The 113,181-nt window shown below is 34.1% G+C and overlaps 4 protein-coding genes and 3 long non-coding RNA genes across 16 annotated transcripts; 2 read left to right on the forward strand and 5 right to left on the reverse strand.

Annotated features, from left to right (window-relative positions):
• The first annotated feature begins 8,190 nt into the window (after positions 1-8,190).
• Positions 8,191-49,505, forward strand: LOC119067127 (transcription factor Sp9). 8 transcript variants are annotated; one of them, XM_037169909.1, is made up of 5 exons: positions 44,729-44,839; positions 44,920-45,042; positions 45,665-45,903; positions 45,982-46,737; positions 47,266-49,505. In XM_037169909.1, the coding sequence occupies exons 3-5, from the start codon at positions 45,698-45,700 to the stop codon at positions 47,615-47,617; spliced, it is 1,314 nt and encodes a 437-aa protein (XP_037025804.1). In that variant the 5' UTR covers positions 44,729-44,839; positions 44,920-45,042; positions 45,665-45,697; the 3' UTR covers positions 47,618-49,505. The 8 variants fall into 8 exon arrangements, with proteins under 8 accessions (XP_037025796.1, XP_037025797.1, XP_037025798.1 ...); XM_037169901.1 differs by lacking the exons at positions 44,729-44,839; positions 44,920-45,042 and adding an exon at positions 8,191-8,978 and having other exon boundaries at positions 45,656-45,903; XM_037169902.1 differs by lacking the exons at positions 44,729-44,839; positions 44,920-45,042 and adding an exon at positions 8,191-8,978.
• LOC119067129 lies at positions 26,578-29,061 on the reverse strand. 3 transcript variants are annotated; one of them, XM_037169911.1, is made up of 7 exons: positions 28,885-29,061; positions 28,653-28,750; positions 27,664-28,074; positions 27,449-27,603; positions 27,234-27,387; positions 26,876-27,168; positions 26,578-26,813 (listed from the first exon to the last, which is right to left on the reverse strand). In XM_037169911.1, exons 1-7 carry the CDS (start codon positions 28,893-28,895, stop codon positions 26,790-26,792), a joined length of 1,146 nt encoding a protein of 381 aa, XP_037025806.1. In that variant the 5' UTR covers positions 28,896-29,061; the 3' UTR covers positions 26,578-26,789. The 3 variants fall into 3 exon arrangements, with proteins under 3 accessions (XP_037025806.1, XP_037025808.1, XP_037025807.1); XM_037169913.1 differs by having other exon boundaries at positions 27,234-27,378; positions 28,885-29,053; XM_037169912.1 differs by having other exon boundaries at positions 27,664-28,069; positions 28,651-28,750; positions 28,885-29,053.
• A 14,684-nt stretch (positions 49,506-64,189) lies between the features above and the next one.
• Positions 64,190-87,791, reverse strand: LOC119067151. The gene is made up of 3 exons (XR_005085876.1): positions 87,780-87,791; positions 78,435-78,444; positions 64,190-64,339 (listed from the first exon to the last, which is right to left on the reverse strand). It is a non-coding gene; the product is annotated as an uncharacterized LOC119067151 (long non-coding RNA).
• LOC119067150 lies at positions 73,832-74,068 on the reverse strand. The gene is made up of 2 exons (XR_005085875.1): positions 74,017-74,068; positions 73,832-73,954 (listed from the first exon to the last, which is right to left on the reverse strand). It is a non-coding gene; the product is annotated as an uncharacterized LOC119067150 (long non-coding RNA).
• A 6,830-nt stretch (positions 87,792-94,621) lies between the features above and the next one.
• LOC119067149 lies at positions 94,622-101,927 on the reverse strand. Its single transcript, XR_005085874.1, has 4 exons — positions 101,894-101,927; positions 101,250-101,252; positions 101,110-101,212; positions 94,622-94,662 (listed from the first exon to the last, which is right to left on the reverse strand). It is a non-coding gene; the product is annotated as an uncharacterized LOC119067149 (long non-coding RNA).
• On the forward strand, positions 100,327-102,697 carry LOC119067141 (putative nudix hydrolase 6). The gene is made up of 3 exons (XM_037169939.1): positions 100,327-100,593; positions 101,968-102,202; positions 102,258-102,697. The coding sequence occupies exons 1-3, from the start codon at positions 100,341-100,343 to the stop codon at positions 102,676-102,678; spliced, it is 909 nt and encodes a 302-aa protein (XP_037025834.1). The 5' UTR covers positions 100,327-100,340; the 3' UTR covers positions 102,679-102,697.
• A 472-nt stretch (positions 102,698-103,169) lies between these two features.
• LOC119067272 (aminopeptidase N-like) lies at positions 103,170-106,985 on the reverse strand. The gene is made up of 10 exons (XM_037170151.1): positions 106,432-106,985; positions 106,272-106,379; positions 105,971-106,214; positions 105,841-105,899; positions 105,677-105,793; positions 105,346-105,412; positions 104,836-104,992; positions 104,698-104,779; positions 103,383-104,631; positions 103,170-103,325 (listed from the first exon to the last, which is right to left on the reverse strand). Exons 1-10 carry the CDS (start codon positions 106,983-106,985, stop codon positions 103,170-103,172), a joined length of 2,793 nt encoding a protein of 930 aa, XP_037026046.1.
• Between the last annotated feature and the right edge of the window lie 6,196 nt (positions 106,986-113,181).

Below are 113,181 nucleotides of genomic sequence, written 5' to 3' on the forward strand. Positions count from 1 at the left end.
AAAACAAATCACGTCATTATTACTATGAAAAAACACTGTCGAGATAATGGAGAAGTTCAGAAATCATCTTATCTTCACCTGAGTTCCCTATAGAAGTACTGAAACGAGCGAGCACACCATAAGAACGGAATTTAACGTGGAATTCAACTCGACATTTTTTCTAATTTAAGAGTAATTGTGCTTTTAATTGATTCCGCAAGAATTTTGTTGAACAAATGAAAATCTAGTTTTAATTACCTACTCAAATAAAAAATCTAGATTTTCATTTTGTAAACAAACCACAACATCTCCCAAATCGGAAAACATGACGAAATTCACTTCTCTCCATGTATTATTTTTTTAATAGTGAGCTCTGGATTTCTTACGAAAGTCGTGAACTTAGATAGTATTTTCAATCTTCTTCAGCTTATAATGGCAGTGTGAACTGTATAGCGTAGAAAATAGAATAGAGTCGATTAAAAACTTAAAGCGTCGTTTCGGTAAATACAGCCCAATGTAACTCGACTCGAAAATTCATCAGAAGCGAGAAAAATGGTCTTTCGTATTGTATAGACAATGCAAATTTTTTACGCACAGTAATTTTTAAGGTTCTAACCGTGAGATATGTTATGACGTGCAAGTGTCGGTCCAAAGATTTTGTCAGCCACGATAACCATAATATAACTCTCCAATTTTTAGAAAACATTGAATTGACGTGCAAAAGCTCATTTAAAATGCATTAACTAGGCCCCACCTTTTGGGCCAAAGACTTGTGTGAATTACAGCACTCGCTCCGCTCTGCCCGCTCGTTAGAGTTTTAAAGGTTTGTTTGATTGTTTTTTAGTGTCATTACATACAATTGAATAACGATTCAGAAATTGGTTTTTCATAAAATTTTAGAAATATTTTATATTATGGCGTGAAATCTGCTACTTTTGCCCGTGATAGCTAACTATCATCGTTATAGAAAACCATCATGCGTGATAGCTGACTTTCACCTGACTATCCCTGACTATAGCCAACTATCACCGTGATAGCTGACTTTCACCTGATTATCCCTGACTATAGCCAACTATCACCGTGATAGCTGACTTTCACCTGACTATCCCTGACTGAAGTCCCAAGTTATCCCAAGTTATCGTGTTTACAAAATATTGGGACAAATAATTTCGTTTTTCATAACATATCATACAACCTTTCATACAAACATTTCAGGGTATTTTCCGGCATAAGACTGTAAGTCAGGTCAAGGGAATTACGTTGTAAAAGGATCAATCCTCAATACAAAACTGATATTTGTTTCTTCTTGTAAATAGGTTTCAAGCAATAAACCTTCGAAATTGAAAATATTTCTATAGACTAACTCTCGATCACATACTTTCTATTAACTATCGAAGCCAGACAAGTAGCGGACACAAAAATGTTTTTATATTTCTAGTTAGAAGAGACTCCGGGTTCCCTTTCCCTATACCGGGTTGTTCGAAATGTTCGCGGTTTTCTAGAAAAGGCTTTCCCAACCGCAACGCCAACAATTTACAAAATTTTAAACTTTATTCTTTTACTCCCTCTTCTTCATCATCATCTGTCGTCTTACTCCTCAAGGAAGCATAGAGTCTTCTTTCTCGACCTTCCTCGCTTCGTCGACGACTGTGGAGTTAACAGGATGGATTTTTCTATGTTTAGCCCAAAGTCTTATATGCGGGCGAAAATGCTAAAATGTCGGTGATTTTCTTTAGTGCAAAATTTCAACAGAACTAATGATAACCTTCAAGGTTTTATATACGACCATGACAGACCACTGGGTCAGTAGACGCATAGACTATATATACAATTTCATTTCACTTTTTACCTTCTGTACGAAATTATAGTAACAATAAGACCGTAGTTTTGCCAGAACATTCGGTGTCAAAATTCAATCAACTGATAAAAATCTGTAGCTAAAAACTGATAATTGAACTTTACTGACATCTAGGTTATCCGTATAGCTGGCACCCAATATATGTAACATTTTGAGGGGTCAACGACTAGTTTTCAAAGAAGCAAATTCTTACAATTTTTTGGGATTTATTTTAGCCTAAAATGGCTGACACTGTTCCAGAGGGAATCAAAAAATCTACCATGTCCGAGTAAATCCCAAAATAAGTCCATATAAATCTTAATAAATCCCAATATATCTTATAAATCTTGAAGAGTGCGGGACTCAATGTACAAGAATTTGTAGGTAATACATAAAACAAAAGAAGTAGCAGATTTTGAAAACTTACCTATTTACACACCAGTCGTCTCCTTCTTTCCTGTGACAATAACTACATTACATTATTCAAACGATCATATTAGATATCAGCGCACGAAGTGCGCTGTGGATATACATAATACACAGGCTCGCTCACAGTAGTTGCTTCCACGGGAATGGGATAGTAATAACGAGCAGTCAGCGATGCATTAGATTAGATTCTATTCATGCAAAATATAAACTTCAATCGAATTATACTATACGAAACGTGTATGCAATGGGAAACATGAAAATAACAAGCAGACATACTTATGGTTTTATTTCAATCCTTTGTTGCAGAAGGGTTCTCAGGAGAATTTTGTTCATGAGTTGGTTGTTGTTTTTTTTTTCTTTCTTGATTTTCGTTTTGGCAATGAAATGATTCACAAAATAAAACTTTGAATTATTTCACCAGCATTCGCTGCCGAAAATATTTTTATTTATGGTATATAATTATATGTTTTCAACGCAAAAACGTGATTCTGGAAAAAATCTTATTAGTTATTGTTTTATATATGAGCCTTACGTGGAATGCATTTATTTGTTACATTTGAATATATGCACATCAAGTAAGACATAAAGGAACTTATAATATGCAAAAATCGAATTATTATAAACAGCATAATTGACTCTGTAATTACGTATATATTCATCGGCTGGAATCTATACGATATTAATATCATATTTTTCCAATTCTTAAATCATTCGTTTATATCTGGATCATTCATGAACGTAGTTCTAACAACATTTTAATTTTCAACGTGCATCAACAGTGTAATGTTTCAGTCTAGTCTGATCTGAGAACAAAGTCGTTATACATTCTATTCTAAGTAGACACGAGAAAGTCACTAATCTATCTAATGGGCATAACTGGGCCTGTAATTATGTTATCTGTTAGGGTGGATGGTATTCTATCTTCGATATTTTGATTTATTTGACCGGACTGCCCCCAAGTTGCATGCAAAATATTTTTTAGACCCGTACGAAGTACTGGGGTCTTATAGGTTTACGCATACGTTTGTAACACGTCGAATTGGACTCCCTGAGTAAGGGGAAACCTATTGTGGTTGTCTAGAGATGCCAAATCCGCGAAAAAAAAAATGTCCGTCTGTCCGTCTGCACGATAACTTGAGTAAAACGCATCCGATTTTGAAAATTCTTTTTTTTCCCGTTTGGTAATGTCAAAAGACAGGCTAAGTTCGAAGATGAGTGATTTTGGATCGACCCCTCCCGAGCTGTGGCCCAATAAGTGCTTTACGGTTTTTCGAAGATATCTCCGGACATTTAAACGTTAAACTTGTAAGTGATACGTCAAATAAAAGGTATTTACAATACCGATCGACAAAAAAAAAGTTTATGGAAATCGGAGTTAGACCCCTTGGTGTGGAACAGGCACAGGGCGGCAAGCAGTTTTTGCTTGTAGGTCGGCCACATTTTAACATATTTCGTCTGTTTTAGCTTTATTAGATAGGTATTGACCGTACCAATCAGGGAAATTTTTTTTTATGAAATTATGTTCTCCGGAGCGTGAGCTAGGTCTCTTGGAGTTAGCTCTTATCTGGCTACTCGGAAGTACAGTGAACGTGGTGTATTTTGACAATATCTCGAGTAAATTTTGACCGAATTTCATGAATTTATTTTTGTTTGAAAGGTATTAACGAATGTAAAGCGTCGGTACTATTTCCGGTCTCCTAACAAAATGGCTGCCGGCGGCCATATTGGATTTTAGTAAAATAGAAATATCTTGGGAAAAATGATACTTAGAGAGTTTCTGTTAACATGGAAATAATTTGTTATGTGTGTGGGGTTTCAGGGATTCCATATACGGACATCTATATATATCTATATACAGCTATATTGAGCTATATACAGGCATATAGAGCTATATAATAGCATATATTTATCTGTGAAATGTTTATTTATAGTGAAATATAGTTAAATATAGCGGTATATAGCTGTTTAAATAGGAATTTATGAAATTTGTCTTCGTACGGGGTTGTCTATATTGCCTCCGGCAATTTAGTTGTATATGATAACAAGGCAAAGAGTGGATAATGTAAGTGATTTTAAAGGGAGAATAGTTTTTCAGCAGAGAAGAAAATGAAGTAAGAGAAATGAAGAGTTTCACATTAAAGGCTTATAGGTGTTTCGTACGGGTCGGCGTTAGCTATGTTTTTTAAAGATTTTTAGTGAGGCACAACATATAACGCCTAATGATTTCTCTGACATGTATGGGATGAAAACATTTATCAGAGTCATTTTGTGAAAATAAACTGAACCTCGACAAATCACACGAAAAAAAACTTTCAAAGGGAAGTGAGGTATTTTAGACTGAGTTGGGTCTGCTAATTTTAGAAATAAGCACCATTAGCCTCTGGGGCAATAATGTTAGAAACTGTTGTCAAATTTTATCATCTGCTGAAATTTTCGAGTAGCCGATTTTCGGTACACATTCATAGTAAAATAATGTACTTATCTCGCCACATCCAATTGAAGTATGAACTCTTTTGAAAGCTAGGGTATAGTACTTTAAGTGACGACAGTTTTAATGATCGTTAATATCATCGTTGTAGCACCAGTATCTTCTAAATCTTCGAATGTACCAAAAACACAGTTTTCGCACTAGCCAAATGTTGAAAAAAACTAAATATGCAGAAAAGTTTGTCTTCTCAAGCTGCGTCAGAAAATGGATGTTGATTTTAAAAGTGGTAAAATCGACCCACCCTAGTAGGGTGCTCTACTTCCTTTCTCGATCATTGTTTTTCAATCAAAAGTTGAAGTTTATCTTTGTATAAAATCTACAAATTTGGGCATCTAGAGCGGGGCGAGTATGCCTGAATAGATAATCCGATAAAGGGTCCGGAAAATAAATCGATGGCAATTGTTTGCAAAACGTTCGTTGAGTGGAAAAACGTCCAGACACACGAATAAAACTCTTTCAGCAAGCCCGTTTCCTATTTGTATGAATGCTTCTCATTTGTCGTTGATGTTTGTTACTTAGTCTGGAGGATTCACTGCCAGTCCGAAAATTTTACATTTAGACACCTGCGTGGAGATTCTATCTGACATTTCGATATTTTGAGCTTAGCTAGTATTGAAGGTTCTCAAAGATTCTGTAGCAGATGATTGACAATTTCAACTACGATGAGAGGCATTGAATTTTCAGCATGAATTGGCTTCAAGTGTCTTTCGATACAATCAGATTCTGTTTATACGATTGAAGCTGCTACATGCACGCGTGTGGTAGTGGTAAATCCGTATGAAGACGTATAAACAGTTTTGATTGTTTGTGTGGAGAAAACAGCGGAAGCAAATTCATGCTGAATTTTCACTTCCTCTGGCTGTATCACAGAAATTCACCACAGCCAATAGAAGCCTTTCTTGCATCTTCGGCTGGTGAAGTAACATACAATCCCTCCAATTTGTGCGCTAACCCAGCGATTTTTAATATTTATCCAGCAATATCGTCACTGCTTGACGTAGAATAGGTTCATAATTTGTAGTAAAAACTACGGTAAAAAACTCTTATCAGCTTCATGCATAAAACTGGTTTCAGTTTGATGGGATTTCTTTGAAGGGAACAATGGACGTTGGCACCTTAATTCACCTTAATTATGTTTTATTATACATTTGTGCCTTGGTTTTCGATTGACATACAACTTAGTTGTGTTGTGAAAAATACGTACGGTTTTAATTACAGCGGCCGACTTTCAATTTTGTTCATTACGTCGGAAGTGGTACTTCCATTCAGATGGTTGACTAGCTAGTCCATGTAAACAAATAAAGTCATTCAATTTTATAATCAGGAGTAGATATAAATGGCAACAGTGGTAACGTCGATACAGTGCAAATTTCAAGTATTATTTTTTAAAGATAATATTTCGCATATGTTTTGCATGGAAACAACGTTCTTCAAGCAAAAGTGCTTTGAGTGACAGCTGCCAAATAGAGTATGAAAAATTCTTCCAAATTTTTTTACAGTGCAAAAATTTCTTTGATACACTGTCCCGTTGCGCGTCGAAAGCATGTTTCGCATGGAAAACGTATTCCGCAAGGCGTTGTAGGTCTAATGCTTTTGCATTTCGTCCCATCCAACGATAAAACGCAAAAATAAATCTAGTACTTCATTTGTTGTTTTCGAATTAAAAAGGGTCCTCTTTTTTGTCCTCTTTTTTCTTACAAAATGTCCTCTTTTTGAATTTTGAAAAATGGCAACCCTACCAGGGGCATGAACCCTTTTTACTACAAGCTACGTTTTCTTCAGAAAATCCATAATCTATAGATATTTTAGCTCTAGTATGACTAAATAGTATAAAAAGAACTAAGTAATCTTTAAGTAGGAATTCCTAGATATTTTTGTTTGTCCGGACAGCTTAATCAGTAGAACGATGGACTCACTTCCCATGGGCCCCTGTTTCGAATGCCTGATTGATCAAGCTCATATGGTTTTTCCTAATAATGGATTAGGTAGTAACATCTAATTTCCTCTAATTACCCTCTATGAATTACCCTAACAAAATCTTCATTCAAATAGCTGCCTATTCCAAATAGAAAAAAAATGAAAGAAAGCCATATGACAGCTTATATTAGGTGCAAAGGAAAGATTGCTTTCCTTACCCATTCTCCCCTAACTTATCCTAAGGGAATTCGTAACTTCCGAGTATATTCGTAACTCGAATATTATATCGTGATTCAATAAATCTATTATTTCGTTGACATAGTATTTGGTATAGGAAATCCTTTCCAATCCTAATAAAATAATTTTCTATTTCGTGTAAAAGTGACCAATTTTTCACTTTTATACAAAAGGCCCATGTGCTTTTGATTTCACCATTTTAGCATAACCATTACACATGGAAATTTGCAAAATAATTACAAACAATAAATCAATTTCGTTGCAATTAAATCCACAATTAAATAGGTGTATGTGTATCTCTTCCAATAATCTACAGATCAGATTCGTTTTATGCCAACGAAATTCCATCACATAAAGTCTGATTAATCTGATAAACACCTTCGATCACTCCCTTTTTACATTTTCATAAAAGAAAAAACCAATAACTACAACAATCTATACAACCATCACATTCATAATTATATATGAGTTTAATTTCAGAGATTGCAGATCAAACACTTCTTTTTAAGGCTTGTATGACAATCTAGCGTTATACAACAACGGCGAAAATGTGTATAATGTAATGCGGTGTGTAACATTCATCGGTACCAGTTCGATAGCAGAAAAAAAACATTTCTTTTCTTCTGCTTAAAACAAATAAAAGAAAAACCGAACCTCGACTCCGAGAAATTAACGAAAATTAAACAATAAATAACCAACGAGAGGAATAAAAACCACAAACTTATTTGCAATATGTGTGTACGTACGTACATACTTAGTATTATCTTCTATATACTTGAGTTGAAAATTAAGTGATGGCAAAAGACCGATAAAAATGTTTCACAAACTCAGCAAGTCGATTTTCTTTCATAAAACGAGACCATTTCACTTCAACAAAGTGGTGCTCTTATAGCCCATTTTCATTATTCTGTAAGCAATTCCATGGTTTTGTATTGCCATATTATAGCCAACACCAACACCAACGACAACTATTATCCATCCGTGTGTACAGTAAACATTCAAACACCAATACCATTCCAAAAACCCACTGTTCCAAAATGAAATTAATTTGTATCGTATGTATCGTGCATTTTATTTCAATTTTATTTTATTTTTTACTTTTTTTTGCGCAAGTCAGATCCGGTTTCTTACATCCACTTATCCGGTTTTGTTCCCCACCTCAGTTGTTGTTGTCTTTTCATTCCCTATTTCGTTCCCTATTCATTTCATTGGTTCATACCGCATTAAAGGCGGTTCGATAAAGTGGGAGAATGGGCGTCATTGTATAACTTTGTCATGTCAAAAACTAGTTTTTAGTGAAACCAAGTTAGTTATCACCGACTTCGTTTGAGATACGTATGTTTTTATTGTGTGTACGCGCGTTTAACCCTATCAATTTTTTGAATAGACAATAAATTATCAGTATTGTGACGAATGTTTGTACAAGGATCTATTGTTTGTTATATTGAATGCAATATAAAAGAAAAGGATTTGACAGGATATATCTCGGTCGGAATGAACATTTTTTTGTGTTTTTGATTGAATTAAAGATTTTTTTTGTGAATTAATGATCATTATCCGCGGAAAGTTTTGTTAATTTACTTTAATACCGGAGTGAAGTTCTATTTGATTTTCGAGAGAAATAAATCTACAGTGCTCGTTCAACATAAAAATTGACAAATTTGATTTCGTTTCGTCAAACAAAACGATAAAAAAAAAACAACAAAATTTCCTCAATCCTCAACAATATGTAACATGAATGGTACAAAATCTGACATAAAGAAACCATTGACACTCTAATTATTCCTTTTCAAAATTACATAAAAAAAGAGAAATAAATATAGAAGAAAAAACCATTCACTTCTCTTTTGTATTCTACCGCCTATTGTCCTGATATATTGTTTGTGTGTTATACCATATATTTGTTTGAAATAGGAAAAAGCATACACATTGTGCAAGATAACATAAAAATAAATCAAATTGAGTGAATACGATCGAAAAATGTTGACCGACATGACACCGTCGGCAGGCCAATTTTATGGCTCGCAGATACCGATGGGAATGAATATCACAAACATTACGAGTCATATACAGAAACCTACTGTTAGTGCTGTAAGTTATATTTTTCTGATTTGTTTTTTTTTTCTATTCTTTTTTGTTGATATATTTTGAAAATCTGTAGAGAAAATGAGGTTCGTTTTTTGTTAAAGTCTTTCACGATCAACGTTCGATTCTCTCACATGTCCATTCAATTTTGTTTGTAAATAATAGCGAAAAAGTTCTATGCAAATCAACCTAATTGGACGTTAAACAAACCGAAGATAACAGATTTTTTGGGTTTTGTTTTCATGCATCCTTACACGCATAGACCGTGGCTTTGTATAACTTAGGCAACTCAATTATCATCGAATAGATCGACGCTAGAATGAATTTGTTTTTTTTTCTTCCAAAAATTGATCTTCGCTCGATTCATTCACAATTTAAATGAGCAGTCGCACGCGATTTGACTGATCATTCAAATCAAAAGTAACAGCACGCAATGTCAGGGACAACAATTTCGGTTTACCATTATTGGATAACCAAACGCATATCAGTCATAAAAACTTGTTAGACTGAATAGTCAGATAGTGTTTTCAGGCTGAAAAACTCAGTTAAAAGAATTATCAAGAAGATGATACACCAAAAAGAAAAGTTTCATCTGTACCGTCTTCTACTGTTATCAGCAACGACAAAAGTGAATGATAAGCACTGGCTAACAGTGTGATCTTACATAGCAAACGGTATGTTGCAACAAATGAAGTAAAAGATTCGGTGTAAATATGCTGATCGAAAAACGTAACCGAATCGATACTAATGTTAGCGGCATGTCTGTTGTCACTAGTAAAAGTTATAGTTTGAATTTCGTCTAGTAATGAATATGCAATTTTTGATCGCATTTATTTGAACTTGAAGATCAATTTTAAAAAAGTTGAAGCACTTTAACTCGTGTTATGGATAGGGTTAGGGAAGGGGTTGGTGGGTGACAGACATAAAAACCAATTAAGATTTGTTCGGGATTGGATTGGGACCTTACACAAAACCCTTTCGTCGTGGAAACTTATAAGAACCCTACCAGTTAAATGTCAATGTTTGGCCTACACATTCTTAAAATCGATTTATAACTGTGAAGCCATGATGGTACACGGTTTTGGCCAAATGAAGCAAAGAGTAGATCAGGTTCACAGGTTGTCTTTTACATTTTTCGCCATTTGGCCAGCAATCGATTTTAAGAAAGTGTAGGCCAAAAAATAACATTTAAGTTCTAAGGTTCTTCCTGGCAGCTCGGTTGCACCGTTCAAAAGGACAATACTCCTGGTGCAAAAACTAGTATTTCTGATTTAGATTCTCAGTATTCAACAGGTTTGATTAAAGAAACAAAATCAATGCCAGTCTGTGTCTGAAATTACTTAGTCTTGATTACTTTTATTAGAACTGATGTTCTAATTAATTTGAATAAATAACTTCTCATCAAAATACTTAACATGCCAATTATAAATAATTATACGTAAAACAAACAACTACATAACCAACCAAAGAACAGAGAGTGCAGAAGGGGGATTCCTTTCTGACTATTTAAATTAATATCTTTATTCTTTGCTGAACCATCTGACTGCATAGAAAATCCATATTTTATCTTAAATGAACATAAAATGGTTAATAAATTAACTTGAAAAATACCTCATCAGAAACACAAATGAGAAGAAAAATGTAATGTGAAAAAAGAAACCATCCTAGCGCTCCCATTAAAATTTTGTTAAAATGTTTTTCAGTGAACAGATTTTTCGGTTTTCCCTTTACCGAAAAAATTCTATCGCACATGTGTGCTGACAGATAGATTCTTTTTCGTCATTTTTCTTTCTGCACATATGCAGAGAGACATTTTTATTTAAAAATAAAACATTTCCAACATAATATAACATCAAAACAGTTCCATATTTATAATATGCGACACTTATCCACTCATTTCAATTCCTTTCTTCTTCTCCATTCTCTATGGTGATAATCTTTAATCTTGAGTAATATTTAAAGAGAAAACATCTTAATGCGGTTCGACTAATTTATTTCGACATTGGAATTTCAAATTTGTCGTCATGGAATCTCAGATTCGGTGTAATTAATTGTAGTGTCAAATGGTTTGTTATTTAATTATGCGACACCCTGCTTCACACATATTTTTTTCCGTTCTAAAATTCTTAAAAAAATATATCTAAAAAACGAGCAGAAAGGTCGGGAAAAATTTCAAATATTTTTCCAGTTCATCAGAATGAAGGTTGATCAACGAATTAACATTATTATTCCGGTTAAAACACACACAAAAAACCCCATGTTAAAGATACGCCGTGAATATTATATTCGTGTGCCAATTGGCTGGGGGTTCAATCGAAAATCAAACATCGTTAGAACGGGTAATTCATTTACCAAAGACAATTTCATCATTTTGTTTGATCGTCCGATTTTGTACCCTCCTGTTGATCGCAGGGGTTATACGATGTAATCATTATAATGACCCAAATCAAAAGGCGGCTGTCATCCCACCCGTCGGTACAACTAACGTATCTCGGCATCCTGCTGCGTTTTGGGTACAGATCGTGTACGCCGATTTTTTTTTGTACTTCTTCTTGTTGTTCTTCTACACTCGAACTTGATTTGTTGAAGGATTTGTTTTAAGCACTAACATTTTGTTGGTCTGTTTCCTTTTTTGTTCAAGAGTGGCAAAAATGTATACGGTCACGCAATATATTTTAGTTTGTGGAGTGGTATCGATGACAGGTTTTTTATGTAATTTTATTTATTTGCTTTTTTTTGCCTTCTTCTTCTTTTGTTAGCCAGAGGATCGGAAAAAAGGTTGGAATGGTTTGGTAACGCTATCGTTTTAGATGTTAAACAAGATTTTGCTGACATTTTAAGTGTTTGATAACTTGTCGGATTGACTTTTGAGACTACGATTTAGTCGAATTATTAATGTGCGAATTTTGCAAAGTCGTACACCCATCAGAAGATTTTAAATGATAGCGTTCACCATTGTATGTGTAGAGTCTGATATCATAAAAATACCACAGAACTGCTCAAACTATAATATCCCATTCGTAATTTGGAATCAGTGCATTGACAAAAAGTTTATATGTTCAGTACAATGAAACACGCGCCATTGCATGCCGACACTACTAATCCTACGTTTGGATGGTATTTAAGCTCATATATAGACATTGTAAATGACTACCAATTTACATGGTAGGTCCGATTAGATGAATATTGCAGGAAGTAATGTTACCCGTTCAGAATCGGCTAACGATCTGTTGGGAATTCGACAGCGACCGCAAAAATAAGCGATGGCTTCCGGCTAAAGTGCTGTTATAACAAAATGTACCTTTAAACGAATGAAGTAGAAGATTTTGTGTCAAACAAATTGAAAAAATGAAGTAGCAGATTTAATCATTTTTTGCTCTTCTCCTAAGCACCCCTTGTTACTTTGATTTCAAAATGTAGAGCATCATCATAGGCTCATCGTAAACAATAAATGTTAATTGCTGTTTTTACTTACGTTGATCCTTCTGATATGTGGACTCAGAATGAGTGTGGTATTGGTTCTCCAAAAGGAACAACAAAAAGTGCTAAGTACTTCCGTTTTCCGTTACTTTTCTCGTAATTTTTTTTTTTCAACAAACGGTGGCCAAACATAGTATAGAAAATCGACGTTTTTTAATGCATTTTATTGTAATATTAACTGAACGAAATCATCTGTTCACAATACGAAGCCTTTACACGAACGTGATCTTTTTGATTTGAAACATGACGAATTTCACTATTTGGCAGTTTCTTCTGACATACAGTTCATATAGTACATACACTCCTGCTAAAATTATTAGAAACGGCTAGTTATCTGTTATCGGTAACAATGAATTCCAGTTAAGTTTCTTCTATATAGCAAAATTGAACAATTGAAGTAAAAGATTTTATTTCAAACAGTTGCCGATTTAAACAAAAGAGATGACAAATTTGATGATCATATTGCGATGCGCTTCTAAAAGATTGATGAGCGCCCGATTTATGATCAATTAACTTAAAAGCAAAATAAAATGATCGAGTCTGGTTTTTGACAACTAAATTTTATATAGTGAAATTATGATCAATATGTTAGTCACGACGTGATCAAGAAGTCGATACAGGTCCTGTATTACAGGAAGGATCTTGCTTGGAAAATTTTTCTTTCACTGAGAATAAAACAAGAGGTACCTTGAGACAAAGCTCATACAGTTGTTAGTAGAATATTCCTTGACGTTGCGACGCACAATGAGATCAATAATTGCACAAATTGCTTCCCGGTTCTTGGTTCATGGACATAGCTAATAGCTAGACACTTCTATTAGAACTTAGTACGGGGTGGGAGTCTGTTTTTAAATGTTTAATAGAACCGGTGTGTATTTGTTGTTACTTAGTCGTATTCATCGGAAGCCTTCTTTTGCGTTCATGCGTAAATCTCAGATTTTTGACTTCTATAAAAAGAATTAATTTAAAGTAATTATGTAATTACAACCGGCGTTTAATTGCTCGAATTCAGTAATTTGTGAGTAAAAATAGAAATGAAAAGGTAGAATTAATTGAGAGTAGACTCTGCGTAAAAAGAACGTAAATTTAGTTTTTTTTTTGCTGTAATTTTAATCAAACTTTTTTAATATTCTCCAGCAATTAAAACGATTCATTTTCTGAGAATGACCGAAAGAGATATATTCAGATTTAATTAAACTCAGAATTACAATTCTTCTTCTTCTTCTTTTTTTTTTATAAATTCTATAATGTTCTTCATTTTACGTAGCGTTATCTATTTCCATAACTGAAATCTTATATTCTAAAAATCAACGCGTCTGTAGTCCAATTTCGAGTAACACGCAATTACATCGTTTATTTTTACAAAACTTTTATTTCCACAAAAACTGCCATGAATTTTAAAATCCAGTTTTGTGACGTGAAACTCATACTATAATATGTTGGAGAATGATTGAACGTTACATAGTCTCGGTGGTTTTTTTTTTCTTTTATTTTTATTTTATTTTATTCCACCGAACGCACCGTTGCAACATTTATGTGAACTAAACTCTATACATGAATTTATAATAATCTTTTATTCGAATCTTGGAAATGCATATCACTGTTTTGTAAATGATAGCTGCAGAACAGTTCAACATAAATAATTGTAAATTACACTAACTCGTTTTGTTTGGAGTGTAAGAAAATATGTGTATCGAAAAATGTATGCAGGCAATGCAAAGAAAAAGCAATTTCTTCGGCTAAATAAATAATACAAAAATCGAGTCGAACAAGTAAGATGTGTCCGAATACAGAGTCGGAACACACGTATGAAAAATGTCCGAAAAGATATATGCAGAATTTGCAGTGAAAAAAATGCATCCAAAGCAAAGATTTCTAATTTTTTTTAAATTTCATTTGTGGAAAATGAGCAAGGTGAAACCAATAAGATACTTGCGTGTTGTGTACGTCTTCATACTTGTATGAGAGGTTGTTTTGAAGTATATTTTGACATGAGTTGTCTTATTGGATTACATTTTTGTTGTTTTTGAATGAAAACAATTGACACTGATTGGTGTTGGGACTTGTTAGTTTTGTAGAATGCGTTTACAAGTAATTATGTAGTTACTGTATTTCGAGCGAAAAGATACTTTAGTTGGTAATTAACTGCAGGAACTTATAACAAATTCATGCCCACGTCTATGCGAGCCCTTGCTTATATTTAGTCTTAGTATTTACGTGAATTACTGAAACAGTTTGAATTCAGTTAATTAGGACAATTTTTTCGGACATTTAGAGCCACTTATCAACAATTATACTATCCAATCTGGTAATTATTTTGAACGAAATATTATCAACAGATTCGTTAAACAATCTTTTACTTCAAAAGCTTTAACATACATAAGACCAAACATAGTCCATCTCTGATTTTTGTCGACGCTGTAGGAAACCATTCCCTTGCGCCGCACGTTTTTCAGTACTCGTCTTCGTTGCGCTCTATTTTCTTATGAAATAACTTAACTCTTATATCCATGAAATGTCATAACAGTGAAGTTGGTTCACACAAAAATAGTGCGCCGAGATCAGTAGTTTTAGTACGAAAATGAAATATACTAGAAATGTCATAGAATCATAGAAAAATCTATTTAAGCTGTAGTTTCGATATAAAATTTCGATACCGATGACATTTTTATTTCAAGTTTTTAATATTTGAATTGCCTGAACAGTGAGTAGAAAAATAGTGGAACGAATGAAACACTCTCGCAGCAACAGTTTTAGTTTGGTGCTCAATGGATCAGTTTTTCGATGAGCCACAAAATTGTTAAGCTATTACAGACCAGTAACACTTATTTGCAACTAACAATAATAATTTATGCAACCGAGTGACAAATGCTTTTTTAGGCACTAGATGTGAATAAAATAGTACATTACTATACCAGTGAAGTAATTTGATTTGTGCCACCGAGAATTGAAATACGACGGATTTCAATATCGATAACTAGATTGAAATGTCCAAAATTACAACACCCGTTTTCATGGCTTATTACAACACTCAAACCAGTGTTGAAATGAAATTCGTATGAGTTATTACAGCATTCGTTTTAAAAAAATGCAAAGCAACGTGATCGATCAAATTCGAAGAGTGATTGTTTACAATGAAAATTCTGAATTTTTGTGCATTTGTCTATTTCAATTCTCGGTTGGCACAAAGCATGATGTGTTACACGTATTGTAATGTGATTTTTTCAGCACACGACCCAATTTTCCTTACTCGCTCCGCTCGTAAGGAAAACTTGGGTCTAGTGCTGAAAAAATCAACATTACAATACTTGTAACACAACATACTATTGTGCCACCGAGAATTGAAATACGACTCTTTTCAGCACTCATTTTAGTGTTGTAAAGTGACTTATTTCAGCACCCGTTTGATGTGATATTACAACACTCAAAGCAGTGTTGATATGGAATTTGTATGAGTTGTTACAGCATTCGTTTGAGAAAATGCAAAGCAATGTGATCGATCAAAGTTGAAGAGTGATTGTTGTCAATGAAAGTTATGATTTTTTGTGCTCTTGTCTATTTCAATTCTCGGTTGGCACAAAGCATGATGTGTTACACGTATTGTAATGAGATTTTTTCAGCACTAGACCCAAGTTTTCCTTTCGAGCGGAGCGAGTTACATTACAATACTTGTAACACAACATACTAATCTCGTATCGAGATATCAAATTATTTCACGTGTAAAGTATGGCGTTTTACTTTACGAGCGAGGGAAAGGGTCTTCACTAGTGGAAGGGCCACATTACCTCACTAGTAAAGTAATAGTATGTTGTGTTACAAGTATTGTAATGTTGATTTTTTCAGCACTAGACCCAAGTTTTCCTTGGGTCGTGTGCTGAAAAAATCTCATTACAATACGTGTAACACATCATGCTTTGTGCCAACCGAGAATTGAAATAGACAAATGCACAAAAATTCAGAATTTTCATTGTAAACAATCACTCTTCGAATTTGATCGATCACGTTGCTTTGCATTTTTTTAAAACGAATGCTGTAATAACTCATACGAATTTCATTTCAACACTGGTTTGAGTGTTGTAATAAGCCATGAAAACGGGTGTTGTAATTTTGGACATTTCAATCTAGTTATCGATATTGAAATCCGTCGTATTTCAATTCTCGGTGGCACAAAAGAATTTTGGATACGAGATATCAAATTACTTCACTGGTATAGTAATGTACTATATCATCGAGTTGTATACAACGCTTTTCGCAATAAAGGCAACGGAAAGTCCTACTTTTCGTCACTTGTTGCGAAAAATGACATTTTCATGTGGGAACTAGACTCAATGATTTCCTCAACAATTAGAGTTGATATGAAAAGTCCTAGAATTTGTAGTAAAAACACTTTCCGTTCCTGGCATATTATATTTTCCCGGTACTCTCGCTAGCACCTCATTAAAAATGTCTATCCATGTGTACAGTTTTCTATTTTTCCTTATAATTATCATCCCCCAGAGTTGTTATGTATTTATTTTTTCAGTTAATACCGTTTTCAGCATTTATTATGTGCACATTTACTTAACAACTTCGATGACATTCTAATGTATAAATTAAAATTTCCAAAGCAAACACATAAATTATGGATTTAGCATTAACCCTTTTTCGATATTTATATTGTTTTAACAAATAATAATTCGACAACAAGCACACTATTATTTACACATTCAATACATCAAATTAATATTTCTTTTTCTAAAACGTTCTTCCAATTAAACGTTTATTAAAAATGAAAATTACCCTGTTAATTGGTTCTCAGTTCATTTCGTTTACATATTTTACATCAAACAATTATTACATGAACACTGAACTCTGAATATCAATTTTTTTTATTTTATTTTTATTTTAATATTCTGATAATTTGAAATCGATAATTTGTCATATTGTGAAATGGTAATAGTTTATATCGTCCAACCGAGAAGGGATATAATAGGTTCGCATTGTGTCTCGGCAACGAAATGCATTTGCTTAACTGTGTACACACACATAATTTAATAGCGGAATACAAGTTCAAAGGACGTGACTCGGTGTTTGGTATTTTAGTCTTACTAATGGTTCTATATAACCGGCGGCGGCGATAATTCACGATTTAAAAAAACCTTCTTTGGCTCGCTAATGTTAGTTAGATTAAGGTCTTGCACGGTTCCAAAATTGTCGTTTATCCACTGATAGAAAAGTTAACGTCTGATATGTATAACTGGCTGCTAGACAGTCTTTTTCCTGCCTTACTTCGGACACGTATGGTATAAACATACGACCGACATGATTAGTCACGAACAGTACGTATAACTTTACATATAGCAACTATATGTATAAAAACACGTAGCAACTATACGCACCTTCGGATATTATGAACTCCAAGATGAGGATCTGCCATGGCAAATGTCTTAACGACTTCTTATCGAAAACAGAAAAATCTTCCTGATGGAGCTAGTTAGGTCAGAGAGTAGGGAACAAAAGATCCTTGATCTGGGTTCTTGTTTGTCGAAGAAGCCTCCCTAAACTCTAATCTATCTCTCTAAAGCTGTCTGGCAGAGAGTTATATACTTTTCACCGTCTTTTTCATAATTCAATGAGTTCTTTGCACACCTTCGGGAAAACATGGCTTCGCATCTTACCATCAAGTTTCACATGAAAACTCGACTTTTACTTGTGTGTGTAACTATTTTTTAGGAAGTCATGGACTTGATTTTGCATTGACAGTCGATATCACTGAACTGACTGTTTCGGTCGGGTTTGATCTAGAATATCTTTTATTGGTGCAATTTGAAGGTCTAAGTTACAGAAATTGCTTTCAATAGAAGATTTTACAGATATTGCGGCTTTTCAGGCGATTGTTCACAATTCAAAAGGGGAGACTCGATTTGACAGTTACAGATTTGAATGCTTTGCTACTCTTAATAACTGTTTATAAAATGAACTTTCTCAGTAATCAGTAGTTCTAGAGAATCAAATCGATATAGTCCAACATTGGTCTCAAAAAAACTTGTATTGGAAATGGTTCGAAAAACTTAACGTAAGCGAAATTAATTTAACTTAACGAAAGAGGGCAGTAGCGCTGATGCTATTTGATGCTTAAGCCTGTTGTTAGATAAATAAAAAATGTCTATTGATGAAAATCTTAAAATCAATGAAACGTGTGACACATTGTAACAAGATGTTAGCGGTAATCTTAAGAGACAACGAGGTACTTGAATTCCACCAAATTTGCTAAATGTAAACGTATAGGAAAACGAACACAGTTATTTCTACTGCCGAATAGTTCCATTTTCATATTACATGGGAGTATGCGGGGCGTATTACATATTTGTTCCGGCTCTCATGAATGATTTTTCCGTTGATTTAGCACAAATAAACTTTGAAACGAAAAATCATTCGAAATTAAGAATTCACTTCACACCACAAAAAAAACTGAAATTTGTAATCGAACTTTTCAACGCCCAGCTTTGGAGAAAGCCTCATCCACCCAATACCAATATGACACCATTGATCACACAAAAAAAAACGAAACGTAAAAAAACAAAAAACAAAAAGGTGTTTTAAAGAGACAACAATAAATTGAATTGTGGAAACATCAATAAAAAGGTGTGTCATAAAACATTAAAAACTTTGTCATGATTATTACAAGAACATATTACATTTGTACAATATATTACAAACTAACACACAAACAATACCTTGAAATATGAATGCATTATATGAATGGCCATATATGTATAAATACACTCTGTTGATGATAGTTCCAGGTTTAATCAATGGCAACACGTTTGTTTTCATTCAAACTAATGGACACCCGCTGCGCTATCACGTTTCAGAATCAATTAAAGTCGTATTCGATAGCGTTTCGAATGAATATGTCTGTATGAATATTATACAAGCCGTTGTGTTTTATAGTTTGGCGGATAGAACATTTATAAGTTTTTTTTTGTATTATTTTCCAATTCTTCAAAATTTACCACACATTTATTGTGACTTGGAACTTCAGTCACTTTTTTGTTGTGATGTTTTTTTTTGTTTTGGATATAATATATCCGTGATATGGGGGATACGTATCAGACGGATAATATTTGTAAAATTATGTAATAGAACCGTTTGGTATGGTAATATCCTAAATTAATAGACGTTAGAAGTTTTTAATCCGGAAAAGAATTAAAAGTTCTTGTCTTGGCTATAAATAAAAATTTTTAGATTTCGTTTTTTTTTTGTGTTCGTTCATCTCAGTCCAGTAGATATATATATGTGTGTGTGTTGATTTATTTGTACAAACTCATTATCGTTTGATTTCGGCCGCTTTTAAAATATGATTTTAATAGGTTCGAAATGAGTAAGGTATTCCATTCTGATTGTTTTGCGTCTAGTGTCTATACACACATTTTAATATTCCGTTTTTTCTTGAATGAAAAACGTTGGTGGTTTTGGGTCGGTTTTTTTCCTGTTCGGAATAGAATATCAAATTATAGCCACATTTCGGTTTCGGGAATTAAATAATGATTCGAAACCTTTCTCGTTCGATAATTTGATTTATTTTACTGGGTGAGGTTTGCCCTTTTTTCCCAATAAAATTAAATATTCATTTAACAGTTTGAGCATACAGTCGAACATACAGTTCAAATCAAAAAAATATATCATACGCACAAACAACGAACGGAAATAAAGGAGGGAAACTTGAATCTTTCGTGTAATGTAGGAAAAAATTCATAACACAATATGGCAAAATCGGGATGAATTTGAGACATAGCAGAGACAGAGAAAATTTCTTTAATTTCGAACTAAAGAAAAAAACAATTTTTCACAGCGCAGGCGAGAAAATAGTCAGTTTCTCACCTCAGCTGAAACTTCGGGAACTTTGAAAAATGCTGTGACTATTTCGGGAGAAAAGTTGGATATTGCATTTTCTCGGATGTCTAGTGGCTCTCGGTACACTCTGGCCACAAGCAAAAGCCTCGAAATGCAATTTTAAACTTTTCTTCCCTCGTTGAACAAATAACTGTTGATTCGAAGCAAAGTTCGCTCAATTCAATTGCGTTTTCAATTTTTGTGGCAACGCAACGTTTGTGGGATCTGAAAAATAGGTCAATGAGTTAACATTCACGTTATCGCTTATCGCTCTTCAAAAAATGACTGAAAATACGAATATATTTTATGAATGTTGCTGCAAATCGATTGCAGCTTTCTGCTGAAGGCAATTATTAATCCGTCTCACGTTATCTGTCTTACTCAATTTGTAACCCCGAACCACTGATACCAAGAAGTCAACTACATTTCCTTCAGCAAAGACCTTAGTAACAGGAATTTTTAGAGGTCATCTGCGCGTAGAAATAAGCAACTTCCGATAGCAATGAAATAAAAATGTTGATCTTAAGTGAAACGACCCGATCAGTGTCTTTGAAAGCAACATCAACAAAAAAAGAGAATGACATTGCATACATTCGAAAAGTCATTCTAAACACCAGTATGCGACTGTCTGCATATTTCCTCAAATCAATCAAGTGGATACAACAGCACAACAGCAGAAAAAAAAACCACAACAAAAACTTTGAACGATTCGCGTGAACGGTAATTTAAATAAAACATCATTTTTAAATGGTCTCTGAAATATGGTGAAACAGTCAAAATATGCTGACCTTTTTGTAATATGAAGTTTCGAAAATAATTCGTTGCAATTTAGCAAAAATGATTCGAAAAATTTTTGAACGTTGAAAAATGATGAAGAGAGCAAGAATCAAGAAAAGAAGAAGAAATAAAAAAAAAACGAAAAGAAAATATTAAACGACGAACATTGAAAATGTAATATATCGGACAAGAGGATAAATAACTCAAAATGAACTATGACAAGAAAATTCACGATAATAGCCAAAGCGGAGAGGATACGGACTGAACATATTATACGATTAATTTTGTGCTGGTAACTTAAAAAAAAAATTCATCTCAAAATGAAATGGAAAAAAAAGAAGAATTCACAGTACATTTAACCCGAAGAAAATGTGTTTATGTATGTCCATCAAAGGCCGGCGTGATTTAGAGCTTTTGCAACGAAAACAAAACGAAAACTATTAAGTACGAAAAAAAATGATGATCGAAACGAACGAACTGAACTTACCAGCCGATCTTGCTTGCTTACATGTCAATAAATTTATCGGTCCAGGAATAAAATTATAATAAATGTATTTTTATATTAAAATAATTGCAATAATTTGAGAATAATTTTCAACATGCGATAACTGTAATTACAACTTTTTTGTGTTGTTTTTTTGCTTTGTTTTTTTTTTGTTTGTTAAGATCAATGAGTCAAATTTTGATTTATTAACAACCAAGAAGTGTCAATTTTAACAAACAAAGAAGTGGCTAGTTGCTGTAAGATATAATAAGAAGAGTATAGTATAATGGTGTGACAACACTTCAAAGTTAGAAACATTGACAGACCATTTAAGAAAGAAGTGGATTATTACAAGCCATCAATGAACCCGAAGTATAATATAGCTTTCTAGTCAAGCAATGCTCGTACTCGTAGCGTGAAACTTATAAATATATAACATGGTTGAAAGCTTCAAGAGCCTGTTAAACGTGCAAAGTAGAAGAAACCAATTTTCTTTAAATGGGGGCTACTTAATGGGAAAGTTGTCGTGCAAACTTGTTCAATTTAATGTGACATTGGTCATAATTTATTTATTTATTTTTTCGTCAGTACGCATTTATGGATTCTGTTTAATATCGAAATGGTTTTGGTGATTTAAAAGCACAAATTCCGTAGAATTATTTATTCACATTAAATATTCGTCGGCACGTGTCTAATTACAAAATAATTTACAATTCATTAAGACTTGTAGATGTCTTAAATTAATGTTCCATTCTCTCTCCATACGTATAAAATACGCAATTTCCATTAAATTGTATGTGACCACTGATCATATGCACACACACAAAAAAAAATTATTTAAATACTTAATAGCGTTATAACTTATGCTTTTATAAACATTTAATGTTGTTGTTTAGTATCGCAAATACACATCAAACATTTTGTTCAGAGTGTGGTGTCGTTGTTGTTTTTTTTTTTCTTCTCTTCATTTTGAATAAATGCCTCGCTCAAGGCGATCCGTCAAAGAATTTTTCTGAGTAAATGATCCAAGTGATCAAACGACATATAACATTGAAATGTTGCGGTATAGCATAATATATAGAGCTGGTGTGTGTTGTGGTTGTTTACTGGCATGGCATGATTGTTATGTTGTTGTTTTTTTTTTCTCGTGATAATGAATATCGTAGTGCAGGTTGTAAGCAGGTACATTGTATAATATAAAATGTCTGAGATTTATTGGTTGAAAAAACAAAACAGTTCAAATTTTGAAATCAATGAAGTAAGTTACAGCGAGTATATGATCATGTCAGCGGGTTTTTAATATTAGAACACTTGTCGGCTATACGAAACCACACTGGATGAGGAATATAAAAAACCAAAAGATTTTAACCACGGCTTGATAATTTTTTTGCGGTCTAGATATCTCTCATTAGAATCGCACGCGGCGACAGTAAACTTTATTCAGTCGCACGAAATCTAGACACATTTTTTGGTATTCAATTTTGAGACAATTTTGATTTACATCTCTCGTCTCAAATCAGAATTTTATTCACACGCATATATTGAGTGCATTGCATACAATCAAACTGATGATGTGCGTTTGCCAATCAAGATTAACGACTTTATAACATTTTAATTGCAAGTGGCAGTTAATAACATTAATTAAACAAAAACAACACCAACAAGTTGTAATTATACTTTGCATATTGTGCATATTGAGCGAAATTTGAGCCGCCGTACGAACGCAACTTTCGTAATGTCGATGTAGTTTTGATGCAAGGGCCGAGACAAATAGTAGAACACGTTCCCTGTTTTGTTTGCCAAGTGTGGCGTTTGCAACTCGACCCGAAGGCAGCTGCGCAAGGTATTATATACCACACTGATATAAGGATGTATATCAGTGCCTATATTCGCGAAAATATTTTCACGAATTTTCTCAACGTTTCGCGATTTTCTCAAATTTTCACACAAAAAACTTTTTGGGAAAATTCACGAAAATTTGAGAAAATCGTGAAAATTTGAGAAAAATCGTGAAAATATTTTAGCGAATATAGGCACTGATATATAAAGAAGCCTCGTGTTAATACTCGCGCAAGCTCTCGTATGCGTACACGGCTCCTATATACATTCTTATAGCAGTAATGTACTATTAACGCTCATGTCAATGCAGTAATGACTCATTTCCCTGTTGATTAGTGAGTAAAACTCGATTTCAATGACCATGTGGATTATGTCTATCCATTCCACTCGAAAACTTATTTCATAGAGTACACACGAGAATAGATTGCATTGAAAGAAAATTGCGAAAATGAAATCCAAAAACAGGAGAGAAATAAATCAAATTGGGCGAATATTGCGTACAAATTCTTTTTTCCTCTCCGTTTCTCTGGCAGAGCCTTGACCTTAACTACCTATTGAAAGTCCATTATGTGAACAAAACTAATTTCGAGGCACGAAAAAAAAAACGTTGATCCGTTATTAAAAGTCTCTGTCGATATTTAATTAACTTTTTTTTTTAATTATCTGATCGTAAGAGTGCGTTTTATAATTACTTGGAAGATGAAGACTGTCATACCGTTGATGAATGAATTATGTTTTTGCAAAAGATGGGTTTCATTGGGAGGTTTTCCATGGTTTTATACTCACAGTGTTGCTGTTTGTTTTGTTGTTGTTTTATGATGGAAATGTTTTCTGTTTCTTTTATCGTGAATGTTTCGACTATTTCGTATTATGTTTTGTGTGTACACATTCTGGTGTATACATTAAATTGCATGATGTTGCAGCAGCATCAAACGATTTTTAAATTTATATAAAAAAATGAGAAACGAAGAGAAGCTGCAAAATTTTCGATCAACAATTAATCGCCATTCCGTCTGGAATACATGAAAATTGGATTCGATAAAATCACGACTGTCCCGACAAACTTATCACCGTGCTCCATGCTCTAACGATATGCGATAGAGAAGACGTCTAAATAGTCTCAATACAAACCGTAGAGTGTTGTTTGTATCGTGGCTATTTAAACAGTTCGTTTTTCAGCTAGTCGTTAGTGTCGGTTTGCAAAATTATTTGATTGCACTTAAATTTATGCTTTTTTAACATCCAAACATCCTTTGATGTCCTGATTCTGATTCGTAAAAAAAAACACACATCGTCACATCAAAACAACCAGCACTCATTAAAAACGTCAGCAGCCAACGTAATCAACCGAATAATGTGTACGCACACAAATTTCAAATCCAATTAAAATCAATATTCAAATTACATCAAAAAAGATAACCGGGGGGAGTGAGGGGGCCACACTAATTTGACACACATAAATCACCGCCGATCTAGTGTCATAAAGTCAGTTAGCTGGATTAAGTAATGTAATTAGTATTAATTTAACCCCCAACCGAACCCTATCGGCTGTAATTTAATTCTCTCTTGGAATCGTGGCCCGTTATTAGAAAATAATGATCTAGTGCTGGAGATATTAACATTGTATTGTATGCTATACCGTTGTGTTATATACATAAAAACAAGAGCAGAAAAAAATCATTTTTCCTTCCATGTCCTTAATACATATAATCGGCATAGTTAATCTGTTATGGAGGGCATACTCAACATACGTATAAAATATATATATATATATATATAGGAACATGAAGCGACCACGATATAAAATATGTACATCAACCGACTGTGTGTATACACCACTTCTTCCAACACACAATTATTATCAGAATAAAAGAAAATATACTCTAAAAACGATGCAGCCTGGACAAAAGCCCATTAACTCTTAGCTGGCTAATGACTTTTCGTAAATTAAATATCAAAAGAAACGTAGCACCGGCAAAAAAACGGTATAGAAGTAGAATGAGTCTTATAAATTTTGTGTTTTATACCGAGTATGTTTAGTGATAGCTGCTGGAAATTAAAATGAAAATCAACTAAAAGTTTTGTGAGAACAAAAAAAAACGAGCCAACCAGCAGCAGAAGCAGCGAAAAAAATGGGTTTTTGTTTAATCCCGTCTCAGCGCTCGTTTCAATATTATTACGGGCTGTGTGTACGTACAATACATTGTATATAAAGAAACGAAGACACAGAGGGGTCAAGTGGAGAGAATATTATTTTAACAAGAAGTTAATAACGAAAGAAAAGACAATTTGGAAGATCATGATTTCGTTGGTTGTTGGTTTTTAATTTTCGGGTTTTTTGTGTGGTGCCATTTATGAGTTGATTAAAACGTCGTTATAAACGGAAATTCGGATAGATAATGGGGAATATTACGACGATTAACTTGTTATGTGAGAGGTTCTATTATAAGGCAAGGAATTTACACCAATTTCTTCTAATTGAACTGATTCCAATCTATGATTTGACTCTTTAGTGTGTATGTGTGTGTGTGTGTGTGTGTGTGTGAAAACCTTTGGGTGATTAGCTGTAACGATGGTCTGGGTAAATAACGTTAACACAGGCCTTCAATAGCTAATTTGAGCGCTAATTCTGAATGGGGCCATTTTCGGCCAACAGTGACTCACACGAACTGCCGGTTTTTTAAACATTTACATGCTTATGCACGGTAAAGTGCACTTTACATCACTGCTTGTGACAGGGAAAATGCACTTACCGTCCACAAACATGTAATAGTACATTACTATGCAAGGGAAGTAAAGTGATATCTCGTATCCAGATGAGAAAAAGTATCCGAGGGCGGCAGCCCGAGGTACTTTTACTCATCGTGATACGAGATATCACTTTATTTTCCGTGTGTAGTACGACGTTTTACTATGCGAGTGATGTAAAGGTTATTGCCTATACATGTAATAGCCTTATTACATGCACCAGCATAGTAAAATGTGTTACGTCACTGCTTGTAAATGCTTGTTTAGGCACGTGTGATTACTCCACTCGCCTTCGGCTTTTTCCGCAAACCCCACACTTGCCTAAACAAATATTTACAAACAGTGACGTAACATACTATAAACGGTCGGAAATGATCTTGAAGGAATAATTGTCACAAAATCTCTGTGGTTCATAATTTATTCCATGATCGTAAAGTGTAACTGATGTAATTCAAGTTCGACAAATAAAGAACAGGCAACATTGTACCTTGATGTGATCATCACTCTCAATCATAAACTGCAGGCACTCGTGCAGACTAATTGTATTTCATATTAAAACTAAAACGGTGCAACAAACTTTTGAATTGTCACGAATACTCATATCCGAATTCGTACTAGTCGTCAAGGAATTGCCAGCCCTACCGAAAGTAGTGATAAATTAGCGAAACTCATAGCCAACAGTCAATGGTAGCAAAATTACCTCCATATCACGTTTCCATTCCTTTTGTCGTAAAACTTCTTCTCGTTTCTTCTTCTGCTCTTCGATGGCCATTAGATAATTTTTATCATCCACGCTCATCTCTCCCGTATCAATTGACATCGGAGTTGCTGGTTCCGTTGCTTTCTTATCAATCTTACTAATCGTCTCCAGCGACGTTGTCGATCGTCGTTTGTTTATCACGACATTGTTGAAGTACGAATTGCTGACAGCAGTACTCAATTGTGTGCTACCATTGCGGTCGGTATTGGAAGCTGTTGCGGACGTGAACCCTTCTGAAATTGTTAATTTTTCTCGATGAGTTGTTTGTTTTTGCGTGGACAGATCCAAGCTTTAATACCGAATTCAGGGTTGACAGTCACTGTTCGTGAAATAGAGTTGCCACTTGCTTGCGCTTTGATAATGAAAGGTACTTTCTTGCGGATCGCTTGTGTTGGAAGATGTTCCTGAATTAAAAGTGGAAATCGGGTGCGAGGAAAAGCCAGCTGCGTAGGCTGGACATTGTAATCGGTTCTTACGTCGAAAAGGACTATTTTCACTGTGAAATCTTGTTACCTGAGTTTTAATTGACATCAAGCTTGGTATACGATTCTTGGAGCGTACAGGCCCTTTGTGTAGAACGGTGCCTTTACTTACGAATCTGCGCGTTTTACTCTTGTTTTTATTCCTCTTAGAGTCGAATTTCTTTGACGACGATGTTGACGAAGACGCTAAAATTAGAATTCTATTATGAATCTTTGTGGGGCTCTTACACTTCAATAAACACATACACGATGTGGCCTCAGACTGACTGAGTCCTTCTGGATCCGGCGACGGTGAACGCATATCCAACTTAATTTCCAATTTCTCCGGTTCGGCCACATTTTCTCGTTTGTCATCAAGGACAACCTGTTGAGGCTCAACCGTCGGAAACACTTCAATTACGGGTTGCTGAATGTGATTGAAATCGATGTGTTTTTTCGAAGTGTCTAGCGGTTCTACCGCTTTATTGGTCGGCTCGGTTGCATTTGATTGCAATACGTTCGAAAAAGTTGAAATCGATTTGCCCCAGAAATCATTTACGTTTGAGTAACACGGTGTCGGTAACGGCTCAGTTGGTGTAACTATTGCTACCGGTTCAACTGATGAAACAGATGTCATGGACATCTTTGTGACAAGGTCGTTTTCATGTTCTTCGTCATCTGGATGAAAAATTTTGAAAATTATGTACAGGAAATGTCAAAGAAATTTAGACATCAATGTAGTTCAGTTGTTCCTTAGCTGGTCCACTCATACAAAAAAAAAACGCTCATACGACTTTACAATCGTTTAAAGACGTTTAAGGACTTTTGTTTGTATGAGTGGACCAAGTAAGAAACAACTGAAGCTAACTCATGTCTAAATTTCACTGACCAATCCTTTTTGAATAAATTTTAGTCGCAAGAAATCTTTAGTACGAAATGGAGAATTCTATGCTTGACAGTGTACAGCTAATCAGCTGGACCTACATTAGGTTCATACACACGAAATCAGACTTCAAGAAACATTTTATGTCGGACCTATTTTTCCGAGTTACATCAAGCACTTTACATCGCGTTTATCTTCTCTGGTAATAACATCGAGCATTTTTCTACAAATTTATGCAACTCGAGATCATAATGTTCGAAAACTACGAACTTTAGATCCCTCTGTTGCATAAAACGTTGTATGAATCTCGGTGCGAAGAACTTGATTAGGCTCACGATGTGTATAACTATTTATAAACGAATTTTCACTTTACCACACTCCTCTTCATTCAATAAGGCATCTTCATGCCGTTGATCCATATCCATATCCAACTCGTAGTCGAGCTCTTCGTCGAGGTCAATTGTTTCGATTCTGAAATCGACAAACAAAATTTTTGTTAGAACGCCGCCATTAAACAGAACAAACAAAAAATCGGACTGAAACGTAAAACCGATTCACGAAAAGTGTGTATTTCAATCGAATAAGAAATAATTTCTGCTACTTACTCGTTCGACATTGCAAATACAAATACAATGTCTGACAAGGCACTTATTAATGATCGACACTAAACACGGTGAAGAACTCTTTCGAAGAAAAAAAAAACTTGGATCAAAAATGTTGATTAATCTTTCACTTTTTCAGTTTGCATTTGATTTGACATTTTCATGATAATGTGCAAACGCGTACTACAGTTTCAAATTAAAACAAAAATCTAGTCCAAAAATCCAAAGTGGACATGACGTCATTTTTAGCTCAGTACAAATAAAATTTTCTGTGATTATGATTTTTCGTTACGGAAAGCTTCTGAGCATGATTTCATCCACAGAGATCGGTTTTCATATATACTTCATCAATGTTGATGAGGTTATGTCTCTATGGATGAAATTTGACAGTAATTTGACAATTCATTTGGCCTTGGAACAGACCTATGTATGTAAAAACATTTGCTCTACGACTTATATTTTCGAGCGCTTAGAGATAGCATTTTTAATTTTTCAACTTGTTTGTCGTTTGGTTACCAATACTTTTTATGTTGCAAACAATTTCGATTTTCTACGACTGCTCAGATGCATAGGGACTTGTTAGAGCCGTCCTAGCACTTAAAAACAAATGTTGTGGCCTAAATTTGAAGTCGGGTAGTAAGTAGAGTAATAATTTGCCCTAGAGACGTGACCTTTTATTAGATACAGGCTATTGGCCTATGTTATTAAAGTTCAGTCGTAGTCTAAGCCGCTTCATTCCTCACAATTTCCTACGGCTCAGAATGACTCCTTCGTCGACGACTTCTATTTAGTGGATTCCTTAAGTAGTTTCATCACCAAGTCATTTAAAGCTAGTATGTTCTTAAAATGTGAAAAAGCGAAATAAACGCAAAATAAAAACTTAAAAAACGAAAACAAAAAACAGAAATAGGAAGCATGAATTTGTCCAACAACAACGAAACCATTTTCGATAAAACGCTAAACAAACACGCACCAATTATATTAAACTACCACCAATAATGGAGTTACTAAAACCATAATGGATTTTTCATTTCACGTCTTGACGCCTCGTTTGTACAAACATTCGAACGTAAGTTTGACAGCTTTAACAAATACAGTTGGATATATAAGTGATTAAACCACCTTAAAAATAATCCAAAATACCCAAAACTTATTTAGGTATAACAACGTGCATTTGTTTGATATGTTATATATACAACATATACGTATGTAATCCATATAAAATGTAAGGAGTGCGTGTGTGAGGGAGATCGAACTAGCATAAAAACACAGTTAAATGGAAGAGTCAGTTAACAAAATTTTCATAGAAAAAAAATTGTGTAACACGGCTTTGATAAATGATAAAAATGGATGGATCGGTTTACAAATTCAGAAGTTTTTATATGGTTGGTTAATGTAAATTTACCGTGAAAAATGGAACCCTTGATTTCACTTTAACATTTGGTTACATTGTAAAAACGATTTTTCTTTTACCTTCTACCGTTCCGAATTCGCTTCACTTTTTCTTAGAGTATATTTGGAAGCTGGCTGCAGAATTTTTAAGGATCTCTAGCACCGTTTCGCATATTAATGTTTAGATACGGACCCTTACGTGACAAAGCAAGACCGTTCGTTTACGATATGGTCACACTTAAAGCTTGTTGACGGAGTATATTGACAAAACCGAACAGGAATGCACTGAAGTCGATTAAACGTTAAAATGAAAAATGATTCAAGTCGATTGATAGATGTCGCAAATCAATGACGTTCGACAAATTGATGTAATTATGTTATCGTGTCTACGTGCATTGCCTTAAAGAAATAGGAAAAACGGAAGGTTACGATGAGAAGTAGACGGAAAATGTATTTCACAAGAAAATTCTTTCGATTAGAGGTTTCCATTTGGTATGTGTTTTACACATATGTGTCGTGCACATGAGTAAATTTGAAAAGCTTCGTTTACTGCAACGTGATAGTTAAAGTCTTCCAAACTTTCTTTTCGGATTTACTTGTCTTTTTACGGATTTCATAAAAACAAAAACGTTTGTGTAGATTCTCAATCGTATACACTACGTCAATCACTGGGGAAACTGTTTCAAATAAACCGCTCAAAGATTACCAGGTCAAACAAATAAAAATTGAATATATCGGTTCCCTTGAAGGGTATAACGTAAATCTTATGCATTATATCATCGTGAGAGTGTACTTTAGGATGATATTAGAAAAGTCAAACACTCCTCCCACTTATATTCTATATCCAGAATTAAATCGAGGTTGATTTGTTTCTAACAACCAAAGCATTTTCTCTGGTCTGTGTCTTTTTTTCCCCCTTTTTTTATAACAAACATTTTGTGTGCTGTGTGTAGTACACTTCGCACATATAAATTCTTTGAACATTGAATGGAAAACATTTTTGGGGTGAATATTCCTCTTGAGAGAAATTATTTTCGCAAAGTGGTTGTGGCTTTTCGGAATTAGTGCTGAGAAAAATGTTTTGATGCGGTTTTCGGAATGGCTATTTATTTTGATTGTCAAACTGTGTTTGCCTGTGGCTATTCGATTTTCGGATGTTTTATATTATATCGGAAGCACCAGTGAGTGTGAGAGAGTTTATTTCTTTAAGGATGGTTCCATGATATACCCTATTATCATCGTATTGGGACTTTAACTTTTACCCCAATAAAATCGTAGTCAATAAAGTTGTAAATATGTATTCCCTACTCACATGAATATAAACTCTGATAGGTTGTCTTTTGTTGTGGAGTCGATAGTACAGAAAAATATCAACAACTATCCGTTGGCTTGGAACAAGTTTCCGATTTTATGAAACCACATTTTGTCCACCGTTTTGATTTATTCACTTTTTACACGTGTAAAGTTCTAGTCGACGATTTTTATTTATTTATTAGGTAACCGAATTGCGACTCACTTACGAAACATTATAGTGTACTTGTACACAGTGTGTGATATCTTATGAATATATATGGTATATATATGTATATGTATATATGTATATATAACTGAACGTACTGCAAAAGCGAAATGATAAATGCAATGCAATTAAGCGAAAAAGACATTTTATTTTTAAACAGTTAAAATCTCTGTCACAACTCAATGTTATTCGATCAAAACACATGTTATCTAAGTATATCCACGAGCACAATATAAAATCTACAACATAATTTGAACGAAGAAAAAAAAACTGGAAATTTATTTATCTTCAAAACATGTTACGTGTATCCATATATACTTATACTGTACGTACATACAGCTCACTGCATGCCATTCTTTTGATCTATTCACATAATTCATTTTGATGCCAGAGTGTGTAGGCAAAATGCATTTTAATAAAATTTATATTTGCACTTTTACCGCATAAATCTAACATTATGTTCCAGGGCTGGTGTTTTAATCAGCCGGAGCATTAAATTATTTTGTTCTTTTCAACTCTTTTCTTTTCCACTCAGAGTTTTTTCCGTCTTCTTCATTTTTTGCTTACTGTTTCTTGATGTACTATGACCGAAAATTTACACATTAAACATTACACTGACTGGTGAAGTGACAAATTTATATTTCCGAGAGTTTACGTTTTGTTAAAATGCCGTATGCTTGAGTTAAATGCAATGAGGCGTCCAGTTGTTGAGTATCCGAAAATAGGATCTGATTACTAATGAAGTTATGTTCAGTTTAGATCAGACAAGATGAGTCGGATAATGTGGTCGATTTCAAATTTTTGTTGAGTCAAAGGAAAGGCGATGTTAACCACACTAATTGGCAACATTTTCAATTTCAAGCATTGAGCCAAGTTTTCTTTTGATAGCTCATGCTAACACTCCAGTCGCATTAATTTAATGGAAAATTCTTTACCTTCTACAATCGTTAATTATACCCCCCAAAAATCTACGTGTAGATAATTTTCGTTTCCCGACCAACTTATTTTCCTAACAATGTTATGATCCACTCTGTTACTCTAACGTACACACACCGCTACTAAATAAACAATAAAAGAATTGTTCCTCTAATGCATATCATTTGCATGCTAATCATCACCTTGTGACGAAAAATAAAAGTCCAATCAATCAGCGCACACGATATCACAAAGAAAATCTTTCAGTTAACATGTTGTCGCACATTGTCCCCGCGTGTTTTTCTTTTTTTTTCGTTTTTTTTTTCTGTACAGTACATAGCATAAGGTTTTCCATCAAGTAAATTAGAGCGCGGTGCGTTCATTACTGAAATGCCATTACAATGAAGAGAGTGTGAGTTGAACGTTTTTTTGTTTTTGGCTATTGACGGAAAGATGGTCTTTGATTTCGGCCGAAATTTTTCGGCGTGAAAATATATTTAGATTTTAATGAACTGTGGCGAATATTTGATGTCTTCATGTCGCTATCAAACTCAAAATATTACAACAAATTTGTGTTCTACCTTTTGAACCTCTTTATTAAGAAACGGTAGCTATTTTATGGAAACGGTGGTCTCTCTGTACCTAGCAGCTGTTTTCATATCTTTCCACGACATCAATTTTCTCTATAGTCTCGAGGGTTACCACTTTTAAACAGATAGGTCTTCATTAGTGTAACTATTCGTCGAGAATTACGAACTAGTCCCGCAATATTTGTAAACCTTCCAGAAAACAAATATCTGGAGATTAACCAATGCTCGGTAATGCACAACCTACAGAGTTTCATCTTGTTAAAAATTCTGCATTTTTAATTAATTCGTCATAATGCTTCATTATAACAGCTAATGCTACTAATTCACACAAACGATGTTGTACTGAAAGCTGGTATGCCAAAGGATGCGAAACAAGATCTTACGAGACCAGGACCTTAAAAAGAATAACTAGATTCAACAAATCAATTTGCTTAAAATCGACCCAGGCTTGCCGCATGTCATTTAAAGTGGAAAATTAGCGAATTAAACAACGGAATTCTCTCAACAACATACTTGAGAAACACCCATGACATTTGTTGATAAATGTTGGATTTTATACCATATGACAGAAAGGGTATGTTCTAAGTAATTTGCAGAGAAAAAAAAATTAATTTACCCTCAACACGATTATCCCTTAAAGTTCTCAAAATTGTGAACAGAAACTTTTTTTTTTACAAACAAAACAGAAAGAAAGGACTTTTCTTTAGCTATTTAAGTACTTAAAGAACCCAATTTGAAACCCCTGTTGTGTCATTATGACACACAATCGAATTCAAGATGTTTTTTCTTACATTTTTTTTGTGTGTGCAGCAAAACACAAATGTGACTACATTTTTAAGTATTAGCTATTTTCCCGTATTTGAATCTTTCTTATTAGGAGAAAAAAAAACCGAAACAATTTGATGAGCTATCAAAAAAAAATTTTTTTGATGGATATGACTGTTGTTATATGGGAAAAAGTGTGTAATATGCCGAATGGTCTTTTGTAAATCATTGTTGTGCCCGCTTTCAAATTATGAGGATGATTGAAAGTTTTTTCTTTATGTGTGATGCCTTGATGTCCTGTTTCCTTTTTCGCATCAAATTGATTTAAAAAATCAAAGTTTTTTGTGTGCAGTTATTTACCCTATCTACTGACTCAAGCCATATACTCTGAACATAGGCAAAATGATGTTTTGTTCAGCTTCACATCCGGATATTGTAGAAAAAGGGAACTACACCTTCCAATGGAATATTTGAATCGCTAAGTACAGAAACGGGACATGTCACATTAGCGAATCATAAGAAAAATGAAAAATTAAAGCCTTCGAATTGGCTGACGATGTTACAAAAGTTTTTTTTTGATAGTTTAAAGCAAAAAAACAAGCATCGTAAGCCTATTCGGAACGGAATGGAATGAAATTTCATTTTGCTTATATTTCGCTAATGTGACATGTCTGAATTAAACTCTTAATTTAAATCATTGAAGTACTACAGTGTCTCACAACGATTTAAATGTCTCGGTAACATTACCGTTAATATGAATGGATCGAGTCAAAAACGGCAGATATTTCGGAACCAGTGTGACCTACTTACACCATCAAACGCACTTGATCCCAAAAAGTATAAATGGAAAATTACATTTTACAACTTAGCAAACACCTTAATACTGAACACGTGAATGCATACGCCCTTTAATTCAGACATAGCCACATTTTTGATTTCAAATAATAATACGGTCTGAACAATTACACCATCCATGTACACAAAATGTACGATAGTAATACAACAATTATTGTCGAAGTTTACCGCAAACAATTTTTTTTATATATTTGTACCACCAGTGTTAGACGTTCTGTACGTACATATATCTATAGCAAACGAAGAAAATGAAACAGGAGAGAAAAATAAAAACCACCACAGCATTCAGCTGCCTACACACATACGTAGGTAATATACTTAAATACTTCTAATTACTTGCTACTTGGCTCGATAAATGAATATCAATTTTGTATGCCATGCCGTGACTAACCTCTGCACACAAAACATTTCATTGTAAAATACCCACAACCCATTCTATTCCTATCACATCATAGACTTTGAAATAATAATGTTCCGTCTTCTATTTAATCAGAGATTTTTTCGTTATACATGCTGTTCGGTGAATAAAACAGAAAACTCAAATCAGAATGGAAAAAAACCCTCTCCGTGTGTTAAAAAATACTTTAAAACAAGGAGAGGTAACCAATTAATTTCATTATGGAATTTTCAACTTACGTTAAAAAAAATAGAAGTTTTGTTTTATGGCCGCGAATCACGATCTTATGTATTGATTTAAAGCGCAAATTAAATTTTAATTTGATCTACCATTATAGATTTGAACGTAAAGGCATTCATTTGCTGTGTACGTGGTTAGTACAATCCGGCTGGCAAATATATATGTATCTAGATTCAGAGAGACTATGTGGATTAGAATGAATATACATGTAGACACTCGTAGAACGTATACATCTAGATATAACCACCAAGGTATCTCTCCTGCCGTAGACATAACGTAGATTTATTTTATTGTGCATGACGCGGTTTTACTCCACACACACAGTATAATACAAGTATATTCAACCAATTAGATAAAAGAAATAAATTCAAATTGATCGTCGGGTTTTAATATTTTTCTAGAAATGTATTTCTTCTAACCTTAAATGGTTCGCCAATCTAACGGATTAAATGAAATCGGAATGTCTTTCGCTCTTTTGAATGTAATGGGTAAATGATATAAAAATAAACAAGTAGCTAATTTATGGTCGTTGCCAGAGAGTTATAAACTTGAATGAAAGGCTTTAATTTACTACTGTACCACTTGTGGTAACCAATAATTACAACGATTTTTTTTTTGTTTTTGCTATCACAAATGGATATTTGAATTTAATTTTCTTGAATTTATCACATTAATCTAAATTGAAATATTTTTTTTTATCTCCTTTGCTTAGCCTTAAATCGAATATTTAAACACTTTGTTTAACTGATCGTGAATTGATAATTTGCTTTTAATATTAATGTCCATATAGTGGTAACAGCACATAAGTGCAGATTCCTCAATCGTATAAGAAATTCAAATGTCAGTTGTCAGGATGTGAAGGTAAAGAAAAAATTAATTTGTTCGTTGAGAAAATTAAGTTTTTTTTAGCTCGTTCGAATGCGACTCGGTTCTGATATAAATTAAAAATGAATGCAGTTCCAACAAGAAAAAGACGAACCTTCAGTTGTTAAACATCCTCATTGACTCCTTTTTTCATTGAATTAACGCCGAATGATGTTTTCACTTCACTTTCGGAAGCGGGTCATTATAAATCATGTTCACGGTTCACATCGAAACACTTGTACTATAGAATAGGAAAACAAATATGGTTTGGATCATTATGGCAACTCTAGCAATTCCATGCAGATTCGGCATATTCCTCTGAAAACTATACTTTGGAGTAGTCATTCAGGAATAAAATAATTTTTTTCAATTGTTGTGCAGGAAAAGGCAATCGAATTTCAGCCGAAATTTGCTTCAGCTGATTCACTCATACAATCAAAACTGGCTATGCATGCCCATGTGTGCATTGCTAAATCCGTATACACATTCATAATCAGTTTTAAATATAATCAGTTTTGTTTGTATGAGTGAACCAGCTGAAAATCAGCTGTAGCAAACTTAGGCTAAAATTTTGTTTGCTCTTTCCTGTAAGTTACATTTTTTTGAAGTCATTTTGATGTAATCTGAACTACTGCAATAAAATTACATCAAATTCTTTCTGTGTGATCACAAATCTGTTGTCAGTGATTCCTTGTCCCTGTTATTCAAGTTCACACCTATCCTCGCTTTGGACCAATCAAATGCAAAACTTATTCTCTATAATTTCATGAGATCGAAAACCAAAGAAATAGGACGCCCTTAGATAGGGCTTCATCTGCGAGAATGTTCTGAACTCTATGTTAGCGTAAATAACGTCATTTTCTTCATTAAGAATCTATATAGCACATTTCTTTCATCAGCCACCAGTCTTGTAGTAATTAGTATTATCGTTGATGACTAATTTCGTGAAAAATGGCACGGTAAGCGCTCTATAAAAATTCTTTTAATTGCCGCTGTTCAACAAAAGTTCAACGAAACTAACGATCGAAGTGCATATATTACCTTTGGTAAAACTATTACGTCAAAGAATTGATTTTAATGAGAGTAATGTAACTAAATTACTTAATTACTTTAGCTCGGAATAAATTAATAAACAAAATGTGCAAGTAAATCTAGCAATATATTTGCATTGGGACGACATTTGCACGAAATGTAATGTGCATTTTACCAGACAAAGTTGGAAGGAATGTATAGTCCTAATGCTGGTAACAAAGCATTTTAGTTGGATACTAAAAATCATCGTGTAGATTGTATGAAAACAAAATTCGCTTTCTTTAATCTACTTAAACAGTTATAATTAATGCAACGATAATATTATACAGAGAAAAAAAAATTAATTTTAATGTAAGCGGTATAAAAATTGGTCTGAGCATATATTAACAAACGAGAAAGAAAAGAAGTTAAAAAAAACTTCATATGTTGGCCTGTCTTAGATCGGAATATATATATATATATATATATACGATGAACGTCTCTCCATTATGACATACAAAATTTACACAAAACTTGTGCCGCGCCATGCGGTTTAATAAAAGTCAAATTCTGGCGCCATCATCATCCACAACGTAACAAAAGAAAATATTAACACTTTTGCTTCTATCTTCTGCTCCGCACACCACATATATGTATAAATTCAAACTCTACCAAACAATGAACGTTCTTTTTTTTGTACATTAAAAAAGAACACAACACCAACAATATGCACATACTGTGTACGTACGAATGATGTATAAATATTGAATTCGTTATATATAAATTATAACTCATTAATGTCGGCTCAAAATAATGTGAACAAAGAGCGTAACAATTTAATCAGCGTTGAATAATAATACAACAACAACTCAAAAAAAAAAATTGTTAGAAGAAAAACCATCTTCGAGAGTAGACAGTCAGTTTAATTCTATTGAATGGACCGCGTGAAATTCGTTGTCGATACATTGAGAATCCATCAAATTATAATGTCGATCTTAATTTGGTAGATATTTGGATTGTATTGAATGTTTAATGATCGTGGTCATTATTTTCGGAAATTTATTCAAATGATTATTCGATTTAACTTTTTGGCTTATAGGAGAGTTTATGAAGAATTTATTTTTTTGGTCTTCTTTTAAGTGATATGTTGTTGAATGGAAAGGCGACATAACAAATGAAAGACTTTTGCCAGTGTATAAATGCCGACAAAGTGATTATGGAGTGCGCTGATCAAAATTCTGACATACGAAACGATTTCTAATTTTTTTTTATTGTTGTTCCCACTTCATTAATAGACTCGCTTTAAAGCTCACTACATGGGTACATAAAACGATTGCTCCCTTATTATAATGACAATGCTGTTAACTCCCTCTTACATTGTACAAGACGAAATTTTTCCACTGATTGCCGCTTGTGATCACAATCGAAGCATAAACTTCAACAAAACTGCATACAATTTAACTCACTGCCCCAATATAACAATAAAGCAGTCTTCGCACAGCTTTAAATAAAAGATTTCGTTAATAGACTGGACTCTCTGACCATCACACCAACTGTACCCACGAAATTACGCTATATAACCTCTTCCAAGTATCAGTTTAACTTCATTCAGAAAAACCGAGAGCAATAAATAAAAAAGAATTTTATGAAAGAACCAAACCGCAACATCATTTATTTCATGTTATTAAGACAAATAGAAGACTGTTAAAGTTTATGGATCGACGAAAACCGTCGGCTTAATGTCCAGTTTATTACAAATTTGTGTTTTTAACAAATGTGTTACGAAATAAAAGATTTTTTTTTTCAAAATGTGATACATTGTAACAGATTAGTTCAATAAACAAATTACAGAGTTGATTAGATCGGTGGAATTTATCTGAGACGAAGCGAAAGTATAAGCTTAATTTTACGATGGTCTCGTGGTATAAAGTTTTATGGTTTGATCTAATTTGGGAAATTGCTTTATAGCCAGAGACTTTATGATTCGCATTTAACCTTGTAGACGAGGTAACAAATATTATCGTTAAATCTCTTACTTCACTTGGACGCGAATAAAATAATTTATTTTGCTAATTCGTTATCGACATGTTAAGTTCGGTTAGCCTTGAAATAAGGACCTTCCTGAAATTTTCCGTTAAAACTGGACATCTGATACCGATTTTGTCAAGAAAACTGGTGAGTCAGCTATCCTTCTGTGGTGCCTCAACAAACGCTGATAATGGCCATATCAACCTGATTGGATAACCTTCTACTGTGAGGGCTGTCTTGAATTGTTCATTGAAATATCGGGTTATGCATTTTTGGACTTTTGAAATAAGGTATCATATTCGTTGCAAGTGGGTGAATCAGCTACCATCATCATGGTGGTGCCCTAACACTAACGCTGATGAAATACGAAGAAGATGCTTTAATTTCGATTGTAACTAATTCATTGGCATTAGAAATAAAAAAAAAACTTGGACGCGGAATAGTGAGAATATAGATGATTGAAGATGATTTCATCCACCTGGTAAAAAAATAGTTGTGTAAGATAGTAGACCCATTGAAATGAGTTTTAACGTTCGTGTCAATGAAGTTATACTCGCTTTTCGGTGGTGCAGTGACTAAAATCTATTACTTCATCAGTCTGAACATAAGCTTCACTATAAAAGGAGAACATCAACTAGACCTCTTATATGAACCTGAAAATTGGTATTTCTGAATGTAATATTAATTTTAATCCCTATGGGATGTAGTTTGCCCTCTTTTCTTAGTTCCCGGGTTCGAATGAAGAAAATGTGATAGCAACATATTACTTGTCGCGTTATAGTCTGATGGATTCTCTGATTAATACGGGAAATTTCTTAAGTTACATGATTAGGAACAACCAATCATTTTTCAATACGTTTTCGGTTCAAAATTCTTTCCAGTCCACATTCTAAACATTCACATCAAAAATGATTAATTTCAGCTTTCATTTACGGCAATAATTTCAATTTTAATTTCATCAATTTGTGTTTTGTTATTAACGATCTTAATCCCATTCAGAAAGCGTATTATGGTAGCATCAAATGCAAACGAATCATCACCCCAAGAAACCACTCCTGAATGGAGTCATACTGTGATAAAATGGCAAACATTTTATTTGTTACAAAAAATGAAATGTTTTGCTTGCTCTTTTACCAAAATAATCATAATCCCGCACTAATTCACCGTAGGATACTTCTGTTCGTTGGCATATATTCCTCCTTTTAGTTACATTTTACTGGATTCAAGTACGCCAAGTACTTGAAAATATAATGTGGCAACAAAACAAAATGTGGAACTATTCATAGTCCCTTTTATGAACGCAGAAGAGACGCATAATACCGTATACGGTACTTGCAATGAATTAGTGTATTATGTGCGTATGATGCGTGTATACACCACATATAGATCTGTAAGTATTTAGAAGAATTAGAGCATTGTCGTCCGCATTGTAACCGAAATGAATAATAAATATATGGGAAACAAAATGCATTTTTGCTGGCATTCACCATCGGTAAAAGTCGTTCGGAATTTGCTATTCTGATTTTCTGTGGTTTTATAAATAAAATTTACATAAAAAATATTGTCCCTAAAATGCTGGAATGTGTGTGTGTGTGTGTATACAAAACAAACACTCGGGATTATGTGCTTGATGACATTTTATTCGGATTATCCTGTGATGTTTGATATTGTGCCGATTTTATTAACAATGCGATTATCGGTGCTAATTCGCTCAATGTATTGTAATGCGGATTAAGTTAACGTATAATCCTTTAATGAGCATTGTTTGAGGTACATACATAATGTATGTAATCTGGACTGAGAGAGTTTTCGCCCAGCCTTCGAACCAAAATATTTGGATCGACTGGTTCTTTGTTATGCCTTTGAAATCATTGTGTGGCTGAGCTTTGTAAATCAAAAAGGATTTTTTTTTGTGAGTAGATTTTGGAGAGAGATTTTATTAAAATGGGCATGGTGTCTTTAAATTTGGTTCACTCATACAATAAGAAGGACACAAATAAATTTCCTCTACTGTTATGCCAATTGTGCTGTCAATTGAATTATATGCATAAAGATAGTTGTCCACATTCAGATGGAAATTAAATTATCGATATTTTATCATTGAACTATTGCGGTGTTAAAGTAGGAAACTAAAAATAACGAACGAAAACAACAACAAAAGAAAATCAAACCATCCCGCCACCACGATTCCTTGAAATATGTTTGCTCATGGAACGGTCTCAATCAAAACAGAAAACGTAATTTTTGCCCACCAACTGATAAACACGAGGATTGATTATAAATTCATAAATATTAAAATAAATAAGATAGGAAGTCATTAAAACTTCAACGAATATCAACCAGGCGAAAGACGAACAAAAAAAGAAGCAATAAGCCGGCGCTTAGTCCATCATAAACAGCCACAACAACAACAACAACAACAAAAATTATTAATTTTATTTAAGTTTCTGGATGGTTGTAATCTTACCTAACATAAATATTATAATAGATTAGTTTATTACCCGAAACGGATTGAAAAGGTCTCGGTGGTTTTTTTTTGTGTTCTCTCTCCTTCATAACTTTTTTTTTAAATATTATTATTGGGTTAGTAATATCTGCGGTATGTTTTATGTTTTAAATAAATTGGTTTGGAATGATATATATCCACACACAAGTAAAAAAAAAATCTACAACCCAATGTACGGACCCGAAATTATTTCGCTCTAAAAACGAATGGACCAAATGGTCTTTCATAAAATTAAAACAAAAAATTAACCAGAAAAAAAAACGTTGAAGAATGAAAGACGTTCTTATGAATGAATATGGTTGTGTTCTCTCAGCTAAATTTGCATGTTATTATTATTGTTGTTTAATTAAACGCCCCGAAATGTTATCAACATAATCCCATTTTGCTTCTGTGTGTTATTTTATGTGTCTGGTTTTTATTTAGTGTTAAATCAATTTGTTGTTTCCATCATAAAAATTGGATTTGTTGCGTAATTCGGCAAGATTTTTAATTGGTAATTAGTGTGTGGTTGGGTTAACGTGTACTCACACTCTCATATGCATTTAATCTTTCTTTATGTCGTTTGGTGCAGTTGGTCAAATCAAAAAAAAAAAGCGAAATCAAAAATCTGACTCACATTGCCCAGATGGTTCTCGTTGACTCATCGTTGATGCGTTAATTGATTACATTCGACTCTTATTTTATTTTACCTAATTAACACGCATCTCCTGCTTAACTTCAGCCTGAAGTCTCATCGTACACCACAAAAGTGTAGTGCACCAAAGAGACGTTCCCGATATAATTATCTACAATGTCATTTCAAATTTGCGATTGATTCAGCTACGCAGCCTGTTTACCGATATTTAGTGACACGTATTTTTTGCGATCGACAAATCATCTTTAAAAGGAATGTCCATTAAATTTTGTCACGAAACCACATCAAATTAAAATGAATTACGGTAAGCCTTTAGCAACCGAATAATTTGAAGGACAAAATTATTTTTTGCATGAACGAAGATTTATATTCGCTCAGTCTTTATTTACACTTTTCGGCATTTCTCCATATGGTAGGAAGTGTCGCTTTGTCGTGTGTGTACGTAGTGTATCTTGCAATAAAGTAGTCAGTTGTAATTTAATGTAAATTTAAAAAGAAGGAAAATAAGCAAAAAAAATTAGGTCAAACCAAATTTCGACTTGTTAATACATCTGTTGCTGATGTTGCATTTACCAAAAGACACTAATGGGGATTTCTTTATTAGATTACCTCATAGCCGCAAAGCAATTATCATAATTATTCATTTCGGTTCAATAATTAACTTCAAAAACCTTACAAAAGTATATGGAAATGTTGAGAAACTTTCATCTTTTGATTGCCCCCTTTGTAATCTATTTTGTGCATCTGCCTTCGAATGTTTGAAGTTAAAAGAAAAAGATTTTGAAACGTTCCAATAGCAAATCTTTTGCGTGTTAATGTTGATTGAAATACAGAACTACCCCATGATGCAAATTTTAGCGAGCCCTCAAATGATGAGATAACGAAGACATTCTCAAACATTAGTAGTAGCTAACCAGTAAATAAAGAAGAAGAAAAAAAAACGCCAACCTAATAACATGGAATTAAGTTGTCTGTCTAATGAAATTCACTTACTCGAAACCACAAATGTATTTTTCACTCAATTTGTTTCAAACCACATTTTATTTAACGTTGATATAGTATGTAGGAGGGTACATATATTGAATGTGTAATATACTCATGCCAATAATGAGCAATAAAATATGGCAACTATAAACGTGATAGCTCATATATTATACACAAAGTTGCGACATTGCATATAATCGAATTCGTATTATGTTATACGGAAATAAGTGTATGTCGATAGCTTTTTCCGTCTTTTATTTGATGATCTGAAAGGTATGACTGGTATTGGACAATTTGTATTTGGAATTTTAAATCTAACTAAAACAAAAGAATTTACTAGACTTTATACACACAAAAAAAAATTGCGTTCGAAGTGTCTGGCTCTCGTTGCTCTCAATAATGTTACAATATCCGATTCATACACATATCCTCGGTCATTACATTGATCGCCCGTACCAAGCCCGAAATAAATTTCCCAAGCAAAACATGGACGAGATAATTGTTTATGATTTATGGGTGAACCACTTTACCATAAAAATTGTCGTAAAATACCGTCGATCTTAGGCAATTGCCGAAGACAATTAAAAGTTACCTATAACAGAAAATTAGGAAAAACGGATCAAATTTACTCGAGTTATACGCAAAATACACATAGGGCCGAGTAGCCTTTCACTTCTAAGGTTCATCGTTTATTTTACCATTAATATCACCAAAAGACCTTAAATCACGTAGGTGGCCCTAACTCACGAAGGGCCGACCCGAATATGCCCATCTTCGAACTTAGCCTCTCTATTTCGACTATCAGGGGGAAAAAAATGTTGAAATCGGATTTTATTTACTCAAGATATCGACGTGACAGATGACAGACAGACGGACATACACAATTTTCATAGCGGATTCGTCATCTATGAACATAGGCAAATACTTTGCCCTTACCCCTTTGCTTCGAATTCCATCAATTACACACGGCATCGTAATCCTATCAGCCCCTTTGTACTTCGTATGGGGCTAAAAACGAGTCGATCATTTTGAACGACATTTAAACAGGGGTACAAAATCAAAAATGTACTAAGCAGCGACAATAAAAATTGTTCTAAGTTACACCCTGTGTGTGATTTTAGTGGACGAACAAGTTGGAAAGCCGCAGCCCTCTCAACAATAAAAAACGCAGCATTTTTCGCTGCAAGAACGCTCAATTCATTTTTTATATGTATATATGCGTTTGCTGTTGTACGTGGTATAATTTGTGTTTGTTAATGTAAGTGCGAGGCAAAAGAAGCAAAAAATGAACATAATTTTTCTGTGTTTTTTTCCTCTTTTTTTTCTTCAATTATGTAGACATATGGCCGATATAGGTTATAATGTGACGTCAAGGTTGACCAAACTTTATAAAGAAAAAACGGCATGTAAACGGGTCCATACCACATTCTATTGAAGACAACAACAACACCACAAAAATGGGTGAATAGGGACCATACTTTACTTACATATTTTGTTGGTTTTTATTGTTAATAATATAATTATGTTATTTTGGTAAATATGCGTAACTGTAAAACAATTCGAAAAGGGAAGTAAAACTTTTGTTGAATCGAAAAGTAGCTGACATAATTTCTCTTTAAATATCACCAAACCAGGAAGTGACAATGTTACTGGATTTTTTTATGTACGATGTAAAGAGAAAAAACAAAATCCTCAAAAATATGAGGTAAAGTACACTTTACTTCACGGCGGTGAAACTTGATCTAAAGTTGTTGAGTAAAATATTACAGTTGACAATGGGATAAATGATAGAGATGACCTCTTGTGTGTTCACCGACCTCGGCTTCGGCTCACACTAGAAGTACCATTTCCATCATTTGTCCCATTGGTAAGTAATGTACTATTATTTCACCTCATATTATGAAATAAGTTGGTCAAAACCGAATCCCTTTTATCTAAAATTTAACAATTTTGTGTCTTACTTAACGCACACGAAGTCTGCATCCACTTGACAAAAAACGCCTCATTCTAAAAAGAAACTCCACTCTGCTCTCCCGTCGGTTACAATTGTCTCTGAACTGGTAATTCATTACAGACATTACAGGATCATCCTGGACTTCGTGGAACCCCATTGGCAATGCTGGCTGCACAATGTAACAAATTATCAAACAAATCCCCACCCCCATTAGCAGACGCAGCCGTCGGCAAGGGTTTTCATCCGTGGAAGAAGAGTCCGACACTCGGGCAACATTCTCCCACAATTCCAATCTCAAATACCGGAACAGCGATAACACAACGAAGCTTAGCATCAAGTTCATCGTCGATGGGAAATCTGACGACAAGGTATGACAAGAATTTTATAAATTTGAAATCGAGTGGGATATGCGATAATTAACAATCGTTCACTATTATTTGTTACAGTCGTCCGATAACGTCATCATGTTCAGCTGGAACAACCCCATCGTACGGAAACGATCTCTATTTTCCTGGTGCGACTACGTCGCCAGCAATAGCTGATAATCCGCACATGCATCAGGGTTTACTCGGAAAGGTTGAAAGTTCGGCATTAGGTTCAGTGTATTCCAGACATCACTATGATTGGCCATTCAATGCAGTCTCTGCTGCCACTCATAAAACAGAAGGCGTCAATTCCGGTTGGTGGGATATGCACAGTGCAGCTGGCAGTTGGTTGGACATGGGTGGTGCTGGAATGCACGCAACAATGGCAAATTATGCAACTAGTTCCGACTACTCAACACTGACACACTCATTGTCGAACACAGCTCACTTATTAGGATCAGGTCAACATCTGCTACAAGACACATACAAAATGTTACCCGGTCAAGGTGTCGGAGGATTTAGCCTTCCACACACTGGCAATACGGCACCGTCAACACCTCAAGCACCATCGCCACGGTCGCAACGAAGATATTCGGGTCGCGCAACGTGTGACTGTCCGAATTGCCAGGAAGCTGAACGGCTCGGGCCAGCTGGAGTACATTTGCGGAAAAAGAACATTCACAGTTGTCATATTCCCGGATGCGGTAAAGTGTACGGCAAGACCAGTCATTTGAAGGCACATTTGAGATGGCATACCGGCGAACGGCCCTTTGTTTGCAATTGGCTATTTTGTGGCAAACGGTTCACCCGATCGGACGAATTACAACGACATTTAAGGTGCGTACATCTTGTGAATGACATTGTTTAACCACATATAAAAGTAACATTAACATCGACATTGTTGTTCCTTTTGTATGTTATATTTAACATAGTCTTAACCCACCACCGGCACTAAGAGCGAGTTATGTCTGTTGTAAGCATTTGAAATTTTTTCCCTCATTGAACGAATTCAAAATCTTTTTGTCATTACTCACATAAAATGACTATATTTGTCGAGCGCACGTATCTTGATCTTCACGAATTTATTTACTCAAATTACCGCTATCGCGAAGACAATCATTGTTGTTCAATGTCAACGGCTTTAATTGAGTGAATCAGTTTTTTTTCTATACAAGTTAGAGTCGCTCAAATTGTTGCTAACGACAATATCAAATTACCATAAATTGTTTGGATACAAATAGGTCTTTATAGGGGAACACAGGTTCCACAAGATTTAGTTTTTAGCCGGATGTAGAAGAAGTTATGCCTCGTTTTGTGACCGCATTAGAAAAATTCATCTGAAAAAATGTGTAATTTTGCTTACAGAACGCATACCGGTGAGAAACGATTCGCATGTCCTGTGTGTAATAAGCGATTTATGCGCAGCGATCACTTGGCCAAACACGTTAAAACGCATAGCGGTACCGGATCGAAGAAGGGTTCATCGGAATCGTGCAGCGATTCGGAGGAAACTAATCAAAACGATAATATGCAACAGCACCAACAAGGTGCCAATCAGCAACAGCAACAACAACAGCAGCAGCAGCAGCAACAGCAACAACAACAACAGCACATGACCATTTCACATCAAATTCATTCGCCCGCTATGCATGTACATACACCGAGTCCCGGTCTCGATCACGTTGGACAGATGGACGTGAAACCGGGACTAGTTTGAGGAACACTGGGGCATGTTTACTTTAACTAGTGGCATGTTCCCTACTTAAATTAGCTACTTTTGACGCAAGACGTCAGCACGTTAGTTAACTAGACATTTTATGTAATGCTTTTGGCTTTCTTTTCGTTGTTTTTGTTCTTTTGACTCCCTCTATCGACGGACAACGTTTTCAGACCACTTTTTAGAACGAAACAAGAATTTCGACCGTTCATTTCTCAACTTTACACAAATGAAAACGAAATCTAATTAAAAACAAAAAACAAAAAAAATAAATGAAATTAACGAAACAATGGTACAAATGATGAACACGATCGATGTTATTGATACATTTATAACTTGCGGTTTTCTATTATTCATTTTATTTTATTATTTTTTTACAATTTATTTATTACAACTATCAAATGGATGGTGTATTTTACCACAATAAATGCAACTGAAATCGCGATGTTAATATGGTTATTTGCGTGATGCTATATGACTTTTTAATTTGTGCTTGTAAATAAATTGTTAATTATAATAATTAATTAATTAATGTTCGTTTGATTAAGAATTCGTGTTTCTCTATGGTAGACAAACAGCATTTTAAAGACATGTAATTATTACAATAAAAATGAGTGAGAAGTTTTAACAACAACAACAAAACATTTTCAATAAAAAACCCAAACATAAAAATGAATTTGAAACAGAAGCCATGGCAAATTAGAAATTTATTATCGAGACGACCATAAAAATTCAAATAAAATAAAATGCAAAAAAAACTAATCAACTGAATCTCCCCCGCATTTTCAGACAATGTTATTATTTAGCTCAACAAATCAAATGCTTTTTTAGGACAGTAAACTTATCCATCCAAACAAACATGGAACTAAAAAGTAACAGACATTCCACACTGGACGATTTGAATGCAAAAAAAATGGAATGGTCATTTCAATGACTATTGATATCAATTTGTCCGTTTGGACATTTTTTCTATATAAAATTTCCTCACTAGCCATCCCACATCATTCCAAAAACATTTCTAATTTTTGGAATTGACAGCCAATTATTGGCTTATCTCAAACGACTCATTCAGGATTGGGCTTTGATAAATAAATTTAGTTCGGAGACAAAATGGTTTATTTCCATTGAATCTTCAATTAACACAAAAAAAAACGTGAAATTTGAGCTAATTGGATCTCATGCTACAAAAAATTACTCTAAGTCGACGTAAAATACTACTTTCACATCTAAGGTGTTACTGCTATTCCTCTCCGTATCGATTTATCTCATTTCGTATGCTATTTCGAATGGCAAATGAGAGAAAACAGAGAAACCAAGAAGAACATCTTAGAGGTGAAAAGTGGGATTTTTGACGTGTGAAAAACGGGAGTTGTCGAGATTTTATGCAATCCAAGCATCAAGTACTGGAAGACGACCCTTATCAACCCTTATTCATGATGTGTAAACGATAATCTCCTATAAATGGCAAGGGTACGATTAAATCTCTTTCCTCTATTGTTGGTTGAATCTACGGGTGTTGAATACAAAACCTTTTATTTGACACGTTTATGCTAATTCTGTTAATACGAGAACACTACCCTGGAGTACATCGTTAATTTTTTATAACATTAATGACTAGACGTTTCTGAAATCTTTGCTCTTTAACTTTGATCTTTGATGGAACATATTAAGCGATGACTTAGCCATTTCTGAATGAAAGATTTGTTAAATCTAAATAAAATGTTCCGGTGATGTTCTGATACAATTTAAATATTTAAATTTTGCATTTAGATTGAAAGGTCATTGTTTGTTCAATGTTACTTTTTAGTTCAATTTTTCGTTGTACTAAAATTGACTAAGTTTACTGGATTACTAATATATATATATATATATGTATGTGGAAGAAAAATAAAAAAAAGAATTTTGCTTTGTTTACTTTATTTAGTAAATTATGTGAAATTTGTATAACTTTTTATTATATTAAATTTTAAGCAAAATTTTATCACACAATATTTTGTAAATAAAATTAAGATTAATTATTGAAATGATAAATAAATAAAATGAAAATGAAAATTAATTGAGAAAAAAAAGGAAAATTATCAAGGAACAAAATGTTTATGAATTTAAGGATAAACGAAACATTATTTATATAATTAAAAAAAAATATTTGAAATAAATAAAAAAAAAACTAAAAAAAAAACAAAAACCACAAAACATAGATTCTAATTATTAATAATTATAAATATGAATTGTTATTAAATCTTCAAATTATTATATCAAAAACAAACAAACAAAAAAACCAACAACAGCAATGTAAATTGACAACAAACAAACATTAAATGAAATAAACAATATGTGTGTACATTAAATTTTGATTCTTTTAATTACAGTCCAATATATGGATATATGATATTCCATGAGTGTCGCGAGTCTTAGATTCTCACAGTGCGCCTGAACCAACTTTAAATAGAAGTGTCGGATAACAAAAAAATTTCTTTTGTAATATTGACGAGGGGTGAGTAAGCAATTCATTTATTTATAAGTTAGCTCGAACCGCTGGTAGATTTTTGAGGCCTCTTGAGCTTCTTACTCACTTCCCAGATCGCATCGTCTAGATGTTATCATCCTTTGAAAATTTTGATTTTTTGACATTCCAAGGCCTTTGCTCTGCAACCAAGTGGAGTAGAGTAACTGTTTTTATACGAACGATCTTGCAGTTAGTCCCTCTACTAATCACAATATAAATTGGGACGCTAGGCGACTCGACGGACAATGGGTGGTCATGAGGAGTCATTGCATCCCGACCTCAAAAATCTCCCAGCGGTTCGAGATAACTTATAAATAAATGAATTGCCTACTCACCCCTCAGCAATATTACAAAAGAAAATTTTTTGTTATCCGACACTTCTATTTAAAGTTGGTTTAGGCGCACCGTGCTCTTTTAGTGTCGGATGAATTCTGACGATTCATAATTGAATCTCCTATCACATTATTTATTATGGATTTCCTAATTTTCCACACAAAGTTGGAATCGTAATCGAAATTTAATTACGATTTTACGTAAGAGTCGTTCGGACTGTGTATTAATAAATTGTGTGATAGGTGGAGATTCAATAATGAAACCTCTCTGTGTTTACCATGCTTGACCCACTTTACCCACCCTCACATTTATGGAGACAGCACCAGTACCGGACTGGCTCGAAAAAGCCCATCGGGGGCCACATGCAACTCAATTTAAAAAGGCCCACAAATTAAAAATTCTCATACAAAAATCCAAAAGGCCCATCGGGAATTCCCCGAATTCACCATATGGCCAGTCCGGGCCTGAGCACAGAGAAAGTTCCGGAAAATTCTCCACCCAACTCAGCTAAATCAATCTTTCACTTCAGTGCAGTGCATTCTTTACCTTAAAAAATTATTCTTATAAATTTTGGCAAATTTATTTGGATACATTTGATAAAGTCTACCAAACGTTACCCAAAAAATTGGTAAATTTTTGTAAATTTCGGAACATTCGAGTAAACTTTGGAAAAACTTCCAAATAAATTTACCAAAGAGCATTACTGCTGTGAAACGATCAGTTATCTACCAACAACAAAACAGAAGATTATTGGTGAATTTCAATTGTTGTGGCTGCCTTTACACTATCGAAGCTGGAAATAAGAGATCGTTGTAATGTTTCGTTGCTTGTAGTCACAATATTTTAGACCGTGTTCTACCTGGACACATGAAGTTTCACGAAAAATGAGCTTGTGTGAACCAAAAATTTATTTTGTGGTTCAGAGCATGATGTGTATTTTAAAGCGAATCTAAAACTTTTAAACCAAACCGTTTTTCAAACGGAAACCTAAACACTTTTTGAAAGCATAAGCCGACAATGGAACTTTTTTGGAAGGATCAAAGGAAGGAGCTCCTTTGCAGCCAACATGTCTTTTCGTTTTTTTTTTGAGCTTTCACACGTTTAAGATTAAGCTTTCAAATATCTCGTAAACTTACTAGTACTGGAATGACAACTTAGTAGCAACAACAGAAGCAACAGAAGCGGATTGTAGGCCGAACGAAGTGAGGCTTACAAGCGAAAGTGCCTTAAATCAACCGTCCCAAACAGGTGCACATGTAAGTTTCCATGCAGAGGGCCGGAAACCCGAGAAAATTCGAAAAATTGCCCTCATTTTCGGCCCCGAAGCATGAAAACTAAAATTGAGATATATCTTTGCTGTTTTAAGTGGTTTTTCATATTTTTTTGGACCAAAATGTTTTAAAATGTGTTTGGAATCGATTGGCATTAACAGATTGTGTGAAAATATTTTTTTCTTTTTTATTATTTTGTCTTTCGTCTTACTGTTTACTTCCACTTAAGATGAAGCCCCAACCACGATCAGAACGAATTCGGAAAGAAAATGATAATTTGACTGCAAATGTCAATGCAACCAAGCCAGAAGCGTCTGATCCTGACAAGGATTCAAATGATGCGGATATGGGTCAGGAACCTGGTAGTGTTGTAAGTGCGACAGTGAAAATAATTATTGAAAACAGTTATCCTCGTAACTGGATTATTTTTAATAAATAGAATCTGCATGAGAAATGTTAGGTTAGTTCGTTTGAAAAAAACAAGCGCGACCGTTGTACATCGACTAATTTTCTGTTTTGTTTATCATTGTAGTCGATTGATGCAAACACGAAACATCTTTGCTTTATGCCCGTTGATCCTGGGTCTGGCAATAATCTGGAAAAATTGAAGGCATTTTCTCAGCACGACACGTTGAGCAAACTCAAAAGCATCGATATCGACCTAACTCATACAATCGAAGAATCCATAATAGTCATTGGACGAGATAGCCGAAATTCTGAACCGAACTTTAAAGGCTAGTGCTGACTGTCTTGAGGAGATTACAATAATGCGCAGTCCAATCGGATATTTACCCAATGTGGTTTTCCCGGTTATGAAAAATGTGATCCAATTGGAACTACAGTTTTACTGGCGGGGTTCGGATGCAACGAATTTCACACACTATCTACGAGGTGGAGCAATCTTTCCGTACGGTTTCAAGTTTTCGGTTTTACCGAAACTGGATAAAGTGATCATAAAATTGCAGGCGCAAGGCCAAAATCCACAATACAATGGACGCTTCGATTGTTGGAAGAACAATCTGAAATCGTGTGGCATCGCGGAAAGTGTGAAACGCATCCAATACAACGATAACTGTACCGATTGGAAACAACATTCCCGAATGGAAAATGGTTCGAATATCCATGGATGAATACGATCTATGTATCGTCGTCTGAAGAAAGTTCGGATGAGTCGTCGGAAGAATTGTCGTCGGAACAGAGTTCGGAAGAATTGTCGCCGAACTAACGTGTCATCCTCCAATCTGTTTTTATAATTGTGACAAAATATTTAACGAGTTCACTTAACGATAAACTGATTTCGTATCCGAAGCTGGAATTTCAGCGTTTACTTGTAGCATTCAATAATCTTAAAATAAAACAACTGACGCAACGTTCACCTATATTGTTTCTCTGGTTATGTCTTATAGGAGCGTAGTGAGTCTACGTGATCCATAAATATCTTAGAAGTTATATAAAATGTACAGAGAGAGATAGCAAGATTTTACTTCAGTCTGTCGAAAATACTCCTACTCCTAGTATTGATGAAATCAAGTAACAGATTCAGTAAGTGTGCTGGAGATGCTGGTGGTGCCGCTTGTGGAAGATAAATAAAATTTTAATTTCCTATGCAGTACACAACGTACACAACATCAGGAAACGAAGTTTGTGCTACAAAATTTTCACTTATGACCGTAAAATTCGTAATTTCTGCATTAATTTGTGGGATCTCTCACTTGGATGGGTCAGGTCGCTTGGCTGATTTCATTTTTTTTCAATTGATCTTACAATTTTTGAAAACCATATTTGATAGTAAAGGGACAACAAATGTTGGGTTTTGTTCGTTCAATTCGCTCCATTCATGTACATATGTATGAGCAGCAAATTTCTTTAAATTAACTTCACTCCATTTTCTGAATAAGGTTCTTAATCTCATGCTGTAAATCTCGTGCATTTGTTCATAAAATACTTCCATCTCACTACTCCGATATTATCCCATTTTGGGGTAAGGAACTGAAGAATTGTATTCGTCGTCGATCAAAACAAATCGGGTAAGCATTACTCAAGTTATTACAGGCGTAAGGGGTGTTTTATGTTTTCAACAATGTAGAAAATTGTCAACAAAATAGTATATTACTTAACAATGGGGTAAATGTTGGAAATGGTACTTCTAGTGTTAAATTTACCGATCGAGGCGCAGCCGAGGTCAGTAAACACACAAGAAGTACCATTTCCATCATTCGCCCCAGGTAAAGTTTTGGCTCCGCGTAGTAAAGTTAACTTTACCTCACGTTTTTGAATAAAAATTCTGACTTTCTGTCATGAGACCCTGACTTTCAGTCAAGGGAACAAGAGGAAAAAAGCTACTAAACCACACTGCATTCGAAAGTTAAACGGAAAATGTGATTCCAATTAAAAAATACAAATAACAGCGTGAACTATAAAAAAGTTTTATTACATTGAACATCGCAGTTGAACGCGTATAATACATAATTTACGAGAGTGCTCTGTGCTTCCACTATTTTGTGTATAATAGTGAATTCATTATTTTCATTTTTACATATTTAGAACTTTTATTGATATGCGACTTTGTGTCAATTTTGGGCTTACGCATAACCATTGCTTTCCCCAAAATTTCTTGCTTTCTTAATCAACTCATCAATTCCAATATGCAGTATGGTGCAACCTCACACTCAATAATTGTATTGCGAGTCGGGGAAAAATAGTCGGAACATTATACAAAACAGTATAACCGATAACAGTCTATCGCAGCGAATTGAAACTGCGTGCATCAAATCAACGGAAATGCCCTCACATAAATTTCCACAAATCCTCATAAACTTTTTAATTGCAACAAATTAATGTCACAAAATGACTTTTAAAATCGTATATAATTTAATATTTTCCGAGAAATGATTAATCAATTGATGGAAATAAATGTTGGTTTTTTTTCTGTGTTCACATTCTTCTTGAGTTTGTGTGTTCGTCTCGTAGCACTTTCAAATTAAGCCGACCAGGCGCCAAAAACATATCCCCGGTACCATATTAACTATACTTATAAACGACAAAAATATGATTTAATTTACTTATTCTGCAAGTCATGGAAATTGGCAAATTGACTTGGCGTGTTAAGAATTTCTTCTTTTTTTTTTAAAGGCCATGTAATGCACAACTAAAATGTATTTTCGGTTTTTATACTTATTGTTTGTATTTTTGTTCTTTTTCTTCCTTTTTTTCACTTATACATTTCTGAATATGGTTAACGTTGTAAGATTTGTGTCTGGACTTCACTCGAGTATGCATTTGCACTTTCTGGAATAATCATTTTTATTTCGTTAAATTGTGGAAATGGTTAATTGATATTGATTTTACACGTATCCTAATAATGGAGTGGAATTTCATTCCATTAAAAACTACTTTAGCAATTAGCATTTATACAAATGGACTAAATGGACATACAAAATACAAACTGTGTTTCATATTCGTTTCATTCATTGCCTTTGCAGCTAAACATTGGTGTCACATATTGATGGAAAGCAACGCAATTACCTTTTATTATGGTCACCTACCCAAACATGGTCACGTTTCATATTTCTTTTTGAAGAAAATTTTTCCTCGAATTTCCCTAAATTTCCATACTTTTACCATTTCAATGAAATTTGAAATTTCATGCAATAGGAAAAACTCGAGAAATGAAACGAAATTTAGGTAAATTGGTTTTCAGTGTGTTTTCATGTGAAAACAAATCCTGTGGGCTTTTTTTTGGGCTATAAATGGTTATTTAAGAATGCAGAAAAAGGCATGCTTCTCAAGTTAGATGTGAGATTTATTTAGTTTCGTTCGGCCGTTCGGCGTGAATTAGCATCAACTGAACACCATTCTTTCTTTGCGTCAATGTTGTTTAGACATCCACCATAATCGCCTCTTCGTCACACATTCGGTCTCCGTATTTGATTTTAAAACACCAGAAATAGTACATTTCGTACCTAGGACTAAAAGTCTGGAATCGAATACGCTAAAAAACACTTTTAGTCCGTGGTGCTAATAGTATTTTTCATATTGGACTGAGAAAAAGTGCGACGAAGTCACACTTTTCGGGTCCTAGGTATGAACAATTATTTGTTAGACTTATGTTCTCCTGTTAACGTATACAAAGTTGACTCAATTTCAACAATTTCAACATAACATAAATCATGTATATTATTGACTAAATTCAAAAAAGCGAATTTGCGATTGGAAACGAATTTAAAAATTTTCATTTCACTGAGAATGAGAAACTCAAATCTCTTCTCAAAAATAAATAGTTCGGATTATGGTTCATCGAGGACAATTCTGTTTTAGGTAAATATTTGACAGCAATGCATGACGTACACATCATCGTGTTAACAGGAGATCATAACAATAACATGTTTCGTTGGTTGACTCGTTGACTTTTGTTTAGATGATTTGATTTTTGGTCCAGTTAATGACATACAGTATTTGCTGTCATTGCAGTCTTGTGTCTTGTGGATGTTCAGGCAATTCTTTGAAATCGGACTTTCATTTATGCTTCAATGTTCGTGCATCTGTGAACTTGATTTATAATAGAAAACAATTTCGGAAAAAAAAATTTGATTGGAAAAACGAAAACATTTAATTGACGGAAACGTGGATGTGGGCAAGAGTGGTAATAAAATTTAGAGATCGACAAAATAACGTTCACTTGAAACACTTGAAACGGAAAAACCATACTTTAGGTCATATCGCCAAAAATTCAGGTGATTTTATTAACTTTGAGAACAAGGTCTCCGATTTTAATGATCGATATCTCGTATTCGTCTTTCAATTCTAGCGAACACGTATCTTTCACTTTTTCTAAAGAAAAATATTGTCTGTAAAAAGGTTATAAAAGTAAAGACATGTCAGAGGAAAATCGTAAAGTCTTCTGATTTTCACAATCTATTTGAAAAATCATCAAAATGACATTTTTTTGGTCAAATTTCTCCTTACATCGCTCATTTTTCCCTAGGATTGCTGTATTGTTCACGCCAACAATACTAAGAACCATTTGGAACCGTTTTTGCATAAATTGTGTGAAAAAAAAGGTTTTTCTCGTACCATTTTCAACACATTAGAAGGTCAATGAATCAGCAACCCGGTGAAACTTTAAGTCAAAACTATATTCGTTTGAAAGTTCTTGAAATTCCCTTTACAATGAGCTACGACACGACTATTTTGCTTACCAGTCACAGATTTTAGGAAGCATTACCTCCAAAAAATTTCTGGAAAAGTCATTTTATTTACTCGTGTAGGTTAAGAGAAAATTTAATTTAAGAAAAAAAGTAGGAAATCTCGGATTTTTGCTGAAGAACGAAAAAGTCCTTACACATAACCTTATTATTTTCACTTTTCTTCAATTTTCTCGAAATGCCCAAAGGGGATCGATGGGGACTTTAGTGACGGGATTCAGGTCCCAAAGACCTACCGATCCCAGCTTACTTTGCTTTTGTTCTAATTTTTGCAAGCTCTTCCATACAAATTTAGCTAACTGCACCAGCCTATAAAGAAAAAAATATTTTAAATTATTGTAATGTTGTACTAATGTCGGACTTGGAAAGACCTACAGGTAGAGTATACGCACTGGCTGGTGTGAGTACATCCACGAGAGTTATGACTAAAAATATAACAGATGTTCGGAGAGTCCACCTTCCCTGCTTTTTACATAAAATTTTTTTTTTTTCGAAAAAGTGTTCGCTAGAATTGAAAGACGAATCCAACGAGCTATCACTCACTAAAATCGGAAACCGCTTGTTTTCCAAGCGCATGTAGTCTTGTCGATATGACTCTTAAATTTTAAATATTTTGTTTTTTTTTTATGGCATTCTAATCTAATGATATACATTTCAATGAATTATATGGCCACGGTAACAATTCAAAGGAGCTAATTTTATGAAATTTTAGGGAATACTCATAGCTCATAGCTTTCTCGTTTAAATTCAATTCAGCATTCAATATGGAGCTAAGTTGAAGCCGTATTGCGATAATTGAAAATTTATTTTGTACTGAATGTCGCATTAGTACTGGCAGTATAAGGGTTACGCTTTCTGATTCAATCAGTATGCAGATTTTGATTTATATTTTCTGAATATGCACACACATGCATCGTTGCAGTTTTCTTATTTTACTGGCAATTTTACAGAAAAGAGCTGGGGAATGTGAAACTGATGAGTGTATCAGTTTTCGAGCGTTCATGCAGAATCAAAATTCAAACATTTTATAGAGTATTCGGAATTGTAACTTTAAAGCCACAAGTTTCTTGCGAGTCTAGAATAATACGGCCTTTTTTATGCAATAGCACACGGTTCGATCAAAATTTTACTGAAACATCCGTGTCATCTGATACTTCTATTCAAATTATTGGATCGCGTTGACTGTCGATAAATTTTTTCTTATAACAATACCACTGGTCAAGAGAAAACCTCAAAAACTAACCCATTGTATGGTTCTACACCATACGTGTACTCTGTGTAATGAAAATTCTCATTACTCATCTGGTAAGTATGTGCGTAATGTTACAACTATGTACGTACGTATACATGCAACAGATATTATTTCAATTTTTCAACCAAATGGGCAGGAGAAGAATTAAAAAAAAAACATCATCAACAACAAGCAGAAGTTAAAAAGTGCCACAACTCAAGCATAATGAGTATTATAAAATATATAAATATTCACAATTAAATTGAAATTAATATGAATTTAATAAATAATAACTATCATTATGCCGCATAATGTAGGCAATGCACTTTTTTCGGAGTATTATTTTCTCTTCAACTGTCTTCTTCAATAAGACATATGCCGTGTCATATCGACCAATATGCATTGCACCATATTTCCTTTTATTATTACATTCGAACAATAAAAATACAAAAATAAAAAATTTGGTGCATTTCATTGCACAACCCGATCTCACATGCAATCCGTTCGTATTCAGGATATTATTGTATAGTTACTATGTACACACACAATTCGTGTCTCGACTGTTTAAAGAAAGAAAAAAAAACATTCTGAAACTGAAAAAGCACCCACAATGCCATTCATCTAAAGTAGAGAACAATGCGACCTTAGAGAGCGTCTTAACAATGGGTGAGAAAAAAAAGGGTAACAATTTGTCCGTTATTGGTGCTAAAACATAAATAATATTCGTTCGCATATATTTGTATGTGTTGTAGATGAATGGCGCCCAACAGGTAGATATATTTCTATTATTTATCAATCAAAAATGTGAAATCATATCCGAGCAACTAAGGACACATAATATGATAAATTATATTAAACTAGCTAATTCCATCATCTCGAATATGGATATAAACCTTTGATGTGATATTAAATTACCAAAATAATAGGATCATTATCCGTTGGAGTTCGAATCTCTTCTATTATTTTATTTCTTTCAGCAAGATTTTGTTTTTTCTTCTCTCTTTATGAGTGGCTGTGTAAACTTAATGAGGGAAATTAGAGCTGCTTTCTAACATCATATAGCAAAAACTTCCCACATCATTCGAACTCAATTAAAGTGCGTTTACTTCTGAAAAAAACCGAGAGAGCAAAGAAAATGGACGAAAGTGTATTTGGACGTCGTTCGTAAAGAAAAAAAAAACAAAACTGATTAAGGGTGACATGATGCTCAGAGGCCCCGTACAACCAGATAGAGTGTTATAGGTGTTCGTAGGAATTTGTTAAATCACAATCTCTCATTCTTCCGTTTCATTAGCAATGAAACCAGATTTCAAATATTCAATCAGTCCTACTTGAAATAAGTTACAACTTTTCGGAGCTAAAGAATTCGAGTCTCCGCAGGTCTCAGCCTACAAAACTCGAAATAACAGTTAGAATCTCTTGTAAACAGATGTAATCATCTATTATCGACAGAAATGACAAAAGTAAATTAAATAATGGCCTCAGATTGTTGTGGTCTCATATATCAAAATGCATATTAAAACGAATGAAGTAAAAGATTTTGCATCAGAGACAAAACAAGACTTTAGACAAATGAAAGAAACAGATTCATTGAATGAAATAAATGTTTATAAATGTTTAACCGTGTGACACATGATGGCTTTGTACAGCATTCAATTCTCGCTATTACCTTGGGCTCATATTAGCAATGCTATAGGCTATACACTATTATTCGTACGGGGCTAAAGATTTAATTTCGTATACCGTCTGGCTAACAGTATTCGATCGATGTCACGTACAATTTTCCCGTTATGTGAAATTAGAGAGATCGATAATTTAGTTTTTTGTCTTATTTCTTAAGGTCGTCTGGCCGTCATTTTTATGGCAATTACAATTCGATCAAAGGTTTTTATTTCTACATTTTATTTGTTTTTTGTTTTGTTTGTTTTTGCATGAATTTTATTAATATTTGGTCAATATGTATCGCTCTGACAAGGCTATTTCTCATTATTATTTTTTTGTTATAATTGATTATGTAATGATAGCAAGAAGGTCACGGTCACCCGAATAGTTCCTATTCCAATAACTCTTTATACTCAAATTAAAGAAACTGAACTTTTATTTGATCTAAAGCATCTAGCACCGTAATTGATTCTGAGTTGTGTTAAGGATCAGGGATCGTCTTAATATGAGCCTATTTCGTACTTTAAGGTTAACGGATATCATCTGCTATTTTTGCCACCAAGTGATAAGGCCGGTCCCAATACCTTGCTTCGAAATATCCAGATTTTTTTTATAGAAACGAGCTAAAGTAAACGTTTTTTTCGACTCTTTGTAGAAACGAACTAAAATAAACGTTTTTTTCGACTCTTTATAGAAACGAGCTAAAATAAACGTCTTTTTTTGACATTACATAACACGAATGTCAGCGAAATAAAAGCTGATTAACTCAATAATAGTACATTTCGTACCTAGGACAAAAAGTCTTTTTTAGCGTGTGAGAAGTTTCCAGACAGAGCCGAAGGCAAGTCCTAGGTATGAAAAAGAATTTTACATCCTACATGCGTCGAAAACCGTACTTTTCATGTTTCAAGCACTTCTTTCGACGCCCTCAACATGTCAAGTCCATTACATAACTCGGGATGTTTTCGTGTGTTTACTGACCTCGGCTTCGTCTCGAATCAACAAAAATCACACGAAAACTCTACTTTTCATCTTTTTATTCCTAGTCAAGGAAAATACTATAGCCTCATTGATTCAAAGACATCAAACGAGGTATTTGTTTATTACGTGAGCTTTGGACCGCTTCTTACATTTTCCATTTTCCGAACCAATTGACGAATGCGATATAAACAACATAGATTTATGGATCCATCGTTTAAGCAACGTTAAGTGCATTGAAATAATTAATTTTTAATTTAATTCCGACCGACATTATTTACATCAACAAAACATTTCATTAAATTCAACGAGCAGCATTCTATACATGCCCTCTGTTATTGGATTACAGCATTCGGCAAATCCATGTATGATTAAATTAGACCGATAATATGATAACATTAATGTCCAATTTAAACAAATTTAAGTCAAAATAGAGTATAAAGATCCCCTCGTTTTAAAATCAATTTTTAACATACACCCTTCGCTTTCAAGAGATATTTATCGTCTCCAAATTTGTCAGATAAATACACATTGTGCATTATGTGAGCAATCCCAAGAACATACACCCTGGATTAAACAATAGAGAAATCATCCCTTTTCTACATGGTTTGATAATATAAAATTGAAAATCTCGGTTACGCTTTGACTTGCCGGGTCTTTCACCAGGGTATAATGTTGTGATTGTGTATCGTCTATGAAATAGGGATAATATTGCATTGCTCGGCATACGGAACGACCATGAAGACGACGACGACGATGATGATGATGATGACATGAAAAAAAGGTTAGTTAAGTTGAGCATGCGTTTAATCACCCATGGGGTTCTCTACTTTAACCCACAATGAGTATTAATGCTATCTGTTCTATTTTTATGTATTTATATAGACTGACATAATAGGTGGGTGGTTTTGTTGGTTTTGATGGGGTGTTTTGTCATTTGATTTTTCATGGTTTCACATTAGTTAAAGTATACTTCCTTTCGTAAATTGGAGTCGGATTTATCATACAGATTTCACACATAATTGCGACTGGTTTTTATGCGAACTGCATCTTTGTAGATTACTAATTTTTACGATAATAGATGGCACATTTTGAAATTGTGCACGGTTCTAGTCGGACACCGGAAATTAATGAAATGAATTTGAACTTTTTTGTTAGGGATTGAGTAGTAGAGTGATGCAACTAGATGGACTTTAAACCTTACACCAGTTTCAGTTTGTTTGAATTCTTTGATTTTAATGGAAATACGCTCATCGGAGTCCTATGTATGGGGTGACTGTTCCAAAGCCTGTAGTATTTTCTTGGATAGCCGATTTAACTGCGACCATTAATTTTATTTGGTTTTTTCGCTTTAAGATCTTCTAAAGATTATGCGTTTAAATGATCATAGCTTTGAACAGTTAATTGAAAGAAGGCTTCAAAACTAATAGCTAGTTTAATGACCAAAAAAGAAGTTTCGCTCATAAAAATTTCCAAGCCCGGAACAATCGATCCACCATTGTGGGACTAAGTAAGCAAAAAATATAATTTTTTTGTTCTTTCCACTATATTCATGCCATTCCATTATAAGGGTAAAATTTTTAAAAGCCATGAAAATGCCACAGTCATTAATCTTTGCTAACATTGTTGTAAAAAGTACTAAAATTCAAATATAAAAACATATTTAATTCACCAACCCTCCTCAAAATAACTTTCTTCAACCGTTGTGTGTTACTGCGTAAATCTATGTACACATTTCAATGACTGTGTAGTCTCATATATATACTGTACCATTATACGTATACACTTTCTGTACCAGAAAAGCGTAGATTAATTTGCATAAAAAATGTCACTCATTTTGGGGAGAACATTTTTATTTAACATTACACAACACCCCACATTTTGTCGCAATAAAAAGAAATATTTTTTTCAATTGATTCACATTACGTAATTCAGTTGGTTTAACTTTAGACGTTTAATGGTTGACTGTTCATTTTTGCGGGTATATGGCGTACCATAAAAAAAATGTAGGAAACATTTTCAATGATAAACGGAAACCAAGGACGGAATATTACATCTAACTTGCTATTATACAAGAAATTTGATTTCCTACTCACGCTAATGAAATGACGTAGAAAAAAAAAATGTATCCCAAGCACCGACCGACCGATAGCAGAAAGGAAAAAAAAACGTTTATTCTGAACAAGGAGAAAAAAAAAGATTCAGTTCGGAAAACCGATCTTCTTTTCTTACAATATTATTATTGTCACATAAATATCTCCCATTATCAAACTTTATTGATCATACAACCCTCCAAATATAATGGAAAAAATAACAAAAACCCAAAATGCATTACCACTGTATTTAACACTATCAATTTGTCACTGTGCTTCTATTGATGAAAAATGATTAACGACATGCCGTGCTGTGATCGAACAATACACCATTGACCGCAACCAAATTTATTGTTAGGAATATTCACCGATTCATAATAGATGCTTCTCCTGTTTTGTATCGTATAAATTGTATCCAAGTATCGAAGTCGAATATATTGAGGCCAGGACTGCATATTGTATATTATGCTGTGTGTATGAGAGATTCAGCTCTCCGGTGACAATTACAAATCAAACAAAGAACTTGATTTTCATTGATATATTACGGTGAAAGGATATTTTACTAGCGATATTGTTGTGTGTAATTTGTGATCAAGAAAAAAAAAAATATTTTACAATTTCTGAAACAGATATTTTATTTTCATTTTTATATTTTGAAACATCTGGCTTAAAATTGCGTGAAAGGAATTTATTAACTTACCGAGTATTTTGGGCGGTAAAATAGCATGTCCTTCCAATGTAATTATTTTATGTTATTTTGTTTGTTCGTTCGTGAAGGATGTGGTGTCTTAATTTTGGTAAATGAACGGTCACATTAGCACTCGTGATGCACGTTAGTTCCTGTTGATTTAATTTTAAGACGTTTTTCAAACGGTTTAAATAATTCAATTTAGTTAGACGTAAATTGCTTCGTGTGAAAGTATTAATCGACATTCAATAGTTGTCTGCAACAAATAGTTCTTTATTTCGATAATCTGGATGGGTTAAGAGGTTTTTTGAGAATGCGGAGGTGGACAATATGGAAATTCTTTAGCTTTAGCATTCATTTCCAGATGGGAAACGTTTTTGGAGTAAATGCATTCTAAATCTTGCACAAACGGCTAGTGGGAAATTCATCAACTAGCTCGCCTACGCTTCAATCGAAGTGTGGTTCAGACCTAAAAAAAATTCAGTTATACAGCCAAAAAAAAATTCTGGTCTGAACCACAGATAGATGATCGAGAATGGAGTCGTTATTTGAACTGAGGAGGTCCAAATACCTTACCACACTAACGGCCGACCGGATCGCTGCACTTTCATTGTCATATATTCGAGTGGTTTGCCTTTTCACACAGACGTCACTGGGACGAACGGAGGTGTGTTCCATATTCAGAACACCAAGACCTATCCAACGCACTATGTCACTATCCGTGTACATTACCAGTGTTGACTTATAAGTAATGTACTATTACTTTACTAGGGATATAAGGTGGTCTTTACCTTACTAGAGAAAAGTCTTTACATCGTTCGTATATTTATTAGACAAAGCATCAGCACAGCATGAAGTAAAATTTGCCAAAGTAGTCACTACGTATTAGCAGTAATGGAAATGAAAATTTTGTATGAACGCCTATATTCATCTGTTTCGAAATAGACAACAAAAATAAGCGACAAGCTCCGGTTATGTTGTCATATACATCAAAAATGTTGGCTAAAACGAATTAAGTAAAAGAATTTGTATTGAACACTATGCGATACGTTTAACAACAGAAGTATTAGATTTTATGATTATATAATATGTCAAGCAAAGGCTTACGTGTCAAGAATCTCGCCTCATCCGCTAAAAAATTAACGATTATATCGCGATCGTGTGTCGTTTTTAAAAGATAAACCATGTTGGTAGGTGTTAGTGTACCATTCTGAAAATTTTTCTTATGTAATGTAGCCATTAATTTAATAACTATGCCAGGCCGAAGTTTCTTTTTTTATTATCGAGAATTACAGAACTGACATTGGTCAAACTCATTTGGAATCGAATTGATTTTAGGAACATTCCGCTTTTGGTTAAAGAAACTTTTCCTGTAATGTGTAGATCTAGTCTAATATCCTATAATGCCATGCTATACGGAAGATATTTCAAACAAAGAATTCTGCTCTCTGAGCGTACACTACTTGCTCTATCGTTATATATATTATGCACCTGTTGCCAAGATTGATATTTTGACGTGTAGGACATTATTGCCCTAGCCGAAGGCGTGGGCCATAATGCCTACACGTCAAAATAACAGTCTGGCATAGGTGCATATCATATTTTATCTGTCGAGAACAGATATATTGAGATAAACAAAAACTCCCTAGAGGGATAACCTCGAGATTATCGTTCTAGACAAATAATAAATATTATGCACGTATGACAAAGCGGTCGAGGCGTGCCGAGACGGCTTGTCATACGTGCATATTCTTTTTTATCGCATAAGCGAAAACGAGACAACAAGATATGCGAATGACACTTTGACAATTTACAGAAGTATAGTGTTTGTTTATATATCCTAGGTGAATAATTTTTTCGGGGAATCACACCGCGTATGCGATAAAATGAATTATCGCACATATCGCCGATCCTTCTAAAACCATCGACACTAATATCTGAACGAGAACGGTAATATCGTGCGATGTTCCCATCTGTCTTCCGTTTCCTTGCATATCCTTTAATCCAGGGCGTGACTGATTATTCTCTGCGTAACAATAACAAAATACATTTTTCCGCAATGAAAAATATCAAAAAAATATTTCTGTATTCGTCTACTACCTTGATGTTTACCTTTTTTATTTTTTGAATAGAATTTTTTATCATTCCATCATTAATTCTTTTTTGAAAATGAAAATAAAAAAAAAACGTTTTAGCGAATCCGTCATTATAACGTCTGCACGATGTGAGCATTATTATTATTTTCCATATTTTTTTTTTAAACGAGAAGTACAAAAATCCTCTCACATCTTTCTCTGCATTATATGGTCTAGGCGACACATCTAAACAATGAACAATTCGTACAATTCGAATGTAATTCTTTTCAATGTATGAACAGCAATGTTCACATATTGCGAATCTAAGGAAGGCGTTCCTTAAAACAATAAATCAACATCATAATCCTCGCAATCAACCCCTAAACAGATTATATATATATAATAAACCCTGTAATAAACACAACAAGATAGAGTAGATGAAAAGTGTGGTGTGTACATTTATATACATATGTGTGTAAGGTATGTGGAACACTCACATTATTATTTAATAATATGTTGAGCAATGTTTCGCTCCATGTATTTAATAATTTAACCAAAATTTATATGAAATGCGTTCCGAAAATTCAAGTTTAACAAGATCCCAAATAGACAAATGTGTTGAATTAATCTTCCAAGTGAATTTATGCGCTTAAATTTGTACATTGCAGGAAATGTATAGTCTCAATTTAACTGATGGAATTTTAACAGTGTGAATACTCGTTCCTGGATCTGCGGTTTTCTTTTACTGTTTGAAACCCATAACCTACATCGTGACTATACATTCTAAAAGTCAGTAAAATTGTGTTGATTGGACGGAACTTTATGCCACAGATGTTGCAAACGACCTAGGGACTCTTCACAAATGACGTCAATTTAGGGCAATTTAGACTCTATTTTCGTGACAAGGGGTGAGGGAGTATGGAAAAGTCCGCGTGACGTCACTTCTGAACGACCTCCTATATTCCAGTCGAAGGCGAACTGTAATCTCATAAGGTCATTCGTCTCATCCAATATACACATATAAAGTGTGTTCTTATGGGCTCTACTTAGTGAGGATCTGAGTATCGATAAGTCGTTCCATTGTAAAAGGAATATGAATGTTTTGACTGTGACGGAGAAGGTACAAATACGAAATTTAATTTAATCATTAAAACTGACCTATTAACCTTTACAATAAAACGAAATTGCCTCTTGTTCGTTATTATGAACGAAAAACCGATGATGATTGCAAGGCTTTACATTTTCCATATTTAATTTATACCCTTGAAACGTATGTATTCCACCACATTGTTTCAACGAATCAACGGATTAAGTTATTTGTTATTTTAGTGGAATTTATAATCGTCTATATATATGGACACACAAATCACATAAGTGAACATCGAGCATACTAATCAATAAAAATTATCATTGTTCTACTATTACTGTTAGTATAATTAAATTAATTGCCTGTAAACTATCTATAATAAATCCTCGAATTTTCTTATCATGTTCATAATGACCGTCATTGTTAAAAATTAGATAGTTTAGTGGTTTATTAAAACGTCAATCGAATGTCTTATTTGATACGATGATATTCCATATATAACCTTATATAAAACGTATGGTGTATAACATAATAAATGGATAAGACAACGTAACCATGCGTTTTGTTCTTTAACATTCGAACGGAAAAATAGCTACTCATGCCCTAATGTCAATAATTATTAACTTGAGTATTGTGTATGATTACAAGTAAAATTACATTTAGTGTTGGTTCAACTGGAAACAGTAGCTGATCTTGACTGGTATTGTGCTTTTCACGGAGCGAAGTAATGTACGCTAGTCATGAAAACTTAAACGAAACAAAAAAAGTTGTATATGTGCATGTTCAATATACAGTTTAATTTACCGTGAGGTTTAAAATGTCGCAATACAATTGTTCAAATGTCATTTATAATTATGATTATTTTTAATTATTTCTTTTTTCCTTTTTTCATATATAAATGTTTAGTTTAGAAACTATTGATGCTATTACGATAATTTAGTACGGAAAAAAATCGTATACAAAAGTCTCGACACTGTCGACTGTATCAAAGTTTATAATTAATTTCAGTCGACAGTCATTCACATTTTGATTTCAGTTTGATTTGTGTAAATTGAATGATCGCACGTTAGATCTGCTAAATAGCTACCGACCACTAAGCCGTCCAATAGAATTTTTGTTGAAGTTAGACAACCATGCTAGGTAGAAATAAGCTATGAGCTCAGTCTAGTATAGCAAAAATGAATCTGAAAACTAATGAAGTAAAAGATTTTGTATTAATTAATCTATCGAAAATGCTTAAGCAAAAGGAAGTAAAATCATCGTAAGAACTTCGACAATTAAGTTTGTGATGGTCGTCTTCAAACGATTAATATTAATCATATATTAATCTTTAACGGATATATGCACCATCATGTATCATTCAAAAAATTGCCAGCGGACGCTTGAATCAACCCACTCCAAGAAGTGCGATGCTAGAATTGATTGAAACGAACGAGATTTTGAAAGTGTATTTTTGAGCGTATATTGTAGCTCCAGCAATACTGAATTATTCTATGTAGATTGATGATGTTGGATGATTTTACCTGTCTGACGAAACATTTTTGCTATCCAGAAAGAACTTAAGTGTCGATTAATATTTTTTGAATCAATGAGGATAAGCCTGATAAAAAGAGTTCACTGTAACAGGTCTATAGGCTCATCAGGCGATTTTGCTTTGAAGTTGTACTGGTATAGGGTAATCTGGCACACGAAGCCAAAACATGACATTCTCACACGCTAATTTAATGCTATAAATGTTTGTAGGGCTCTGTCGTCAACTTAATTATTCCTTTTACGAAATTTTAGTGAAGTAAAATTGTGTGCGAGTTCACCTTCTTCGCAGTTGAAAATTGCGGTATTTTTGCACCGTGTGCCAAATTACCCCACCCCGTTGTAGTATGATCGAAAACAACGGTTATCTTATAGATTTCATTACCGAGTCAGTCAGTCTTAGGGAATGTAAATAACTGTACAGGGAGATGCGGGAAATCAGAAACAAAACTACATTTTTTATTTACATCTTTAAAAAAAAATTCTATTTAAAATCGCTTGATAAGATTTTAGTGTAGACAATTGAGTCGTACAACTTTACTATTGCATAGAAAAATAGGTCAGCATCCTCTTAAATTTTTTGTGTAACAGTAACTTATTAACCGTACGAAGAAACACCTTTGGATTTTTGGCTAAAACATGAAGAATCGATTTTTTTAACTGTGAAAATTCTATGTCTCCAGTTTCGTGGCTGATCACAATGTGAATGTGAGATACTCTCAGAGTTCTACAACAACCAAATACAAAGTATACAGTAGAAGGTTCCAAAAATAACCAAATAAAATTGTACCAAGTCATACAAATCGAAACACTCCGATCCGAAACATGTTTCGAAGACTCTGCAGAATTCTGTGAATCTTGGAGACAGTGATACCGTACATCAAATGCAATGGAAGCGAAGGGAAAATGAATTTTGCCTGGTTTATGGTCCTCATAGACAGAGGACCTCGGCATTGCACGATATTTGTTTCTAAATTTGGTCACCCATGTCAAAAATGGTCAAAAATATCAGTCGATACTGTCCAGAATCTGGAAATAATCTGCAATTCTGGAAAAATTGGTCACTTACATCAAACGCAATGGAGGCGAAACGAAATTTAATTTTGTCTGGTTTATGGCATACATAGACAGAGGACCTGGGCATTGCACGATATTTATTCCAAAACAGGGTCACCCATATCAAAAATAAATCGAAATATTAGTTTGAAATCAGTCGATACCGTGCAATATTGCACGGTAACGACAGTTTATTTACCCATTTTTCACGCTATTTTTGATATGGGTGACCCTGCTTTGGAATAAATATCGTGCAATGCCCAGGTCCTCTGTCTATGTATGCCATAAACCAGACAAAATTAAATTTCGTTTCGCCTCCATTGCGTTTGATGTAAGTGACCAATTTTTCCAGAATTGCAGATTATTTCCAGATTCTGGACAGTATCGACTGATATTTTAGACCATTTTTGACATGGGTGACCAAATTTAGAAACAAATATCGTGCAATGCCGAGGTCTACTGTCTATGAGGACCATAAACCAGGCAAAATTCATTTTCCCTTCGCTTCCATTGCATTTGATGTACGGTATCACTGTCTCCAAGATTCACAGAATTCTGCAGAGTCTTCGAAACATGTTTCGGATCGGAGTGTTTCGATTTGTATGACTTGGTACAATTTTATTTGGTTATTTTTGGAACCTTCTACTGTATACTTTGTATTTGGTTGTTGTAGAACTCTGAGAGTATCTCACATTCACATTGTGATCAGCCACGAAACTGGAGACATAGAATTTTCACAGTTAAAAAAATCGATTCTTCATGTTTTAGCCAAAAATCCAAAGGTGTTTCTTCGTACGGTTAATAAGTTACTGTTACACAAAAAATTTAAGAGGATGCTGACCTATTTTTCTATGCAATAGTAAAGTTGTACGACTCAATTGTCTACACTAAAATCTTATCAAGCGATTTTAAATAGATTTTTTTTTAAAGATGTAAATAAAAAATGTAGTTTTGTTTCTGATTTCCCGCATCTCCCAGCATTTACGCATTCAATGCTAAAAAAGTTTGGTTTTCTGAATCTTGAATCCATTATTTTGTTGTATGATGATAAACTGATAAACATTCGTCGAGATGCAAAGGAAACCATTCGAACACATGGTACTGTCACTAAATTAACAGTCTTTAGCAGTCTTTAGCTTTAGCAGTAAGACATACCGCTTCTTGTTATTTTTCATGTCTTGAGTATAAATTTAGGATTTTTTTATTCGTAATTTAGGCCTTCAGCATGAAAAGTTGCATACGCATTTGATGTGGACGGTTGATTTTAGTCACTTTACCTTGTGTCTCACCGTCCACCACAGATTCATAAATAACTCTTTTCTGAACACAGTGACGAGAACTGAAACCTTCGTTGGCGTTTTTGAGAGAACTGTTGTATGCAACTCGCTGATAATAGTTATTTTAAGCACACTATGTCTATTGTGGAGGAAGTTTGTGGAGTCAACCAAAACCCGCTTGGGTTGGCAAAGGCTGCTAAAAAAGTAAGTAGGTAATGTCTATTGCCACACACTCGGCCCACAGCTACATATCTAGTGTCTATCTGCATATCTAGGGTAGGCGTACCAGTCCTCGGACACGACCCAATGCTCGGACACGACCCAATGCTCGGACACTTTGACATTGAAATTAAAATAATTTACTTCTAGCTCGAAAATATTGTGGATGACTATCCTTCAGTTGTAATTTGTAGTTTTCACTATCGATTGATCGTAAAATTGGATTCACTAGGAATACTGTGTAATTTTAATCATTGAAACAGTGGCACCACATACTGAAAAGTTTAATTTTCTACCTGAAAAATAGTTTGTGAGGTGATCAAAACACTTCTTTTTTCTAGTTGAAAATTACTTATATTGTACAGTGGCTTTGTTTTTGAGATTAATTAATGGTCAAAATAATATTATTTTCACTCAAACACGATTATAAACAATTATTTCTACTGTTTTTTGGGTGTCCGGTTGATACAAACATGATATTTGGTCTTGATTCAGTAGTCTGACTATATGGAAAACATATGAAGAGTCAAATTCAACATATGCCATGTTAAATACACCGAAAATGGTACCAAAATAGTGTGACTCAAAAATGCTTTGTAAATTGTAATTTAAACGGTTTTATCTATTCAACTTCGTGTTTTCACTTCATTTTTAGTGTATTTGAATGATTAACAATTGACTTTTCTTATTTTATTGAAAAAAATCCGTGAAATTATTTAATTCAATTAGCGTCTGAGCATTGAAGAAGAGGTGTCCGAGCATCGGAAAAAAGTGTCCGACAATTGGATTTTCATGTTCGGCCGAATGAAGGTGTTAATTAAAAATAATTCGGAAATAAATGATTTAATTAGTGTCCATAAAACGAATCGTAATTAAATTTGTGACTGTTGGAAAATACAATCTTTCCCAAAATAATAGCTTGAGCCTTTATAGCACTTAATTGAAGTCGAAAAAAAAGTTAATCGTCCGAGGATGGGTACATCAACCCTATGCGTCTAGTCAAAAAAAAAAAAAACAATTAGCACTCGGTGGAATCAATTATTTTAACTTATACAACGAAAACAAGATATCCATCTTTAGACTAGAGAAAAGAAGCCTCCGCATCAGTTAGTCAACGTGATGGTTATTCTAGATTTTTCTATGAATTTTATGAAAAACTTCAATTTTCTTTAATTTTACTGAGAATTTTCAAAACTTTTTCCTCTCGCATGGTGACTTGGGAAAGCCTTTACGTTACAATTAAACAATTTCCAGAAATATGCGGGCATGATGTTAAATAAATCATGAAATGCATAATTGCACTTGTGGTTTGCATGCAGTTGTATAAATTCCTTTTTAAACTCAATAGATGCATTGGCATACACTGTACCTACGTCAGGGCTGCAGCGTTTTCAATAAAATAATATTTTCGTAAATACATAAAATTAAAAGTTAATTACGAAGGCAACGCGACAGAAAAATAAAACAAAACAAAAAATTAGCTGCTGACCTAATAAACACATATATATGTGAAGCTCATTGAAAATAAATGATCATGACGCATATAATAAAGTATATAAATATTCACTATAGTAAATAGGCGGTTCATTACAACCCTTACTGTTAAAGTGAAAAACTTATGGGCGTTCGGAAGTGTGTGAAATACGAAAATCTACAGATGTAATCTGGCACATTAATAATGTTGGAAGAAAAAAAAATTATAAATAAAAATATGGAAGTCCCCTTTTAATTTCTAGATCAGCATTTAATTTTCTGTAACGGACAACCTTGTGTGATGTTCGTTTGTACTTTTATTGTCTGTGTAATAAACAGGAAGGTTTCGAATCAATATTTTATGAAAACGTAAATGGTACGAACTTCTCCTTTTGGCGATAAAATATGAGATTCCTTTGTTATCCCAGAGAAAACATGTTTTTATTTAAACTGTGCAAAAATGACGCATTTTTTTGCAGCATTTAAATTTTGATATTTTTATTTCGTCGTTTAAATCGAGGATGTGTCTGAACATTTTATACGTTTGAGAATTTCGTATTATTTAAGGTGAGATAACACTGGATCATCTTGCTTTTTTTCTATTGTAACAAATTGCCTATAACGTGCAGTTTCAGCGCTCAAAATTTACGAAAATTTGAAAAATCAAGTTTTAGCAAGCTTACTATCTCTTCCTTTCCGGGCTGTTTATAAAAGATTTACGATTTTTATAAATGTTAAAGTTGATGAAGTAGCAGATTTTACTCGCAACACCTAACGGCGGAAACGATTGATTACCTGAAAACTCAGCGAATGCTTGGTGCTTGGCTTCAAGCTTTACCATGACCGCAGCTTGGTACACATTTAAACAACGGCGAATTTAGAGTAGCTATCGCATTACGTCTTGGTTTGCCAATAGTACAGCCCCATAAATGTGTATGTGGATCGAAAGTAGACAAATACGGTAGACATGGTTTATCTTGCTTCAAAGCTTCAGGAACACTACCACAACATCGAAACTTTAACAAATTAATGCAACGAGGATTGAAATTAGCAGAAGTTCCTTTTTTACTCGAACCACCGGGATGTTCCAGACCAGATGGGAAGAAACGTGATGGCCTCAGTCTCTTACCTTGGACCAAAGGAAAATCACTGCTATGGGAATGTACTTGTGCTGATACTTTTGTGTCATCGTATATAAATCGAACTGCAAAAGAATTAGGTTGGACAGCAAAACACGCGGAAGAAAAGAAGTACGAACACTACGTCGATTTGCGAGAACAATTTATTTTTATTCCAGTATACAAGCAATTGGAAGCAAGATCGCTGAAGTTACTCACGAGAAAATAGCGACGAGTTTTATGTTCCAGCGATTAGCACTCTCAATTCAGCGTGGAAATGTTGCAACGATTCTTGGTACAATTACACCTTCCAAGAACTTGGTAGAATTATTTTATTTATAAATAATGTAAAATACTGTTAAATTAAATCAGATTAACTTTTACGTTGTTTTGCTGGTTGTTGAATTGTACCATTGACTAGAAGTTGTATGGCTTGTTTGACCAACCAAAAATGAAAACTGCTTTGTTTACCAAATTTCAATTTTGTTTATTGTTCGACCCCTTGCATTCGGTCATGTAACTGACCGCAATCATGGCTAAAACAATAACAGAGGGAAATAAGGAAGTTGTTTTCACTATAAATAGTTTCTAAACTTACGATATAATCACAACTTAAAATTACGAATCACAAATGACTAGAAATTCACTTTTGATGGAAAGGATATTTTGAAAAAGGTCAGGAAAAAAGGCGTTCTGAAAATCCATGAAGCCAACCAAATCATATTACATGGAGAGGATACCGTCCACAGAGGACCACATCTGCCAATGCCGGGCGAATTTTCAAGGTAACTTCACTACTCCATGAAATAGATACTGAATTTCTGTGAGTAGCACAACATAGGACCATGTGTCCCACCCACTAATCATAGGGGTTTTTACTTTTTCATAGATTTTGTTTTGTCCCATTCCATCTATTCGTTCTACGGTTATTTCTCTCCTGTTCTCCTCATTCACCGCACATTTGAGCAAAGCGACTACTGTTGACAACATTGAAAAGAATGCGTGGGACAAGTATGTACCACTGATGAAACTTCAAAAACATAAAAAGTTTAATCGAGATTGAAGTTTCGGAAAATACTACACCTCAAACCAAATGCATCACCTCCATGCTAAACTTTTACTTTGTGAAAATAAAAATGAAAATAAAATTGTTGCAAAAGTTGCATCTCTCCTTCATTTTGTTTTGGTGAAAATTAATTATGCGAACATGAAGGAAAAGCTGATGTATGTTTTATTTTAGTGCTTTCATATATACATATTGTTTTCTCATCGTTGCAATAGCTCATTCCTAATTCACTTGTTGTAAACTCTTTGTTCAAATATCAAACGATGGGCGTAACTTTCCGGTAGTTACCTGCTACTAGACAAATAATGGGTTCATATTATATATAATGAAATGTTCATATATGTACGTGATGCTGAAATTCTGAAATAACGTTGTACCTTGTTACATGTTACATATTTAAAAATAAAAAAAAATTCAAAGAAATTATAAACAAAAAAAAACTGCAATTTGTCCATTATATACGTTGTACTAGCATTAAATTTCTCGGTAACTTCAAACAGAGAATTGTATCTGTTTCTATAAATGGCTGAATATATAGGGAGTATTGAAATGCAATGCATAACAACAAATTTAATTGATAGTTTATAATAATTTTAATGACATGTGTGGTACAGTACAGTAGCATATTTACATATATATATATATATATATATATGTGAGTACAACTTGAATGGACAATTTACGTTCCGGTTAGTTGTAAAAGTTAACCTAAAAATTCAATAATTATAGTGTCACATGAAAAATAAAAATTATGTGATATGCGATGAGAATATTTTCCATTTAAAAAGAGAGAAAAAAAAACCACACAAATTGAAAATAATTAACTTTGGTCAGGTCAGGTATTTTACTATTATACGTTTTATTTTTCTCTTCATTAAATTTATTATTATTTTTTTACAACAAATGAATGTTATTAAGCATGTGCTGGATCTATGGTTAGTTTGTTCTAAATTCTTATTATCATTGGATAAACTGAGAGTCAGAAGAATCATGGGACTATGACAACCACAAAATGACATACGTTATTGTTAACAATATAATGTATATAACTAACTCGTCATAATTGTATAATGAAGTCAATGGAGAAGTATAGTTACAGTAAATAAACTTAGAAGTTTAGTGACATAATATGGACAGAGGGAAAATATTTTTGTTTCAAGTCCTAAAATTTGTATATAGGTAGCAGACGGAAATCGAAGGGAAACTAATTTCGTTACTGTTAGGAATGTTTGTGATTTTATAGTTTTTTCTACTCTCCTATCCAGAGAAATCCTTGTGAATTAAAAAAAAATACTGAAGTCATATCACAACTTCTCAAAATCAGGAAGATGCGGGAAAAGACAATAAAAACGCATAAGATTCAATACGGTACAATAAGGCTGTGTCACAGCACATTCGTCAAAAGAATTAAAATTTCTCATATAAGTTGACATTTTTTTTCGGAACATTTCTAACTACAAATTTGGTGTAAGCCTACACGCGAAATTTTCCAGTAGTTCAACAAACTCATCCGCGCCGAATTAATACTGCAAAATACGAATACAACACATAATTTTCGCTAACAAAAATCGAATAAACACAGCACTGTACTACAAGTTCACCACACTCATTTTAACTGAATGCCAGAGTTCCACTTCCAAGGGCTTTAATATAACTTGCGATTTGTGTATTTTTAGGGAACATGCAAAAGTTCATCACTGTAAGCTATTGAGCCCACTAAAATCTAATTTTAAGTCGCTAGAATAACTCCATCAATCTAAATGTGATACTTAGAATCCACGTGTTTCACTAAGTCCTGGGAGCGATCCTAGAGACATGGACCTGATCTTTTTTGGGCTTAACAGCACACTTTCGTACACTTTTCCAAGCCTTTTCAAGAAATAACAATAATTACATTGTAATGTAATGTAATGCAATGTAGCGTTACAAACTGCACCTTTGATTTCTGAAGCCATTCGGCGAGATAAAATTTTTTGGTTTGCGAACTTTTAAAGTACTCACAAAAGTTCACCAAAGTGCGCTGCTGAGCCCAGAAAAAGTTGGGTCTTAGTAGTTAGATTCGCTCACTGAACCTTGCAATATTACGTAATATTATTATTTTCCCGCTTCTTCTAGCAAGTAAAGTATTAAAATCTAAAATTTCATGCAGCACAGGATCCAGGTTATCCAAGTTATCTGAAACTTCTTTTTATTTTGCTCTACGTTGTTAATTTTTCAATTAGTTGAGTAATGTTCGTCCTTAGAAAAATTCAACTGCTAATCGAGCACATGCCACATTTGGAATGAACTGAAAGTCTAGTTATGTTCATTTGTTACTTAGTTATTTACGTTATCCCAGATCTATTACAAAATTTTGTCATCAAATTGGTTTGCAATCATTCAACTTTCCACTAACTACAGCCTTTCATATCCGGGCCTGGTGGATGACTTCAGTAAAATGTTTCGGACGTATATTATGGTTCATCTGCAAACTAAAACTGAAACGTTCAAAATCAAAATCGTTTTTCTTAAATTTTATGAGTACAGCAAATGGATAATTTCATAGCAATGGTTTGACCCCAGGTAATTGTTTTAAAAATAAACTTTTCTTTAGCATCTTTGATTATTATTTAATCCGTTTTTAATTTCCTATGAAAATCGCGAATCGTGAACCTGGATCGTAGGTCGAGGGTTTTAATATCTATGTCAGTCCTCTCTTGGTTTATAATGTTAGTATGGACTGTATAACAGGGCCTACTTTTTAGAAACTTTTAGAGAAAATCGAGAAATTCAAGAAACTTTGAGAAATTCAAGAAACTTCGAGAAATTCAAGAAATTTCGAGAAATATTTCTTGAATTTCTCAAAGTTTCTTGAATTTCTCGAATTCGAGAAATTTCAAGAAATTCCAGAAAATTCAAGAAGTTCGGGAAACTTCGAGAAATTCAAGAAATTTCAAGAAACTAATTTCTCGAGTTTCTTGAAGTTTCTCGAATTTCTCGAATTCGAGAAATTTTAAGAAATTCGAGAAAATTCGAGAAATTTCAAGAAATTCAAGAAATTAGTTTCCAAAAAGTAGGCCCTGCTGTATAATGTTGCTACTCTCAGACGTCCGTATTATTTTTTTTTAAAGATTTTGTTTGGAGAAGGTCCACGACAACACGGATATTTATTTTCAAAATTTTGGGCCTAGGGCGAAATCTTACCCAAAAATAGCAACAAAGTTCGTTTATTCCTGTCGAAGTTATTTAACTTTGATTTACCATTGTGGATTTTTCTATATGAAAACATATACGTCATTTCTCAACCTTCATCTTTTTAGAACCGAAATGTCAATACCAAATCATCTGTTAGCGATAACGACTGCTGGAATAAAAGGTATGACTAATGCGGATTTATATAGCAAAAGACATGTTTAAAACAAATGAAGTAAAAGATTTTAAATCAATTTGTTAAAAATATCTTAGATAAAATTAAGTAATAGAATTGATAGTATAATTCTTCGACATAAACCTAAATGAGCAGAATTTTGAAACGATTCAAATGATCAGACGGATTCAATCTGGAACTTAGTTAGGTATCGTTAAATTGACGTAGCTTCCCGTAAAAGAATCCGACCGTTACTATATGGAAACAAAGAATGGTTCAGAAAGCGTTTTTTACTCGAACAAAAACACGTCGTATAAGAAGCAACAAAAATCACTGATGATGGCCGATTAGAAAAACACTCAACATGCAGGAATTCTTCTTAAAATTACTGAACAACACCATGTTTTTAGGGTATTTCCTGGTTTCCTTATTGGCACGAATCTGAAATTTTAAATAAATGTGATTCGATTCCTTTTTTTAAGCTTGAGTCAATGAAAATATACTCCAATAAACTAGCAAGAGTTCTCATTCCTTAAAATTAATTTCAAAACTTTCGAAACGGCTATTAACTAAACTATAGTCCATAGTCAGCCGAACTCAATACAAAATAACTACTTGGACAAATAGTATGGGTTTCTGAAGTTTACAATTTCCTATTTCCATAAAATAAATAGGAAGTTCGTGATGACTTTAACGGTTTTAAATTTAAAACAATACGCCGAACATCGTTTTTTTTTCTGAATGAAAACAAATCATCGAAGTGGTAAATTTCTACCGACAACAATAATTAAATTGAATATAATTTAATCACACCATAGAGCCACGAGACCAACCGCGTTTTTATTTTCTTCTGGGTATTTTATGTTTTTTTTTCAACATTACTCTCACTTAACGTTTAACGCGTACTTTGTTTGTTGAATGGAATCACGTTCATTCATTACTATTTATTGATTGATTAAATTCATCATCGAGCAAAATGGGATCAGTCATGCGTTAAAGAATTTTCGTTATGATTATGCACAAAAACAATGATTCATTTCAAGCTGGTGGCAAATTAAACGCAATTGGCGTCATTCCTTTTATAATCCGAATTTTATTATTGCTCATGATAATTTTTTTTTTATTTGTGTTCGGTAAATATTTAAATTAAAGTGAAGGGAAAATCAAACATTTTTTTTTATTGACGCGTTTGTTATAACTGGGGTGAAGAAAACAATGATCGAGGTTTTTTTCTTTCGATTTCAATTGAAAAATTATTTTGTGGTATTAATTGTTGTTAAATGTTTTCACGTTCCCGTTACGCGAGAATAGGTTTTACTAATAGAATGGAAAATAATTTCAACGGTAAATTGAGTTGAACTTGTCAATCTCACAGTTAATTCGAAATTAAGGTGAATGTTGAACAGCAAGGCTTACATGAGAGCTTCGTATGTTTTTAGCGCGAGCACAGTACAGATTTTGACAAAATGTATTCCTAGCTCAGCTGCTGTTTTCATGAAGCTTAAATATCACAGCTTTACCGTACTACCGTTATACATGCCTTATAAATATTTAATTTTGAGTCACGACACGTGTTAACAATTAAATCCACTCTTGTTTTATTTCTAAAAGTTATCAACGATTGAAGGAGTTAACCTTGTGTGAACTGGCTGTTATCAACAAAACATAATCATGAACTCTGGCTAACGCACCGTCTTATGCAAAAAGCTAGATGCAGAAAGGGAACATTTGTCACATTAGTGCATTTTAAGGAAATAATAGTTATTTACGTATCTGTTGTGGTTGCGCGAGTTGTAGCCCGAACGAAGTGAGGGCGACAAGCGAAAGTGCCTAAAATAAACCGTCCACAACAGATGCGTATACAACTTTTCATGCCGAGGGCCCAAATTACGAGAAAAATTCCGTAATTTCTGCCCAAGGCATGAAAAATTTCATTCGTTTAGTTTTACTTATTATTTGCTAATGTTACACGCCCCTTTATATATGAACCAATTTTGTTTAAAAAAATGACGTAAAAGATTTTATTTCAGTCTTTCGAAAATGCTTAGATCGAATAACGTAGTAGATTCAATAACCGTCTAATGCTTGTCATCCGTGTCCGTTTATCAACCAGAATTGAGTAAAATGAGTTTTAGCAAGCAGATGAGATGAGTTTCATGAAACTAATCGCATCAACTGATTAACTTTTAGACTCACTCTTTTATCGAATTACGATCTCTGATATTTTATCAATTGGAGACAGCACGTTAGATAGCAAGTTGTCCGCGTATTGGTTTTGTCACTAATGGAATCAACACAACACCCTTATTATTTACACATGTAACCGATGCCATCCAGTTTACTAATTGTGTTGTAACCAAAAAATACGATGTTTAAAATGTAGATTTGTTCTCATTCGGAAAATTTCAATATTCTATTCAGACATTAGCTGATTACTTTGTACGTTATTTTAAAAAAAAAACGGTTGCAACTCAACTGTGAACGAACCGAAAAAAAACTTTACTTTGAAGGCACAAAATTTCTTCATGCAATTACCCATAACACAACGTAAACATCATGCCAATAATGCAACATTATTAATGTCCTTTATAAAAATGTTTTTTAAGTTTCGAAAAACACATAAAAATGTGAGCATCTAACAAAAACCACTTATGAAATCATAAAATGTTAACATGCGTCATAAATTAACATACTTTATGTGTGGCGGGAATAACTTATCTCGTTTTTTGAAAAAGCATATTGAAAGTTTTGATTTCGGTTGATGTTCTGCTAGGCCCACCCAAGGATTGCTTGCTTGCAATATGTCAATTTGTACTTATTAAAAATGTTTCGGAATTGTGCATTTTATTGATGCTGAAAAACATAATTTTACACTCAAGACAATTTTTTTTAAATATTAAGAATTCGTAAACGTGTTCACGGTGTGCGCACATAGCTGGGTAATAATGTGAGGATTTTATTAAATATCAAACCAAACGTTTTCTTTCATCTTTATTGGGTGAGAATAAAACATGAGCAGTTAAACTTAAGCAACTAAAGGTACTATCTACGATATCCGTTGTGATTCGCCAGTGTATACGATATTTTATCAAATGTAAAACCTGGAACCCGGGTCACGCCTTTCAAAATTAACTCAATCGTCTTAAAGAGATGTATGCAATCGTATTTATATTATCATTTGTAGTCAAACGCACTTGATTTCCGTATAACTACAGTAGTCGGTGTTAAAAAAGTTATTGTAGGTCTGATATCCACACAACTCCAGAATAACTTATCAGAATAAACCTAAAGTTAACCTCTTTGGTGATCAGACCTTGAATAACGATGGAAAAGTTGTCATTGTTTTCTTAGATTGAACATGTTAGATCTGAACTGTAACATAATTTGGAACTGCATTTGCATTGGATGCTAAATCAATGTGAGCGAATTGTTCGTCTTGTAAAGATAATTCTAAACGTAATAAGACATCGCTCAGTAAAGTGATTTTGAAACGAAATATGAGAAAGACACTTGTCGATAATAGAATCCACTTAAACTCCAGACTTCAGAGTAATTGGAGAAGACGCTGGACCGTTTGAACAATTATTTTGAAGTGTGGAAGCAAATAAAAATCTCAAATCAGATAGCTGAACTCGATATGTGTATGACGTGCCAAATAGAGCCCAGACAACAGAAGAAAAAAATTAAAAAAGAAAAGCGGAAGCATGAATAAATTACTACATTTGAAATTACATATTGAAATCACTAAGCACTGTCCACTAACTAACCAAGAAAAATACTAATCGATTCCACTGTAGTGGCGACGTATAATCGTTTTGTTGAGCAATAGTTTTGTAAAAAATTTAACAAACAGACACGTTTCATCAAATTATCGAAACGCGAAAACAAATAAATATTTAAACAGAAGTATCGACTCGATGTTAGTGCATAATACGCATAATACGCCAATTAGGGAACGGAGGTTTTCTATTCCACGAATTAGATTGCACGGGTTAGACAATTATAATTTTCAGTTCAAGTGGGATTTTATAAATGAAATATAATTACACTCCTGAGGTGAAACTAAATTAAACCACTGTACAGCTAAGTTAGGCAGGGGAGTTTTCACTAAACCTTGAGACTGTCGTCCTTCTCGGTAACAGATGATTGTAGGGTGCTGTATGTGTACAAGGTATTAGGAAATGACTGCAGGCTTAATCGTGCCAATATAACGATAATTGGCTCGTTTCGAATGAAACATTGTTCGTTTACAGTTGTTTTTTGTTGATGGTCATGTTGTCCTTGATGAGTCGTAGGTTCTCAACGGTAGCCCTCTTCAGTATAAGTTTAGCAAATTCGATATCGAATCAGGGATTATGATGATGGCATATAAAGAACACTTTTTAGCTAGACAGTTACAGAACTGACATAATGATCAGGCTCCTTACTTTCCGTTCTTATACGTTCAGATGTAAACATATCCAACTAACCAGCCCTTGAACCTCAAATCAATTTTTCCAGAAGTGTGGTTGGGCCCCCTTTATAGCGTGACCCGGACAAATTCAGTTACGATTTTCCTGTCGTTATTCTTTATGGACTATGACAAAAAAGACTTCGCCGTTGCTGATGTTGTTCATTATAATTTCTGATTAAGACTCGAGAGCTCAGTGTTTTTGCTTTTATTGTGACCAAATATTTCGCCCGCGTATCGCTGGCATTTTCAATGGCTTATAACTAAAACTATTAAATTCTATAAACAAAAATGGAAACGACTGTGATAAGAGTCCAATGTTTATTTTGACGAAAATTCGTTTATAGAATTTAATAGTTTTAGTTATAAGCCATTGAAAATGCCAGCGATACGCGGGCGAAATATTTGGTCACAATAAAAGCAAAAACACTGAGCTCTCGAGTCTTAATCAGAAATTCTACACTTGTTCATTATAAGTTTATCAGCTTTTCAGCATCCTTAGATTTTCGTAACGTAATGTTGGTAACATCCTTAGACCTCTGCCGCGTAAGTCACAACAGTCATAATATGCTCTTTGAGAGAAACTCTTTTCATTCCTTCGCTTCATCATCCTTATTGCTGTTGATTACACTCATCTAAGTTAGTGGTTATTAGTGGTAGACCAGGTGCTTGGAGATGCGAGATTTTTTTGTTTATAGAAAGTTGGATGGAAACTCCACAATTCCGTGTCCAAAGGGTTATCCCTAAAGTACCTAAAAACGCCGTTTCATCCCGCTGATCTCAAAACTCACTAGTTCACTTCCATAAGTTCCCGAGGACTTTATGTGGAAACAGCACGCTGGGGGACTCGTCAGGGACCATCCTCAGACCTTTGCCGCGTAAGTCACAGCCAGAAATCTGCCATGGTGTAATGGTCAATTGTTGGTCTGGGATGCAAAATGTTCCAACACCTTAGCTCCGTCATACTCAGATTTTAGTTCAAAAAAGGCTGATTCTGTCGCGAAAAAAACAGCAGACATCAAATAAAACCGTTACAGAGAGCTTTCCGACCAAGGTTATTTCATGTTACCATTCGCAGTAGAGACGCTAGGTCCTTGGTGCGAGGAAGCTGTTCGGTTTGTGGATATTCTTTGCAATTTGATCTCTGAAAGAACTGGTGAAGCAAGATGGAAGGCTTATTTGAAGTTATGGGTACGTTTAGTGAAGATGAATTCGGACGGATTGATTTCATAATTTGTTGAATTATTCCTTAGTTATGTTTATAGTTAAGCCTTTCTACTGTTTCTCCTGAATCAGGCCAGTTTGCATAGTTCTGGATAAATATAATAGGGCAATTTTTTTCAAGAATAGAAGCCACTCCATGTGTGAAATTTGTTTCATGTTTTGATGCAAATTTAGGGACCCTAAATTAGGGTTTAATCAATAAAAACAAAAATTCATTACACAGCGACAAACACTATTTATGATTGGCTACGATTTTTTTTATTTTAAATTACGGGGACCTATTGTATCTGGATGAAAATAGAAGGATTAATTTATAGACCCAACTTCCAAGAACGGTTCATTGATATTAGCAACGACAACTTCGTATAAAAGCTGGGCCTATATAGAAGATTTCGAAGGGAGTAAATTGACATTGGCACAATCCCACTTGTCAAACTAAGAAAGTCCAAACGATTACGTACATGGAACAAGGAATAAAATGTTGCAAAGTCGAATTTTCGCGAGGCGAAGCCAAGATCAATAAGCACACGAAAATGAGACTTTTTATTTTTATCCCGAGTTATGTAATGGGTTTTACATGCTACATGTGTCGAAAACCGTACATTCCATGTTTGAAGCACATCTTTCGACGCACTCAGCATGTAAAGTCCATTACATAACTCGGGATAAAAGTGAAAAGTCTCGTTTTCGTGTGTTTATTGACCTCAGCTTCGCATCGGATCAACAAACACGAAAACTCTACTTTTCATCTTTTTATCCCTAGTCATGTAAAATACTATTACTTCATTTCGGCGTCGATAAAAACTCCATAATGTATGAAAAGTACGATTTTCGTCGCATGTAACATGTAAATGCCTATTACTTGCGAAGCCTCACTGAAATGAAAACAATTGTAATAGTCATCAGGTATGCGGTTTCGTGGGGTGGTGGGAACAAAATAATTTTGCAAACGTCCGGACTGGCAATATTGGACCATCGGGCGTCACACGAAGAACATTTTCTAATGGATTAAGGCAACTTGGAAATTTATATAAGCGTTTGTATAAGCCACCCGAAGATCCAATACGTAGCCAATCCAGTACTGAGTATAATACAATAAAGCCGACGCACGATTGTTAGCCTGGAGCTGTCCTCCTTAAATATTAACATCCACAATACTATATAATTGTGATAAGATTCACATTTTACAAGACACTAATATCTTAATATAACGATCCTTAAAGCTCAGTGTTAAACACTAAAATTATATGTTTCATAAAAAAAGAATATGTGGAATTAATGGTGTAATTGTTGGAATTTTAGGCCATTGTTGGTTTGTATGTTATCACATTAATAGTGTTTGATGTACCTAATTTATAAAAAATTTAACGAACAAAAAAAAATGTTGATTGTTTTATCAAAGAAAAGTTAAATATTTTATCTTCAACTGTACAATTTTCACATTATTAATACAAAATTCTAGGAATTAATATATCATGAATAAAAAAAAGTTTAAGTAATACGTATACTCAATATGTTTATATAATTAAATTAAAATACAGAAACTCTTATTGGATGAATAAAACTCCTCCCACATAGTTTTCTGAATGTGTATGCCATATAAATGTTGGGTATATTTATAACCGGGCATATATAGAACTTAGCTATTGCATGTTAAAAACAAAATACAACAAAAAATGAAACAAAGCCAAACAGCAAATCCTAAACAACGAATACACACATATATGCATTATAAAAATGCAGCATTGGTTGCGTGCTTCCATTCATTTTTCTTATTAGATTTTTTTTCATTTTTTTTTTAAATTTATTTTTTCTCTCTGTGCAATTGTACAGAAACATAATGGTAAAATGAAACGTTAATGAACAATTTTTACATCACCAATATAACGAATTATATGAAATCAAAAATTTATATATTTGTAAAGGGGGCACCCATGTTATTAAATTATAAATGTTGTAGAGCTGAAATGCGCCATTGTGATGGTTTTTGTCCTATATGTATATTAATCCGTTATGTACGCGCGTTTCACTATTTCCTTTTTTTTATTTATTTATTATTTTTTTTAAATAGGAAAAAAAGTAAGAAAAAACGTAATGCCAAACTTCGTAAGGTGTTATTTGTTCGGCAGGGTGTCGTTGTAGCTGCCTGCTCGCAACAGGATTTTGTAGATTCGTATTTATGAAACATCATGCTGGGTAAATGGGTGCCCCTAAGAGTAAAATACTCTATTTTGAATGAATCCAACTAGTTTTTTTTTCTTCTAAATTGAAATGAGCTGTCCGAATATTATTGAATTAAACAGAATAGAGATGCTGACGTTGGGTTACAACTAACAATTACCGGAACGACTAATGTTTAGCTTTGTTCGACTATAATTGACACACCGTTTAGAAAAATATTTACCGGCTGTTGTTACATAATTTTAGCTAACGGGTAATCGCATAGCAATTTTTCTCGGATTTTTTATCGGATCAAATCTGCAACGTGCAGCTATATAATCCATTTCTGAGTAGAGTTATTGATTTGTACGTACACTATTACGCGAATTGCATTATCTGATCTCATGATTGTATAATTGTCGGCGATATTCAATGAAAAATGTAAAGAATTTCTCGCTGCGAAAAGAGAATACTGTCTGTTGTCATTATGTTCTGATACTGTTGATGGCTGATTAATGTGATGTCTGGCCAGGCTACTGTACTATTCTATACACAATTACATAGCTAACATAGGTTTTTAGAAACCCATTGCTGTTTATGTTACAATTGGTATAACGATTCGTCGCAATCTAACCGTTGTTGAAAGACATTCCAATGTACGTATTCATACGACAACGTAATGAATCAAAACGTTTTTCTTTTTAAACTAAACTACAATGAAGCAGAGCGCCTTGTAATAAAATATTCGAAAACAATAATGCACCGGAAATTCCATATAGAATTACAAAATTGTGTCGTTTATTCGAATAGCGAAAATGTTAAAGCTTTTTTTCAGCTCTGGAGGAAAGGGTGGAGTCGAAGGGTGCAACCGGTTATCATGAAATCAACGGGTGTTCTTTCTTAAAAAAATGAAAACAATTTAAAAGTAATAATGCCGATTGAATGAATTATTCATAATATGCGTACGATTTAATATTTATTGTAAAGAATGTTTGTTCCAGTGTGTAATGCGAATATCTTTTGTGCTAAACAGAAAACCAAAACGATAACAGCCCAAAAAATAAAATAAATTGAATTCAAAGAGGAAACCTGTACGAAATTATGGAATAAATATCGGACCTTTTAACACAACGGATGAATCTACTAACTACACATTCATTTTATACTTTACAATATAGTTAATTTACTCAAAATAATTTTATGCATACAATTGTGTTGACTTAACACTGGATGTTAGTTCAACATCAAAGCGAAAATCCTTTCATCACTTTTTTAAATCTCCCGAAAAAAAGCAGAAGAAATTATTCCAATTGAAGCCCAAAGTCGGTGCAAACGTCTAAATTTACTCTTTGATGCCGTCGACAATAAACACAGCTCTACATCTCACTGTATAAATTTTCTACATCATGTAACATCGTACAAAAGCAAATTTGCTGCAAATAATGTCACCCAACCTCTGTTTTGGAATAAAATTTACTCCAAGTTTCCCTCTCAATATTGTTAGCCTACCCTCAATGGTTTCTATATGTAGCTAATTCATATGACAACAAAATGCTAATGATGTCTAATGAATAAATCTGCACACGTCATGTGACCAATATTAATGGATGATAGACTTATACCGTATGCTAGTAATTTTCAATGGGTAAGTGCCCAACTAAATCCGGTGCTCCTTTGGAAATATCTACAGAATTGTGTTGATTTTGACGGGTAATTATCTCCACTTTGTTTCTACTCGACAAAAAAAGTGTTATTATTACTACAATATAGAAAGTTGGAGTTCGAAAAGAATGTAGGGTTTCAGTTATGGCATAATATTTTCGTCGCTATTCTACCTGTTTCTGTTTGATCGTTCGAATATTATCATCAAATTAAAAATTTGTAAGCAAACAATCCTGACAAAGGTCTATCGTCAACAACTTAACCGTCGCTTCAAGCCTGACTAAGCTAGGATGGTAGGATGTATGCAAGTGGAATTTCGGCTATGAATAAATTTTTGAGGTTTGTTTCAAAGCAGAACAATCTTCCGTTTTCTACTCGGACTCTTGGAACCATGTCGCTCGCACGGCGCCTGATTTTTGGCGACTCTGTCGAGACTGCTGTATACGCTCTGACTAACATAAATATGACAGAAATTCATTGTTCACATTCGAAGTATAGGCAGCAGGAATCTCATATACATGTCGTCAATGTGACAAAAATTACGCTTTTTTACAGCATATAACCCATCATGAATACAAATATTTTTCATTTCTTAATGTTTCGTTGATTCTCAAAAGGTTCACTGATTCGGAATAATTCTGACGTAGTTTTCGACTTGTGAATTTTTTTTTTAGTTTGAATAAAAAAATATGTGTCGCGGAAGTTGTGTGCTTGCCTGTGTGAAAGTTGAATTAGTTGACAAGCATCTCATTATTGGATTGAGGGTGATGTGTCATAGATACCCCGAAGGGATATATATTTTTTTTTAAATATTTTATGGATGGGGAGTAATGAGTGTGAATTATGCGACCTTAAGGTGAATTTGGTTTAAAAAAGAGGGGAATATGAATTTCATTATTTTGAAGGATATTGCTAAAATAAATTAATTTCAATTGAATTCAATTTGTATTACTCTACCCTTGTGGAAAAATATAGTTAACCGAAAATTTAAACCGTTTCATATAAACGAAAACCTACGAATTGACTTTTAATTTGAAAAGAAAATACTTCGAAGTAATTAACACTCTCACATAGTGAGCCAAAAATATCGTCATTAAATCTACTACTTCACGATAATAGTAGATTACATTGGATGCTGCGGAGGTAGTTCATTACATGAGGGATCAATTTTGTGATACGAGCCGAACTCACAAGTGTGGTTTTAAGCAACAAGCTTTGGAAACAGTTATTTTGACTTGTGTAGTTGCATACCTCGCCTTCGGCTCGGATATGCAAACTCTACCGTTTCCAAAGCGAGTTGCTTAAAACCACACGAGTGAGTTCGCGAGTTCATAAAATTGATTCCGAGTGTAATGAACTACCAAGCAGCATCCAATGTATGCTGTTTTATTGCCTATTCATCCGGAATATTGTTGTTACGAGTACATTTTTCCACCCAAGGACCTGACAGTTCAAAACCAAAAGTGTTCAAGAAGACACTAGCAGATTCTTGAATACCAAAAGATTATTCTAAATTAATGTATAATTTCACAATATTTATGTCACGCTATTTCATTCACTGCCAGACTAATAATAAACATAAAAAATACCGATAGCAAAAAACCAACAAAAAAATCTGTTGTTGCATTGAAACGTTTATAAACGAATCTAGTCTGCTCATGAAATCGGCTCACACTTCTTCTTAACATTAATCCCGAAAGCATCACTGGCAACACTACTGTTTTGATGACATGTTGACAAACTACTTCGACTGTTTTGTTTTTGTGAAGTGCTAGATTCATATTTTGCGTAATATTTGTCGATTTTGGTGGTGTTACAATAAATTTTGCTTTGAAGTGAATACATGATAATAAAGACAATAGTTATTTACGTATCTGTTGTGGACGGTATATTTTAGGCAATTTCGCGAGTTGTAGCCCGAACGAAGTGAGGGCGACAAGCGAAAGTGCCTAAAATAAACCGTCCACAACAGATGCGTATACAACTTTTCATGCCGAGGGCCCAAATTACGAGAAAAATTCCGTAATTTTTGCCCAAGGCATGAAAAAGTGTTGATTGTTTTTGAAAATAAGTGAAAAATGCAAAAATTAAAATTGTTTGGCCATAGGTGTTCGTCGAAGTTGAAAAAATTGAAATTATGGCTATAGACAAAATGGCCGTCACTTATTTTTGTATTTTTTTTTTCGAAAGTTTTTAATGAATTTGCTTAGATTGGTGTGCACTTAATTCAAGTGACAAAGTTTGTGATATTAAAACTAAAATAACATCGCGAGTATTGTTTCGATTTCAGTGCTAAAGAACATTTTATGTGATACATTTTTGCTGATAAGTAATGAAATTCTGCTGGTATGTAATGAAAATTTCCTGGTATGTAATGAATTTTCATATGAATATTCCTTCACTTGTGATGTAATGAAAAAGTTCCCACATGTAACGATCGCTTTCCGCGGGTGGGAAATGTACGTGTAACAACAATATTCCGGGTGGATAGGCAATAATAGTTATTTGTGTATCTGTTTTGGACGATTGTTTTTAGGCAATTTCGCGAGTTGTAGCCCGAACGAAGTGAGGGCTACATGCGAAAGTGCCTAAAATCAATCGTCCAAAACAGATACTCAAAAAAATTTTCATGTAAGGGGTCGAAAACCTGAGAAAAATCTCGAAACTCCCTCATTTTCGGCCCCGACACATGAAAAAAATTTTGCTAACCACTCTCAAATTGGACACTTGAAACAGATGTTGTGGTCTCAAGTCCTTGTCCAATTCTAATCACCCGACCAGCAATACAACATCGAAGGAAAATTCCACCCATTCTTCATATCAAACACTCTCTAATTTAGCGAGTGGTTGACTTTCACGTGATCGTTTCACTCGTCATCCAAATAATCGTAAGCCAAACGTTTGAGGCAAGCCAAATGTATGAGGCAAGCTAAATGCCTGAGTGCCTGGCAATATTCAATTACGATTATCGGGTAGCGAAGTTAAGAATTCATTTCGATTACTACATAAACAGAAAGAAAATCCCTTCAGAATAGACATCTGTTATCTACAGATTCTCATTTCAGGAAATTGATGCTAAAACTAGTAGATTAGGAAAAGGATAGAAGTAACAGGTTTTACAATCTTACTGGAATATATTTATAGAAGGGTCAAATCAAAATAATCATCAATTTCGATTTTCTAGTTAAACTGCCTTTCTTTTTGTTTGTATTAAAATACTGTTCAGACTGCATGAAAATAGAAAAATGCGTCGACATTTACTGAATAGCACGGCAGAGTAAAATTTTCTTACTTTGTCGAGTGAATAGTCTTAAATATTGACTCAAAATCGGATGCTTATAACTTGTTGTTTATCTTTTCATATTATACATAAATGCTTATGAGCTAATTTGATTTTGGAAAGTACTTTCACTTTTCACGTTACAGTCGTTTAAAAGAGCAATTAGTTTTATGTTAGCATTCGCGTAATTCGTTATTAAACGGATATTTACATCTGTAATCATCATCTCATTCTAAGACAGGGATTTTTTTTTATGACAAATTTTGGGACAACGCGTGTCAAAATTTGCTTGATCCACTGTCCAGTTTCCGTACTCTATTTAGAGTGACACTCATGCTTGAAGTGCGTTGAACAACACAATTTTTTCTATGCAACTCAGCATCATAATGTGAAAATTTGCAAACGTCAGGTGCCTCTGTTGCATAAATTGTTGTGTGAATCTCGGTGCAAAGTACTTTACTAGGCTCACGATGCGTATTTATGACACACAACCTACGGCCTCGCACATCTAGAGCCTAATAAAGTACTTTGCATTCGATGTCATAAATAACCATTATCATAAAGATGCTTCTTTACTATTTGGAAATTTAGAGAACTGCCCATACAGTTATGTATTGTAAAACTATTTCTCTGTAAAAGAAACTTGACTACCTTATAATAGTCTCCTAGAAAATAACGATTATCATTAGATTTGTTAGCTCTCAACGATCCTAACAAATAGTCGGTCTTATAAAATTTTCCTTAGCTCAGAGGCTTCGAGTGAGTAACATTCAGCCGTCGAAATAGCAACATAATGTTTTTTTAACCACAAAGAACGAATTTTCTTCTTGTGAAAATTTTGTTTCTGCTTCCTTTGTTGCTGACCGTAAATTTGCGTTAACAGCACGATGGATTTCGCCTCGCTGGTTTATTTTTATCGATAATTACTTACGATGCCAATTTCTTAGGAAATTCCAAATCCTTCGGCGAAGAGGATCCTTTCTCCTTTTATAAACATTTTTCCACTGTAAACTTTCAACTCACTCTGCACATATTACCGTTTACCGAAGAGACAAATAGTGATCAATAATGTTGTAGGACTTTAAGCAGAACCTCAACACAGACGAGTGCTTCGACTCAGGCTACAAACTTTCCACTACTCAAAACAATTTCCAAGCAACGACATAAAATACGATCTATGTCGGAAAGAGAATAGTTGGTAATAAAGATCTAGATCAGAAAAAGTACAGCCTGGGACAGTCAAAAAAGTGCATTTTTATTCTATATAGAATATAGATCTATACATGTTTCATCGATTTCAGCTGTTTTGCCATTGTAATTTGTATTGTTAAAACAGCTGAAATCGATAAACACGAAAATCATAAAAATACACTTTTTTGACTGTCCTTGGCTGTAGTAGATTCGGTAAATAATTAATACTAGTTGTTAGTCTGATCTCTGCTAAAGCTTAAAAATACTTTGTGAGTAATAATATAATGAAAATACTAACCTTTACTCATCTCCAATCTGTAATGCTTAATCATTTGAAACAGTGCCTCAGGTGAAAGTTATTATTTGCATACATTGCAGAGACTTCAGATAACATTTTATTCCTCAATTATTATAACTTGGTTTAGAGCTTCATTGTGAGACCACATATTATTCAGTTTTTCTTTCATTAACTAAGGTCTCAAAAAATAGTTATCCCCCTACTTGCATAGCGATGAACACAAATCTCTACCAGCAAACATTGACACAAAATTTCCGTAGCAAATTTTCTCTGCTTTTTTTCTTATCTGTTGAATATGAACTCGAATATAGGAGGTAGAAGAAACACTCACATTTTTCATAAACTGCAACCTTACGATCGGTTCCGCAATATTAACTTCTGGCGCCAGTCTCGGCATATTTCTAACATTTCGGATTTGATTCATTGTTGTCCCGAAAAAAATCTGTTCATACGGTTACCAACACCATATACTATGTGCAATAATAGCGTTAATTTGGCTTACCAAATTTAATGGTGCTGGTGGAGGCGTCAGCGCACAATATTTCATAAAATGTGTAGTTATTCGGAATTTAAATGAAACAAATTCACTGTGTGAATTAAATGTACACACTGACTTGATTACATACATTCAATCCAATTCGCCATCGATATAACATTGTATCGAGCGAGAGACATAGTGATTATTTCATTTCCCACCGTATTGAATTATGTAAACGAAATAACTGACTTCGTTTTTAATTTACTCGAACTTTTTTTTTTCAAACACAAAATTTATTGGTTTTTATAATGTGTATGGGACGATATCATGTAAATGCGCGTTTGAATAATTTTTTTTATTTGTCAACTTCATCCAACAAACATGCATGTCATACATAAAATATTTTGTTGTCCTTTCCATCCACTGTTGTATATAGTTCAATGTGATACTAAAAAGGATCTTCCTTCAATATTCCATAAAAACCGAATATTATATATGCTTATTGTGGGCATTGCGACTACAGTAGGACTCTCCAATATATGGGTTTTTTTTTCAGTTCATCATCATACTGTTTGTATGTTTTTTTCCCATACAGCATGTACTTTTATATCAATGAAATAGAATATTGTTTGTGAAATGTTTTATTCATCAGTCTATCCAATGAAATATTTATCGTATACGATGACAAATGTTTGAATGGGGCTTTTATATTGGGGCAGACAAGCTCGATGCGTTCAGCGTATATTGTGTGTATAATTTTATTGAATTTAAGTAGCGAAAAAAAACCTTATCTACTAATTAACTGGAAAAGAAAATTATATGGAAGAAACTACAGAAATCATTGCCCATTTAAGAATAAGAGAAACAAACAGCCGAGTCTTCTTCATTGTTGATGGTGGAATGGATCGAAGCATTTCAGAACGGATTAAATACGGATGACCGTTGGGGAAGTTCAATTCCATTTTTCGATTGTTATCCCAATCATTTAGCTTTAAATTTAAATTTAAATTGGTTTACTTTACATTAGGGGTGTCCAAAAAACTAAGGGGCCAAAATGTTTGGGGCGCAGGGCAGAAAATCATTCTATATGGTCCCCTGATAAAAAGTGTCTATGGGACAGACTCGATCCGAATAGATTTAGGGGTCGCTCAGGGACGATGTAGTGAAAAATAGCCAAAATCGCTTGCAAACCAGGTTTTTAGAGAAAAAAAAATATTTTGGATTGATGATGAAGAGTGATGTTAGGACATCTTAGTTTATATTAGTGTAAAATCATCACGAGAAAACACTTTTCAAATTTTCCCGTGTATCGGCACCTACTGTGTCCAGGCAGTGCTTGTCAAAGATCAGATTAATAGCGTATATTCTGAGAGCGAGTCCTTCGAGAAATTCGACATGGGCACACATTAGGTCTCATCGAAGTCGACTTAGTCTGTACCTTCTGACAAATTTGGTTTATTTTGAATGGTTACATGGTAAGCTATCAAGAAATGACAAAAAAAAAATCGGAACCTTTGCGTGGACGTCCAGTGTAAATCACCAAAGTTCGCCGGGGACGCCGAGTAATAAGTTTAATCTGAAAAGTATCAAACAAATCTGAAATAATCAATCTTTTTTTGCGTTATCTTGAAGCCCTCGTTACGAAGAACATTTCCACATAATAATTTTTTGGGTTTTGGTCGTCACTAATAAGGACTCGCTCTCAGAATATACGCTATGAATCTGATCTTTGACAAGCACTGCCTGGACACAGTAGGTGCCGATACACGGGAAAAGTTGAAAAGTGTTTTCTCGTGATGATTTTACGCTAATATAAGTTAGCAGTTCAATGAAATTTTCATAAACTGCTCATTGTTCTCAGAGCTGGTCAAATCGCTGCAACCAAAACTATTTTCTGTTGAAAGCTAACACATTCGTGGTCGGAATTGTGGTCGTACATTTTTGAAAAAGATGTTGGTGGAAAGATATCATCAAAAGTAAACTAAAATCCAGTATTTAAAAATCGCCCTAATGTATGCTTTTCCTCAAAGTACCGGTGCCTCTTAACGAAATTAGCATAAGCTGCTGACGTTTCTCAGAGCCGGTCAACCTGCTACAACCAAATGAATTTTCTGTTGAAAGCTACCAGCTACCACATTCGTGGTCGGAATTGCGGTCGTACATTTTTGAAAAAAGATTCTGATGGAAAGATATCATCAAAAGTAAACTTAAGTCCAGTATTTAAAAATCGCCCTAATGTATGCTTTTCAGCAAAGCAACGAAAATGAATTTTTAAGATCTCTGTTTCAAGTAAAAAAAATTGAATCGTGTTCAATGTTTGACTGTAAACACAGCGAAAAACAAAATGAAAATGGAGACTTTTTTTGAATACGGAGACTGTGCATAGCAATTTCTTATTGTTTACTTTAAATTAGTGATAATTACTGCCTCTAAAAAACCATTACATTATCATATATCACACTACACATCTCTGCAAAAGTTAACTGATGAGCACAAAGAACCAACATCTCAAATGAAGTGTCCTTCAAACTGCTTTATAAATGAGTCTCATTAACAATTTTGATTGAAATGTGACACTAACTAATGTGCATAATATAGCTCTCGGGTCGGCTTTAAAAAAAATAAAATTTTTGTAAGTAGAACGAAACCCATTTTCCAATAAAGTAATGACTTCCGGTAAAACGCGTGTCCACAAAACACAAAATTCGATCTCGTAAAATTTTGAGATGAATACAAAGGCATATTACACAGTTTTTCCACAAAGCAAATACCAACAATTTAATGGATGAACCAAATCACACTATTATTAAATAGCAGATGCAGCCTTAAAACCATGCCACGTTGAAATTTAATGTGCATTAACATGTTTTATTCATAATAGCAGTATAATACAGTATTATACTCTTATATTTTCTCTCGATAACTGCCAAATGCGGGACATTCTAATATTTTTTTTAAAATGAGGGTAAAAGTGTGTTACCTACTTTATTTTTACGTGATTACGGATCTTTCAAAAATCACCCTAAGTGGGCGTTTTTGTAGGTGGGTTAAAGGATTTTTTTTGTGTGTGATATAAAATGAAATAAGAACCGGAACTAAGTGACAATATACAGGATAAGAAAAGCGATATTGTGTTCATATCTCGATGAAGGTGTTTTGTTACATTTGAGGTATATTATAATATGCATTGGTCGAAAGAACTGTATTCATTTATAATATTTTTATTGTATCGAAGAAAAAGTGAAGAAAAAAAATTCCAAGATGATTCGATAAGAATTGAACTGAAAAAAGGAAATTATTCAAAGTCAGATTCGGCATTGTAGAGTTCTGTATAACAATTTTCGATTATTTTTCTTTTCTTTTTTTTATTATGAACGCAAAACGAAACGAGCATTACGATGAATAATATAATAAACGTTATCCTCAAACGACCAAATTTTTTTTCTCCTCGTTTTTATTTTCGTTGACAGCTCTTAACAATGCATTTCTGGTAATACACGTACATGATTTTTCATGATAATAATTTTTTAAAGATTGAATTACGTTGCTGACACTCCCTGGCACGCTTTGGGGGCTTAATAGTTTTTTTTTATTCATTCTCGCAAATATTATGGGTCACAACAGGCCGTACCAACTATAACGCCCACTTAATAACATATTTAATTCTATATAATTTGTTTGTTCGCTTGTTTATTATTAATAAAATCTATAAAGACGTTGTATCAGTACACACTGCTACATTGACTGTGTAACTGAACAATAATCAGAACAACATTAATTTGGTTCTAATTACTGGATTTTACAACATTTTGAAGCATTTGTGCTATCTCTATTCACTCATCAATGAATTTTTGACGTAAACTTAGAATTTGATAAAAAGCAATAATTAGACATCTGTAGCTGTGATAATCACAGTGTGATTTGATAATACCACCATCAATACCCATGATCATGATCGTTGTGTTATCAAAATTTTCATTAAGCTCATTTCCATTTATTGAAATCATAGCCATAGCTCTTTCGTGCCCTAAAGTAGTTAAAGTGCTATGTCGAAATCAATGGATTTATTGACTATTGGTTTACGGAATTTTAGCTGTTTCAATAAGCAAAATCTATCTCATCTGTAAATCGATACTCAATGAATGTTATTTTCTGTGAGACAGAAGTTAATTTAGCGACTGAATGGAAGTAATTCAGTGACACATTTTGTGATAATGGCTAAAGTAGCATCTCTTTTGATTGATAAAAGAGCTGCCGATCGTGTATTTTTTGATGATGTTGACAGGAACATTAATTGGTAAACATGTTGGATCTACGAGGTTTATTGTAAAAAGAAAACTTTTTAGCCCCGTACGAAGTACTGGGGGCTTATAGGAACGCTATGCTGTTTAAGTAAAACTCTACCGATTAAAAAAAAAAAAATCCTGATAGGTAATGACAATGGTGAGACCCCAGATGAAAATGGACATATTTGAGTCGGTCCTTCCTGAGTTAGAGTCGCCTAAGTGGTTTAGGGTTTTTCAAAGATATCTCCTATCATTTAAACGCTACAATTGTAAGTGATACGTCAAATGAAAGGTATTTACAATACCGATCCGCAAAAAAAAGTTTATGGAAATTGGATGAACGTGAGATAAAGCCTTTGATATAGGTCGGTCAGTTTTGAGCAGATTTCAACTGCTTTTGCTTTATTAGATAGGTATTGACCGTACCAATCAGGAAAAGAAATAAATGAAATTCGGGTCACCGGAATGTGAGCTGGATCCCTTGGAGTGAGCTCATATCCTGCTACTCGACCGTACAGTTAAGGTGGTGTTTTTTGTCAGTATCTTCAGTAAAATTTGACCAAATTTCATGATTTTTTTATTGTTTGAAATGTATATTAACGAATGTAAAGTATCAGTACTATTTCCGCTCACCTAACAGAATGGCTGCCGGCCAGGGCCTATTTTAAGGAATTTAATTTCCAAAATTTCACAAATTCCGAAGTAATCAGTTAAGCTCAAAGACATGAAAAACAACTAAAAAGGCAGTAAAAACAACATTTACGATGCAATCTGTTGTGTTTTTAGATGAAATGACGAAAAGTGATGGAAAAATTTGAGAATTTTTGGAAATTTAATTTCCTTAAAATAGGCCCTGCCGGCGGCCATATTGGATTTTAGTAAAAGTGATATAAAGTGGGAAAAATTGTACTTAGAGAGTTTCTTTTAACAGAGAAGTAATTGGTTGTCTGTGTGGGGCGTTTCCGGCACTACATAATATGAACATAGTGAAAAAAAAGTTTAAAATTTGGGTTCTTAAAATTATATCCTAAATTGTTGTTTTATTTGAGACTTCCTTTAAGACATTTCGCGCAAAAGTTAACTTAAAAGCGAACTAGAGCGTAGTTTATGACGTAATATCGACCTTTGTGTTTCTTCAATTTTCTATGAGCTGATCAATTAATATTCAGATTGTCGGAATAGCTCAATCAAAAGACAAACTTGTCTTTTTATTGAGCTATTCCGACAGTCTGAATATACTTTTGTGTTTGTTAATTGATCTGTGATATTTTCCTCCAGATTGGTTTCTGAGTCGATTTTCTGTGATATTTTATATTTATTTTGTTTCGACTTTAAATTTTTGTTATTGAATTTAATTCATAACTTGGACGATGGTTTTTTTAAACTTATATAGAACGAAGGGTTTTCCGATATTTTTATTATTTATATTTACACTTACTTAAGCCTTAAGTTGTAGCTCCTTAGAATTGTAACTCATACTGGAGCTACGCGGTGTACTCCTGGGTGTACTTCGTTTAAGTAACTATGTTTAAAAATAAATGAAACTGAAATGAAATTGAGGTTAAGTTTGGACGAGAATTTGTTTATTTATTTTTTTACTTACCCTATTGCGCTTGTAGCTTGATTTATGAAGATTTGTTATACAAAAAAAGGAATGATGAATAAATGATTTGTTTAAAAAAAGGTACTTCGGATGAATATGAATACTTTCATTAAAAATTGTACATGTCGCACTTGGGCTACGTGGTCAATAATGTCAAGTACTCAATAGGGTTACGGAAGCATTATGGTAACGGACGAATAAGGGTTATAGAGATGTATTTGGGTTACGGACGTGTTAGGGCTACGGACGGATTAGGATTACGGACACACTAGGGTCACGTACAAAATAGCTTTACAGGTCGTACGGGGCTCAGACGCAGCAAACGCTCTGACTGTCCTGACGGCTTGTTTTATCTTTAAATAAATGAAACGAAATGAAATGACGCTTCGGTGATGAAGTTTTGAAGCATGTAGTCATTAATGAACGTTTTAGCCAATGAAGTAAAAGATTGAGCAGCAATGGGTAAACATGTTTAACTGAAAAAGGAGTGTCAGACTTGGAAAATTATAGTGGGAATACAGAATACAGCTGCATTCTACTCTGAAATTTCCACGCAAATATAAATTACGGAAATGATAATTATTGACTGGTCTATGGTTAATAACATGCGTAAAGTTATAAATCTGATTCAGTTCCTACCATATTATGTACATATGTTACCTACTTTAGCAATATTTTATAAACTGATCGATACATTTGACTTGTGTGCAGTTCTGCCGTAATTTGCATAAGAAACTTTTCTTACAAATAATTTGCATGAGAAACAACTAGGAGAAACTTCTATACGAAATCGTAGAAAACACCTTTCTTATACTATTATAGCTCAAGTGATTACGAAAAAAGTTATTTATTCGCCAATATATTCCGTTTTCACTTCCAAAACATCATCAGGGCTGAAACAAACAATTCGTTAATAACAGCATTTTACATTAAACTAAAACACAATTATGTACCTAATCAAAATTCATTACACTCGATCATATAATAAACAATCGTCTGCATTAAATTGAAAAGCTTAATATAAACACTCGTCTAAGGAGAATTGAAAAGCCGGTCAACATTATTTGAATACAACCAAAAACAATGACTTAGTATAAAGTTCTGAAATCTGTTACCATGAAAGAATGGCTGCAAAACTTTACCTGGTATCACTTTTCTTGTCAACATTTAAGCTATTCCGACTTTTCTAATATTAAATTGATCAGCATTAAGGAAGACAACTTTTTGAAATTTTTTATAAAAAACAACTAATCGAAAAATGCTAAGAAATAATTTGCATAAGAAGCACTTGTTTCTTATTCAAATTACGGCAGAGTTCGAACAATGTTCGTTATAAGTATAGAATCTAATGAACTTTCCACAACCTTATCTTGTATTCACATACAGTCAATAAACAATATTTTGTGGGTTCTTTATCGTCCTACACCCAATCTATAAGGATTGGAGCTTTTTAAGCAGTGCTGCTACAGAAAGTCTACGTGTTATGTCGCCATGACCGTTCCATTCTTTGTAGGATGACATATTTTGAAAATTCGAGTTTTGTTTAAACTTTCTTCAAACCAAAAAAGTGCGCCAAAACTGTAATGTGGAATCTATTCGGATGAATCGAAGCGTTATGGAAAATACGATTTATGTTAATTTTACACATAATTAATTTCTACGACTGTAACTGCTATTGAACTGTAAACTGCATTCGAAAATGATAAAATTCTGGTTTCTATTTTTAGAACCACACACAATGTAAAACAATAATTTGCTAGTTACTCATAATATTGAGACTGATACAACCAGTTGGTATTTAGCTACTGCATTGTGCTGTAACGCTTCAGATACTCATCAAAAATAACAATTAAAAACCGAAAGAAACAAAAGCAAAAAATGATAGACAAACCATTTTTATGCTGCTATTTATTGACAATAAGTTGTTTGTATCTCCAAATTTTTCATATCGATGCAAGTGAAATAATTCATAAAAATTGCCGAAACGTAATTTATCCTCGAAGTAAATTACAACGTTTTCCAGTGCCCGACAATTTAGTATCGTGGTCAACATCATATCCAGATTATAGGCCACCGTTTTATGAAGCTCCATCGATAATGGGAAAACCATGGGCAGACCCAGTAATTGAAGGTAGGCTGTTAATACTGACGATTGAACCTGGACAACCCCAACCTGTTTTACCTATTTATTGACGGCAATCTAACATAAACATTAAATCCTTTATTCTGCTGTTCAAATTATCATCTTGTACTTCATTTGTTAAACATTTTACTGTTTAAGACATCAGCCTTAGACATTTCTTATTTATTTGTTTGCTGTCGATAACAGATGATTAATGAATTAATATTCCAATCTCTTTATCCATAAAGAATAAACCTTCCAATAAAGAATAACTAAGAGTAAAAATAAACGCCGAAATCTAGGGAGGCATAGATGCTTTGCTGAAAAGCATATATTGGGCGTTTTTTAAATACAGTATTTTAGTTTATTTTCGATGATACCTTTACGTCAGAATCCTTTTTCAAAAATGTGCGACCGCAATAACGACCACGAGTGTGTCAGATTTCAACAGAAAATAGATTTGGTTGCAGCAGTTTTAACAGCACTGAGAAAATTGAGAAGTTTATGGTCAGTATAATGGTCAACGACTACAACTAAAACTAATTTAAAGTTAGCACATTTGTGGTCGTTATTGCGGTCGTACATTTTTCAAAAAGGATTCTGATGAAAAGATATCATCAAAATGATACTGATTTAAGATGAATCGACACAGCGCTAAATTGTACTGCCTATATTTGTGCGAAAAAATTATACATTTTCGATGATAAGTTTGTATCTGCGTCCTTTTTGGGAAAATTAGGACCATTGTTTTGTGTTAAAATGTGTTGGCTTTGAGTAAAGTAATAAATGTTTGAGGTCGTGTAAACCTACTACGATAAACTCAATAGTTCACTAAAATTGACACAAATTCTGAGTTCTCGTAGAAGGCTAAATCACCTCAAAGATACGAAGTTATCATCGAATCCCAGAATTTAGGCTATAATTTAGCGCTGTGTCGATTCGTCTTAAGAGGCACCGGTACTTTACCGAAAAGCATACATTAGGGCGATTTTTAAATACTGGATTTTAGTTTACTTTTGATGATATCTTTACACCAGAATCCTTTTTCAAAAATGTACGACCGCAATTCCGACCACGAATGTGTTAGCTTTCAACAGAAAATAGATTTGGTTGCAGCAATTTGACCAGTTCTGAGAACAATGAGCATTTCATGAAAATTTCATTAAACTGCTCACTTTTCTCAGAGCTGATCAATCGACTACAACCAAAGCTAATTTTTATTTAAAGCTAATAGATTCGTGGTCGGAATTGCGGTCGTACATTTTTCAAAAAGGATTCTGATGAAAAAATAATAACAAGAATGAAATACGAAACACGCAAATGTAGGCTACAATTTTAGCTAAGTGCCGGTGCCTTTTAATACCCAAACAACTCGTTTGATAGATGATACTTCATTTCATCCGAATTGGAATCGACGCGATGGATTAGTAAATCGAATTTCATACACCGGTGAATATAAAATTGAGAACAGTTATCCGTTGAATACATTCGGACGAACTGGAATTACTGGTAGAGGTTTATTGGGTCGGTGGGGACCAAATCATGCAGCCGATTCTTTGGTCACAAGATGGTGCCGTGATACAGATGGTGTAGTGAAAAAAGACCCAGTTTCGGGAAGGTAGATTATTTTCTGTACTCGAAATCAGGAAACTTTACATTAAAAAAATTCACAGCAAAATCCTTCAAATGATTGCTATACAACGAAGAGACAACAGTATTTGGGCAATGCCTGGCGGTATGGTTGATAGAAACGAAACTCCTTTCGAAGCAGCGAAAAGAGAGTTTTCCGAAGAAGCAATGCATGAAGCACCGAACGAAGATATTTCCAATATTTTACAATTCTTCAATATGACTGCCAAAGAGATTTATTCCGGTTACATAGATGATCTACGAAATACAGACAACGCATGGGTGGAATCGATGGCTTTCAGTTTTCATGATGAAACTGGTGTGTACGTCGAACATTTGCATTTCAAGGCTGGCGACGATGCTAAGAATTTGACATGGGTCGATGTCAATAGTGTTATGGATTTATATGAAAGTCATCGGAATATTGTAGAAAATGTTGCGAACACGTTAAATGCTCATTGGTAAGGTTGGTAAGTGAAAGGCATGATGATATGATTTCATTCACGGCAGAGTAAAGTAAACCGGGCAGGAGCGCTTGATTTGACTAGGGACCTGAATTATCTAGTGGCCTTATTTTTTGCGAATACAATTAATTCAATTTATGTGAGTGTTCATTTTCGTGTCCCGAATTTGACGTTTCAAAAATCAACCGCTCCTGCCTGGTTTCATCAAATTATGAATCGAATAAATCAGTTTTAGTTGCCAGTAAGCTAGGATGCGACAAATACTGGCATAGTTGATAAAGGCTAAAATTCTATTTTTCAATAATTTCAGTTATTGAAGAATTAATTTGCCAAAACTTCCAAGATTTTTTTTTTTAATTCAGGATTTCAACATGATGAATTTATATGAAAAAAATTTCTGGTTTCAGCACTCTATTTATCCAAATAAAGGGTAAGGGTTGCTCCATTTTCAATTTTTTTTATTTATTTTGCATTTACATCGTCCAACAGAAATTAAATCCCAGCGTAATTTTCCATAAGCCACTGGTGAACAGCTTCGCCATGCGTAGCTAGCCAATGAAGCGATCTTTCAATCGCAAGCTCTACAGTATTAATGTCTTCTTGTGTGATCAAGTCCTCGTTTAATAAAATATTTAGCAGAACGTGATACTGAAAGTGACAATGGCGTTAATAATTAATCAAAATCATAAATTGATATCCACTAACTCGCTCAATTTGATTTGCATCTCTGACCAAATATGAAAAAGTATAATGGGAAAAGCCATCGTAAGCGTGGAATGCTTCTACAGCATTTTCAATGAAGAATTCCAGTGCAATGTCCAGCCCAATTTGAGTGTTAGTAGTAATTCCATATAAAATTTGACTTCTTTCGTAGCCACTGTAAACGAAATTATCCGTGTTCGTTGAATTCAGCGTTGTCCTAAGTAATTCACTTAGCAATTGTCTGGAAGATGAACACGTAAGTCCCAACAATACGTGGGACCTCACATAAAATTCTCTTGGATATGAAGAGGACATGGCACGGTTCCACATAAAATGGAAGTCGTTTCTGTTAGCACTTCGAAGAGACGCACATGTTTTCACTTCGTCTATATTTCGATGAAATTCCTGACCGTTGTCGACAAGCTGACGAAGTTGCCGATTGGTGTCACTTAAACAATGTACGTTACCCAGTTGACATGCATACCGGATCAGATCTTGTCGAATACGCTTTCGCGGAAGAGATTCATCGGAAATATCTTCGATTCCAACTTCTTCGTACAAGTTTTTCATAAGATTTAACATGAATTCTTCCCAAATGGAAAAGCTGCGATGACCTCGAAAGTTCTGGTTAAGCGCTGAGAAAGCACCGAAAGCTGCACTCCAACTGACGTGACTTACATCGAACTCCATAACTCGCAAAAGGTCCAAAAGTGGTGGATATGGAAGTAAATCATGATCGATAAAATTCTTTGCATCAATTAACAGTTGGGCTATGTTGGTCGACGGAAATAGCGAATGATTTTTTATAATCGCATCCGAAATGAGTCTGTAATTTCTTTCGTCGTAAATAACTCTGTAATATCCAGACGCTCGTTTATTCATCACCAAATAGTCATCAGCATCCAACGAATCAATAATGATTTCGAAAGATGAAGTGTTCTGTGGCATCCATCCCTCAACTTTTACATTTTCAAATCCTGGGTTTTTAGCAGTAGCAAAGTTGTATGGCACCCACCATGTTAAATTTGAGTTAGATTCACCGTATGTGATATACCGTTTTTGTCGAAGTGTTACTTGGCTCGTGGCACCTACGTAATTTCGTTCAACTGTTATTAGTGGAAATCCAGGTTGTCTACTCCATGAACTCATAATAGTTGCGACATCTGTATCGGTAGGGATTATTCCTTCTTTTAGCTGAACGAACTTTTGTAACGATTCAAATAAATCTTCTTCATCGGCATCTGAATGAGCACTGCAATTAAAAGGAGTCGAAATTTACTTGAATCAAGAGAGTTCGTAATGAAGACAAAGTACGGACTGTGTTTGCAAATAGTCTCTCACTGCTTCCATAAATGTCTCCTCACCAAACATGTAGTAAAACATCCTTAGAACTGATCCAGCTATACAAAAATTTATTGGTAAAAAAAACTTGATTGATTTTAATTTAGATACTCACCTTTGTAATAGGCAACATAGTTATAAAGGAAAAATATTTCAGATGGATGTGCGACGTCGCGAGTCATTGGATAAGCAGCTACATTTTCATCGTAGGCCATAGCTGGATATTTAATTTCCCAATTGAACATGTCCATCATTTGCCAGTCAGGATAAGCCTAAAGAATTAAATTCATTTAAACCTAAGTCACCGCCTCATTCAATGCAAAAAAAAACTAGCGGATGCACACTGGCTTAAGCCTAGTATGGTCTTGTTTTCCAATTTCTAATAGCCGTCTCACACATAAATATCTCTAAAATTTCTCTGTTAGCTTAGTAACCAAATACCAGTGTGATATTTAAGTTGTACACTATATTCAAAACGGACTGCCCGATGGAAAACCTACTTTTTGAAACCAAAAAGAGGAATGGTTATAGGTCACATGACTAATAAAGTGTATGACAAAAGCATAAGTTCTTAGTGCTACACCTCTGTTCTACCATCGATTACAATTTTTTTAAAGTTTCTTACCAAATCCAGTCCTAAATATTCGAAAAATGTAGCAAAGCCCTCCTTCAACCACAGCCATGACCACCAACTATATCGAAGTGGCTTCTGTTATTTTCTTATTAAATCTTTTATCAACGCACTCCATTAACAGGCACGAGAACATGCTGGTATAACACCACTGAGGGCATCAAAATAAGAGGCTTTTTCACCGTTAAACAATCTGTTCTTGTGTTTGTTCTTGAAGTGCGTTGCTTTTTTATAATGATTGTTCAATTTTAACTTTGTGCACTTGTGTTGAATTCAACAAGCAGGGACAGCGCCAAAATTAATATTGACTCTTCGCCATGCGTACCTCGGTGTGACCAAATTTCCGAACCATTGATGGGCAGCTTCGTGAGAGACTACATTCATAATATCTTTCTTTAACTCAAAACTGTCAACGTTTTCGTTGTAGAAGAAGAATTGTTCTCTGGACATTTAGTTTACTTTTAGTTTTTGTTTAGAGGAAAGACTTACTGCTCCATATTTACATGTATGTTGTCATGCCATAATTTTCCATTGCCGATGGGAACATCCTAAAAATTTTCATGTCAAAATAATTGAAAATATTGAAAAAATATTCTTAATTTCACCCGGTAATTCCAACATGATCCATTTTGGGTAGTGCATACTCAATACCAATAAAGTCACTCAATTTATCTAGTACCCGCTCACCAAATTCTAAAACCAATGCCGTTTGATTGATTGCATTCGGTCTAGCAAACGCTCTATGAGGTATATTCCTGTCGGGAGGATTGGCACGATATGAAAAATCGGATATATGAAATGCAACCAAATAGGTAGACATTTTAGGACTTCGCTGAAATATTGTCGTTATGGATCCATCAGGGCTAGCAGAGAAAAAATACTTAAAATTGGAAGTATGGCTTGTGGCTGGGTACACCTACTTTACTAATGGATCCTCAGAAATAGCAGGCATATTAGAGATTGCTGAATAGGAAGAATCATGGGTAATTGTGATGGTGAAATTAGCCTTCAGAGCTGGTTCATCGTAGCTGCAACATCAATCACATAGATTCCTTTCAAAATTCATATTATTTCTCTTACCATGGAAACGCTCGACGTGCATCCGTATGTTCGAATTGTGTCGTAGCATACCAATGTTGGACTCCGTCGAGATAGTAAAATGCCTGAAAAAACCCACTAAAACGTCCTATGGTGCCTATGTAATCAATGTCAATGAAATATCTCGATCCCTCAGTTAAATTGGTACGAACGATGGGAATTGTTAGTAATTCATATTCAGTGTGATATGTTGGATCGTCAATGTCCATTGCAACATTATCATGCGATAAAATTGTGATGTTTTGTATGGACAGACCTCGCTGATGTAAAGTTATGAAATCTGTTGACTGAACGGCCCTTATGCCAATTCTTACGTGGCCGGTAAATGTGAAGTTCGCTTCATGAATCCACGTTCTAATGCTGATATCATAGGATTCCGGGACCGTACTGCCAGGTAGTCGAAACGGCGGCAATATTTCGTCGTGTGAAAAATATATCTCTGTTGGATTTTCCACATTCAAGTTCAGAGGATAGAGTTTTGCAGCTAGTATGCCAGTAAGAGATGTAACAAACACGAAAAATATAGATTGCCACATTTTTATCGTCCACGTAACTACTTAGACTGATTTCTCGAATAAATAATTCAGTGCTTTTTATATTTACCTCAGCCTCGCATTCAGATATTGAGGAAAGATAAGTAAACATTCCAAAGTGAAGTGGTCAGATTACATATCGGATAAAAATGCACTAATCCCAAAATACTGTAAAGTTGCGATTATTTATCTCAAATTGGAATTTCCTCATTTCACATATAGATAGATTTGGGTAGAGTTGTCCATGTCCACCTAATATACCAATCTGTTTTTGGTTGAATGTTTAGATAACTTCTACATACATTTTGGCTGATTTTTATCTTGAGTACTGCATACCAGAACTACATTTTAGTATAAAATCACAATTTTTCGCTCGGATCGTTCGGTTCGCTGTGTTGCAACTCTTAACCTGTCACAGACAGCAAGCATATTAATACTTTTACTATTTAAACTATTACTTCATTTGATCGAAGATTTTCAGAAATAGATTTCAGAAATCTTTTACTTCATTTGTTTAGAACATGCTTTTTGTTGCTATACAAATTGCTCATTAGTCAGACCTTGTCGTTTATTATCGCTGTCGTTATCGATAACAAATGACAGTCGTCTGTTACACTGGCACACATCTTGCACCCTCTGCCAAAGCGTCCCATATGCGGTGCGTAATTTATCTCAATTAATTGCATATTCCTGGTATTCTCGTTTTGGAAATACAATCTGATTGAGATTGTCATTATTTTGCGTCATCAGTAGTCACTTGAAAATTAACATTCCAGTCATTATATGATTGTAATTTTCCCGGAAAAAAGCAACAATGATGAGTAATGTGACTCGGACTAAGTAACCATGTTAGTCTATAGTCCCAACACAACAAGATAATTTACTATAAATTTAAGAGTAATGAATATTTGACCCAAGACCCATTCACCCATCACCCATTCAATAATCTAACGATCACAATGAAGTAATATCGAAAATTTGAAGAGCGCCTCATTTGAGGGCCATGTGCTCAACTTATTGCGAATTGTGTGTTACAGGCTTTAACATTTCAAATATCTCACTGTCATTTTTAGCCCCGTACGAAGTACTGGGGGCTTATAAGATTAATATGCCGTTTGTAACACGTCGAATTGGAAGCAGACAGTAAGGGCAAAGCATTTGGTTATGTTCATAGATGACGAATCCGCAATAAAAAAAATGTCCGTCTGTCCGTCCGTCCGTCCGTGACCCCTCTAGCTTGAGCAAATCACAACCTTTTTTCAAAATTCTTTTTTTACCCGATTGGTATCGACAAAAGTAAGGTCAAGTTCGAAAATGGGCATGGTAGGATCGGCCCTTCCAGAGCTAGGGCCCTATAGGTGTTTTTCAGTCTTTCGACGATATCTACCGAAATACGCACGCAATAGCTGCTTGTATATATATCAAATGAAAGGTATTGACGAGTAGAACAAAGTTGCTGAACATTGTTTTTGTGTAGGATGCAACGCGAGCTTGTTGGGAGGGCTCAAAGGTCGTTACTCGGCCCTAAGTGTTTTTTCCACATAAATCGAGTAAATCTCATCCGATTTTGCCAGATTTAGTTTTTTATGGAAGGTAATTGAATACCGAAAAGAACGTGTCGATAGAAGTTTCAAATTTGGGCCCTTGGACTAAGGCCGCTACTCGGCCCTAAGTGTTTTTTGCACATAAATCGAGTAAATCTCATCCGATTGTGCTAGATTTTGTTTTATTTGAGAGATAATTGAATGCCGAATAGAATGATGGCAAAAAAAAGTTTCAAATTTGGGCCCTTGGACTAAGGCCGCTACTCGGCCCAAAGTGTTTTTTGCTCATAAATCGAGTAAATCTCATCCGATTTTGCTAGATTTTGTTTTATTTGAGAGATAATTGAATGCCGAATAGAATGATGGCAAAAAAAAGTTTCAAATTTGGGCCCTTGGACTAAGGCCGCTACTCGGCCCTAAGTGTTTTTTGCACATAAATCGAGTAAATCTCATCCGATTGTGCTAGATTTTGTTTTATTTGAGAGATAATTGAATGCCGAATAGAATGATGGCAAAAAAAAGTTTCAAATTTGGGCCCTTGGACTAAGGCCGCTACTCGGCCAAAGTGTTTTTTGCTCATAAATCGAGTAAATCTCATCCGATTTTGCTAGATTTTGTTTTATTTGAGAGATAATTGAATGCCGAATAGAATGATGGCAAAAAAAGTTTCAAATTTGGGCCCTTGGACTAAGGCCGCTACTCGGCCTAAGTGTTTTTTGCACATAAATCGAGTAAATCTCATCCGATTTTGCTAGATTTTGTTTTATTTGAGAGATAATTGAATGCCGAATAGAATGATGGCAAAAAAAAGTTTCAAATTTGGGCCCTTGGACTAAGGCCGCTACTCGGCCCAAAGTGTTTTTTGCTCATAAATCGAGTAAAACTCATCCGATTTTGCTAGATTTTGTTTTATTTGAGAGATAATTGAATGCCGAATAGAATGATGGCAAAAAAGTTTCAAATTTGGGCCCTTGGACTAAGGCCGCTACTCGGCCCTAAGTGTTTTTTGCACATAAATCGAGTAAATCTCATCCGATTTTGCTAGATTTTGTTTTATTTGAGAGATAATTGAATGCCGAATAGAATGATGGCAAAAAAAGTTTCAAATTTGGGCCCTTGGACTAAGGCTGCTACTCGGCCCTAAGTTTTTTTTGCACATAAATCGAGTAAATCTCATCCGATTTTGCTAGTTTTTGTTTCATTTGAGAGATAATTGAATACCCAATAGAAAGTTGGCAAAAAATTTTGGGTTTCTAAAATAATGTCGTAAATTGTTGGTTTTATTTGAGAGGTACTTCGTACGGGCTTTCGTAATTGCGCTATGCGCAATTTTAAAAATGAACACTTTCAGTAAATTTGACCATGCCCAACTTGACTTGCATTTTGGTAACAGACGCATTAGAGGGTTGTAGACGTATTAGGGTTCCGGGCGTATTACGGCTACGGACGTATTATGGTTACGGACGAAATCGGATTACGGGTCGTACGGGGCTAAGTCGCAGCAAACGCTCCGACTGTTCTGATGCCTTGTTTTCAAAGAATGTCATTGTGAATTCGCAATGACACAATGAAATTCTCAGAAAAATTTGACAGTGAGACATTTGAAATGTCGAAGACTGTAGAGCTAACAAAGTAAAAGATTTTATTCCGAGCCAAAAAAGACCTGGAAACTGTACCGGAGGTACATCGAGTTATCAGCCACATACTCATTTGGATATAGTTAAATGCAGCAACGGGATATTTCAGCTCCGTTTCAGATTGGCAGAATTAGAAGTTTTCTTGATAGTCGAATAACGAAAACATCGTAGGCCTCATGGTTTCAAATTGAGGTGGCAATGTGGCATTCGTCTTAACATTTAACTCTTCATTTAATATTAACACTCTCTCAGTGAAACGTAGAAAAATTTATTTCACGAATTTCGCAGAGACAACTGCTGATTAATTTGAGCCATAAGCTGTTAGAATCAGGGATGATTTGAATTTCATACATTGACATAGATTTGAAAGTTCGTACCGCTAGCTCGCTTAGAATATGGTCTAACCGTTTTGCATAAACCCTTTTGCATAACAGAATCTTTCCTGAAGACAAAGGCGCCATATTTCAGCATTAAACACTATTAATGTTACATTATACCAACCAGTTGTTCATAGAAATGTAAGTTGCAAACTCTTCGCCACTTATATAACCAGTTATAATCACTGTTACTTAATTGTGCAGAAAAATAAAATATTCTACGTTAGAATATAGCGATATTGATGGCATTGCAAAGGTAATTAATGTTGAAATGCCTAACAGCAAATTATGAAATCAATACACACAATCACACAATAATCCTTGGCTCTTTTGTTTACTTAATTATTTGTTAATAACATTCCAAGTGTTCTATCAATTACACCTGCTGCTGAATTATTAAATAAAATTTATGCATACAAATGCGAGAAACACCATCGTCCTAAATGTATTAATGCCTAATAGCAAATATATATGGGTAATCAAATGGTATAATAAATCTTCAAATTAAAAAGGGAAATTACTCTGAACTACTATAATCAGTGGTCGTTCCGACAGCAATTGAACATATAAAATATATTTCGTTTTTTTATTTAGATAAATATGAAAAATTTATTATTTTTGTTTTAGCTAAAGATATATTTTTCCAAAAAAAAAAATTTAGCATTCGGAATTGACTTTAATTGCGCTAATTATGCTGTAATTTTAGACGTTTCTGGGATATTTTAATCTCATTTTTATGTAAATAAATTATGATTAATGTCGGTTGAATTTGTTCAATTTCTGGAAAATAATTTGTTTAAATGTAGAACAAGACGTTGTGTGTGTGTTGTGTGCTTTGCAGTCGTTAAACAAGGATGGTTTTGATAATTTTGCGCAATTAAATGTGTGATGCAAAATGAATATCAATTTGATGTTTGAAATAATATTCAAATGATATTTATATACACATAAATACCAGCCAACAATCTTTATGGTCACATTCAGTTAACAGATAAAGATCGAAAAATTCGCAGAATAATGTAAAACCGACCAGAAAGTTATAGGTGATGAACATCTAGATGACCGCTGAGGTAATCGAGGAGTTCATATTTAGAAGATATTAAGTAAAATGGAAAGTGGATAAATGGTCTAACTGGCTTTATGGTTCTTAACAATATTCTCTCTAACTAGCAAACAAACTCTCTGTGTCAAATTCACACCTTCTTTCTTTGTATTCTACAAACACTATTCTACATTTTGACTGACTACGCTGTAATGTACATGTAAATTCCAAAGGCTACTTAATTCTTACACCACCTTAATGAAAGTAGTTTGGTTGCTAGAGAGGGTATTGTTCTTGATCTACAAAAATGCACGAAGGAGACATTTTTTTATTCGGTTTACAGTCAAAGGCAGTCAATTTTCATCATAAATTTGCTTCAGCTGTTTTTCAGCTAATCCACACATACAATCAAAACTGGTTTTCCTTGTTCATACGGTTGAAGCTGCTACACGCACGCGCATGATAGTGGTAAAACCGTATAAAGACGTATAAACGGTTGTGATTGTTTATATGGATCAGCTGAAAAACAGCTGAAGCTAATTTATGCTGAAAATTGACTGCCTTTGACTGTAGTGTCAAAAAATCCTTTTCTCAACACAGTAAAAGTCAAACTATCTACTATATGTGGCTCAGTGGCTACGTACTAACCTTCCACCAAAATTATCCGGGCTCGATCGTCTCAGACAATTCCACAGGGAATTTTTCTAGTGATTGTAGAATAACATTCATAACGTCATAACGCTGCAAGTTGCAATGATGCACACACTGAATGACTCGTATGATGTTGCCCATATACGATGAATTTATGTGTTGTCAACATTAAGGCGATATATCAATCTTTACTTTGCAAATTTGTAGCTCTCGCAAAGGATGCGAGGGCAAAATTATCGTCAAAAATGCTTCAAATTTGCCAAGTAAAGATTGCTCTTAAGCACCTACCTTTCCTCAGAGAGTAACTGCATACTTCGAGGTGTGATTTGAAAGTCACGTCATCCGGTATCCTAACTGCACTGGTTATTGACTGAAAAAGTCGGTTAGTGACGTCTCTAAACAAACAAACAATAAGATTGACGTCATACGAAATTATGTCATCTGTAATCAATATTGGTCGCAAAATAAGCGATCTGCGTTGTTCAAACTAATAAAGTAAAAGATTTATATTGAATATATTACTATTCGCCTAGTCGGTTGGCCTGTAGAGGCGCCACATTTTTTTATAGTACTTCATTCTCACTGTACTATTTTTTTGGGTAACAACTTCACATTGATTCATTCCCATGAAATGTCACAGCAGTGAAGTTCGTTCATGAAAAAATAATTCAGTGACAGCAGTCTTTTTATGAAGAAAAGTACTAAATTGTAATAGATTTTACCCTTAGCTTCTAAACTCCATTCTCCTATTCCTTATACGTTTACTTTATCGTCAGTTTACAGGCTTTAAATCATATTTGAACACAACTGTAAGAGTTTTCCGAGACAGATCGCGTCGCGTATAATTTCCACCATTTAATTTTAGAAAATGATGAATTTTAAGTGAACGATTCGATGAAAAAGTGAACCCAAAAACACATTTCAACGTTTCCTTGTATGAAAATGACG

Source organism: Bradysia coprophila, assembly GCF_014529535.1.
Source record: "Bradysia coprophila strain Holo2 chromosome X unlocalized genomic scaffold, BU_Bcop_v1 contig_12, whole genome shotgun sequence".
NCBI lineage: Eukaryota > Metazoa > Arthropoda > Insecta > Diptera > Sciaridae > Bradysia > Bradysia coprophila.

Coding starts and splice junctions, on each gene's coding strand:
- LOC119067272 (XM_037170151.1), bottom strand. CDS start 106,985: ATGTGGCAATCTATATTTTTCGTGTTTGTTACATCTCTTACTGGCATA. Junction 105,900..105,970: donor CACTACCCAAAATGGATCAT/GTTGGAATTACC, acceptor GAAAATTTTTAG/GATGTTCCCATCGGCAATGG. Junction 104,632..104,697: donor AGAGACTATTTGCAAACACA/GTCCGTACTTTG, acceptor TTTTAATTGCAG/TGCTCATTCAGATGCCGATG.
- LOC119067129 (XM_037169911.1), bottom strand. Junction 28,075..28,652: donor ATTGAATGAAGAGGAGTGTG/GTAAAGTGAAAA, acceptor TTTTTCATCCAG/ATGACGAAGAACATGAAAAC. Junction 27,388..27,448: donor TGATGTCAATTAAAACTCAG/GTAACAAGATTT, acceptor TACAATGTCCAG/CCTACGCAGCTGGCTTTTCC.
- LOC119067141 (XM_037169939.1), top strand. CDS start 100,341: ATGATAGACAAACCATTTTTATGCTGCTATTTATTGACAATAAGTTGT. Junction 100,594..101,967: donor GGCAGACCCAGTAATTGAAG/GTAGGCTGTTAA, acceptor CTCGTTTGATAG/ATGATACTTCATTTCATCCG. Junction 102,203..102,257: donor AAAGACCCAGTTTCGGGAAG/GTAGATTATTTT, acceptor AAAAATTCACAG/CAAAATCCTTCAAATGATTG.
- LOC119067127 (XM_037169901.1), top strand. CDS start 8,868: ATGTTGACCGACATGACACCGTCGGCAGGCCAATTTTATGGCTCGCAG. Junction 8,979..45,655: donor AGAAACCTACTGTTAGTGCT/GTAAGTTATATT, acceptor AATTCATTACAG/ACATTACAGGATCATCCTGG. Junction 45,904..45,981: donor ATGGGAAATCTGACGACAAG/GTATGACAAGAA, acceptor TATTTGTTACAG/TCGTCCGATAACGTCATCAT.